This window comes from Hyperolius riggenbachi, chromosome 6 (genome assembly GCF_040937935.1).
Source record: "Hyperolius riggenbachi isolate aHypRig1 chromosome 6, aHypRig1.pri, whole genome shotgun sequence".
NCBI lineage: Eukaryota > Metazoa > Chordata > Amphibia > Anura > Hyperoliidae > Hyperolius > Hyperolius riggenbachi.
The window spans coordinates 267799666-267943844 of NC_090651.1; the positions used below are offsets into that span (position 1 = coordinate 267799666).

Consider the following 144179-nt stretch of genomic DNA (forward strand, 5'->3'; position numbering starts at 1 on the left):
CCTTTGGGTACAAGTGTAGATAGGGATCTGTTACATACCCATAGGTGCAACATGAATTATATACATTTAATTTAGTCTCAGCATACATCAACAGCAGCTAAAATGTTTCAGACAAGCAGATAAGTCCATAATGAGACCATATCAGATGACTGTCAATCAGAATCGTATTCAATCTTGCAGGGTCGGCGCTACCATAGAGGCAAAGGGGGCAATCGCCCCAGGGCCCCGGGGCCTCTGCAAAGTCTTTGTCTGAGTAGAGTTTCGACTGTGCTGGTGGGCAAGTGAGATGCTACACTGCCAAAGACTCTGCAGGGGTCCCAGGAAGCACAGCTAAATTGGGAGGGAGGTCAGCAGCCGGCTCAGGCACCCGAAATGGAAACTTGGTTGCAACAAAGGGTCCCTAATGCCTTTTTTCTGGTCGAGAGGTGTCTGTTGGGGGCCCCTTGGGTTAATTTTGTCCTGGGGCCTCATTGTTACTATAACTGGCCCTGCAATCTCGCAGTCAGCAAGCCAAAGGTTATACACTTAAGATCAGACAGATATAAGGGATGAGGCAGGAGAATGGTCAGGGAGGCAAGAGTCGGTCCATACAGCAGATAATAGTAAGTAGACAGGCAAGGTTCAGGCAAGCTTTACACTTCAATTACCCTTTAACCCTCTCCCATCAAAAATTAAAACATTAAAAATATGGATTCCAGTTAAAGTGTGAGGAGAAAAGGCAGTAGTCAATTATCATTATAAAAACATATATAAAATAAAAACATTGATCTTGATGACTTAAAGTGTACCTGAGTTGGAATAAAGGAAAGAGTCAATACTTACCTGGGGCTTCCTCCAGTCCCATGAACTCTGTTGCCTCCCTTACTGTCCTCAATGTTGGCTCTGTTCCTCTGTAATAGCCCCAAGTAATAGGACTTCAGTTGGCAATGGGACTGCGATGGGGGAAAGTTCGTGGCTGGGCCACACATGCCACAACTGAAGCCCTATTACCATGCGCTATTACAAAGGAATGGAGCCACCCTTGAGGCGGTGAGGAAGGCACCAGAGTTCATGGGGCTGGAGGAAGCCCCAGGTAAGTATTGATTCTTTCTTTTATTCTGTCTCAGGTTCACTTTAAAGCCTTCAAATATAAACCAAACTTATTGCAGGCATAGAAAACAGAAAACATTTGAATGAGAAAGAACCCATTTCACAACAGAATAAACAATTGTTCAAAACGGAGCTGCCAGATAAGAATAAAATAGTTAAAAACTATTTATAAAGGGGGAGGAAGTGGTGGACTTACCTCCCACAAGTAGACACACAATCAGTTATTCACTGAAAAATATGTTTATTCAAGTATACTCCAGCAACGCGTTTCACAGGTTACATCCCGCATCATCAGGCAATATGTGGAGCTTGTAAAGATCCAGACCAGGTATGAGTGCCTCCGCTCATACCTGGTCTGGATCTTTACAAGCTCTTTACAAGATCTTTACAAGTGTACCAGAGATGGTACGCTATCGCTAATGTATACTTACATGCGGCTTCCTCCAGCCCCATAAGCACTGTGGCTTCCCTCACCAACCACTTCAGACCCTCTGTTCTGGTGGTATGGCTCCCGGTAATCCTGGTCAGGCATCGCCAGTCATGGGCTTCTGCGCATGTGCGGCTCGGGCACGTGCAAGCCCACGCCGCGTTCCCGTCCCCTGAAGCGTTCTGTGCCTGCTTAGTACTACTGTGCAGGTGCAGAACGCTCCAGGGGATGGGAGCGTGATGAGCGGTGCGTGAGTGGACAAGATGCGCATGTGCAGAAGGCCGTGACTACCCGGATTACCGGGAGTCATATCGGCTTAACGGAGGGACCTCAGAGGACAGCGAAGGAGGGACTCAGCGCTGCTCTTGGGGCTGGAGGAAGCCCTGGGTAAGTATAAATTGAGCCTAGTGAACTATCTCTACCATCTTTCACAGCAGCTTATGAGCAAGGAAAATGGTATTCAACAATTAATTACAACAAATGATATAACATATTCAGGAGCGCATTCAAGAAAAATAATTCAAGATCACATGCTTGCAAGTGCTTTATAGTTATTTTAACTGCTTATAAATGGCAGCAATGTGAATTTAATGTGTTCCCGTAAATTTCAGATATGTCCTCAACAAGAACTTTGATGGCTGTGGATGAAAGCTGAGAAAGACCTTTTTTGCATTTGCCTGTGTCTGGCCATATGATCTGCTCTAAAGAGGGCAGCAATAATGTGGAAATTAAGTCCCACTTATTCTTCTGGGCACATAAATATAGATTTTATATTTCTGCAGGACCATCCACTCTTCAAGTTCTCTTAGTTCCGTCTATTAGTACACTGTGATCGTAGAAAAGGTTATCTTTTTCTTCCAGATGCTATTTTAGACTTTCTGACTAGCCAAATGAGACTCGGTACTTCCGCCTGGACCTAAGCCACAGGTAAAAGATCTGCATGAAATCAAATTAGCTGTGCATTTGGTGCCTTCCAAGGACTTGTGGTATCTTCTATTCTGTCTTGTTCGGAGAAGATGTAATCAGACTTTTAATGAGATTACTCGGAACAAGGAGGCTAAATGGGCAAATTGCTCATTTACAGGTAACTGTAGACTTTTTCAGTCTTCGGGCCTTGAAGTGTGTGTTGCATATCATTTTGTGTGACTGCATCAGTTTGCTTAGCCTCAAGCTGTTCACCGTGGTTTGACCTACAAACTTCCTCAGATGGAGTTTATATTTTTAACAATGCTGATCATCTTTACATCAGGTAAGTGATTTTTTTACAACTACTCAATAATTTATTGTACATGCTTAAATGAACCAGCGGCCCTAAACTTTTATTTTGGATATAAGTAAAGCCTGCTGGTTTAATTAACACTATTCTGTTTCTCATATTTTAGACACTGAATAGCAGAACTGTAATGATGAGGTCCTATCTCTTGACTCTGCTACCCCTCCCCCGCATGAGGTCTCAGTCCATTTGTTGCATTGGGGAGGGCCATATTCCTCCTGTAGCATTCTATAATGTGTAAAACGCATGACATTTCAAGAATGGGAACGATATCCCTTCAAAATGGCCACAACAGGCAGCTTGAGAACATGCCATCTGACTCCCTTACTGATAGGAGAATTCACTCCATAAATTGCCATCTAAGTAACTCAAAAATGTAGCATTTTGCAGTTATCAGTTGAATCACTCATCTGTCTCCTATACAATCCTGTAAATTCAATCCTGTAATGCTCGTGTTTACAAGCATCTGTAGCTAAATAATTTTAACGTCACTGCTGCAATATTCCTATCTACACAGATACTTTTTGAGATATGTTATTTTTCAAGGTCATATGGTAACCACAGACAAAAGAATTAAGTGCTAATCTAATTTACTTTTTCTCCTAAATTTTCTCCTAGGATTAAATTTTCACATCTTATATTATAAATAGAATGCCTTTTATGTCACCAGCAAGCAAGACAATGCTCAGAATAATTTTGGAAGCACTTTTTCACTTACGTTTTGGTCCTTTTTTCAGTTGCACAAAACCTATTGCAAAATACCTATTTTAAAAAGATGAAACATTTTCTCCAAGGAGAAAACTTATGAGAGACAGTGAATTGAATTGAGCCCAAAGTTTCTAGTATGGTAGTTACTGGCCTAGATTGCAATTCTTCTAGGAGATATTTTCACACCTTGTCATAAAATGCCCTTTACAAGCAAGCAAGAAAATAATTTTGCTAGTACCTTTTTACCAACTTTAGGTACTTTTTTTAAGTGAATATGAAAATTATCTCCTAGAAGATAACTTAGGAGAAAAAGTTAATTGCATTTGGGCCACAGTGCTTCTCTCTTTAATCTCACCTGTTTTTTTCATTCATTTTATTTTTTTAAAATTACATTTTTTCTGCATAGCATATAGGAGGTCATATTTTGCATATAAAAAGGCATCTGGTTGCTTATTAAAATCAGTTTTAAAGGAATACTTAAGTCATTTAAAAAAAATGACTTTTACTCACCTGGGGCTCCCTCTCAGCCCCCTGCAGCTGAACGGTGCCCTCGCCGTGTCCCTCCGATGCGGCTGGTCTCGCCGGCGGCCACTTCCGGTTTGGCCGTCACCGGCCGACAGGCTGTGAACGCGGCTGATTATCCGCGTCCCCGGACGCAATAGTGCCTTCTACAATGCTATTGCGTCCGGGGACGCGGATAATCAGCCGCGTTCACAGCCTGTCGGCCGGTGACGGCCAAACCGGAAGTGGCCGCCGGCGAGACCAGCCGCATCGGAGGGACACGGCGAGGGCACCGTTCAGCTGCAGGGGGCTGAGGGGAGCCCCAGGTGAGTAAAAGTCATTTTTTTTAAATGACTTAAGTATTCCTTTAAGGTGGCCACACACCATACATTTTTTTACATTTATTTTCAATTCAAGATTTACAATTATTTTTTTCTGATTGATTGTAACATTTGATACATCTGACCAATGGACAAATGGACGTGTGTTAATTTTTTCCACAATTATGTAAAAAAAGATTGAAAACTCTGAAAAAATTGTTTGCTTCTCTGCATTACGAAAATGTCAATCTACCGCACACTATACATTCTTGCAAAAAAATGATCAGACATTTCCACCACTCCTGATCAAGAAATAAATAAATGAATAAATCTGAATTTTTACTTGAATAAAAAAAAATAGATTTTTCTGTAGAAACGATTGTTTTATCAAAGCGTAGTGATGCTCATCTGAGCTAGGATATCCGAGTTACTCGGATATCCTAGCTCTTTTTTCACTATTTGAGCTCGAATACCGAGCTCGAATAGTATTAGCTATCCGGACTGTGCTATCCGAGCGCACACGGATAGCAATCAGATATCCGGAGATATCCGAGCTATCCGAGCTTGGATAGCATCACGAGCTCGGATAGCGTCACGCCAGACGTCACCTCGAGTCCTCACAAGCGAATCAGAGGGCTCCCAGCCCTCTGACAGCCCTCTGACTGCAGCCAATCACAGAGGGGGAGCCTGGCCAAGCCTCCCTCTATAAATAGCAGACGCCATCTTGCCTCACTCGTCCTGCTTGCGACTTACTGACTGATTGTACTGAGAGAACTGCTCCAGTGCTTTTTGTCTGTGTGCAAGTGCATTGCCATTGTTCTAAACCTAGCATTTTTACACTCCAACACTTGATCTTCAACTGTATTGCTTTGTATTGTAGATAGATTGTATTTTAGGCAGTTTAGTTTGTGTGATTAGGGACTAGGGAGGGAGACTGTCACTGGTGCTGCTGCAGGCCTGCAGCCAGCAGCTAGGCCCTGTGCCTAGGCAAGGCAGCCTGCCCTGCTTTGTGGTCTAGTCTCTACCTTACCTGTGCTCTCAATTGTCCTACTCTACTGTACTACTACTTCTGTGTTAGATAGATTATTGTACTATTTTGTAGTTAGCAAGGCCCAGCTTTACTGCTATACCTGTCCTGCTGTATCTGCTCTTAGTAATCTAGTCACACCTGTTCTACTATTTAGCTCGATTCTTCTATTGTTTAGTTAGTACACTACTCACTGTACTCTAGTCTGTGTTTAGGGACCGTCAGTCAGCGTCAGCTAGGGTCTTAGTGTGCGTGCGCAGTGCACATCTGCGCTGTCCGCACCCTCCAGTTAGTGCTACACCCATCCTCCTATTGTTTATATATATCACTACTTCTATTGTGTATTTGCTGAATTGTACTGCAGTCTGACACCGTCAGTCAGCGTCAGCTAGGGTCTTAGTGTGCGCAGTGCGCACTCTCTCGTTAGCGCTACACCGATCTCTGCTGTAGAGTACAGTACACCTGTCCGTCACCTCACACACCCACCACCACCAGTCCCACCCCATTAAAGTACCCCACTTGTCCCACCCGCCTTTACATACATAAGTTTTTTTTTTCATTTGTATAATATTAAAAATATACAATGTCTGGAACTGGCAGCCGCGGTTTGGGCAGGGGCAGCCAGGGCAGCAAGGGCATCGCCAAGAGAGGAGGTCGTGGGCGTGGCAGCCGCGCCACCACCATGCGCAGTTCTGCGTCTGCACCAGTGGCTATTCCGCCATTAGCCACTGGCCGTGGATGCCTTGGCCGCCCAACAGCTGGGAGTCATGCTGCAGAGACACAGCAGCAGCGTGTGGCCCAGATGTTCCTCCCACCGTCAGGTCATAGCCGTCCTATTGAGGAGAAGGACACAGACGCTGTGGTGGAACTGATGGTGGATGAGCAGGCCACCATTAGCTCTGGAACTGAGTCCTCCACCCCCGCCACCACTCCTGTTCGCAAGAGCAGCAGCAGCCGCCCAGCACTGCCTTGGGGAGAGGAGGAGGAGTGCAGTTCTCCAGCCCCAGCGGGCGACACCAGCACCCTGTCACTCAGCACCGTCTTATGAACCCCAAGCACAGAGAAGGTATGGAGTGCTGTTGCAGAAGAATTGGCAGAGGAAGGAATGCTCATGGGCATTTTGGGGGATGATGCTTTGGACAGTCAGACAGTGGTGACTGTCCATCCGCCCATGCATGCAGAAGGGGAGTTTGGGGGATCCCAGCAGGACATGTTTGCGGAGGGGGAGGATGATGATGACAGGGAGCAGGACAAAGACTGGGTGCCAGGTCCTGGGAGTGGGGATGTCATCAGCTCTGAGGAGGAGGAGGAGGAGGATGCGTCTGTGGGCCTTGCTAGAAGGATCAGCATCGCAGGCATGGGCAAGATCACAAGTGGGCGTGGTATGCAGGCCACACAGCGTGCTGATCAGGAGACGAGTCCTGCCAGTGCCACCACCAGCCGCACCAAGAACCCCCCCCCCCCCCAACCACCACAGGGAGACCAGCGGCAGCAGCACCTTCCAGCCGAAGGGGCAACTTCACCTCCCCAATATGGAATTTTTTCACCCTTCCATATTTGGAGTGCAAGTATGCCACCTGCAACCAGTGCCGCAAGCAGCTCAGCAGAGGGAAGGAGCCCTCTGCGTTTGGCACCACCTCTCTGGTCAACCACCTTGCAGGGAAACACTTTCACGAGCATGAGGAGTTTGTGAAGTTGAAGGAAGCTGGCAGTGGCAGTGGCAGACCCGCCACCACTGCGAAGCCGTCGGCCGCAGGAGTGCGTCAGCAACGCACTGCTCCTCCTCCCTCTGCAACTCCTGCCGCCGACACTGAGGCCTGTTCTGGCAGCCAGTCCTCAGTGGCCTCCTCTGCTCCCTCCACTGCTTGCCATGCCAGCAAAAGGCCTCGCCAGACCCTGCTCAGCGACACCTTCCAGGGGGTGGTCAGGGTTCTGCCTCCCAGCAGTCGTCGCGTGTGGCAGCTGAATGGCTTGCTGGCACGGGCCATGTGCTCCCAACTCCTGCCTTATTCCCTTGTGCAGGAGGGGATCGACATGCGTGCGCACCTGATGTGTGCAGCCCCCAATTGGCCAATCCCCAGCCGACATTATTTTGCACGCACGGCCATCCCTGCACTTCACCGCTCTGTGATGGCCAATGTCGGGAGAGGGCTGGAGCATGCGGTGGGTCAACGGGTCCACGTCACCATGGACTCGTGGAGCAGGCGGTTTGGGACAGGCCGCTATCTGTCCTTCACCGCGCATTGGGTCAACTTGGTGGAAGGGGGTGAGGAGGGGGGAGCAGCATCGGCCGACACTGTCAGAGCAGCAGCAGCACCAACAACGCAGTGGGTGGTGCCACCATGCAGGGTCAGCGGAACAGCAGCAGGTTCCTCTGATCCGCTTCCATCCTCCGGCACACCAGCCCAAACCCCCCGCCTCAGCAGCAGCGTGAAGCCCCGCCACTGCCAAGCGCTGCTGGAATTGGTCAGCCTGGGGAAGACCAAACTGACGGCGAACCATGTCCTGGCCAAACTCCGAGAGCAGGAGAGGAATTGGCTGACCCCCAGAGGCCTCAGAGTCGGAGAGGTGGTGTCCGACAATGGGGCAAACCTGGTTGCTGCAATCAGCACATCCCCTGCCTGGCGCACGTCCTGAACCTGGTAGTCCAAAAGTTCCTGCGGACCTACCAGGGGATGGACCGACTCCTTGAGGCGGCAAGGAAGGTTGTGCATGATTTCCGGCACTCACCTGCAGCCGTGGCGAGCCTGGAAGAGGTGCAGAAGGAGCTGCACCTGCCACAGCACCGGCTCATGCTCGATGTTCCAACTCGCTGGAACTCCACCCTGGCGATGTTGGAGCGTCTGGTTGAACAGAGGCAGGCTGTCAGCCAGTACGTTGCACGAGCAACAGTTGCCTCCCTCACTGCAACTGGGCGTGCCGCCACCAACCTCCCGTCCATCATCTCCACGGAGGACTGAGGGCACATGCAGCAGGTGTGCTCAGTCCTGGCACCCTTCCTGCAGGCCACCAACATGGTGAGCAGGGACCATGCAATGGTGTGCGAGTGGGTGCCCATGGTGTGTGTGCTGGACTGGGCCCTGTATGCACTGCTGGAAGAGGGAGCGGAAGCCTTGTACTAGCAGGAGCTGCAGGCAGCTTCACAGGCCACCTCTGAGGAGGAGGGCTCGGAGTTGGTGGAGGTCCCTGACCTTGCTGCTGATGAGGGGGAGCAGCAGAGCGCAGCTGGACTGGTGCGGGGGTGGAGAGAGGATGAGGTGGAGGGGGCAGAGGAAGAGGAGGACAGCACTCTCGGCTCTGGGGATGCCGATGATGTGCCAACAGACGGGGCCAGACTCTTACCAATGGCAGCGCACATGCTGAGGTGCCTGCGCAAGGACCCAAGGGTGATCCAGATGAAGCAGAGGGAGGACATCTGGATCTGCATGATGCTGGACCCACGTCTGAAGGGGAAGCTCAGCCAGGTCCTGCCTGCAGGAGGAGACCGTGCGCAACAAATGAGGGATTACAGCTGTCCCTTGTTGAGCGCTTGCAGGAAGCCTTCCCTGAGCCATCCACCCCCACTGTCCAGCCAGCACAGAGGCAGCAGCAGGTGCCTGCATCCACCAGCAGCAAGCGCACGCGCACCACAGACCTGCTGTCTCTGACCCAAGAGCTCTACATCAGTGTAGAGCGGCCAAGGACTAGAGAGGAGGTGCCTGCAGCAGCATCCTTCTCCAGTCACAGGCAGCGCTTGACCCGCATGGTGGCTGACTACATGGGGTCCTTCAGTGGGCTTGACAGCGTGGCCCCTGTTGATCCTATGGAGTATTGGGTCAAGCACCTGACGATCTGGAGCGAGCTTGCGCAGTACGCCCTGGAAGTGCTCTCCTGCCCCCCTTCCAGCGTACTGTCAGAGCGTTGCTTCAGTGCAGCCGGTGGAGTCGTCACTGAGAAGCGATCTCGTCTGTCTCACAAGTCTGTGGACAGACTGACGTTTTTCAAAATGAACCAGGCTTGGGTGGAAGGCGAATTCATGGCCCCTGTTGTTGGCGAGAGGGGGACATGAAGTGACGACTGGCACACACACATACAGCTGCTGCTGCTACTGCTGTTGTATTTCATCCTGCTGTCTGTGTGTTTCCACTGCCAGGGAACACATTACAAGGTGCTGCTGCCCATGCCCCACCAGCTTTTACACTCAAAAATAGCTGCATACAATTTGAAAAAAAAAATTGTAATTAATTTAGAGGTGTCCGGGTTGAAAACTGTGCTGTCCCAATTGTGTATTGGACACAATGTGGGCTTCACGACCGCTGTCTGGAACCTCATGATGTTCATTTACGGCCCTGGAACCACCGCTAGGATCCAGGGCCTACTATGTCTCGCTGCCTGCCCTCCTGCCTGCTGCCAAATGCCAGTCTGCCACACACTTATCCTCCTCACGCTGCCTGCTGTTATATTTCCTCCTGCTGTCTGTGTCTCCTCTCCACTGCCAGGGAACACATTACAAGGTGCTGCTGCCCATGCACCACCAGCTATTACACTCAAAAATAGCTGCATTCAATTTGAAAAAAAAAAAATTGTAATTAATTTAGAAGTGTCCGGGTTGAAAACTGTGCTGTCCCAATTGTGTATTGGACACAATGTGGGCTTCACGACCACTGTCTGGAACCTCATGCTGTGTATTTACGGCCCTGGAACCACTGCTAGGACCCAGGGCCTAGTATGTCTCGCTACCTGCCCTCCTGCCTGCTGCCAAATGCCAGTCTGCCACACACTTATCCTCCTCACGCTGCCTGCTGTTATATTTCCTCCTGCTGTCTGTGTCTCCACTGCCAGGGAACACATTACAAGGTGCTGCTGCCCATGCGCCACCAGCTATTACGCTCAAAAATAGCTGCATACAATTTGAAAAAAAAAATTGTAATTAATTTAGAGGTGTCCGGGTTGAAAAACTGTGCTGTCCCAATTGTGTATTGGACACAATGTGGGCTTCACGACCGCTGTCTGGAACCTCATGATGTTCATTTACGGCCCTGGAACCACCGCTAGGATCCAGGGCCTACTATGTCTCGCTGCCTGCCCTCCTGTCTGCTGCCAAATGCCAGTCTGCCACACACTTATCCTCCTCACGCTGCCTGCTGTTATATTTCCTCCTGCTGTCTGTGTCTCCTCTCCACTGCCAGGGAACACATTACAAGGTGCTGCTGCCCATGCACCACCAGCTATTACACTCAAAAATAGCTGCATTCAATTTGAAAAAAAAAAATTGTAATTAATTTAGAGGTGTCCGGGTTGAAAACTGTGCTGTCCCAATTGTGTATTGTGGGCTTAGCGACCGCTGTCTGGAACCTCATGCTGTGTATTTACGGCCCTGGAGCCACCGCTAGGACCCAGGGCCTACTATGTCTCGCTGCCTGCCCTCCTGCATGCTGCCAAATGCCAGTCTGCCACACACTTATCCTCCTCACGCTGCCTGCTGTTATATTTCCTCCTGCTGTCTGTGTCTCCACTGCCAGGGAACACATTACAAGGTGCTGCTGCCCATGCGCCACCAGCTATTACGCTCAAAAATAGCTGCCTCACTGCCTGCATTATTTTGAAAAAAAAAATGTAATTATTTTAGAGGTGTCCGGGTTGAAAACTGTGCTGTCCCAATTGTGTATTGTAGGCTTCGCGACCGCTGTCTGGAACCTCATGCTGTGTATTTACGGCCCTGGAACCACCGCTAGGACCCAGGGCCTACTATGTCTCGCTGCCTGCCCTCCTGCATGCTGCCAAATGCCAGTCTGCCACACACTTATCCTTCTCACGCTGCCTGCTGTTATATTTCCTCCTGCTGTCTGTGTCTCCACTGCCAGGGAACACATTACAAGGTGCTGCTGCCCATGCGCCACCAGCTATTACACTTAAAAATAGCTGCATTCAATTTGGAAAAAAAAAATGTAATTAATTTAGAGATGTCCGGGTTGAAAACTGTGCTGTCCTAATTGTGTATTGTGGGCTTCGCGACCGCTGTCTGGAACCTCATGCTGTGTATTTACGGCCCTAGAACCACCGCTAGGACCCAGGGCCTACTATGTCTCGCTGCCTGCCCTCCTGCATGCTGCCAAATGCCAGTCTGCCACACACTTATCCTCCTCACGCTGCCTGCTGTTATATTTCCTCCTGCTGTCTGTGTCTCCACTGCCAGGGAACACATTACAAGGTGCTGCTGTCCATGCGCCACCAGCTATTACGCTCAAAAATAGCTGCCTCACTGCCTGCATTATTTTGAAAAAAAAAATGTAATTATTTTAGAGGTGTCCGGGTTGAAAACTGTGCTGTCCCAATTGTGTATTTGACACAATGTGGGCTTCACGACCGCTGTCTGGAACCTCATGATGTTAATTTACGGCCCTGGAACCACTGCTAGGAACCAGGGCCTATTATGTCAGTCACATCACACTGCCTGACACACATTACTCCTCCTCCTGTAGCTGCATTGAGCTTCTGCTGTCTGTGTGCTGCTACCACTGCCAGGGAGAACAGAAGAAGAACTATTTTCTGCTGCTACCTGCCCACCCACTCTCCTACCGAGTAACGACCGACTATTACCACACACCACACTACAAATAGCTGCAAGCCTGCAACTACTTCCTCCTCCTGCTCATGTCTGTGTTTTACCACCGCCAGGGTACACAGAAAAAGGCGCTGTGGCTTGCAATGTGCCACTACCTACCTATTATGCCATCAACACAAATATAACTATGGTGTTATTAACATAAAATATTTCCACAAATGAAGTAAAAGAAATATTACAAAAGAAAGGAAAACAAAGACACATAATAAAATGATGGAGAAGAAGAGGAAGAAGAAGAAGAAGATGAAGAAGAAGAAGAAGATATAGAAGAAGAAGATATAGAAGAAGATGAAGAAGATATAGAAGACGAAGATATAGAAGAAGAAGAAGAAGATATAGAAGAAGAAGAAGAAGAAGAAGAAGAAGAAGAAGAAGAAGAAGAAGAAGAAGAAGAAGAAGAAGAAGAAGAAGAAGAAGAAGAAGATATAGAAGAAGAAGATATAGAGGAAGAAGAAGAAGAAGATATAGAAGAAGAAGATATAGAAGAAGAAGATATAGAAGAAGAAGATATAGAAGATGAGGAAAATGAAGAAGATATAGAAGAAGAAGATATAGAAGAAGAAGATGAAGAAGAAGAAGATATAGAAGAAGAAGATATAGAAGAAGATGAAGAAGATATAGAAGAAGATATAGAAGAAAATGAAGAAGAAGATATAGAAGAAGAAGATATAGAAGAAGAAGAAGATATAGAAGAAGAAGAAGAAGAAGATATAAAAGAAGAAGAGGAAGAAGAAGATATAGAAGAAGAAGAAGAAGATATAGAAGAAGAAGATATAGAAGAAGAAGATATAGAAGAAGAAGAGGAAGAAGAAGATATAGAAGAAGAAGAAGAAGATATAGAAGAAGAAAAAGAAGAAGATATAGAAGAAGAAGAAGATATAGAAGAAGAAGATGAAGACAACGTAAATGAAGACTTTCAACTTAAAACCATTTTGGACACACCTTCTCATGCAAACACTTTTCATGAAGTTAATTTACTATTTTTGATACCTTTTTTATAACTACTACATCACCACCTAATCACTTGATGTTTTTCTTCATAAAAAAAAGGTGGTTTCATGCATCATTGACCTCCAAACAAGTTTTACAAGCTATGTAAGGCCAGCTCGAATATTTTACTCGAATACAGACTCGGATAGTGACGTCGGATATCCGAGGTCGAATCGGATATTCGATTACATCGGATATTGAACTTCGAGTGACTTCGGATAGTTTACTATCCGAATTCGACCAAACTCGAATAGGATAATGAGGTATCTGATCAACACTGTCGAAGCGCTGTAAAATCAGTTCATTTTATTGTATCTTTTGTGGCCACCTTTAGTTTTATTTGTGTAGTCATGTGATCTATTTTACACCTGATTCCAAACATAGTGCCTGCTGCATTTTTCCTACATTTGGGTTCAATTCTAGGTTTTCACATTTTTGTCAATATTTGTCATATCTTTTCATGGGAGTCAAGTGGCCACAAACAAAAAATAAGCTTACTCTCTGTAGTCATTGGCTCTTCCAGCATGGCTAGCTATGGGAATCAAATGTCAGTAACAGATTATTATTATCATTTATAAATAAAATAATACTTTCACACGGACGCTTGGCGGCGTCTACCGTTAAGCGTTCGGGACCCATCGGCTAAACTCTCCCATTCAAGTGAATGGGAGCATTTAGCATTGCGCGGTTACCGTCGATTGCATAAACGCGGCGTTCTGATCCCGATTTAACGCATCATTTCGGCCATCCCTAAAAGCCGCATGCAACGTCCGGGGACGGCTAGCCGGCGCGGCTTCATGTCCCCCTGCGGAGACGAGAAACGCCGATCGCGACGATCTCCGTACTGCCGCCACCGAAAAGACGTCACAGGACGACGCAACTTCCTGGCCGCCCCAACGCTGCCTGCCGCCTGTGTAAACCGGCAGGAATATGTTCTGCAGAACATTATTTAGGACAGTCCTATGAAATCATGCCTTTATAGCCAACAATCTGCTTTTATAAATTTTTGGATTTTTAAAGTTTTTTTTTTCTTTTACAAATGTATTGTAAAATGTTATAACTTACATGTTATGAAGGTGGACAGATCTTTGGGCTTCTATTTGTGTTTGGAGAAGAAAAGGGATATTGTTCTCTAGTTTGAAAGGCTGAATGTTATGTGCTTCTTTACAGTCACCTTACCAGAATCCTATGCTGATGACAATCCACAGATGAAGAATTCCAGTTTGCTTCACTTGACAAGAAACCTCTTGGTCAACTACAGTAAAGGTGTCAGACCAGTGAAGAACTGGACACAAGCCACCACCGTGTACATTGATCTCTTTGTCCATGCTGTGCTTGATGTTGTAAGCTCTAGTCTTCTTTTTATTATTTAAAACAAATGTTGATGTTTTGCTATTCCCACAGGCGTGTTCAGTAGGACACACATGGACAATTTGGCAGATTAGGACTTAAAACTAGATCTGGAGTAAGAAGGACATGTGCAACTAAGTTTAACCACTTCACCTTGAAGGGTTTTTCCCCTTAAAAAAAAAACAGAGCTATTTTCACCTGTCAGTGCTCCTTCCATTCATTTGCCTATAACTTTATTACTACTTATCACAACAAAACCATCCATATCTTGTTTTTTTTTCACCACCAGTTAGGCTTTCTTTGGGGGTTACTTTTTGCTAAGAATGTTTTTATTGTCACTGTGTTTTAACGGGAATAATAAGAAAAAATGGAAAAAAATTATTATTTCTCAGTTTTCGGCCATTATAGTTTTAAAATAATACATGCTACATGCTTTGACCCAGTTATTGCAACGTGTACAATTTTTCCCTCATACAATGTATGGCACCAATATTTTATTTGGAAATAAAGGTACATTTTTCAAGTTTTTCCATCCCTAATTACAAGCCCATAATTTATAAAGTAACTGTGAGAGAACGTGGAAAACCCGCCACGTTTGGTACTGAGGAGGCGGCTGTTTCCGCGTCCAATACGGCGGTTTGCACGCGGACGCGTGCATCTGGTGGCAGGGCAGAACGCGGAAAGGCCGCCGCCTGTGACAGCAGTAATTCCGCATCCAGCGCAGCGGTCTGTGCGGAGCGGCGTGGGTCTGGTGTGGCTGGGTCTGTTAGTGCACACAGGCTGAGGAACACGCGTGCACGCGCTGAGAGGCAGTACTCTTATGCTAAAAATGGGAAGGTCAGCTGATCGCGCTGATCAGCTGACGCCAGGGCAAGTGTCCATTGGTTGATCATTCAGGGGCGGTGCTGGAGAGCACTGCTCCATATATACTTGCTGCTGGCCAGTCTCAAGTTGTCTGCCATTGCGATCACTACGTGGAAGCACTCAGACCTTTGTCAGATCTCACAGTGTGTTTGTACCAGGAGCCCCTGGGAATTCACACTGAGCCAGAAACTTTGTGTTATTATTCTGTTTATGCTTAGACTAGTTCCAGGGTGTAGAGACCACGGACCTCACACCCAGATTAGGGAACTGTATTGTCATCTGTGTTATACTCCAGACTAGTTCCAGGGTGCTGAGACCACGGACCTTGCACCAAAGACTAGGGAACTTGTACAATTCATTCTGTTATTCTTCAGACTAGTTCCGGGGTGTAGAGACTAAGGACCTCACACCCAGACTAGGCATTGTTTGATATCTGTTATGACTTATTGCTTTTCTGAACACTCTTCTGTCATCTGATTCGGTACCTCGCATATCTGATTCTCTGTTGCCGAACCCTGCTTGCCTTGGATACCGAATTAGTTTTCTGACTATGTACTTTATCTGACCGTGTGTTGCCGACCTGGCTTGCCCGACCTCGAGAGCTATCTCTCCGTTTAGAGATAGTCTCCAGCTCTGAGAGTGACATCCACCTTCAGGTGTCACTCACACTCTGGTCCTTCCCATCTCCAGCCTGACTCCACCCCTTGGAGAGTCTCAGGCTGCTGGAAGGTTCCTGTGTCCTCAAAAGCAGTTTCCAGGCTGCTTCTGATCACCTGCTCAGCAGGTGCTTGTCTCAAAGTATTACTGTTACACCAAACACTCACATACCTTAGGTGTCCAGAGGTTAGCAATATATCTGTATTATCGGTGATTCTGCAGATCATCAATAATCAGGTATATATCTGCATTCTTGGTGATACTGCAGATCACCAATAATCAGATTCTCTTTGCGTGCTGACACCAATCGTTACAGTAACAGTAATATACCCACTATACATACATACTAAAAAAGTTCAGTCCCTAAGGTAACTATTTATTTATTTTTGTATTTATGAAACTTTTTTTTTTATTATTATTATTTTAGTAGCTACTGGGGAATGTGGGAGGTCAGGGGTTAATTTTACATGTAAAAACAAGGTAAAAACATGTCCTTTATTGAAAAAAAATGTAGATGTTATTTAACTTATTGGCCACAAGATGTCCTCGCCGCTCACTTTCTCATGCGTAGTATTAGCACGCATAAAGGAAGGGATGCGTGGACAGTCTTTGTGATTGGTGGAGCCGTCTAATAGACGGCTGCGGTCATTCACACGGGGACTTAGATCAATGAAGGGGAACTGTTGCACATGGACCCATATATTGTCTTTTCAATAATCTGCATCCAATAACAGCTATCACTTACTTGATCTCACATCTTCCTCTGCTGCTGTACAGGGATGGGTGGACCTGTTATCCCAGCCAAGGTGTATATTTCAATTAGTGCGCTACATGCTCCCATTGCTACCACCAATTGTGCCTCTCTCCTGCTGCTGCAGCTCACTCACCCTGCTGTAGGTATGACAGTAGAGCTCCGTGAGCCTGTCAGGAACCAATTTCATTGGCTTATGACCCCGTGATCACTGTGAGTCAATCTTATTGGCTCACACTGATCAAAGGGTCAGGAGCCAATGAAATTGACTCCTGACTTGCTCACAGAGTTCTGCTGTCATAGCAACGGCAAAGCGAGTGAGTTGCAGTGATAGGAGAGTGGCGCGATCAGTGGAAGTGGAGGGCTAATTGAAATTAGCATAGGCCTCATTCTTAATTTAATTGTCAAAAAAATAATAATATCAAACATCTTTTTGCTGCCTTTTATAGCATTTTTATTCTATCTATCTATAGATTAACAGTACAACAATGATAAGGATAAAAACATGACTGTGATCTCTTGCCAGCTTGAATGTTGAGTTCTAACTAGAGAGCCTTCTTTTGTTGAGAAATAGTCTGTTATGCAGAGCAGCAGTCTAAACCTCTGAGTAATATAATTCTCTCCAACATTCTGATTAATGACTCAGCAACTAATTAAAATTGCGAGAGAGGCTGGTGATTTGTTTGTGTCATCTGAAGGTGACGTTCAGTTTAATCAAAGATAAACCAGGAACAACTACACAAGACAACAAGTAATCAATTGCAGCATTCTCTGCTTATTGCAAAAGATTTTTGACAAAGGTATGGAATAAACTCACTTTAGTAAACCTTTAGATTTTAAACAGAAGAAACCATATATATTTTTTGTAAATGACCAAGGTCAAACAGAGGCCCCTGTTCCATCACTGCTTGCATGAAATACCATCTCCATCCCTTCCTTGTGACCAGTTGTGTTCCTTTGACTGGCTTGTACCTTGGTGTGGTCGGCATCATCAGAGGGTTTGTTTCTGCCGGTTTGACGCCAAATAAGTGGTCTATGTGGTACCTTTGAAATAGAAAAAAAAAACATCGATTTAGCAGATATTGTATTTTATATCAATATCTTAGTTTTTTTTATCTTAGTTTCTATAAACTATATCTTTATTCTAGTCATAGTGACTACACCTTCTTGTTCTCAACGTGCTTTACTAGTAAAATAGCATTGCACGTGGTGTTGAGTCATTACCTACATGGAATTTATGGTGTTTGCCAGCATATCTGCTCTATTTGCTTATGGTACAGAGCAATAAAAATTTAAATGTTATACTAATTAGAAATTTGTATAATATAAAACATACATATTTCATTTTGTTGGTACCAGATGCTAATTTCACTACTAAAGTTTAAGAGACTTAACAGAATTTCACTTTGCTGAGGCAGTAAAAAAAATCTCCTACATTACAAATTCTGATGACTTGGTGACCCATAGCTAGGCTCTGTATTTCTCTGCAGTAAAATGATGCCTTGTCTAGTTATCTAGGATGAAAAAAAAAGGTGTCCATCAAGTACAACCTCTTGAGTCTTGCTGTACCTTAAAGGACACCTGAAGTGAGAGGGGTATAGAGGCTGCCATATTTATTTCATTTTAAACAACAGTCCTGCTAACGTGTCAGGCATCAGTAGCGTCTGAATCCCACACCTGAAGCAAGCATGCAGCTAATATAGTCGGACTTCAGTCAAAGCACTTAATCTGCATGCTTGTTCAGAGTCTACAATTAAAAGTATTAGAGGGAAAGATCAACATCATTATTATTATTATTATTATTTAGTATTTATATAGCGCCGACATATTACGCAGCGCTGTACAGTGTATATATATATCTTGTCACTAACTGTCCCTCAAAGGAGCTCACAATCTAATCCCTACCATTGCCATATGTCTATATTATGCAGTGTAAGTACTGTAGTCTAGGGCCAATTTTTTTTTTTTTTTAGAGGGAGCCAATTAACTTATCTGTATGTTTTGGGATCATTACAACTTCCCTTGGTAAAATAATCTTAAAGTGTAACTGTTGGGCATAAAATCAAAAAACAATTCTTTATTTTTGTCTGGTAAACAAGTAATAAGGATGCTAGCCAGGCAATCCAAAAGTTAAAATCACTATTTCTTTTCTTGTTGATAAATGATCATTCCCCAGTTTACCTGACTCTTATTTGGCACACACAAAATTTGTTGCGCAAAAAAGGAAGTTGCATGGCATGCTAGGTTGTCCTTTTTTGCTTCTATACTTCCTCTTCCGACTTAACTAATGCAGCCTGATTTGAAGCCTCTTTCCCTCCTGTTTTTCCCTCACACACCTCTGTTCCTGTCTGATTGGCCAATACTTCTCATGCTGAGACAATGCACTTTCTATAGTGGAGGGTGGGTAATCAGGCAGAGGAGAGTAAGGGAGGAAATTACATCAGGATTGGCTTCAAAATAGCCACACTTAGAATGGGAAATGCTAAGAAGGATTTTCATTTATTTTACTGTAGACAAATCGCTGAAAATCACTGAAATCAAAACGTGGACAGTGCAATACATGTTATGTAAGTAGAGCAAGTATTTATCTACTTATATATGTGATTTTTTTTTCAGAGATAGCATGGCTGACAGCTCCTCTTTAGCCAATCTTAAAGAGAATCTGTACTCTAAAATTCTTACAATAAAAAGCAAACCATTCTATTCATTATGTTCTCCTGGACCCCTCTGTGCTGTTTCTGCCACTCCCTGCTGCAATCCTGGCTTGTAATTGCCATTTTTAGGCAGTGTTTACGAACTAAAGACATGGCTTCTAACTACAGTGTGATAGGCTTGAGAGTAGCTCAGTCTCTGACCCATACAGAGCTTGGAGAGGGTGTGTATAGCGTCTGCCAAAGACAAGCAGTGCAGCACATTCCACACATTCCAGCCTCAGCCGACAGAAGAGAGAAGATTAGATCATATAACAGAGATAACACAGCCACTGTGCAACCAGAAAAGGCTGCAGTAACACAGACCACATTAGAACAGGTATAGGAACTTATAGGTTAGAAGAAATAAGGCTGAAAATTTTGTTACAGAGTCTCTTTAATCCTTGGTCAAACACACACGAGTACTGTTGCCCTGGTTCTGTACTGACTCATCGCCGCTAGACCAATGACATGTCTGCTACTATGGAGGGGGAGGAGGGACGCGGGACGCATGACAAGGCGGCTTCTAGGGGCAGGGTAAGGAGGAGAACAATGTGTTTTGGGATCAGATCTGTTATCATTGTTGCTAAAGAACTTTCTTGTGACTTCAGGAGGCTCCTGTCCGCATGCTAGATTATTTAATCCTGCTTCAGTTTAATCTAGCATGCGTACCTTGTTTCCAAGCAGGCAATAATGGGGTTGATGCACTAACCGGTGGTAATATTGCTGTGCACAGGCAAAGCACAGCAATATAAAAGTGACCAGTGCCAGCAGTGTACCATGCATTATGCTATTAGCACAACCTGCTGTACACGACTAACGCAAGTGTTACAATAGTAACGTACATTACGCAAGTAGCGCAACACACATTACTATAGCAATGATCATAAAGCAGAGGGACACCAAGAGCCCCAATAGTGTAATTCGTCTTGGGGACAACAAAATAAATGAGAAGTTAAAATTATACTTACAAACCAGGGTTACCAATAGGCAACCACTGTATAGGCAGGTGGGGAGAACAATCCTGACCCCACTCAGGAATAAAAAGTCGCTCTCTGTAGACAGGAAAATAGGGTAACAACCCTCCACCCAGGGTGGACTCAATGTAGTGTACAAGATACAGAGGCGCCAAAAGAATAAAAGGTAATTAAATGAACTTAAAAAACCAACTGGTTAAACAGAGGAGCCAGTGGTGGTCTTACCCCCTCCAAACAGACACAGGCAAGGACTGCGATTCAGTCAGTCAACAATTTATTCAGAACTCCAAAAAGTTCCGAGTTCCGAATAAATTGTTGACTGTCTGAATCGCAGTCCTTGCCTGTGTCTGTTTGGAGGGGGTAAGACCACCACTGCCTCCTCTGTTTAACCAGTTGGTTTTTTAAGTTCATTTAATTACCTTTTATTCTTTTGGCGCCTCTGTATCTTGTACACTAAATAGCAATGATCATGTTACCCATGTACCGCCATTGCATTAATTTCATAATAAGCAGTACACTGCTACCGTTAGTAACAATAATATTGCATTGCCCTGTCTGTGTACAGCAATAATACTGGCGGTTAGTGCATCAACCTCAAAATCTCCTTTCCTAAATGTGCAGTTAATGTTCACTTGTTCTTTGCCTAGACCTAGGAAGACCTAATTTAACATCTTGTTTTTTAATCTAATTTCCTTGGTTATGTTTATATGTTAATTTAATTGCCCCTTAGACTTTTTTTTTCCATCCATCTGATTAATTCTGTAGCCCATTTTTGTATCCTTTCTAAAATCCTAATGCCGTTTCTGTAATACGATACGTAAAATGGTATTGCATAAAAAGTAGGCAGTAGCATGTGTGTTTTAATTTCCCTTTTTATGCAACCCTAAATGTATTGCATATACAGTAGTTGTTTTATTAAAAACCTGCACTTCCAAATCCTCCTGTAAGGCTGATGTTCTGAGCTGTGCTTTTTAATCTTTTGGGGCTTGCCACTGAGACCAGCAGGTGGAGCTGTAAACATATATCATTGTCACTAGTGATACCAAATATATGAAGGACAAGAAAGATGGTTGAAATTGTACTTGAAAATAAAAAGTGTTTTTAGTAACTGGTCTAATGCAGAGGTGAAAGAATAGAGGGGAAAAAACATGGTGCAAGCTTTTTTAACAGAAAACATTCTTTCAAAAACACGTATAACAATACAGCAACACAGAAAGTGCTTGAGATATATAAATCCAAAGTAAGGCTAGGTTCACAGTGGTCAATTGCATAATGCAGGTGTTATAATGAGTGTGAACTACAATGGAGACATTATATACCGTAGATTTTAATCCAAGCCTGCCTGCATTGAGTTAGAATAATGTGATCAGTTAAAACGCTTTACTGTGAAAAGGCCTATAGACTTGTATGGACAAAGAGTTGACATGCAGAATTATTCTGCAACGCAACTGAGAACTAACCCTAAAAAATAACAATAAAATGGTTGTCTGTAACTGGTGACATTAAACTCTGTATTTACTGTGACTGTATTCTGTCTCTTCTAGATTCTAATGTACGAGGCAGGTGGATTTGATGCAAGTAGCCCAGTGTTAGTAAGCCCAGTGTTATTTAAATGTGGTGCATAGTTTAGGCACTGTTATTGGCAGATGCCTGCACCATTGACAGGGACTTTCTATTAGTAACACAATTAGCAATTTAACAGCTACATGAATGATTAAGTTAGGCTACATTTCTACAGCTGCGCTTCCCATCCGATTCCTCGTATGAGAATTTGGATGCGATTTCTCATGCTTATTGAACTCAATAGGCTGAATCCAAATTTGTGTGCAGAGGCAGAGAAAAAAATGGACAGCACACAGCATACAATTACGGAAACTTTCACATCCCAGAGGCATTGTAATAATAAAAAATACTCTTATTATTATTATTAATAATAATTTAAAAGAAAAGAATCCTTAAGAGGAATTCATATCTTAAATGCAATCTAAGCAGATAATATTAACCACTTTACCCCCGCCTGTACGAATTTCTCCGTCCCTTTATCCATCCTTTCACCCCCAGAGACGGAGAAATCCGTACTTTCTGCGCTCCCGCCGCTGCCCGCGCTCCTGCTCGCTCTAGCGCGCACTCCCGCTCGTAAACACGCCGCCGGCCACTCGCCCAGAGATCAATGAACGGGAAAATACATTCCCATTTGTTGATCTAAGCCCCGTAATGATCCGCTACTTCTCCGATAAGCAGGGCGATCATTGTGAAAAAAAAAAACTTTCCCAGCCTCCTAGTACTTCCTCCAAGCATCCGGAAGGTCGCATTAAACAAAAAGTTACTGTTGCCATCTTGTGCCTAAATAGTAAAACTACACCCTAAAGCATTTTTCACATACAAATACATTACTTATACACAAAAAATTAACTCATTACCTCCCACACTCCCCATTTTTTTTTTGTACTTAAAAAAAAAATTAAAAAAATTTACAATTAAAAAAAATACATAAATAGTTACCTTAGGGACTGAACTTTTTAAATATTTATGTCAGGAGGGTACAACACTGTTACTTTATAAACTATGGGCTTGTAATTAGGGATGGATGCAAAACTGAAAAAAATGCACCTTTACTTCCAAATAAAATATTGGCGCCAAACATTGTGATAGGGACATAATTTAAATGGTTTTATAACCGGGACAAATGGGCAAATACATTTCATGGGTTTTAATTACAGTAGCATGCATTATTTAAAAACTATAAAGGCCGAAAACTGAAAAATAATGAATTTTTTCCCACATTTTTCCTATTTTCCCATTAAAACATATTTAGAATAAAATAATTCTTGGCATAATGTCCCACCTAAAGAAAGCCTAATTGGTGGCGGAAAAAACAAGATATAGTTCATTTAATTGTGATAAGTAATGATAAAGTTATAGACGAATGAATGGAAGGAGCGCTGAAAGGTGAAAATTACTCTAGTGCTCAAGGGGTAAAACCCCTTAGTGGTGAAGTGGTTAAAGTGGTATAAAACTCAGCATTTCCTCTTTGCTGCAAAAAATTATTTACAGCATAAAATCTACCACCACAAAAAAAAAATGTAGCAGAACAGCATTCAGACAGTTAAACACACCCCTTTGTTCTTCAGTGGAAAGCCCCTTGCGGCTGCATTCGAAGAATTCATAACATTATCTTTTGTTTACATCTGTTTGTCAGATACATTTCGTAAACATTAGGACACAACTGAAACTGAGCTGTACTGAGCTGAGAAGCAGAAAGAGCTGAGGAATGATCACTAGATAGATTTTAATATATAAATACAGCAGTTATGCAATAAAATGCAATGGCAGCTTTCAAAGCAGATAAACTGTACTTTGTGAACTTGTAATTTGTAAACAGACAATAATACTTGTGCAAAAAAGCAAATATGATAACTGTATGGGTAATGAAAGTGGGAAACCACATTTTATTGAATGTTATGTCAGCATTTTATCCCACTTTCTGTTATTAACCCCCTTGCCGTTCCAATTGTGTCAGCAAGGAGGCGGCGCAGCACTTTTTTTTTTAAGGCTAGCTACATGATAGCCGCTGACACGTGGCATCCCCCTACCTAAACCGATCGCCGCCGGCGCTCTCTGAAAGCAGGAAATCCCGTTCAGAATGGGAATACCTGCTGGGCTTCCCCCGTCGCCATGGCGATGGGGCGGGATGACGTCACCGACGTCATGGACGTCGGGACATCAGAGGGAATCCCGATCCACCCCTCAGCGCTGCCTGGCACTGATTGGCCAGGCTGCGCGAGGGGTCTGGAGGGGGGGGGGGCGCGGCGGGTAGCGGCGAATCGGCGGTGAGCCGTAGCGATCGAAATATGCACACAGCTAGCAAAGTGCTAGCTGCGTGCAATAAAATAAAATTGTGAAAATCGGCTAGCGGGGCCTGAGAAATCCTCCTGCGCAGGTTACCCCAAGCTGAGCTCGGGATAACCGGCAAGGAGGTTAATTGTATTTTTATTTTTTTTGCTCTAGGATGGACAGAATCAGAAGTTGACAACTAGCATCTGGTATCGACAGGTATGGTTAACCATCATTGATATGATTAGAAAATGTAAAAGTGTTTTGTTTGTTTTTTACAACTTTTTACACTATTGAAATCTAAAATATTTTCCCTCTTGAATTCAGTTAGACTATAATGATATTAAAAATGCTTAAAGAGAACCTGTACTGAGTAAAAATATTTAAAATAAACACATAAGGTAACTTCTAATGAACATTACATAGTTACCTTGCCATCAGTTCCTCTCAGAAGCTCAGCATTTTTTCTGACAATAATCCCTTCCAGTTCTGACAATATTTTGTCAGATCTGAAATATATCAGTTGCTGTCAGTAAAATATCAGTTGCTGTCAGTTATTGCTGAGAGGAAAACTGATGTACCAGGTAATGTCCATGTTTCCCTATGGCTCAAGTGGGCGATGTTACAGTTTAACTGTGTGCTGACCAGAAAGATGTTATGGGTAATGGTCATTTTCAAAATGGAGGACGGAAAAATCCCTTGATCACAGTGAACAAACAGGACGCGGGGCAGGAGAAAGACACTGAGGAGTAGACGAGATGGAAGGTAAGTATGACTTGTGTATGCTTATTTTGACTTTTAATTTTCAGTTCAGGTTTTCTTTAACAATTTCAGTGTGCAGACAGCATTGCAGTTACATAGTTAAGGTAACTGTTACTTGCAGCCACGGCAATAGCCTAGAAGTTGGTGTATGGGACATCTCCAAATTCTCTTTTCACTGCTTGTGTGATTAGATAAATCAATAAGAAATACACAAAATGTCCTTAGATTTTGTGTCTGATTAAATAGGTTTGAAGGTTTAGAATAGATGGCAGAATGCCATATTGTGATTCACTGTCCTTGATCATGCGCAGAAACTCTAAGTTACCGCTTCCTCTCAGCATTGGAGTCCAGTCACCTCTGGTAGTGGGTAAGGGCTGGTTCACAAGGCCGTTTTTGTGGCGTTTACCGCGGCGTTTAAGATTCTGCGTTTTTGGGGATCTACCGTTTAGAGCTGGCTTTTGCAGGCTTTCATGAAAGCCTGGCAGTAGATCCCGACGTTGCGTCTCATCTTGAAAGCAACATGTTGCTTTCAGAGGCGGTAAACGCCAGGAAACAATCGCAGAGACCAGAACTGCTAGCCTTGAACGCTTCCTAAAAGCCTTCAAAAGCTAGCGTCTAAATGCTGGCATTTAAACGCCGGCGTTTGAACGTGGCGCCGAACAAAAGCTTGGCAGAAGCCCGTGTGAATCAGCCCTAAAGAGGAACTGCAGTGAAAATAACATAATGAAAAAAAGTGTTTAATTTTTACAATCATTATTTATAAATGATTAAGGGCTCTATTCACAAAACTTCTCATACATGACTTATTTATCACTATAAATACCCTTTCAGCACATTTACAGGCAAAATATTCACTCAAATAAGTTGGTCCTGATTAACTTCATTTCAATATTACTTTTCTTACCTTAATTTACTTAAGTTATTTTTTTGCTCTTTAGGAGCTTACAAATGTAACATAGATAAGGTGAAAACAGAGGAAAACAGGTGAAAAAGCTTTGTGAATCATGCCCTTAGTCAGTGTTTGCCCATTGTAATTTTTCACACTGTGGGTCCCAAATTAGCAAATAAGGTGCTTCCTTTAGAGTCTGAGACTCATAAACCATAAACCATTCACTTGAAAAAAAGGAAGAAAAATATACTATAAAATCAATAACATTTATTTAATCACCAATTATAAAACATTATAGAGCAACTTAATTCTATAAAAAACCAGAGTATTAACTCCAATGACCTGGGGGAACTCAATCATTGGCCTGAAAAACCAACATTAGTTGTTAACATGATAAATAGGTCAAACAATTATAAGCTAGAGCTCACAGCAAAAAATGTATAGGCCTAAAAGTTGTGGACCACACAAAGTGCAGTTCCAATTTGAACAAAAAATGGGCGTATTCAAATGCATAGAGATGTAAGATCCATAGCAATCCAAGGTGGTATCATAAGATCAAAGCAGAGTTCAAAACAAGGTTCAAAACCGAGTTTCTTCCTAGTATGGTGACATACATGTATCCCAATGGTCATTCCTCATCACTGGAGTGACAATGTTCCTTGGTTATTCAGTATACTCAATACAACCATCAGCTCAAATACACCTTCTTAGTTCCTCGATTAAATCGCAAAAACAAGGTTCATAAGGACATCAAAACGTCATAGCATCCATCAAACATATCGTTTACGTGACAAATAGTCTCAAGATCAGCTGTAGTATGGAATGTAGTAGGAGATCACTGTATTGTTAGTCAGCAGTTAGTGAGTAAACAGTGTTGAAATCCACCAGTAATCATTCCCTTGTACAATTCTCCATTCTCCTCATGGATCAGTGATAATATGGGATATGATGTCGGAGATCACTGTATTGCTTATCAACAAACAGATCTATAAACAGTGTAAAGTCCGCCAGGGATTAGTCCCTTATGCAGCTCTCCAATCCCATTATGGTCACGTGATGGAAGATATAATGTAGTTGTAGTATTTTCATAAGATAGTGTATGAGGCAATGTCCATCCATATGCATGTCAGCGTATTGTAAAACAAGGATTGCAAAGAATACTCATCCACTCTAGGTAGGTCGGTGTTGGTAATCCCCCAGGTGGAGCGTTGCTACTGGTAGGCAATGAGCCCTGGTTTGCCGACCGGTTTCCCTGGCAAAGTCGCCAGCATCATCAGGGCAGGCTCATTAGGTCATCCCATCCGTGCAGACCTGGCCTAATAATGGCGCCCGGCGGCCCCAGGACGCCCGGCCGTGCGTGGGCCCGCCCCACGTCAGCGCGTCACACTGCTGCGCGCGCAGACCGGGGGGATACCACGTCAGGCGCGCATCCATCCCACACCAGCGCGTCACAAACCTGCGCACGCAGATAAAGGCATAGAGCGCGCACCGGCCGATTGGAGCAGCGCATCACCCCAACTAACCAAGAGTGCCATCTTGTGGCCAGATTGAAATTAGTCACAAATGGGCTGCGCACCACCCAATGGCCAAAAGGAGGCCACATTTAAGCAGTGCAGAGCCCAATGGATGAGCACACATTGGGGAAGGTGGAAAGCACCGCCCTGGGCAAATCGCCCGCAATGGCGCCCCGGGGCCGCCCTGGCTCCACACCACTGGGCTCCCCAATCCCCCCCCAAAAAAAACGGCCACACAGACCCGAGACTGCCAAGCCGGGGAGACGAACCCAAGGGGGGTCGGTGCACCACAATTAGTGAAAGAATCACTCATTATAGGAAAAGCCACATATAGATATAAGATCTGTCCACTAAGCCCTGGAGCGGCCGCTCCCATATTCGGGGCTTAGATTATACATATCCAGGCACACCGCTCCCCCAAGGGCCGACTCCACAGCGCAGCAGCCCCAACCCCGCATGACAGCCCCCAGAGGGCAAGAGGAATAACCCAGGGGGCCTAGGTGTAAACACATCATGGGACTAACACAAAATCAAATACATTTCGATCCAAAAGTATATACAAATATGTTAAATTTAGATTAGATATTCCATTTAAAATAAGTTTCATTTAAAGATGTTATGATCAACCAATATATCAGGTAGACAAAAGCTGTCCCAATGGAACATGGGGCACAGCTGTTTTGCAGAATCACATTAACATAAAAATCAGTAGTTCCCGTTAAGGCTGGACCCCGGGGGTCAGAGGGGACCCCCACATAAGGGGATGTGGTGGAACAGCAAAGCCAACCCTCCACGGGCCAAGACGGTCCGGGAGGACACGGCGGAGCTCAAGAAGGAAGACAAGTGAGTTAAATGTATAAAGTAATCCCAAAGGGGAGAGCCCACCATAGCAAGTGGCTCGCTCAATTTCCTATCACAAAAAAGGGGCATAGTCAATGCCTTCATTCAGGCCTGGAGGCCGAAAGGCCTTCAACTTATATATCCAGAAGGCCTCACATTGAAGGAGCCTCCCGTCCCAATCTCCCCCCCTTGGGTCTAAATGTACCCTATCGAGACCAAAAAATCGTACTTTAGTTGGATTAGCATTCTGACATCCAGCAAAATGTCGTGCAACTGGTGTATCATGGGATTCACTGATCCCATATGTATGTTCATAGATGCGTCTTTTGAATGCTCTACCCGTCTTGCCCACGTAGAAGGCTCCACATGGGCAAAGAAGCAGATAGATGACCCCCTCGGTCTCACAATTGGTATAGTGTCTAGTGGTAAGTATTTTGTCTCGAGCCTTTAGTGTACATTGCTTGCCCACATGGATGTAGCGGCACTGGTTACATGCATGACAGGGATATGTACCCAAGGCAGTGCACTTACATAGTTTGCCCGTTCCACTTTGACCTGGATAATGACTGCGTGTCAATTTATCCCCTATAGTGGGGGCCCGTTTAAAAGTCAACATTGGTTTTTCTGGGACAAGGGCGGCAACTTTGGGATCCACCATCAGCAAAGGCCAATGCTTGCACAATAAAGATCTAATCTGTTGGTGTTCACTGCAGAATTTAGTAATGAAGGATAGTCGCCTGGTGGCAGGGTCCTGTGAATCAGTTGGTCTATATAGTAAATCTGACCTACATGTGCTACTAGCTCTATGATAAGCTCTCTTGAAGTATTTCTTAGGGTAACCCCTGGCTCGAAAGCGTTGTTGTAGGTCCTCGGCCGAGGACTGGAAGTCAAGGTCATCTGAACAGTTACGCCGCACCCGAAGGTATTGGCCTATCGGGATACTGCGTATCTGGTGGGTCGGATGGAAACTACCAGCATGCAGCAAAGAATTCGCTGCTGTCGGTTTCCTATACAATTTTGTCTGTAGCATACCCTTCTCATCTATGTAAACAGTCACATCCAAGAACGGGATGCTATATAAATCCTTTGACATGGTAAATTTTAGATTAAATAGGTTGTTGTTAAGCAATCCCACCAATTTGGTTAGATCCTGCTCAGTACCAGTCCATATCAGGAAAATATCGTCTATAAAACGATGCCAAGTGATAACATTTTGTAACAACCCACTCAAATCCTCGTTAGAGAAGATATATCTCTCCCACTCCCCCAGGTACAGGCACGCATAGGACGGAGCACACGTTGTGCCCATCGCTGTGCCCTGCACCTGGAGGTAGTGGGCGGAGTCAAATGTGATAAAGTTGTTGGTCAAAATAAATCGCAACAACTTCAATAAAAATATGTTGTGCGGAATACTATCAATGGGTAAAGTAGTCAACACCGACCTGATAGTTTCCAAACCCTCTTCATGTGGTATACTGGAATAGAGGGCCTCGACGTCGAGGGTAACCAGCCAAGATCCAGGTGGAACACTCATTCCATCCAAAATGGTCAGGAGATGAGCTGTATCCCTCACATAGGAGGGAAGTGCTTTAACATGAGGTTGAAGGTGTGTATTCACATAAATGCTTGCATTGGCCGTTAGGGAGCCACATCCAGATACAATGGGTCTCCCACTGGGATTGGTAATTGATTTATGCGTCTTGGGTAACGCATAAAATGTCGGTAATCTTGGATTGGGGTTCCACAGGAACCGATAAGTCTTTTTGGATATCAATCTCACCGCTAGACTGTCATCCAGCAATTTTTTGAACTCACCTGTGCTGGCCTCCACCCTCGACATCGAGACCCTCTCATACCAGTCTGTGTTGTTAAGTATGCCATAACATATTTGTTCGTATCGGTCCTTAGTCATGAGGACCACGTTGCCGCCCTTGTCCGAGGGCTTAATCACCAAGTTGGGGGCCGCCGACAGTTCGTCGAGGGCCCTTTGTTGATCACAGGTCAAATTTGAGTGGAATCCACTTCCAGATGGAAGTGTTTCAAGATCTCGCATCACAGATAAAGCAAAGATTTGCAAAGAAGGAACTGTTGATAATGCAGGAAAAAAGTGAGACTTCGGTCTCACTCTAGTTTTATCTGGTAAGTCTATTTCCGAAGCAGATGATATCAAATTCATGTCACTAACATCACCCATGGGACAGCAATCTTTCCATAGGCTCAATAGATCTTGTTGTGCTTGTTGATCCTGTGAGGTAGTGAGGGAAATGGGGTCTCTAGTATCATCCCCAAACATTACTTTCAACGCCACACGTCTACAAAAGAGGTGTAGATCACGTACCAATTCAAATTTGTCCAGGTTGGTGGTGATTGCAAAGCCCAGGCCCAGATTGAGGACTGCAACATGGTCATCATTAAGTACAAAGTCAGATAAGTTGATAATTTGTTTAGACAAAGATTCATCCATGGTGTCAACATTCAATGTTGGTTTATACACCAGTTGTTGATCTATTTGTGTTGATGGCCATGTTTGTCCTTCGATCTGCCCGATCTTAATGTGCCTCCCCTGTCCCTCGTGTCTGGCCCACCCATTCCTAAAAAATGTTGTTGTTGTGATGTCACAGAAGACAGTGAAGATTGTGAGCTAAGATTACGGGAAGATAAAGATTCTTCATGTGAGAAGTTGGATAAAAGTGATTCCAAAGAGGAAGCCGAAGGGGCTCCTTTTGTTTTTGGAGAAAAAATATTAAAGTGTGTTTGTGAGACATCTGATTGTGTCTTCTTAGGCTTCTTGGGTGCTAGATGCGGACCTCCTGGGTTTAATTCACTCTGTGAGGATAAAGATGAGCTAGGTGACTGTTTATGTGTAGGATTAGGGGCTTTAGGGTGCGGATTGGGTTTATTTGGCCTGGGTTGAACAGGCTTATTAGGTAGGGAAGGTGTGGGTTGTGGTCGGGGGTTAGGTTTAGGTCTATTAATGTTCCATTTATAAGCTTGGCCCATGGCATATGCCAATCTGTCCCGTTCAAACTTTCTCTCCTTCATATCAACTATACCCCTATTATAATTCTCCAGATGTTTCTTTAATTTCTCTTTCCTCTGTTGGAGGAATGGGTGTTCTCTGAAGGGCTCCAATTTTGAATCAAAATCTTTAATCTGATCATTAACACAGGTGATTTCCACCTCATGTAATTCAATCATCAGCGTCATCATAATTTTGGAGCAACCCTCAAAGTTCTCCTCCCACCTCTCCTTAAAGGCCGGAGTAAGTTGTTTAGATTGTGGGAATATTTGGACACGCATACCCATTGGTGCAAATTTAGCTTTGATATATTTGTTAAGATAGGTAATATCCCACCACTTTTTGGACTTGATCTCATATAATTTTTGTAATTTGAAGAAGTAGTGAGAGATCTCAACCTCAATCTTACGTGTGGGCTGTGCATTAGTATTCTCTTCCCTAATTCGCTCCACCATATCATCCCATCCCAGGGCGGTGGCCATGGCTCCCCCCACGTGGGGAACCCCGCCAACCCCCCCGGACCAGCCAACGGGACCAAATAAGCTAATATATAAAATGAAAAAATATAGCTATTCAATATCCACATTTGGCCCACCTATATAGATGGGTGTTTCCACCCCTGAGCAAATAATTTTTCACACTGTGGGTCCCAAATTAGCAAATAAGGTGCTTCCTTTAGAGTCTGAGACTCATAAACCATAAACCATTCACTTGAAAAAAAGGAAGAAAAATATACTATAAAATCAATAACATTTATTTAATCACCAATTATAAAACATTATATAGCAACTTAATTCTATAAAAAACCAGAGTATTAACTCCAATGACCTGGGGGAACTCAATCATCGGCCTGAAAAACCAACATTAGTTGTTAACATGATAAATAGGTCAAACAATTATAAGCTGGAGCTCACAGCAAAAAATGTATAGGCCTAAAAGTTGTGGACCACACAAAGTGCAGTTCCAATTTGAACAAAAAATGGGCGTATTCAAATGCATAGAGATGTAAGATCCATAGCAATCCAAGGTGGTATCATAAGATCAAAGCAGAGTTCAAAACAAGGTTCAAAACCGAGTTTCTTCCTAGTATGGTGACATACATGTATCCCAATGGTCATTCCTCATCACTGGAGTGACAATGTTCCTTGGTTATTCAGTATACTCAATACAACCATCAGCTCAAATACACCTTCTTAGTTCCTCGATTAAATCGCAAAAACAAGGTTCATAAGGACATCAAAACGTCATAGCATCCATCAAACATATCGTTTACGTGACAAATAGTCTCAAGATCAGCTGTAGTATGGAATGTAGTAGGAGATCACTGTATTGTTAGTCAGCAGTTAGTGAGTAAACAGTGTTGAAATCCACCAGTAATCATTCCCTTGTACAATTCTCCATTCTCCTCATGGATCAGTGATAATATGGGATATGATGTCGGAGATCACTGTATTGCTTATCAACAAACAGATCTATAAACAGTGTAAAGTCCGCCAGGGATTAGTCCCTTATGCAGCTCTCCAATCCCATTATGGTCACGTGATGGAAGATATAATGTAGTTGTAGTATTTTCATAAGATAGTGTATGAGGCAATGTCCATCCATATGCATGTCAGCGTATTGTAAAACAAGGATTGCAAAGAATACTCATCCACTCTAGGTAGGTCGGTGTTGGTAATCCCCCAGGTGGAGCGTTGCTACTGGTAGGCAATGAGCCCTGGTTTGCCGACCGGTTTCCCTGGCAAAGTCGCCAGCATCATCAGGGCAGGCTCATTAGGTCATCCCATCCGTGCAGACCTGGCCTAATAATGGCGCCCGGCGGCCCCAGGACGCCCGGCCGTTCGTGGGCCAAGCTTATAAATGGAACATTAATAGACCTAAACCTAACCCCCGACCACAACCCACACCTTCCCTACCTAATAAGCCTGTTCAACCCAGGCCAAATAAACCCAATCCGCACCCTAAAGCCCCTAATCCTACACATAAACAGTCACCTAGCTCATCTTTATCCTCACAGAGTGAATTAAACCCAGGAGGTCCGAATCTAGCACCCAAGAAGCCTAAGAAGACACAATCAGATGTCTCACAAACACACTTTAATATTTTTTCTCCAAAAACAAAAGGAGCCCCTTCGGCTTCCTCCTTGGAATCACTTTTATCCAACTTCTCACATGAAGAATCTTTATCTTCCCCTAATCTTAGCTCACAATCTTCACTGTCTTCTGTGACATCACAACAACAACATTTTTTAGGAATGGGTGGGCCAGACACGAGGGACAGGGGAGGCACATTAAGATCGGGCAGATCGAAGGACAAACATGGCCATCAACACAAATAGATCAACAACTGGTGTATAAACCAACATTGAATGTTGACACCATGGATGAATCTTTGTCTAAACAAATTATCAACTTATCTGACTTTGTACTTAATGATGACCATGTTGCAGTCCTCAATCTGGGCCTGGGCTTTGCAATCACCACCAACCTGGACAAATTTGAATTGGTACGTGATCTACACCTCTTTTGTAGACGTGTGGCGTTGAAAGTAATGTTTGGGGATGATACTAGAGACCCCATTTCCCTCACTACCTCACAGGATCAACAAGCACAACAAGATCTATTGAGCCTATGGAAAGATTGCTGTCCCATGGGTGATGTTAGTGACATGAATTTGATATCATCTGCTTCAGAAATAGACTTACCAGATAAAACTAGAGTGAGACCGAAGTCTCACTTTTTTCCTGCATTATCAACAGTTCCTTCTTTGCAAATCTTTGCTTTATCTGTGATGCGAGATCTTGAAACACTTCCATCTGGAAGTGGATTCCACTCAAATTTGACCTGTGATCAACAAAGGGCCCTCGACGAACTGTCGGCGGCCCCCAACTTGGTGATTAAGCCCTCGGACAAGGGCGGCAACGTGGTCCTCATGACTAAGGACCGATACGAACAAATATGTTATGGCATACTTAACAACACAGACTGGTATGAGAGGGTCTCGATGTCGAGGGTGGAGGCCAGCACAGGTGAGTTCAAAAAATTGCTGGATGACAGTCTAGCGGTGAGATTGATATCCAAAAAGACTTATCGGTTCCTGTGGAACCCCAATCCAAGATTACCGACATTTTATGCGTTACCCAAGACGCATAAATCAATTACCAATCCCAGTGGGAGACCCATTGTATCTGGATGTGGCTCCCTAACGGCCAATGCAAGCATTTATGTGGATACACACCTTCAACCTCATGTTAAAGCACTTCCCTCCTATGTGAGGGATACAGCTCATCTCCTGACCATTTTGGATGGAATGAGTGTTCCACCTGGATCTTGGCTGGTTACCCTCGACGTCGAGGCCCTCTATTCCAGTATACCACATGAAGAGGGTTTGGAAACTATCAGGTCGGTGTTGACTACTTTACCCATTGATAGTATTCCGCACAACATATTTTTATTGAAGTTGTTGCGATTTATTTTGACCAACAACTTTTTCACATTTGACTCCGCCCACTACCTCCAGGTGCAGGGCACAGCGATGGGCACAACGTGTGCTCCGTCCTATGCGTGCCTGTACCTGGGGGAGTGGGAGAGATATATCTTCTCTAACGAGGATTTGAGTGGGTTGTTACAAAATGTTATCACTTGGCATCGTTTTATAGACGATATTTTCCTGATATGGACTGGTACTGAGCAGGATCTAACCAAATTGGTGGGATTGCTTAACAACAACCTATTTAATCTAAAATTTACCATGTCAAAGGATTTATATAGCATCCCGTTCTTGGATGTGACTGTTTACATAGATGAGAAGGGTATGCTACAGACAAAATTGTATAGGAAACCGACAGCAGCGAATTCTTTGCTGCATGCTGGTAGTTTCCATCCGACCCACCAGATACGCAGTATCCCGATAGGCCAATACCTTCGGGTGCGGCGTAACTGTTCAGATGACCTTGACTTCCAGTCCTCGGCCGAGGACCTACAACAACGCTTTCGAGCCAGAGGTTACCCTAAGAAATACCTCAAGAGAGCTTATCATAGAGCTAGTAGCACATGTAGGTCAGATTTACTATATAGACCAACTGATTCACAGGACCCTGCCACCAGGCGACTATCCTTCATTACTAAATTCTGCAGTGAACACCAACAGATTAGATCTTTATTGTGCAAGCATTGGCCTTTGCTGATGGTGGATCCCAAAGTTGCCGCCCTTGTCCCAGAAAAACCAATGTTGACTTTTAAACGGGCCCCCACTATAGGGGATAAATTGACACGCAGTCATTATCCAGGTCAAAGTGGAACGGGCAAACTATGTAAGTGCACTGCCTTGGGTACATATCCCTGTCATGCATGTAACCAGTGCCGCTACATCCATGTGGGCAAGCAATGTACACTAAAGGCTCGAGACAAAATACTTACCACTAGACACTATACCAATTGTGAGACCGAGGGGGTCATCTATCTGCTTCTTTGCCCATGTGGAGCCTTCTACGTGGGCAAGACGGGTAGAGCATTCAAAAGACGCATCTATGAACATACATATGGGATCAGTGAATCCCATGATACACCAGTTGCACGACATTTTGCTGGATGTCAGAATGCTAATCCAACTAAAGTACGATTTTTTGGTCTCGATAGGGTACATTTAGACCCAAGGGGGGGAGATTGGGACGGGAGGCTCCTTCAATGTGAGGCCTTCTGGATATATAAGTTGAAGGCCTTTCGGCCTCCAGGCCTGAATGAAGGCATTGACTATGCCCCTTTTTTGTGATAGGAAATTGAGCGAGCCACTTGCTATGGTGGGCTCTCCCCTTTGGGATTACTTTATACATTTAACTCACTTGTCTTCCTTCTTGAGCTCCGCCGTGTCCTCCCGGACCGTCTTGGCCCGTGGAGGGTTGGCTTTGCTGTTCCACCACATCCCCTTATGTGGGGGTCCCCTCTGACCCCCGGGGTCCAGCCTTAACGGGAACTACTGATTTTTATGTTAATGTGATTCTGCAAAACAGCTGTGCCCCATGTTCCATTGGGACAGCTTTTGTCTACCTGATATATTGGTTGATCATAACATCTATAAATGAAACTTATTTTAAATGGAATATATAATCTAAATTTAACATATTTGTATATACTTTTGGATCGAAATGTATTTGATTTTGTGTTAGTCCCATGATGTGTTTACACCTAGGCCCCCTGGGTTATTCCTCTTGCCCTCTGGGGGCTGTCATGCGGGGTTGGGGCTGCTGCGCTGTGGAGATGGCCCTTGGGGGAGCGGTGTGCCTGGATATGTATAATCTAAGCCCCGAATATGGGAGCGGCCGCTCCAGGGCTTAGTGGACAGATCTTATATCTATATGTGGCTTTTCCTATAATGAGTGATTCTTTCACTAATTGTGGTGCACCGACCCCCCTTGGGTTCGTCTCCCCGGCTTGGCAGTCTCGGGTCTGTGTGGCCGTTTTTTTTTGGGGGGGATTGGGGAGCCCAGTGGTGTGGAGCCAGGGCGGCCCCGGGGCGCCATTGCGGGCGATTTGCCCAGGGCGGTGCTTTCCACCTTCCCCAATGTGTGCTCATCCATTGGGCTCTGCACTGCTTAAATGTGGCCTCCTTTTGGCCATTGGGTGGTGCGCAGCCCATTTGTGACTAATTTCAATCTGGCCACAAGATGGCACTCTTGGTTAGTTGGGGTGATGCGCTGCTCCAATCGGCCGGTGCGCGCTCTATGCCTTTATCTGCGTGCGCAGGTTTGTGACGCGCTGGTGTGGGATGGATGCGCGCCTGACGTGGTATCCCCCCGGTCTGCGCGCGCAGCAGTGTGACGCGCTGACGTGGGGCGGGCCCACGCACGGCCGGGCGTCCTGGGGCCGCCGGGCGCCATTATTAGGCCAGGTCTGCACGGATGGGATGACCTAATGAGCCTGCCCTGATGATGCTGGCGACTTTGCCAGGGAAACCGGTCGGCAAACCAGGGCTCATTGCCTACCAGTAGCAACGCTCCACCTGGGGGATTACCAACACCGACCTACCTAGAGTGGATGAGTATTCTTTGCAATCCTTGTTTTACAATACGCTGACATGCATATGGATGGACATTGCCTCATACACTATCTTATGAAAATACTACAACTACATTATATCTTCCATCACGTGACCATAATGGGATTGGAGAGCTGCATAAGGGACTAATCCCTGGCGGACTTTACACTGTTTATAGATCTGTTTGTTGATAAGCAATACAGTGATCTCCGACATCATATCCCATATTATCACTGATCCATGAGGAGAATGGAGAATTGTACAAGGGAATGATTACTGGTGAATTTCAACACTGTTTACTCACTAACTGCTGACTAACAATACAGTGATCTCCTACTACATTCCATACTACAGCTGATCTTGAGACTATTTGTCACGTAAACGATATGTTTGATGGATGCTATGACGTTTTGATGTCCTTATGAACCTTGTTTTTGCGATTTAATCGAGGAACTAAGAAGGTGTATTTGAGCTGATGGTTGTATTGAGTATACTGAATAACCAAGGAACATTGTCACTCCAGTGATGAGGAATGACCATTGGGATACATGTATGTCACCATACTAGGAAGAAACTCGGTTTTGAACCTTGTTTTGAACTCTGCTTTGATCTTATGATACCACCTTGGATTGCTATGGATCTTACATCTCTATGCATTTGAATACGCCCATTTTTTGTTCAAATTGGAACTGCACTTTGTGTGGTCCACAACTTTTAGGCCTATACATTTTTTGCTGTGAGCTCCAGCTTATAATTGTTTGACCTATTTATCATGTTAACAACTAATGTTGGTTTTTCAGGCTGATGATTGAGTTCCCCCAGGTCATTGGAGTTAATACTCTGGTTTTTTATAGAATTAAGTTGCTATATAATGTTTTATAATTGGTGATTAAATAAATGTTATTGATTTTATAGTATATTTTTCTTCCTTTTTTTCAAGTGAATGGTTTGCCCATTGTAAAATATTTCCTCTCCCTGATTCAAATTCTGAAATTGATCACAAGGCAAAATCTTTACTGCTGGCAGGTGATCTCTGTTGAAGAAGATGTTGAGTTTTGGAAGTTGAAAGCTGTTATTTCCCACAATGCAACAAGGCTCCCACAGAGTGATGTCTGCACACTGGTGCTGACATCACACTCGGGGAGGGGTTTCACCACAATATCAGCAGTACAGACCCCCTGATGCTCTATTAGAGAAAAGGTATGGATTTCTTATGGGAAAGGGAGTATCAGCTACTGATTGGGATGAAGTTCAATCCTTGGTTATAGTTTCTCTTTAGATTAGAGGTACAAACTAACATAACATCAAATGACCCTAACTGTTACTCTACAGTGCATGCCCTCTGTATAAGTCCTCTGTATAAAAATCCCAAATCAATTCCAGCCCTCCTTCCCAGGTTACAGCTGATAGTGGCTATTTCATGTATTGCTAATATTTGGCTTTCTTTATCACAGACATGGAAAGATGAATTTCTGTCTTGGAACTCGAGCCAGTTTGATGGAATTGAAGAAATCTCTCTTCCCCTCACTGTTATTTGGGTGCCAGACATTGTTATCAATGAATTGTATGTAAAAAGTACTCTTACAATCTCTTCTGTTGTCTCTTAGTTCAGCAGTCTGATAAGGACAGTGTTAAACTTTAATAAGAAGGATTTATAGAATATCTTGGGTGGACGTAGGTAATGGAAGCAGTAAGGGCCTATTTCCATTGGCTACAATTCCCCCCATTTCTCCACATGTGATGTTGGAAGTGGAATTGCAGCCTATGGAAATCAATAGGCTGCTTCCGATTCTTGTGCAGGGAAAAATATGCAAACTGTTGCAGTTTTTTTGCACACCATATCTGAAGCCCTAAAGGGATTTGGATGCAGATTCACATCAGCAGGAATGCCGCGTCCATCTCGGAGATGGATGCTGGAGCCCTGTGTAAATTGCGGCCTAAAGTTGTTTCCCTTACATTAGCTATGCACTGGTCAGTAACAGGAGTGTTCAACAACTGATCATCCACTTGATCATGTAGTGTTGATCAATGTACCACCTTCTCTCACTTCTTATCAATCAGAATTCAGCAAAAACTGACGAGATTAACCAGTTCGGCCTATCTGGACGAGCACTGCTGCTGCCGCCGGCTGGTGCGCGCTCCCGCTGCCCGCCGCTAGCCCCCCGATCAGTGAATGGGAATATAATTCCCATTCACCGATCTAACTTCCCCGCAGAAAATACCGACGCTTTCTCTCCAGAGAACGCAGTATTTCTGCCCCCAGGAAACTTCTCCCCAACATTTTAGTTCCTGGATGCGAGATCGTTCGCATCCAGGACTTTTTTCACTGTGGCCATCTTGTGGCCAGATAGTAAACTGCACCAACATACATTTTTAATTAAAAAAAAATATTATTTTACATTTAAAATTAGCAGTTTCCCTCCCACACCAAAAATTACCCACATACACTTTTTTTTATAAAAAAAAAAAAATACAATTAAAAAAAAACAAAAACAACATAAATAGTTACCCAGGGGTCTGAACTTTTTAAATATGCATGTCAAGAGAATATGTTATTATATTATTTAAAATTATAAGCTTATAAATAGTGATGGACGCAAATTGAAAAAATGCACCTTTATTTCTAAATGAAATATCGGCACCATAAATTGTGATAGGGACATCGTTTAAATGGTGTAATAACCGGGACAGATGGGCAAATAAAATACATGAGTTTTAATTACGGTAGCGTATATTAATTTCAAACTATAATGGCCAAAAACTGAGAAATAATGAATTTTTTTCATTTCTTCCTTAATCTTCCTGTTAAAATAGATTTAGAAAAAAATAATTCTTAGCAAAATGTACTACCCAAAGAAAGCCTAATTAGTGGCGGAAAAAGCAAGATATAGATCAATTCATTGTGATAAGTAGCAATAAAGTTATAGGCGAATGAATGGGAGGTGAACGTTGCTCGGATGCATGAGATTTTCGGACTGCGGTGCTGAACCGGTTAATATACCGCTGCTACCACTAAAGTGGTAGCACCCAATGCTGTACCGCACTATTTGGACGTGCCTTATTACACTTTTAAATGATAAACTGTCTAAAATCAATAAAAATGTATTGCTCAAGTAAAAGTGTGTACACACAAACTATTAATGTCGCCCTTTCGACCCCTAAGGCGACAGTTCAGGACGAGGTGCAGTATAGTCTGTGCAGTTCTGTTGCTATGGAGGGTGGAGGGGTGAAGCATGATGCTTTATAGAGGGGCAAACGAGCGGGAGGAATCATCCACTTGATCATGTATTATTGATCAATGTACCTCCTTCCCTCACTTCTTATCAATCAGAATTCAGCAAACATCTGACGAGATTAATATACCACTGCTACCATTAAAGAGGAACTTCAGCCTAAACAAACATACTGTCATTAAGTTACATTAGTTATGTTAATTAAAATAGATAGGTAATATAATCTCTTAACCACCATGTTTTAAAAGAACAGGCAAATGTTTGATTTCATGAGGGCAGACATCTTTTTGATTGAAAGGAGGTGACAGAGTGCATGAGACACAATTCCAACTGTCCTGTGTGCTGATCAACATTCCCAGTTGCTAGGCAATGTGAATAACAGCATATGAAATCCCATCATGCTTTGCACAGCATCAGGGAAAAAAAAGCCTGAGCAGTTTTCTTTGATGGGGCGGAGCTTAAGCTTTTGTGCAGCTAAAAATAAGGCTTATGTAAGAAAAACAAAGTTCTGATGCTGTGAAACTGCTAAAGAAACACTAAGCCTCTTCAGTGCTGCTGAGTAGATTTTTAGTCTGCAGGTTCACTTTAAAGTGGTAGCACACAATGCTGCACCACACTATTTGGATGTGCCTTATTACACTTTTAAATGATACACTATCCAAAATCAATAAAAATCACTTCCGCTCCTATTGGTGTCACTTTCGCATTTCCCAATGCGGTAGTGAATAGGAGGAGATGGTACACAGATACGGGCATGCAAGCATGCTGCAGATTCTCGAATCGCTTCACACCACGCCGTATTAGCAGCACGCAATTGAAACTATTCCATTGCTGTGTGTTGGTTTCAGTACAGCCACGGTGCGATGCGTCTATGTAGCCGCATTGCACCGTGTGTATTGGAAACGGGCCCTTTAAGGTGTATACACACACTATTAATAATGCTCACTCGATCCCTAAGGCGACAGTTCAGGGCCAGGTGCAGTACAATCTGTGCAGCTCTGTTGCTATGGAGGTTGGAGGGGTGAAGCATGATGCTTGATGGAGCAGAAAACGAGTGCAAGGGGTAAGGAGTAAAACAATGGTCTCAGCCTGCACTTGGTTTAGATGCATCAGGGTCACTGTAGGTTCTAGGCAGAGGTGGTTTCAACTAGACGCCTCAGTCAAGAACCCTCTAGCATGTGTACGAGGCTTAAGTTTGAGTCACTGGATCACTGGCCGATTTAATCAAAATGATAAAATGTGGCGAAAAAGTAATTCCTTTATGGCCATCTTTAGTGTTGACTCTAGCAGCCCATTTCTCAGGCAACAGTGGCTACTTTGACGTTTGAGGAGTTTTGACTTTACCTGTGCGTATGTGTTTTTCAGCGTATTCTGAGTTGCAGTTGTCTTCTGCTTTGACCAATTACCTTTAGGGGTCATAGCATAGATATAAATCTTAATTAAATGCCTAATACAGACCATAATGTATCCCTTAATTTCCAGATTGCTGAGCTTTGAATGACCAATGTCTATTGCATGTTTATTTCTTTAAATTGTCCTTTGTTACCATCCTGTACTCCTTAAAAAAATTGACACAAACACTGTTTTCCATAGTGTTGAAGATGGAAAGTCACCGGATTTGCCCTATGTCTATGTTAACTCTGCTGGGGTTATCAGGAACAATAAACCCATGCAAGTTGTGTCAGCATGCAGCCTGGAGACCTACGCCTTTCCATTTGATGTACAGAACTGCAGTCTGACCTTTAGCAGCTGCTTGCATACAGGTAACATTTCCAGCCTTCTAATAAAGCCCTTCTAATTTTATCTTGAGTCTAAATTTTATATGATATTATTCTAATCAAACAGGTTAGACTCAGACAATAATTCTATTAAAATCAAAGAGCTAATTAACAGACATCAAATTATACCAAAATATGTCAAATAGACCTCATAAGCAAATGTCAGTATGTGTAAATACCAAACAGCATATTTTCCCACAGATAAGTTAAATAAGGAATTTAAAAATAAAATAAATTAAGTGTCAGGAATTCAAAATAAAACAATTATTGATTCAAATGAGTTTTCAGCCTATCAGGACTAGAGATTGAGGGCAATTCCAAAAGTTAGGCAGCCATATTGAAAGGATTGGGTATAAAAAATACAGTAGGTGGTTTGAGATCTATTCCAACACTAGCCTGTAAATCTTCTTAGAAGACACACACAAGCTGAAGCTCTTCTGGAGCCCTACCTTCCCACTCGCGGTTCTAGATCAGTGGCGTAGCTAAGGAGCTGTAGGCCCTGATGCAAGTTTTATAATGGGGCCCCCCAAGCACTCTATACATAACAACTGATACGATGCACAAAAACCTGCCAATGGCAACTACAGTGTCAGAGGTACAAAAAGGGGATGTGGAATAGTTTGTTGATGATTACCTCTATTCAAAGTATTTATAGAAGTGATTATTATGAGCACAGACCAATAAAGAGCTAATACTGTAGTTGAGGGAGGGCCCTTCTGGGCCCCTCTGGCCCAAGTGCCCCGATGCGGTCGCAACCTCTGCAACCCCTATTGCTACGCCCCTGTTCTAGATGCTGAAAAGATGACAGAGAATGGGCAATCTGCTTAATATTATGGTGGTTTACTTTTTTTCAGCATTAAGCTGATACTATTTTTGATCATATTCTACATAATAAAATTGGTATAATTCTTTTTTCAATGTATTAAGAAATTCATGAATGTTTGACTATAAAGGCCTGATCAGTTAGAATATTATTAAAGGAAAACACTACTTGGAACTGTTCATATTTTTGTATATTGCTGTATGATAAGCAAATACATGTTTTTACATAAACTCAAGTTATATAAAATCAAATACTGAGTGCTCTGATTTTTTTCAAGGTATACCCTCAATCATTAATCACTGTTATAGAGGGTTCAGACCCCGCTATGCCGGATTTATGATGGCAACACTTTACAGGCTGGTTCCTTTACTGAATTCATGCAAAAGGGCAAGAACACTCAGTACATCATGTAATAATACAATGGCAGATCATACACAGGAGTGGTTGTCCCAATAATACAAGTTCACATTATTCTGGGTAGAGTGCACAATCAAGTATGATACACAAGGAGAGAGAGCCCTGCCAATGGCTTACAACCTAAAGGGACGATAATGACATATGTATACAGAAAAATAAAGCAACATACAGACTAGATGAAGGAAGTACACATATGAAAATTTTACATACACAGTTTCCCTTATCTTTTTAGTACAGTTATGCAGTAGCAGTGGCTATGGCCCCAATGGTGCAATAGCTTGCACTTTTAGGCTTCAACCATTCTTTGCCTAAGTAGTAGGTAGGTAGGTAGTAGTAGGTAGCACAAAGCAAAAGTAGTAGGTAGCACAAAGCAAAAGATTGCTATGGTAAAACTTACCTATAAAGCCCATTGTAAGAATGTGATATCTGTTTCTTTGAAATGACTTCAAAAACATTATCATAATCAATTAAATAAGTGTTTTACAGTCATAGTGTCATCAGCTTCTGGATTACCATTATCATCAGTCCTCCATCATCAGGTTTCTGTGGTTATCCATCCTTCTTTCTTAATTAGCTTCTGTATCTTTTTTTGTAAAAGTAATACAACTACAGAAAACTTGATACCTGTACCGTGTTCCATTCCAGTAAATGATCTAAATCTTTCCATTTGGAGGAGCTATGAAGAAATCATGGTGGACAAAAGCATTTTTCTTAACGATGGTGAATGGGAACTTCTCTCTGTACCTTCCAGCTATGACATCCTACACACCCAGGGGGGCAGCTTTGCTCAGGTCCAATTCAATGTAAGTTTTTATACAGTTTTCTTTTTAATTGTACAAAAAATTGCATGTATGCATGATTATAAAGGCTCCTCATAAATGGTTGTGTATCACAGCAGGATGAGTGAAGCTTAATGACAGGCAGGGAGAACACCCCTTTACTGAAGATATCTGATGAGGATTCTGCTTACTTGTGTTGAGGAACCCAGTATTTATAGATAATACTTATCAAACTTTGACTCCCACCCAAACATTTCATGATAGGATAAGGAGTTAGACATTTATCCAATATTTTGCTGTTGTCTGTTTGCCAGTTGCCTAAATAACCTCTACCTCCTGTTGGTATCTCTAGAACCTAAGCAGGACACAAAGAGATTTTTCTTAAAATTACCTAATGCAGCTATAACATTTCACAAATGCTCTACCACTCCTCAGAGCTACTAAAATGTAAAATGTTATGCTATTTTTCTCCCCATTGAACAGAATTCACCTCACTTCCAGTTCTTATTTACACGATTTATCATTTTTTTGCATCAGAAAATTAAGGCTTTGTCTTAAGGGCTGTACACCCACAAAATCAATGTGGCCTGGCGGGGATCAGTGTTGGGTCCCTCGGGTGACATTACAGGGCAGAGACTGCAGGCTAGCGACATGTTCTGTTGCTATGCAGGGGAAGTGGAGGGACAAAGGAATGGTGCGGTTGTGATGTCACACTGCGGGGTAAGTTTGGAGAACAATGCTCTTGGCCGAAGTGATCTGCTAGGTCAGATTGCTAACCGAGTGGCCGAGAGGGGGCTTCTGTACACACCGGATTCTTAGCAGAGTTGGCCGCCTTGGCTAAATTTCATCTGGAATTTGTACAGAGCTTTCTAAAACGTTAGTTACATTCAGTAGGAGGACCACTTTCCTAATTACACTCTCTACAGTGTCAATACATTTTACTAATTCTTAGCAGTTACTCCTTAGTACATAACACCCAACTCCTATTCCAAACGTGATAGATGAGTCAAGCTTCTTTTCCAAGTTGTGCATAAATAGAGACAAGTCAGTGGTAATAATTGTCTGGGGCTTCCCCTGCCCCTGTGCCCTTGCAAGTGGTAAAGACATTTTAAATATCGGGGTGACTATACATGACAGGCCTGTAAGTGGAAATCTTCCCCCTGCTTGCGTATGTTAAGGTTAGGTGCAAGGCCTGGTCCAAACTGAATTTGTTGGTTGTAGTTAGGACGAACCTGGTGAAAATGGCATTGCTGCCATAGATCCTTAATATTCTACACCATTCTCCTGTTAAGTAACAGTGTCCTTCCTTGCTAGGCTGCACTCAGTGATTATAGGTTCAATTTGGAATAACTAAATGGCCAGATTCAGGTTCTTTCTTCTTATAAATCCCAATAGGCAGGGTGGCCTAGCCCTCCCATTGTTTCCTCATTATTACCTGGCAGTTCAGATTCAACACCTGTTTGTGCTTTGGGGAATTACTTTGATGTTCACAAGGAATCTGTAGCATTGGATCTACTATGCTACCCCAACAGCTCCCCAATACAATCCTAATGCATACACTTTGGGTATAGAAGAGAGCATCTGAGCTTTATATACTGCAAGGCTATAACCACAATACCTCACTATGGCATAATCCCTGCCTTTTAGAGCTAAGTACAATACCAGAACCACACTTCCGGTCCTACGGTTCAGACAGTGGATCAGGGTAAACTCTTTCAAAGCTCTGGTATGAACGCACCTGAGCCTGGCTAACCATTATTTTTGCTAGCTTTAATTGTTGCATGCTGTTTGTAGTAAGTTTTGTAGCTCCTTAATAAAAATTGTCTCATTGCCCCTTCTTGAGTTAATAGGGTCTGGCCCTGCTAAGCATTTGATAGGCAACTTGTACAAATCAATGATAGAGCATGAGGCTCTTGAACGCACCACACCATCAATGGATAATAATGGACCGGTGTCCTTTTGAAAACCGAGGACTTTGAATACTCCTTAGCAGCAGTGAGTGTGAGCATGTCACCTAGCTCTACATTGTGCACAAGACATACCTGACTCCCTCTCACATACCTTCCCTCTCGGGTAGTCAGGTATAACCCATCGGCCAGTGATCTCTGGCCTAAGTGTTCTGCCCCCTCTCCACCCTTTGTACATTTAATTTGGAAATGCCCAGTGGTTAAATCATATTGGACGTAGGTAGTCCAATTTCTACATGACAACATGGGTGTCCAGGTCACACTGGACCACTTGGTTTGTCTTTTAGGAGCCATACATGATGCATATTTGCACACTAGCACCTAAACATTTAAATCTAAGGCCCTATTTGCCACTTGGAAAAAAGTTGCTTTAAAGTGGTTGTCCCTTAATCCGGGACCCCTAGAGGCCTGGTTTTGCAGGATGGACACAGGGATTCCCTTAAAAAAGCTTATATATAGTCACAAAGATAGATTGGATATGTTTCGCCTGGTCTGGTAAAAAAAGAAGGAGAGGTAATATCATCCAAAAGTATATGAGCCTCAGTGATCATTACACAGCATTGCGTTGTTTAGTTTATTCTTCATCTACCCCAAGCTTTGCACTGTTCCTCTGACTTGTAGATGCTCCATTACAATGAGCCTATGACTCACAGTTATGTGTCTGATACTGATATGTGAACTTTGTACAAAATATCATGTGTTTTTGTGTACCTGTACTTTACTAGGCCAAAATAATGCCTGTGTTATGTTTGTGCCTATGACTTTTGCACAATAAACATTACTTTTTGTTAAAAAAAAACTCCTAATCCAATATACTGTATATGCATGATGCCCATTTTGAGATTTGGTTCTTATAACCCATAAGTGAATCTTTTACATATGATAAGAAGACAGTGATGACTTGTTGACTGCACACATGTAAATACGGTCACCAAATGATTACATTTCCCTTGTACTTGTTAAAGAGAGTCTGAAACGAGAATAAATCTCGCTTCAGACCTCATAGTCAGCAGGGGCATGTGTGCCCCTGCTAAACCGCCGCTATCCCGCGGCTAAACGGGGGTCCCTTACCCCCCGAAATCCCCTCCGAGCAGCGGGGGATCTCTTCCGGATTGAGGCAGGGCTAACCGCCGCAGTCCTGCCTCACGCGCGTCTGTCAGCACATATCTCCGCCTCTCCTCCGCCCCTCTCAGTCTTCCTTCACTGAGAGGGGCGGGGGAGAGGCGGCGATGCGCAGCTGATAGATGCGCTGTGAGGTAGGGCTGCGGTGTCGGGTTGGGGGGTCAGGGATCCTCAATTAGCCGCGGGATAGCGGCGTTTTAGCAGGGGCACACATGCCCCTGCTGACTATGAGACAAGAAGCGAGATTTATTCTCTTTATAAGTCAACTTATGCTGATTGGAAGGGCATTTGCTCTGATACAAAACTGATTATTTGATAATTAGGTCTAAAATAAGCAGTTCTATCACAGAAATTCCCTAAGCGTGGGGAGGGGGGGGGGGGGGGGTTATTCCTTGATTTCTCTTCCTAATAGCAACCAGAGTTACTATTAGTAATGAGCAACTACAATGCAACTCTAATTGTTGCTCTGTTAATCATACTTCTCCAGGGAATATGTGAGTTTGTCTCCTATTCTTCTTAAGCTCACTTCTATTACTTATGTTCTGAAATGTTTTATATATTATAGATTTAGTCACATTACTGCATTTGACATGTGGGAAAGTATACTAACAGCTTAAAGTGGACCCAAGCTCTAACACAGAATACAATGAAAAGACTTTATTTCACATATAGTTGCTAAATAAATTTACTGGACTGTACTCTGTGCTTGTTTAGCTAGATCAGAGTTTCAATTTGCTCTTATCTTCAGCAGTGAACTGTGCCAAACTTCAGTTTTTTTAGGATTTCCATGAACTGTAATACAAGATTTTTTCCCCCTAAAGATTATCATGCTGTGGCTAGCCTTTTAGGGGCTTGATTCACAAAGCGGTGCTAACTGTTAGCACGCCTGTGAAAACCCCCTTAGTATGTCTAAACAAGCTTTTTATGCGCGTAAAACTTTACGCACGCACTGCACAGAGCGCAGCGCGCTCCGCGCGAAATGCCCATTAAAGCCTATGGGACTTAGCGCGCACATAGGACTTTGCACGCGCAAAACTTTGCGCGCGGTACTTAGTGCGCGATCTGATTGAGAAAACCGGTGCTAACCTACTTAGCACCCTGGTTAGCGCGCCTAAAGACTTTAGACGTGCTAAGTAGGTTAGCACCGCATAGTGAATCAAGCCCAAGATCAGATAGAAAGTTCTGAGTTTAGTTATACATTAACAGCTGTATTAACCCTTTAGCAGCCAATTTATTTAGAGGCTTTTAAGTGTTCCAGGCCAATTTATTTTAGCAGATTTTTGTTTATTTCTTATTTGTTACATTTTTTTGCTGCTTAATAGTACGGTTGCAAAGTGTATTTATGGCCACTTGCCGCTAAAGGACAGAGTGACACCATAGCAGAGGACTTCTACTTTCAGTTTCTATATCTTCTGCTCTGCAGAAAGACATCAAAACATCCCAAAGAATTTACAGCACAACGAGTTCTGCCGATTGAAGTCAGAAGCAGCGCAATTATCTCAAAGGCAATAACTCTGTTGAAGCTGCTAATGAGTTAAAAGGACAGTAGACGTTACTGCAGTGATTATGTTTATTTTTTGTTAGCCTGTACTTCCTTGTGTTGCATTATAAGTAAATTGCTGATTCCAGAACTTTGAGTTGCTGACTTTATCCTCTATACCACAGTACCTTTTTTTGTGGTATGCTATCTCTCATTAGCATTGTAACCCGATTTATCCTTGTGTGCAGCCCCGGCTGAGAGGAATCCACCAGACACTGACTTAAATGTTGGTTAACTGTCACTTTCTCTCAGATAACCAACGCTGAAATATGGCTCCTTTCACCTAATTGCAGGCTACTACTCTGATCATAGTCCGTGGCAAAGTCACAATACGTATACTCATCTGTCTCAACAGTGTCTCTTTCTCTCTCTGTGCACTGTCTTGGAACTGGCCTGATGTTTCCATAATACTTTTCCGTGGCCGCCTGGTTTCTGTGCCCTCTGGCTATGCTCTCCTCCTTGCTGCATCCTGATAGCTGCCGCTGGGCCCTCACTCTGCCTAATGGGGTGGCTACTACGGCTGCTCCGGTCTGGGCCCCTGCTCCCCTCGCTCACTGCCACCTGACTGAGTCAAATGCTGTGAAGAGAACTGGTTTAAACCAGTTTCCTCAGCCTGTGTCTCTCGCCACTCTACCCTCTCCGCCTGCGCTGTCCTCTCGCACTCTGCTCTAGTGCAGCTCTAAGAGGTTTCACTGCTTTGTATACACAGTTGCCTAGCAACCTAGTCTATGTGCCCAAATACTCGCTTAGGCCTATCTGTGCGTCGTTTTAGTGCCACCAGGCTAAGTTTTCATGGCGAATTTTAGCCTTAAATGCCAATTCACATTACACATGTCAAATACATTTCCCATCACACTCTCCTCTCTTAAAGGGCTACAGCATCTTACTGTGCACTGATATGTCTATGGTAGGCAAGTTTTTCAGCACCATATCATCAATTTACTAATGTCTCTCAACCTCAAAATGTCGATCAGGGTTTTCCATATCTCAAGCCCTGAAGGTAGAGAAAAGGCAGAGGCTTTTTACTTCAACAGGGCAGAGGTATGCATCAGAACCTGAAAGAAACAGGGCTCTGAAGAGCATACATTGTTAGGTATTAATTAGCTTTTTATGTTTCACAAGAGGGACACTTAAACCTTATTAACAGTTTGTAATCATTTTTCACAGTGAACATATTATTTTCTCACTCTAGTCCGTATTTTGTCATCATTGCATTATGTTCTGACCCTCATAGGGAGACACAGAAGTTCTGAGTGTAGCCTAACCTGGAAGTAACTAAACTAGACAACGGGATGGAGCACAGCGTTTACGTAAACAATCAGAAAAAGCTAACAACGTCATATAACCTTTTTGAAACCTTAAAATGAATTATTTTGTTTGAGATAATGCACTGCTTTTGATCTCAGCCATCAGAACTTGTGCTGTAAATTCTTGGAATGCTTTGATGTCTCTCTGCTAACAGAAAATATAGAACCCGAAAGCAGAAGTCTTCTGCTATTGTCTCACACTCCCCCCTAGTGACTAGCCCTAAACACATTACAGCAGTACTAATTAGTAGCAATACGATGCAACAAATAAGACATTAAAAAAGAGCTAACATAATTTGGCCTGGAGGATTTTCAAGCCTCTAAATAAATTGGCTGCTAACAGGTTAAAAAAACTCTTCCATTCGATTTCATTTAGCATCAATATTGTCGCCCCCAAAAACATAGCATTTGGCACCCATGTGAACCAGCCCTAAAAAAAGGTGAAAACTTATGTAGTGCCTTCCCAGCCAACAAAACAAAAACAAACTTGTATACCTAATAGTTACACTTGTATGGAATAGTTAAAAAACTAATTGCTACACGCTGATGTTTTTTCCAGGTGTTTGAAAACATAACCTACATATGCCTTTACAGAGGAAAAAGAACGAGTAGATGATATAGAAAATTAAGCTTTGAAGGAGCCAAGAGACTCCTACACTGGCTAATATAGCCATTTCATGGTCCATGCATGGTATTAACCATGAAAACAAATGTGAAACATTATTATCTATTGTCTGTAGGACCTGAATTGGTGGTTTAGCTCAGAATTACAAATAGATGTCGTCTTCCTCTAAGCTGAAATTCTACAGCTCGTTAATTTGCATATGAGCCATACAGCCTCATTACCATGAAACAGGATAGTGAACGTTGCATGGAATACACAACTGCACATCAACTAATGCAGAGAACAGCTATTAGTCCACACACCATTACCTGTTAGAGGGATTACATTGGAATGCACAAATGTGGACAGATTAACAGAGGAGTTGGAAAATTGGAAGAACAAGCGCTGAAAGGTTATTGTACATTTACTCTTCTTGAGCGTCTATAATTTTCGGACATGGGAACACAGAAGTATAAATTAAATATGTCTTTTTTTCTGCCAGAATAAAAAGTATAGTAATAGAGAAACAATAAAGTTGTTAAAGTCTAGGCTCTATTTAGCTGTCATGCTATCCTAGGCACACAATTACATTCTTTTACATAAGCTTCATCCCATTGCTTACCAGTCATTTTGAAGTGATTGTTATCATAAAAATTAAAACAGTCTTCACTAAGGGACCTTGCAGTCTGATTGTCTGCTTTATTTTTTAGATTTACAACTATAGATCTGCCAAATCACGACAAGAAACAGACAACAAAAAGACAATAATACAAATTCTGTGGGGTTAGTCCATTACTATTTAAAAAGGCTGTGGTACCACGTCCATTAATTGGCACAAATTGCTACAGCTTACCGTATGGTTATTCATTAACCACTTCAGCCTTCAGTCGTTTTTCACCTTATGCATCTGAGCAATTTTCACCTCCCATTCAATCGCCAATAACTTTATCACTACTTATCACAATGAATTGATCTATATCTTGTTTTTTCTGCCACTAATTATGCTTTCTTTGGGTGGTACATTTTCCTAAGAATTATTTTTTTATAAATGCATTTTATCGGGAATATTAAGTAAAAAATTGAAAAAAATCATTATTTCTCAGTTTTCTGCCATTATAGCTTTAAAATAATACATGCTACAATAATTAAAACCCACGTATTTTATTTGCCCATTTGTCCCGGTTATTACACCATTTAAATGATGTCCCTATCACAATGTATGGTGCCAATATTTTATTTGGAAATAAAGGTGCATTTTTTCAGTTTTGCGTCCATCACTATTTACAAGCTTATAATTTAAAAAATAATAGTAATATTCCCTCTTCACATGCATATGAAAAAAGTTCAGACTAACTATATATATATTTTTTTTTTTTATAATTTTTTTTTTTATAAAAAAATGTATTTGGGTATTTTTTGGAGTGTGGGGGTAAACAGTTAATTTTAAATGAAATAAATTGTATTTGTTTTATTTTTTTAATGTATGTAGATGTAGTTTTACTATTTGGCCACAAGACATCCGCAGTAAAAAAAAAATTCTTAGTCCTGTAAGTGAGCGATAACGCGTCATTGCACGCAAACGTTACTTACCGTGTGGGTGCAAAACTTTATGCGCACAAAAATAACACACCCATGCTATCAGTTAGCACTCTTTTGTGAATCAACCCCATAGGGTGCTGCTCTAAAAATGCACAATTTTCTTCTCTTATCCTAGTCCCTTCCAGTCCCCAACCCTGCTTTTTCAGGTGTACATTTGGTCCTTAAATAGAAACCGTGACCAAGAATTGAATTTCATCCCAATCAGTAGCCGATACCCCCTTTTACATGAGAAATCTATTCCTTTTCACAAATGGATCATCAGGGGGCTCTGTATGGCTGATAATTTGGGAGCCCTGTAGATTTACTGATAGTCTACCATTAAAGTGTAAAGAAGGATCATAAAACATTAGTATTATACTCCAATATTTTACTATAGCTAAACCCTACTCTCACAACCTGACACCTAACCCTAAACGTCCCCCCCCCTCACAGACACCCTTGCTGACACCTAACCCTTAATGGCCCCCTGTCAGAGACCCTTCCTGATGCCTACCCCTAAATGTCCCCCCCAGCAAAGACAACCTTCCTGACGCCCAACCCTCACTGTCCCTCCCCCTGCACAAACACCCTACCTGATGCATAACCCTAACCGTCACCTCTTGCACTAACACCCTACTTGATGCCTAACCCTAACCACCCTTCCACACAATCACCCTACCTGATGCCTAACCTTAACCACCCCCCCATGACTAACCCCAATCACCCCCTCTGCTAGCAATTGCCGCCCCTCCTCCCCCCATTCCTCCAAATGCTTGTAAAAAAAACTAAAACATACATTTGTGGGCACTGCCATAAGCACTCATAGACCCAGCACCCGCTATTTATCAAAACGCTGTGGGTCCCCAAATTTCCTTTCAATGCCGCAATTACAATAGGTGCCTATGACGACGCCCCGACTTCCACTGCTAGTGGGTGCCAACATTGCTTGCTAAAAGGAAATTAATATGGCAGCCTCCATAATCCTCTCACTTCAGGTGAAATGTATGTCATACATAGGAAATTCTCTGCCAACAGCCAAAAAATATGTATAAATCATTTGGTAATACAATATAACATACATTGTATGTGGTTTCACACATATACATAATTTATGAGCATAAGTAGCCAAAACTTTGGTCAAGTGTTACAGTCCGGAGATAAGTGTGCACCGAAAATTTGAAATTAAAATGTGTCTAATGGTGGCCATACATGGTACAATAAAAACGTTCGATTATCCAGTTTATTCGATCTAAATGATCGAATCGAATGAAAGTTGAAAATGTTTTTTTTTTCAATCAAGAGATTTGAACGATTATCCCGTTTTTGAAAAATTGTACCATGTATGGCCATCTTCAGCATACTCTTGATTTATTTATTTATTTTTTAGTTTCAATAATTTTTATCAAGGATTTTAATGTTAATGAACAGTTGCAAGTTTTGCATCGCTGAGGTTGGAATCAGTACAATAGCATAACAAGTATTGGAAATTATACATCCATTAATATATCATTATTTGAACTTTAACAGCATTAATAACCAAGCTGAGAAATAACAAGAAACACACAAAAAAGAAAGAGGTATACTCTTGATTTTAATTGTATGCTAAGAGTTTTGCAACTCGTTTAAAGGAAACCCGAGGTGAGAGGTATATGGAGGCTGCCATATTTATTTTATTTTAAACAATACCAGTATTAAACAATACCACTGCCAGGCAGTCCTCCTGATCCTGTGTCTTTAATACTTTGAGCCATAGACCCTGAAAAAGCATACAGCAGATCACGTACTCTGACTCAGCTGACTGGTTTTACTGGATTAGCCATATGCTTGTTCCAGGGTTTTGACTAAAACACTTCTTGTGCCGGAAGATCAGTAAGGCTGGCAGGCAACGACATTGTTTACAAGGTAATAAATATGGCAGCCTCCATAGCCCTCTCACCTCGGGTTCCCTTTAAAGCTTGAATGCTCTTACATGGCACTTCTCCTTGTTTAACTAGCCTCTGTCCCTCAACTAAATGATCCTTCTAATTTCCTGGATCAGACCTTCTGAATCCTGTTGTAATTTTCTGCTGTCTGGTAAAAAACAAACAATATAAGTTGTTTGACCAGCAGAGGGTGCAGTGAGCATAGGGAAACAATGGGGCTTATTTTTTAAAGAAACTGGAGCCAAGTGGTGGAGATGTCATTCAAAGGATTCAGTCAGAATCATTTTCATTTAATGAGTGTATCCTGATTGGTTAGCCTACAATAACTGCATAAGTGTTGCTCCTACTTTCCTTACATGAATTTTAATTAAAAACCCAAAATCACAAACATTGGTCCGCACGACAGCCAGGGGGCCCCAGGTCTCTCTTACTGGCCGGGGCCCCCAAACCACCATGCGATACCTAGAGGGAGGTGTGGGCAAGTCCTGGACCTCTCACCTCCAGGGAACTCACCCCCACCACCTCTAAACTGAATGCTAACTGCAACAAACACAATTGCTAACTCCCAGCTAAAGCAATCCCCCGCCTATATCCGGTCTGCAGACGCTAGTCAGCCAATCAGGTGTACTGTTATACACCCTCTGCCTGCTGCACCAAATCCAGCAGGAACTGCATAAATTAGCACCCAGGTGGGAGCCTTGATGGATTTGGTGCAGCAGGCAGAGGGTGTATAACAGTACACCTGATTGGCTGACTAGCGTCTGCTGACCGGATATCGGCAGAGGATTGCTTTAACTGGGAGTTAGCAAATGAATTTGAATTAGTCAACCCCAGGATCTCCAATAAAGTGAACGGAAACCAAAGTCCTATTATACTCTGTACCTTTTGCTAGCCAAAAAAAAATCAGAGTGTTTATTTCAAACAGCAAGATATGTCCTCTTCAGAATCCACTTTAGATTAGTATATCTGATCTACTGTTTTGCAGAATAACACACACCGGCTAAAGGATGACTGTAAGAAAGTAAACGTCTGTTCACCGGCGGCTTCTTGAGCCAATCGCACACTGTCACAAATAATGGTATCACTATTTATTACTTGGGCGTTCTTCCTGGTGTTTGGAGCACACATCCACATGGATTATTTTGTCCTTCGGTATCACAGACTTGGTTTACTGTTTCTGGAGCGCATCTGATCTTGTGTATATTGTGTGCCTCTGAGGAAGCGGCTTTTAGCCGAGAAACACATGTTAGGCTGCATTGTTATGAATTGGAAATCTGCTTTGTGCATTTGATCTTGAATCCACATTTTGTACTTAAAGCAAAGAATAAACAAGAATAAAGAGTAATTTGTTATTTTGACAGTGTGTGTGTGACAATTGAAGAAGCAGCCGCTGCGGCTGCCTCCATTCCCCCACCCGTCCCTCCGGCGTCTAGGACGCCGAGGTCGGGTCGTCAGTTAGGTAATGGAGTCCCAGTCTTGCGCGGGTGCGTGCACAGACGGGACCTTTATGCTGGAAGAGGCTGGTCAACTGACCGGCGGGTCAGCTGACCTCAGAGGAGACTCATGGCGCCCAGGATTGGCTGAGTGCAGGGAGGCATGCCAGTGAGGTCTCCTCTGCTTCGTAAGCCTCCGGGCTTCAGTCTGGCGCTGTCTGCTGTCGTGAATGCCTCGTGTGTTAGCGCTCAGACCTTAGACTAGATCCCAGGTGTTGAAACCAAGGACTTCACACCTAGACTAGGATATTGTTTATATTGTTATTGATTTCCTGTGTATGACTCTGGCTAAACTCTGACTCTGATCTCACTTACTGATTCTGTACCTCTGCCTATCTGCCTCAAGTTGCTGAACCTCTGCCCGATTTCCGATTACTCTTCTGCCTTACGATTTTGCTCTGATACTGTCTTCTCTGTTGCCGGCCCTTGCCTGTTTGACCATTCTGCTCACCGGGGGCCCTCGCCACTGGTGAGGTGTTAGCTTAACTAGCTCCTCTGGTGAAATTGTTCTGCTAGGCTGCAGTACAGCCTTAATCGCCTGCTCCTCAGGTGATCAGCAACTGCAGTATATTTTGTAACGCCTGCTCCTCAGGTGTCCTCTAGGCTGCAGTACAGCCTTAATTGCCTGCTCCTCAGGTGATTAGTAATTGCAGTATTGTTGTAATCGCCTGCTCCTCAGGTGATCACTAGGTTGCAGTACTATCTGAATCACCTGCTCCTTGGGAGATTCTGGGGTTTGTACTTTATTATACGGGCAGTACGCCGATAGTATTTCACCAGTCTCTCTGGTGAGGTCTTACTAAACTATTAAAGTTATTGTACTCCCTTACATGGTCAGTGAACCGATAGTACCTCACCAGCCCCTCTGGTGAGGCCTTGTTATTCTATTAAAGTTCTGGACTCTATTACACGGTCAGTGTATCGATAGTACCACACCAGCCCCTCTGGTGAGGTCGCGTCAAACTATAAGTCACGGTTGCACCAAGCACTACATACTCAGCTCCTTGTGCTGCTATACTGGTATTATTGGTGATTCTGCAGATCACACATAATCAGGTATAGCGTCTGCATTATTGGTGATTCTACAGATCACCAAATAATCAGACATCTGAGCTGCGACACCCAACCTTTACAGAACAGCAGACCAGAAAAATATGGAGACACTCTGCAGTCGGGTCGATGTATTAGCCACCACTGTTAAGTAACTTATCAAAACAGTTAACGCGCAACAGACTCAGATTGAACAACTAACTGAGTCAGTTAACCGCTTACTGGACCCTAATACTTGAGTGTCACCCCCTTCTGTGATCGAACCGAGGGTGCCCCCACCTGAGAAGTTCTCAGGGCATCGCTCGGATTTTCGTAATTTTAGGCATAGATGTTTATCGTATTTTGAATTACGACCCGTCTCTTCTGGTACAGAGGGTCAGAGGGTCACCTTTATTAAAACATTGTTGTCTGGAGATTCGCAATCTTGGGCTTATAGTCTTCCTACTGGGCATGAGGCCTTGGTTTCAGTAGAAGAATTCTTTAAGGCTATGGCCGTGATCTACGATGATCCCGATTTGGCAGTAACTTTTGAAAGGAAGTTAAAGACCCACAGGCAGGGACACAGTCCAGTTGAGGTTTATGCTGCTGAGTTCAGGAGATGGGCAGTGTCAGCCAGGTGGGGGCAGTACGCACTTTTAGATTGCTTTCTATCGGGATTGTCTGATGCCGTGGCTGATCTCATGTTGGGTCATCCAGAGCCCAAGACCCTGGATGAGGCCATATCTTTAGCCATCAAGATTGATAGGCGAGTTCGCTATCAAAAGCAAACTCGGTTTAAGCCCTCAAGAAGCTTCTCTTCTTGTACTTTCTCAGCTCCTACGCCTTCTTCTCCACCTGCTGACGAGCCAATGCAGATTGGACAGGCCAAACTCTCAGAAGTTGAGAAAAATAGAAGGCGAGTAGAGAAACTATGTTTGTATTGCGCCGACAAAGGGCATATGGTTTCCGCCTGTCCTAAAAAGGCGGAAAACTCTATCGCCTAGGAGTAGCTGGAGGTACTACCCTAGGCGATCCAGAGTTACCTTTAAATAATAAACGTGTGTTACTTCCATGTACTATCACCTGGGAAGGTCAGGTTCACACTACTCAGGCTTTTATAGATTCAGGTTCCACGGTAAATGTCATGTCTAGAAAATTCGCTAACCAATTTGGGTTTCCTTTGATTCCTGTGGGGGAACAGATTAAAATTACGGCGGTGGATGATTCTCTACTGCCACTCACCATCACTCAGACTCCTGTATTGTTATGCCAGATTGGGACCCTGCACAGAGAACAAATGCAGTTTTTGGTGTTAGAGATGTCCACATCCACTGTCATCCTGGGGATTCCGTGGTTAAAGAAACACTCCCCGGACATTGATTGGAGTACCAGACAGTTAATAAGCTGGTCACCATACTGCCATGTCCACTGTTTAGAGCAGATTCCCCTCGCAGCTACTGAAGCGCAAGTAGAGGAAACCATTGAGCAGGATTTAGACCCCTCTGGGGAACTGTTTGAGTTGGATTGGGCATCAGAGCTGGCCCCTTTTCAACAGGAAATTCCTGAAGGCAAACCAGAGGGGGTTCTTTTTGTTCCCCTCCAGTTCAGATTTAAGGTCTTGCAGACATTTCATGCCCATGAAAGTGCTGGTCACCCGGGAGTGGCTCGCACCCAGGAATTATTAAGTCGGAGTGTGTGGTGGCCCTCAATCAGTTCTGATTGTAAAGAGTTCGTGGGAAGCTGCGCCATTTGTGCCAGGAGCAAGGCTTTTAGGCGAGCTCCTGCCGTCACCTTACAGCCTCTTCCAGTGCCCGAGGAACCTTGGACCCATTTGTCCATGGATTTCGTGGGCGAACTGCCTCTCTCTGAGGGTAAAACGGTCATATGGGTGGTGGTTGACAGGTTTAGTAAGATGGCACACTTCATCCCCTTGAACGGACTCCCCTCTGCACAGAAATTGGCAGAGCTGTTCGTACTCCACATCTTCAGGCTGCATGGGATTACCCAGGATGTGGTGTCAGATAGGGGAGTCCAGTTCACTTCTCACTTCTGGAAAGCCTTTTGTCATCAAATGGGGATGAAGTTATTGTTTTCCTCCAGCTACCACCCACAGACCAACTGTCAGACCGAGAGGGTAAACCAGGCCCTTGAGCAGTTCCTCAAGTGTTGCGTGGCTGATACCCAGACCGATTGGGTTAAGTTTTTACCCTACGCCGAGTTCGCCCACAATAACTTGAGGTCTGCATCGTCAGGGCTCTCTCCGTTCCAGATTGTTACGGGGAGATCACCCAAATTTTCACCACTGCCAGTGGTGGCGTCACCATTTCCAGCTCTGGAACACTGGTCAGAGACCATGAGAAACATCTGGAAAAAGGTGAAAGGTAATTTAAGAAAAGCTTTTTCAGTGCAGAAAAGGCAAGCCGACAAAAGACGTTCTGTGGAATGGAGATTCGCACTGGGAGATTTGGTGTAGATTTCCACTCGGCACCTATCCTTAAGGCAGCCCTCTGTTAAATTGGGTCCCAAATTTATAGGGCCCTATCCTGTTTCTAAGAAAGTGAATAATGTTACCTACATGGTGTCGCTTCCACCCAGTTTCAGGGGTGGTAGGACGTTTCACGTGTCACTTTTAAAACCTGCTGTGTATGTGGATTCCTCTCCCCCCTCCCCCCCCTGTGGTAGTCAATGGAGAACCCGAGTACGAAATAGAGCAGATCTTGGATTCGAGGCGGGTGCGTAATTCCTTGCAGGATCTGGTCCATTGGTGAGGGTATGGGCCAGAAGAAAGATCGTGGGTACCACGCACTACATACTCAGCTCCTTGTGCTGCTATACTGGTATTATTGGTGATTCTGCAGATCACACATAATCAGGTATAGCGTCTGCATTATTGGTGATTCTGCAGATCACCAAATAATCAGACATCTGAGCTGCGACACCCAACCGTTACAGTGTGATTAGCTCCAGAAGCCCCCAAGTGAACAGACTTTTGCTTATATATTTAGGGGGTGGGGCCTGGACTACCTACTTTTACTGTAATAAAATATAAATATATATAAAGGATGACTGTACATTGACAAAAATGTACAAAAGTGACTGTTCATCCCTCTTCTTGCAATCAGTGGTGCAGAATATTGGGGCATGTTTAGACTACATAGTATAAGCAACATAAACAGATGTAGAGTGGTGTAATGACATGTTTGTGACTCCTTGCATAGTCAAAATATAGCACAATCAAGCAAGCAGGGTATACCCGGCAAACCTTTAGTTATCTAGTAGTAGGAGGGACTATGATCACACTGATTGTATTGTCTGTTTTATGGAATTAGATGTAAACTGAAGAGTTCATATACATTCTGTTCCAAAATCACCTGTACCAGTCACAGGCAAATAAGAAGTTCCTATTTTAAATGATTCCCTTTAAATCATCATATTACCTCTCCCGTAGTCTACTCATTAATCTCTTTCTCTTTGCTTCCTGTTTGTCCAATGTGATCAATGGAATTGTCCATCCTCCATTTTAAAATTGGCAAGGAAAAGTAACTGCTTCCGGGTTAGCACTCAGTTAACCTGTAATATCTCATAGTAAACCTTGAACATTACCTTACACATCAGTTGTCCTTTCAGTGAAAAAGGGCCCTAAGGGCCTATTTCCACTACACACAGATTCTGGATGAAGAAAAATGACTCCAATAAATACCTATGGGAAATCTGCATTAGACAAAGTGTGTCTAGTGGAAACAAGGCCATAGGCAATGGCATTCATTGGAGTCAGTTTTTCTGCATCCAGAATCTGCGTGTAGTGGAAACAGGCCCTAATGCTGGGAATACAAGGGCCGATGTGCCCTTATTAATCGAGACGCTGATGGCTCGATTGATAATTTCCGACAGGTCTGATGACCCGCCGGATCGATCCCCCACTCGATCCCCGGTCCCCGGGCGGACAATAGCGGGGAATCGAGCAGAAGATAAGGAGCGCCCGCGGGGATGAGCGGGAATCGCTCCGGCCACCCGCGGGGACGTGGCGGAAGTCGATCCGGCGGCTAATCGAGTCGCCAGGTCGACTCATGTATGCCCAGCATAAGGGTTTCAGCTTCCAGAGAAATAAGTCTTACTAGATCTAGTCAGAACTGGAAAGAATCATTGTTCAGGCTATGTTTATAGTGAGTGGTCAGCTGCATAATCACGTGTTCAGGCTATGTTCATAGTGGTCAGCTGCATAATGCACCCGTTATAATAAATATAGACTGCAATTAAATAGACTTTATTACATAATAATAATGTGATCAGTTACAACGCAATACTGTGAATAGCCCTATTGAACTGTATGGGCAGCGAGTTGACATGTAGAATTTTTCTGCAACACAACTGAGCACTGTGAACTAGCCCCCAAATAAAATTGTTAGCTTCTCAGAGGAACTGATGGCAAGGTAAGTATGTAATATTCATTTGCAAGTGCATCATGTGTTTATTTAATTTTTTTATATTTTTACTCAATTCAGGTTCACTTTAAATTGAGCCTGTGACAATCATGAGCATTATAAATTGATAATATAATGATGCATCTGAAAATGATCAGTAGTCCCCCAAAAAATGGGTGCTGTGAAAAAAGACAAAATGCAAGCAAAGTGCACTGAACTCCAGAAGAACAGCAAGACTTGTGAGGCAAAAATAGACAGAGACAAGCCTTATAGAAAAAAAAAACACATCAGATCAGCTGTTTATATCTGTGGAATTACAGATCTTTGCACTTGCATTTCCTCCAAGGTAGCATCATTTAGGTTTCATTTATGCATTTTTATCACATGTGCAGATTTTATTGCATAGATTTGCTCCAGGTTCACGTTAAAGCACAGTTTATGACTCTCTTCTTTTTATGTCCTCACAGTGAGGCTGATTTATAAAGACAGGTGCAAAGAAAAATGGAGCAAAACAACCAATCAAACTTCTTGCTTCATTCAACATCTAATACCTGATTGGTTGCTATGGGCAATTGCTCCAGTTCTGCTTTAGTTTCCTTTGCACCTGTCTTGATAAATCAGCCTCAGTCTGTTTAGTAGGCTATCGTCGATCTTGCCTTTACCACAGACAAAAACTTGTTGCATTTAAAAATAAATGGATGACTTGGTCAGGTGTAATATGAGTGCAATTTGCCATGACAGACCTGTGACAGCGACCATTTCATTCCTCAGACTGCTCACTACCTGCTTATGTGCATCAAATATGCCACACATAGATAGTTATAATACCGTGTGTGTGAATAAATCTTCTAAAGATCAACACACCTGGGAGTGTCATGGATTCCTGTACCCTTTGTTATGTAAGAACTGTAACTGTCTTTACAATGCCATTAGGTGGTAAATCGAGCCTTATTCCAGTACAAAGTGCAGGCTTCTGCTTCCATCATAGGGCAAGGCATAATTCTGAATGGACAAGGGGTCCAAAAGACCCATTCAAAAGAAAAGGTGCAACATTTAAAATAGATAACAGTGGAACAAATTCTGAGGACATGGATTGCACTATCGTGAGAAAACTGTCATATTTAAAGGGAACCTGAACTGAGTCAAATTATTTAAAATAAACATGATGTACCTGCAAATGAATATTACATACTTACATTGCTATCAGTTCTTCTCAGAAGCTCACCATTTTCTTCTTACAACGATTCCTTCTAGTTCTGACAAGATTTTGTTAGAATTGAAATATATCACTTGTTGACAGTTACATATCAGTTGCTAGCAGTTATAACTGAAAGGGCAACTGATGTGCAAGGTAATGCCCATGCTTCCCTATGGCTCAAGTGGACAATATTACAGTTTAGCAGTCTGCTGACCCAGAAGATGTTACTAGTTCATTGCCATTTTTAAAATGCAGGATAGAGAATTCCATTGATCACAGTGGACAAACAGGACGTAGGAAAGGAGATAGAGATTGGCGAGTAGGCTACACGGGAGGTGAGTATGCTGTGTGTATGTTTATATAGGCTTTTAATTTTTAGTACAGGTTTTCTTTAAAGGGATTAAAATTAAACAAAAGCAATGCTTCCCGCCACTCTCCGCCGCTCCTATGCCCTGCTAGGGCTCACTTTCGATTCTGTGACAGCTAGGTCATGACGCTGGAAGAGCTGTTCTGTGTGTCTCACACACAGAGCAGTGTGCAGGAAGGCGGGGAGCGGCAGGGGGAGTGGCCAGGAAGAGGCAGAGCTGCCCAGTGGCAGCTGGGGAGTGGGGAAGGCCTGCAGGAATGCCCCCGGTTTGAGTTTAAGCAGGCAATGCCTCTCCTCCCTTCCCCTCCAAATTGGGGATAATCACATGTTGCCAATTTTGGGGGGTGATAGTGTGGCGGTGGGGGGGGGGGCAGAGAGCAGCACGGTAGGGGGCACAGAGTCACAGGAAACATGCCTCTGTGTCCCATGTGTCCCCCCCCCCCACACCGCCTCGGGTACACTTTAACAATGGCTGCTTAACACTACTCATACTATATATGCGATATCATAATTGATTGTACACTTACACATTCATATAATTTGTCTAACCAAAGTGGTGTATTTTGTTTCATTTGAACCACTTTACTGTGACATCCGTCATTTGTCCTCTGTGTGTATACAGAAGATCTCATCTGTTTTGGCGGGCACTGTATGCAGAGCCAGTGAAATGCAGCTGGTCACCCTACATTCAATGAATTATACATCGGCCCACTTAGTCCCACTGAAGATCGTTTGTTTCTGCTTTGGCAAGCTGTTTTATTTCACTTGCAGAATAGGAGAACATTATACGAATGTTGAATGCACAGCCATGTATCATGTGATAGGTATGGTGATACTTTGTCACCAAACGGCGCTGTGAAAACAGCTTTTAGTAGAGTCAAGGGCATTGCTAAGCAGCAGGAATGCCATATAATACAGTGTCTCTATTGCGGTATGATTATCTGGTGCTCCCTGGTCTTTCATGAAGGCTGATCTCTAAGCATGCACTCCTCTTCCGCTGCCCTGGCATGTCCACGACTCAGAATGACCCTGACGGGGGAAGCTAGCCACACACAACACAGCAAGATGAATGACCAGCATGGGACATCGCTCTCTCATGCAGCAGTGATTTCAGCTTTAATGGCAAAATCATTATCATTGCGACAACGGCTCACAAATGAGCAGAGGGTGAAATAAAGAGGAGGGGGGGAGAATTATGTGTGGAATAAATGAGTGCTTCCGAAATTCATAGTATCATAAAGAGAGCCTTATCAAATGAACCAGCAGAAGGTTAGACGAGCAGCACGGCAATTAGGCTAACACCGTAGGGCTTCTATTTCATCTTCTGTGTGCTCATCATGTACAAATTCCCAATTAGATTTATTTCTTTCATTATCATCAATGGGGATTTGAAACAATAGTGTACACAGTGGAGCCCACTTTAAAGATACAGTTTCACCAAAGCACTTTGGCAAAGGTAGGAAACAAATGTGTAACAACAGTGAAGGGTAAACACATCCCGCATGCTTATTTCCAGATTTATTTATTTATTTTTATCTATTCAGTCAAAACAAGTACAGTACTCATGTAGTCTTTGTACTACTTACAGGAAACATAAACTTTCACAAAAAATGACGTAGTATACTGTATATTTTGTCAGGAATTGACTCTCTGTCTTGGCCTATGGCTGATGAGTCATAGTGTTCTTTAACCTCCCTGGGGTTATGATTATTTCCAGATTTAGGGTCTAAAAGCTGTGCAATTTTTTTCACAAGCTTTTAGACCCTAAAAACAACATACCATAGAGAGATCTGCAGCAGCTCCTACATATAACGCACTCAGGCATGTGATTATCGCTCTGACCTGCGGATTTCCATCCCGAGCCTAACTCCGGATTACTGCTAAGGAGGTTAAGGAAACCTGAGACGGGATAATTGGTGTACCTGGGGCTTCCTCCAGTCCCATAAAATGGAGCCGCCAGAAAGGACAGCGAGGGAGCCCACACACCTCATGGGGCTGAAGGTAGCCCCAGGTAAGTATACATACACCCATTAATCCCATCTCATGTACACTTTAAAGAGGAACTCCAGTGAAAATAATGTAGTAAAAAAAGTGCTTCATTTTTACCATAATTATGTATAAATGATTTAGTCAGTGTTTGCTCATTGTAAAATCTTTCCTCTCCCCGATTTACATTCTGACATGTATTACATGGTTACATTGTTACTGTGGGCAGGTTATGTAGCTGGTTCTAGCTGTTCTGGCTTTTACAGCCAGCTGTAAGCAGCTATTCCCTGTCTGTGAACATTGTTACATTGTGGCAGTTTGCCCAGAGTACCGCGGTCCCAGAGCTTCTTGTGGGAGGGGTTTCAGCACAAAATCAGTCATACAGCGCCCCCTGATGGTCTGTTTGTGAAAAGCATTATATTTCTCATGTAAAAGGGGGTACCAGCTACTGATTGGGATAAAGTTCAATTCTAGGTTAGAGTTTCTCTTTAAAGTGAACCTGAAGTGAAAATAAACTGATGAGATAAACAATTGTATCTATAGATCTAATCCTAAATAGGACGGTCCTTGAATTCCATATTCTTGTTTTGAGGTTGATGGGAATACCATCTGGGAATCCCATTTGGACTTGTTCCACTAGCTTCTCCATTTCAGTTTATTAATTATTCTCAAACCCAGGTCTCCACTTCCACAGCCTCATTATTAATGACCTGTAACTGTATAGTGCAGTGTCTCTTTAAATATACTAAAGGAAATCACATGGTGCCATATCTGGGCTGTAAGGGTGTAAGATGTATTCTCCCCCGCTGTGTTGAGTTGTCCCCACCATTATGGGCACTGTATGGTGGCATACGCTGTCATGATGCAGCAAGACTGATTTTGATTCCATTTTTCTCTTCTTTTGCTGCAAATTGCCAGTTCCAGTTTCTTCCTTAGCAAATCAAGGTGTGTTCTGCCCAAAGAAACCTAACTAGAGTGGTTCAACCAAAGGACAATCCTGCAGTGTAGTGTCTGTTTTTGTTTGACCTTGTGTTGAAATGGAGTGCTGTGCTTTGTACTAATGATAAGTCAATTCAAAAGACTTTTTAAGACTAAGGGCTTGATTCACAAAGCGGTGCTAACAGTTAGCACGCTGGTGAAAAGCCCTTTATCACGCCTAAACTCAGTTTAGGCGTGATAAGTTTAGGTGTGATAAGTTTAGGTGTGATAAGTTTAGGCGTGATAAGTTTAGGCGTGATAAGTTTAGGCGTGATAAGTTTAGGCGTGATAACTATAGCACCAACTGGGTTAGCACCATAGTGCACAGCTGATCAAAAGTTTTGCACTAGCAAAGTCTGGTGCACTTCGTATAGAGTTTATTGGCGCTGCTTTGCTTGCAAGACTTTGCGCGCAATCTAAACTTATCTAAACTTATCACACCTAAACTTATCACACCTAAACTTATCACGCCTAAACTGGCTTTCCACAAGCGTGGTGCAATGGTTATCGCGCCTAAAGTCTCTAACTGGGTTAGCTTCGCTTTGTGAATCGAGTCCTAAATCTGAAGCAGTTACCATGTAGTTTTCAATCTATTTGTGACAAGACAAATAACATTTATATTGCACTTTTCTCCTGGTGGACTCAAAGTGACAGAACTGCAGCCACTACGATGTGCCCTATAGGCAGTAGTAGTGTTAGGGAGTCTTGCCCAAGGTTTCCTCACTGAATAGGTGCTGGCTTAGTGAACAGGAAAAGCTTAGATTCGAACCCAGAGCACTGTATCAGTTTTTCCAACTAGCCCTACAAGACACTTTTTAAGGGGCTTCGCAGGTAGGTTAATTCAAACATCTAGCAGGAGTAATTATAGTTGTTCTGTGGATTTAGGTTATCTCCATTGCTTTTTTATCTACATGCAATCTCAGGCATGCTGTGTTGTTGAGGTCAGGGCCTCTGCATGACTCCTTGTTCTTCTTTTCTCGGAAAATAGATCTTTGTGACTTTGAATGTATGTTTGGGGTCATTGTCCTGCTTCAGAATGAATTTGGGACCAATCAGACACCGCTCTCGAGGCATTGCATGATGGATAATTATCTGCATTCTCAGCATTCAGAGACCATTAATTCTAATCAAATCCCATAGAATAACTAAAGAGACCAATTTAGATTCTTGGATGGATGTGCCTTTGTGGAGAAATGAACTTTAAAGGATACCACAGCTGACATGTGGCATAATGAGATAGACATTGGTATGTACAGTGCCTAGCACACAAATAACTCTGCTGTGTTCCTTTTTTTCTTTTTCTGCCTGAAAGAGGTAAATATCAGGTATGTAAGTGGCTGACTCCGTCCTGACTCAGACAGGAAGTGCTTACAGTGTGACCTTCACTGATAAGAAATTCCAACTATAAAACACTTTCCTAGAAGAAAATGGCTTCTGAGAGCAAGAAAGAGATAAAAAAGGGGGAAATTCTTATCAGTGAGGGTCACACTGTAGTCACTTCCTGTCTGAGTCAGGACTGAGTCAGCCACTTACATACCTGATATTTACCTCTTTCAGGCAGAGAAAGAAAAAAAGGAACACAGCATAGTTATTTGTGTGCTAGGCACTGTACATACCCATGTCTATCTCATCATGTCACATGTCAGTTGTGGTATCCTTTAAGGGCGGTGGGAGAATATTTATTTACAGTAAGTTACCTTGTAAAACACGGTACTTAGTTTTTCTTATCCTAGTAATGTGTCAGGAGGGGGAAGCAAGGGTAATAGCTTGATATGCATTTACAGTAAACACTAGAGTTAAGCATTGCTGTAAATTACACCGTCAACAAAGTCAGATAAATAAAATATTCCATCTACTCGCTTCCCCCAATCCCCCAGCCCAAAAGATTTTGGGGTGAATCCTGATTTATCTTTAGGGTGTTGAGGTTTATTATACAGTGGGTATGTTTTGTCTTTGTTAGTTTATTCCCAGAGAATGGTGCTGTATGAGTTATAAACTTGGAATCTTTATACATAGTGCTGGATCTCAACAAGTGACTGTGCAGGTACTGTGGAAGCTCAAGGAGGGCACAGAATGTGATGTTCTTGTCTCATGTGTAAGGTGGTTTTGTTAGGAGCTGACAGTTAGAGAACTGGGCATGATACAGTGGACCCGAATGCTCTATACAGACTCTGAGGGTATATTGAAAGAGTACCTACGAATGACTGTTCTGTCACATCTATCATTTTATCCCATGTAATATTATTTTGCTGTCTGCCTCATCCACTGCTCCCGAGTAAACAAGTCTCATTTCTAGATGTTGGTAAATAGCATGGTAATACATTGACCGATTGACTTTTTACCACATGTAGCTCTCAGACCATTGTTGGAGGAATGTATGCTTGTTTGCCCCATCAGGGTTAATTTGAAATGTATAGTGGATTACAAATCAATAGCTTTTAATAAAAACATCTGTTTTATTTATAAAAATATGCATCTGTGTCATCCAGTAACCGTTTTTGATTCATTTTAAGAGTGAAAGGTGGTAACTGGCAACATATTAAAAAAATATTAAGATGTGTTTTAAGATATTGTCTCAATATATAATACAGTTATCAATCATAACATACCTGCTATGTGTGTAACCAGAATGGAGAAGGAGACAGTTCCACATAATATATAGATGCTCAGGTCAATTAACTTAAAGGGTCAATTAAGTCATCCCCAAAAGAATGAGTTTTACTCACCTGGGGCTTCCAATAGCCCCCCTGCAGCTGTCCGGTGCCCACGCCGTCTCCCTCCGATCCTCCTGTCCCCGCCGGCAGCCACTTCCGGTTTCAGCGACAGGAGCCAACAGACTGGGAACGCGAGTGATTCTTTGCGGTCCTGGCCACAATAGCACCCTGTATGCTGCTATAGCATATATTATATACCATATAGCAGCATAGAGGGCGCTATTGTGGCCGGGAATGCGAAGAATCACTCACGTGAGCACCGGACAGCTGCAGGGGGCTATTGGAAGCCCCAGGTGAGTAAAACTAATTTTTTGGATTGACGTAAGTGTCCCTGTAAAGCATATTTAAAGTGAAGCAGACATAGACCATTTATCTTCATGTTTTATGAAACTAACACAATTACCATGGCTGCTCAGTGTCTTGGTGGTATTTATGAAAATGTTTAACAAGAAAAACTTTGCACCAAACTGTAGTGCAGAAATACCCCATTATAGTCAATTTGAAGTGACCTTCCTGTCTGGATGTGCCTAAGCTATATCTCCTCACTGCTGCCACTGTAGGCATTTCATACTTGGTACACACAAAACAATTTTCTGGCAGATTTACCTGCCAGGTCAATTTTTTCCAACATGTCCGATCTGAATTACATTTGATTTTCTGATCGATTTTCCAATTGTTATTCCATTCACTTCTATGGAAATCGATCGGAAAATCAATTGAAATTAAGATTGGACATGTTGGAAAAAATCGATCTGGCAGGTAAATCTGCCAGAAAATTGTATCGTGTGTACCTAGCATTAGCTCTCTTCCTTATGAGCTGTGGAATCAGGACCTTCACTGCTTCCATCATATTTTTTTTTTAAGGTGGACCTGAACTCTTGCACAGGTCCGAAGGAAAACATAAAGAAATCCATCCTGTATGTATTCAGAGAGATTAGCCTGTCTAATTCCCCCTCATCACTGACTAATCACAGCTGTAATTGGATCTCTCAGCTGTGTCATCACAGGAATCTTGGAAGCCTTGGCAGAGCAGCTAATTTGTAGACACAGGATGTTAACCCTATGTCTGCTTCCATGAAGGCAGGTAGCAGGCACACTGCAGTTTTATTTCAGGATTTCTATCAGCTGTAACAAGGAAAACATTTTCTTTAAAGGTTATTATGCTGTTGCTTATCTTTAGAACAGTTCTGAGTTTATGTCCGCTTTAAGACAGAAGAGGGCAGGAGCATTCCAATTGTATATTAACTTTAAAGTGTAACTGTCAGGCATAAAATCAAAGATCGATTCTATATTTTTATCAAGCAATTTAAACAAGTAATAAGGATGCTAACTACGCAATCCAAAAGTTAAACATCACTCTTACTTTTCTTCTCCATAAAAAAATCATTCTCCAGTTTCCCTGATTCTTATTTGGTATATCTGTCACACAAAGGAAGTTGCAGGGCTTGTTTAGTTTTCTTTTTTCTTCTTTACTTTCCCAACAGACATAACTAATGCAGCCTGATTGGCTGACGCCTCTTTCCCTCCTGTTTCCCCCTCCCACACCTCTGTTCCTCTCTGATTGGCCAATATTTCTCATGCTGAGACAATGCACTTTCTACTGCAGGGCTGGGTGGGAGTGTCTGAAGACTGGGAGGAGGGCGGCAAATGCAAACACAGACAGAGTAAGGGAGGGAATTATGTCAGGATTGGCTTCAGGGTCAAGATGGAAAATCCTAAGAGGGATTTTCAATGGTTTTACTATAGAAAAATCACTAAAATCAAAATGTGGGCAGTGTAATACATATGTTATGTAAGTAGAGCAAGTATTACTACTTACATATGTGTTTTTTTCTGAGCTCCTCTTTAAAAAAACTCAAACAATTGCACTTACATTTTAGTAGAGAAAATAATGCAAATAGGTGTCTGCCACACTCTCTGTGGTCCATTTGCCTGGGCACGGCTGCTGGATGCTCTGCCTGAGATGGTCAGCAGTAAAGGTGGTTGGGGCAACGTGATGGGTGGTGCCGATAATGCCACTATGTGTTTTAGTGTATTTACACCTTCTTGACAAAGATGTTAGGAGGCTGAAACATATAGTTACATCATCAGCACCACCCACTTGTGTACGTGCAATTGTATGTGTCTTTTTAAACTTATTAAAGTCAATGCACCATTGCAGCACTTCTGTCCTCTTCTTTCTTAGCATCCCAGAAACCCAAAGCTGTCATTAACAAACAACTACATTCCCTTACAAGACTACCAAGACCTTTGTTATTCAGTGTGCTTGAGGCTTGTTAGCCACGCAGTTTTCCACCGCCACCATTTTTTTCCACTAATGTTTGTGTCTGTTCCATTTACTTTGCCCTATTTTTTTGGTGCAACTACACAGATTGTGCACCCAGGGCCAGTTCTAGCCACAATGCGGCCCTGGGGCACAAGTAACCTGGGGGGCCTTCCAGAACTCGGATAAGGTGTGTACCTGTACCCACTGCCTCCATAATGCTGCATGGGGAGGCTTGGATAGATAATTTAGTGGGGTGATGGGGACACTTGGGGGGTTCATATGGATGCTGGGACTCTGGGGCAATTGCCTCCTTTGCCCCTATGGTAGCACCGGCCCTGTGTGCACCATTTCCACTGTTTTCTATGTTCTATCTTACTTGCTTTCCTCTGCTCATCTGCCTCCACCTTCTACTGGCTCCATTTCCTCAACTCCAACAATCCTTGTCTCATGTTACCCCATTTATCTGCCCTTGTGTTTTTCTTATTGGCTTTGTTACACTGTGCAGCATATTTTATTTCTGCTCTTTAATAAGAAGGTGCACTTGCAAGTTATTATTGTTATGCCATTATTTTTAAAGATCGAATATCATCTTGGTGCACAGTATCTATGATCTTTTATCAATTATCATTGCAGCTTGTTATCCGCCGGCGCCCTCTGCTGTATATTGTAAGCATTCTCCTGCCCAGCATACTCCTCATGATTGCTGACCTCATGAGCTTTTACCTGCCTCCTGACAGTGGTACCCGAATAATGTTCAAGACCAGTATTCTTGTTGGTTACACAGTCTTCAGAGTCAATATGGCAGATGAGCTGCCTGCAACCACTTTAAATGTGCCCTTAATTGGTGAGTATTTTTTGGTTTCTACAAGAACATTGTATGTATTCTTGTCATGGCTTTCCTATTGTCCTCTGTAGCCCGGTTTGTATTTTGTTGTGAAAGATGGGTCACCCCAGACATGGGGAGCAGGGTAATAAGATGCCACTCAGAGTTAGTAGAAGCCCCACCACCACTGTGTCTAAAATGTCCAATCTTTTACACTCTTGATAAATGTCCCCCTCTGCCCCAGAGAGATCAAATATATGAACTATTGAGCTTTTTATCTATCCTCTGCTCTTTCAGAAGCTATTTTCTGCAAGGAAAGAGTATTATAGCTGTAATTCTTTATCAGTGAGGGTTACGCTATAGTCTGATTGGGTCCCAACCGGAGAGAAACTGTCAGCTGCATATTTAAATGTTAACTATTTCAGGGCGAGAAAAGAGGATGTCTATCTCATCATGTCACTTAGGGTTTACTTTAAGTCCTGTAGGTGCTTCACTGTTTTTTGGAATTTGGAAGTCATGGAAAACATTTTTTTAGACCAGGATACCGTCTTCCAAGACTTCATGGCCTAGTTCTGATGCTCACGTTCCAGTGGTAAATATGGGGACTCTTGTTTTCAGCTATGCAGCTCCATATTCAGAAACTGTCATGCACTGTTTTGTTACACCTTTCCCTCAATGCCAGAAATACTTTTATCAATAATTTGCAATACAATAGCTTTTCTGTGGCATTAAACCAGATTGCTTGCCTGCATTCTCCATGCCCAATAATGAGCCTTGTCACTGGTTTACAATTTGTATCTCATTGGACTACTTTTTGTAGGTATTAGTAACTGAATATTGTGAACACTCCACAAGACATGCCATTTTGGAATGCTATGACCCAGTCATCTAACCATCACTGTCTTACCCTTGTCAAAGTTCCTCTTATCTGTATGTTTGTCTTCTACAGCTGACTATTCACTTGCTACCTTAATGCATCCCATCACTAAAAAGGTGCCATGTTATTCACTACATATGTCAATGGCTTTAGTCTGGTGTCTGATTGGTGTATAACAGATATACTATTCTTTTTTTTCAGCCATCTTTTATATCCCAAGATGGTAACCCGAATATACTGTATAACTTATCTCTAAAACTTTCAATTTGATTTAGGTGTGTTCTTTGTGGTGTTTATGGCCTTAATGGTGCTAAGTCTTGGCAAATCCATTGTGGTGGTAAAGTTTCTTTATGCTGATAAAGAAATATCTCAAAGTCTCTTAATATCCCAATGCACCATGCTAAGTAAAGAGGGACCTGACGATTGTGAAGAAAATGATGAGAACACAGATCACTCTATAGGATCAACCAGTGCAACATCAGGTGATTTAATACTTTATTTTAGGTTTTTTTTTGCATGACATATTCAAAAATTAATGAGTACCAGAAGGGTGGGACTGTGGAAGATGGTACAGTGGGATCTTTAACAAGGAGATAGTGGCATCAGGTGGCAAGGGAAGTAGATGAGCAATGGGGGCCCATCTAAGGAGGCATCACCTTTTCTTCCCATAGGTTTGAGTTCCAATTTAAATATAAAATTGTATATATTTTTACTGACTGAACGTTAAAAAAAGTAGAGTTTTACTTAGCTGTGGCTTCTTCCAGCCCCCTCCCCCTCCCCTCTCCTCCCCAGCCTTTCAGGTCCCTTGTTGTCCCTCAGGTTCCCTGACTAGATCTTGGACTAGTCTAGTCTACTGTGCATTCTTTGTCCCATCTGCGTGCCTCCTAGTTCACACACCTGTTGCTGAGAGCATTTTGTGCATGCACAGTACAATTTTTTTTTCAAATTGCACTCTGATATATAAGAAAAAATGTGTCTTGGAAACCGTCTAATTTCCTTATATGACTGCCAAAATAGTTTTTTTCTTAGCTGTACCTATTGAAATGACTACTATTCTGTATCCTAGAGAGTATCTGTGGTGTGGATGAAGTTTTCCAGAGTTCCTCTGGAACTGATGACCAACTGATGGAGCACATTCTTCAGGAGATGACCTCCATCCGCTCCTACATGCAAGGGATGGAGTCAGAAGAAGCTTGGCACACCCACTGGCTCGGCTTGTGTTACCAGTTAGATAGCCTCATGTTCCGAGCCTACTTAATCCTTTTCACAGCCTATGCCACCACTCTGGGTTTCCTGTGGTGGTCCTGGAGGTCATACTCCTATCAAATATAAAATTAAATTAAGCAACATGACATGTTCTGCTGCTCAATTGTAACAACATAACTGCATAACTATTATATTACTCTAATATTAAAAATGAAATAGCAAAAATGGTGTCTGCATCTTTTTCTACTTGTGTTTTAGATTGCTGTTTTGGTATGAGACTGGAAATTGTCTATGCTTATTATTTTTTTCACTAGGGCACCATAACTGGAACTCATTCATTTTTAAAGTGTAAAATGTGAAACTAAAGCATTCAGACATTTTTTAGGCAGTACCAATTCCAGTTATACCAAGACAAGACACAGAGCTGCAGCCACTTAAGGCCCGCTACATGGGCGAACAGGATCATTAGGGAGCCTTGCCCAAGAGACGCCTTACTGTTTTTCATACTGGCTTGAGTCGGGATTTGAACCCTTGTGAAAGGGCTCAGATCTCACATCAGGGGCGTTGCTAGCATCTGAAGAGATCCGGGGCACTTTTGAGCACTCCAGATGGAGCATGGGTGTGGCCATGCACCAGAATGTGGGTGTGGTCATGGGTGGAGCTACATTTACATGAACTTAACAGTGGTCTAAGTAGGCCTGCCCAGCAAAATGTTAGATGAAGCCCCCCTCTCCATTAATACAAAAAAAAGTGCAGCATATTGTAATAAATCTTTGTTGGTTGCTATGGGCAACAACACTACACCTTCGTTCGGCACCATATCACAGGAAGTGATATGGTGCCGATGACTCGACTCTCATCATAGCAACAGCATAGACGATAGAACTTCTTAGACGTCGTCAAAGTTTCAGGAGTTTATTCAGTAAACAGATATACAGATGCTTATCTCTGCATGTTCGTTACACCTCAGCGAAGCAATTGGTCTGTAGTAAGTCCTCTTTGCGTTACAGGCTCTTGGTCCATTCCTCTTGAATGGCAACCAGGCTTTCTCTGATGTTACATCTATACTACGTTGCACTTTGGCCTATATACAGCATACAGTTAGATAAGATGACAAGACATTACAAAAAGAGTAGAAAGTGGAAGTCATCAGCCAGATGTCAGAAGACAGAAGTAGCACCCCCCTCCCCCGGGAGCTCATTAGCTCTTCTTATACTAAACTCTAAAGAGTTAAATGTGACATCATCTGAGCAGGGACGGATCAATACCTCATATCCTGCTATTGGCTAATAAGACCCTGTGATATTATGACAAGCACCGTCTTAACATGCGCATGCCCTGGACAATTCCATTTTCCAAGGAACTGTCACCTTGTTCTGTGGAGGACATTGTTTAATGTACTTGTGAGAATATTTTCATAACAATGGCTCATGTTTATGTTGTTCGTCGCCAGCTGGTCTGGCCTCTGCACTGGATATCTCTGATACAGCCTTGGGAGTTCCAGTACAATGTTCTACTGAAAATCAGAACTGTCTTTATTTATCTCTAAGAGAAATTCTCCTTAAAGGGCGATTCTGCACATCAAGTCTTTTAACTAACTCCGTTAAAGTAACTGAGGCCTACGAATTCAAGCATATAATACTTAAATTCTAACACATATTACGTAAATAGGCAGTGTCACTTAAACATAACTAGGCAGAGTTACCTTCCTTCTGTGCTGGCAGTATTTGCTTTCTGCTGGGTGGGCTGGCCTGCCACCAGGTTATCTGGCAGTTCCCCTATAGCTTTCCCTGACCTTCTAATGGACCCCCTCCCATGCTCTCACTCCCAGAATGCCTCCATACAAGAACCACAGCTCCCTGCATGCCTACATAGAGGTACCACAGCACCCAGTATACCTCCGATTAATACACCACAGCTCCCAGCATGCCCGCCATTGAGGCACCACTGCTGACTCTGCCTGGGGGTCATCCAGGGCACCCCAGAATAGATCCGGAGCACGTGCCACTGATCTTTGAGGCTAGCAACGCCCCTGTCTCACATCAAAGCCAACAGCCTTACCAGTACGCTATCTGCTCAGTGTTCCCCTCCATTAAATTTATGCAATGTGCATGCAGCAAACACACAATGATGTAGATATAGGAACAGGAACACAAGAGTTCATGGTAGGCTCTTAATTGCTAACAAGTTATTTATTGTTAGTTCTAAGACACCTAGAAATTAGGAGGCTAATGAAAAAATATTAATTTCTCTGAATTACAGACAGAAAAATAATAACATGTTTAACCCTATTTCAGCATGCAAAAAAGTTGAAGGCTGCTCTTGGTGTGGTGCGATCTTTAATGATTGCACCGCACCCATGAGGTCACACGGTGCTTTATAACCAAGGTGCAACCAAATCAGTGAGGCCTACTCTCCATTGAAAATATGCCTCACTACTGAGGAATATGTGCAAGTTGGCCGATAACGCACACCATGCAGTTTGACCCAATGAACCCTGATGCACTGTGTTCAATGTGATAGCCTTATAAGGCTAAGGAAATGAAAGTTTCTGTATTACACTATAAAGAGAGTAGAATTGTTTTCCTATACCCTTGTTCTGCAGAGTGGCTGGCGTATGACTACAGTGTCATGGGAAAAAAAGAAAAAGATGGAAGCCCTGACACAGAACTTAAGTGCGTACTAGTACTCCATGGCATTAGCATGGCAATTTCAGCAACTGCAGTTTATCAGTGGCAACACCAACATCCATATTGTGGCGCTGTGGAGTTCAGATAGGGCCACCATGAAGGGCTAGACTGTATAGTACTATGCAATACAGGCACATAACAGATCACTTTGGCCTTTACTCTTAATCCATAATCCACAACAGGCAGCACAGCATCTCTGATACTGACTGTGCGTGTTAATTGTTAACAGCACAGTACAAATGTTACAGTCATTTTTATGATCCAGTTATCCAACTGGCATATCCTTGAATACCAAGCTTAGCTGGGCTTCAGCAGAACATTTTGTGGGCTTCAGCACACTAGACGTAATGTTAGCAGAATGAGGCCTGCTGTGAGGGTGACAGGAGACGGATCTCTTCTTCATTTTAATTGAAGGTGCAGCACATATGTTCCCTCTGGGAAGGGTAAGCCAAAGGTCTCTTCCTCTCTTTCTGGCTCTGATAACATAGGCAGAAAGCATTTCAAGTCTTTGTTTACACGTTCATGAATCTGATTGGTTATTTGAAGAAACACCAAACAAAGTGACATTTATTTTCTTTTATAGCATTTTTGGTACTGTCTGCACAGCAAGCTTTCAGCACAATTCCATTGTGGAGGAGGCAGGATTACACAACAGAGTTTCAACTATTTTTACCTGCTGCTACCTAAGAGCAAATCAGCCTTCATGTAAGTGTCTGCAACTGGCGGAATCATAACATTGAGACAGTTCTGTAATTGCCAGTGGTTGGCATAGCTGACTTTCATGCCATACTAACTAGCACCTTCTCCCTCTGTACATCACTACTCTTCTATGAAAGAAACATTCATGTGACTTCCTTAAAGTAGGATTGCCAGCCTCAAAAATCAAATTCCATTTACCCACTGCTCTGTGTTTATTATGTAGTCTACATCCTGACTATGCATTGCAAGAATTCCAATTGTCATAATGTTTCTGCTGTAATGACTCTTATCTCAGTCAGCCCGTCTCTATTCTGGTACATTGCTGGGGGGAGGGAAGCTTGTTATCTCCCCTCCCACATTCCTGCTTTCCACTGATTGGCTGAGGGCAGTTTAGTGTGACAAGAGGCTAAGAAGGAAAATAAAAAGAGGGACACTGAGAGCCCAATATAGTGTATTATGCACTGATAAATGAAGGTGTGTGTGGAAAGAGTATGTGCAGTATACTCACAAGTCAGGGTTACCGCATAGGCAACCACTGTTAAGGCGGGTGGGGAGATTAGATCTGTCCGTACTCAGGATTAAGAAGTCACTCTCCGTAGATCAAGGAAAAAAGGGGTAACACCCCTCCATCAAAGGGGGATATGTATGACGTAGTATGGATACAGAGGCGTCCAAGGATAAAAAGATCTATATGTGTAAAAATGAGGGGTTAGTGGTGGATTAGCCTCCTCCGGGCAGACACAAGTAAATACCGATCAATTTTCAGCAAAACAATTTATTTACATACTCCAGTAAAATACAATGCGTTTTGCGGGAGTGACCCACTTTCTTAGGCAATAAGATGGAGCATATACAAAACAGGTCTAGTACTATGCCAAGCACCTCTGTGAAGAAGGGCACCTCACCTTTTGCAGAAGTTGCTGGAGTACAATCTATGCTGTGCTCAAAAGCAAGCTAAATATGTGCGGTTTCTACAGAGCTCAGTGGGGAGGAGGGCTGGCAATGAATACACCATTTCAGGCAGGATAAAAAAAGAGTAAAGGAGGAAATTACATCAAGATTGGCTTTAGTCAGCGGTAGTAAAGATGTAAAATGCCTGGAACAGATTTCTCCTTATGTTCAATATGACATTCACTGAAATCAAAATGTGGACAGTACAATACACATGTTATGTAAGCAGAACAAGTATTTATCTTCTTATATGTGTGTTTTTTTCCTGGGATAGTATGGTTGTCCCTGCTGCTTTAATACTATAGGACAACAGCATAGTGGCTTTGTGGATAACAGCCTTCTCTTGCATTTCTTAAGTTCTGAGATTTAATCCCCCCAAGGACATTATATATAAGGAATATGCTTGAAAGACAAGAAAAAGAACCGAGAGCCAAATCTGGTGTAGTATGTTCAACCAAGTATGGGAAAAAAATTCAGATGAGAATATACTCACAAGTGTGGGTCACCACGCAGGCGACCACTATGAAGGCAGGTGGGGAGAATTATAACCTGACCCCACTCAGGTTTAAAAAGTCGCTCTCTATAGAAAGAAAAATGGGGATACACCCCTCCACCTGAGGTGGACAAGATATGAGTAAAAATGGTGAATAGAGGCGCCAAAATAGGATAAAATAAGTTAAAAACGTATAAAAGGAGGGGGTTGGTGGATCCACTACCCTCACATAAAATGACCAGGCTGAATTCAAGCCGTACACAAGGTAAAACAGATATTTATTGGTCTCCAAAAACAATACAACGCGTTTCACGGGCACACATCCCGCTTCATCAGGCAATTCTGAGGTAGGAGAACACAGTAGTAGGTCATATGTGAGCTAGAGCTTTTTGTAGCAGGAAATGGCTTTTGAGAGCGGGAATGAGATAAAAAGGTTCAGTAGTTCATAGATTTAGCTCTGGTATACTTCAGTGAATGTGTCATTGAGCAAAAACAATAAAACAGTAAAAAACGTAAAAAGTAGATTTAAATATAAAATAAAACTGTAGAATATTATAAAAAGTTATTTTTAGGAGAAGCAGAATAGATACAATTGTTTATTTCAGCAGTTTATTTTCACCTTGGGTGTCCTTTAATGCAGGGTTTCTGGTGCACTGTATTATTAACCTGGAATGCAGCACTGTGGCTTCAGCCCTGAGAGGAACCTGAGAGAGGTGGGGCCAGGGGTTATGTGACTTCTGTTTACACTTAAAAAACAGGTACTTTATGTATACATTTTAAATGGTCCTAAATTTAATTTACTTTAGGCAGCAAAAGAAATGCACTAATGCTTGCTTGTGATTCAGCTTCAAAGTGGGATTGTCATCCATAAAATCAAATTTCATTTACCCACTGCTCTGTGTCTGTTATGCAGTCTACAATCTGACCCTGCATTGCAAGCATTCCCATATAACCATAAATGTTTCTGCTGTAATAAATCTTATTTCAGTCAGCCTGGCTTCATTTGGTACATTGCCAATGAGAATGAAGCCTGTTGTCTCCCCTCTCACATTCCTGCTCCTCACTGATTGGCTGAGTACAGTTCAGTGTGACACGAGACTGAGAAGGGAAACACACCTCACCCCTCTGCAGAAGCTGCTGAAATGTGATCTATGCTGTGCTCACATGTATATACAGGATCTTCTCAAAAAATTAGCATATTGTGATAAAGTTTATTATTTTCTGTAATGTACTGATAAACATTAGACTTTCATATATTTTAGATTCAAATACACACAACTGAAGTAGTTCAAGCCTTTTATTGTTTTAATATTGATGATTTTGGCATACAGCTCATGAAAACCCAAATGTCCTAGCTCAAAAAATTAGCATATTTCATCCGACCAATAAAAGAAAAGTGTTTTTAAAACAAAAAAAGTCAACCTTCAAATAATTATGTTCAGTTATGTACTCAATACTTGGTCGGGAATCCTTTTGCAGAAATGACTGCTTCAATGTGGCGTGGCATGGAGGCAATCAGCCTGTGGCACTGCTCAGGTGTTATGGAGGCCCAGGATGCTTCGATAGCGGCCTTAAGCTCGTCCAGAGTGTTGGGTCTTGCGTCTCTCAACTTTCTCTTCACAATATCCCACAGATTCTCTATGGGGTTCAGGTCAGGAGAGTTGGCAGGCCAATTGAGCACAGTAATACCATGGTCAGTAAACCATTTACCAGTGGTTTTGGCACTATGAGCAGGTGCCAGGTCGTGCTGAAAAATGAAATCTTCATCTCCATAAAGCTTTTTAGCAGATGGAAGCAGGAACCCACTTTTGAACCAAAAACAGTGTCAGAAGCGCCTGACCTGGGCTACAGAGAAGCAACACTGGACTGTTGCTCAGTGGTCCAAATTACTTTTTTTCGGATGAAAGCAACTTTTACATGTCATTCGGAAATCAAGGTGCCAGAGTCTGGAGGAAGACTAGGGAGAGGGAAATGCCAAAATGCCTGATGTCCAGTGTCAAGTACCCACAGTCAGTGATGGTCTGGGGTGCCATGTCAGCTGCTGGTGTTGGTCCACTGTGTTTTATCAAGGGCAGGGTCAATGCAGCTAGCTATCAGGAGATTTTGGAGCACTTCATGCTTCCATCTGCTGAAAATCTTTATGGAAATGAAGATTTTATTTTTCAGCAAGACCTGGCACCTGCACACAGTGCCAAAACCACTGGTAAATGGTTTACTGACCATGGTATTACTGTGGTCAATTGGCCTGCCAACTCTCCTGACCTGAACCCTATAGATAATCTGTGGGATATTGTGAAGAGAAAGTTGAGAGACGCAAGACCCAACACTCTGGATGAGCTTACGGCCACTATCGAAGCATCCTGGGCCTCCATAACACCTGAGCAGTGCCACAGGCTGATTGCCTCCACGCCACGCCGCATTGAAGCAGTCATTTCTGCAAAAGGATTCCTAACCAAGTATTGAGTGCATAACTGAACATAATTATTTGAAGGTTGACTTTTATTGTTTTAAAAACACTTTTCTAGTATTGGTCGGATGAAATATGCTAATTTTTTGCGATAAAAAATTTGGGTTTTCATGAGCTGTATGCCAAAATCATCAATATTAAAACAATGAAAGGCTTGAACTACTTCAGTTGTGTGTATTTGAATCTAAAATATATGAAAGTCTAATGTTGATCAGTACATTACAGAAAATAATGAACTTTCTTCACAATATGCTAATTTTTTGAGAAGATCCTGTACAAAGCAAGCTAGATATGACCGTGCATTTTTCAGGAGAGAAAAAAGAGTAAGGGAGGAAATTACATCAGGATTGGCTTCAGTCAGAGGTGTAAGGACTGGTCACTTTACAGACTCACTGGACCCTCGAGGATGACCTAGAAATAATACTCTGTGATTTCTATACCAGTACTGGCTTTGAATCTGGTCAGCCGCAATTAAAGACACACAGACAGATTGTGGCTGATAAGCAGATCAGATGTATTGCCTTTGACCATTATATTTATACACAATTTTGTACATCCTATAGACATAGAAATTCCAGCCGATTTACATGATAAAAGATTTGCATGAGAAATGATTTACATGAATGGACTTTCCCAGCATAACAAATGACATATCTCTGCAGGTGTTTATAGACAGTTAGAGAGGCACAATAAAAGTTTCCTGTAGAATGAAGAGATGGACAAAGATAGAACAGAATTAGAGAAGTGAGAATGCAGTGTAGCATGACAGGTACAATCTTCAAGCTCTAGCTAAACTAGAATCTTACACATTATACATGGATTCTAAGATGGCTGCAGAAAAGACAAAATGGCTGCCAGTGGATATACTTATATACTTATGCTTATGCTTAAAATACCCTACAAGAGGTAGTAAAGATGGAAAAAGTTTTCACTGTATTTACAATATAAAATTCACTGAAATCCAAACGTGGACAGTACAATATATATTTTATGTAAGTAGAACAAGTGTTTATCTTCTTATTCATGTGGGTTTTTTTCATGGGATAGTATGGCTGTCCTTGCTGCTTTAAAGAGACTCCCTGAGGATCAGGCAGTGTGGGCTGCCTTACATTCGCGTTTGCAACAATAGTCTCTGGTGCTTTACTAATCTTCTGATAGAGTATTTTAACAATCCTGTGCTTGAGTAGAAAGCAAACTTCATAAGGGTGTGTAACAATTCAGTCTGGTATGTAATGTAATATTTTATTGTGCTAGAAGATCATTATATGGCTCAACACACACCATACAATCTTGGTTGTTCAATCTTACCACTTTCATGTAGTAAAAGAGCTTATCCAACCAATCATTTAAGGTATTTTTAATTTGTTGGCCCTTATACTACAAAGATTTGGTAAATCTGTACAACCCAGATTGTATGGTGTGTGTTGAGCATAAGTCTATGTCACACTCACTTTCAGTAGCTTGGTACATTGTACTCTGTCCCTATGGATGCTATATGAAGCAGTGTACCATCTGTAACCTGATCACCTCTCAGATACTGAACAGAGAGTGTACTATTTCTGCATTGCAGAACAGAAATGCATTTGACTATTTTCACCTGTCACCTCCCATTGCTTTCAGATGAAGAGTAAAGGCATTAAATTAAATATGTGATTTTCTTCATAGATGAAAAATCTCTGTATTCTTTGCCAGAATATGGACGTTTGTGTTTAGGAAGGCTGTCTGGGATGGGCTCTTCAGTGCTGATGGGGCTCACATCCATAATTTAGATGATCCACGATGCTTATTAGTTCGCCGAGCTGAATGATATAACATTTAATGTTCAGCACTGCATGTATTGAGTACAAAGTTAACAAGGTACAGAAGCTGAGCTGAAAACCTGACACCTCTCTGAGGCCTGATTCAGTACAATTATCAGCCGGAGGAAAGGAAGATCAATGAGCAGCAATTATCTGCAGATTCATATTACATGACTGAATGTGTACATCTGGTGCACAGATTGCTGCACCTGATTACATGTACGGTATGTACACTATGAAGAACTATCAAACGAAACCAACCCACAGAAGAAATTTCTTCTCAATTAGCCTCTATAAAAACATTTTTTGCAGCTTAATAAAGCATTGTGAAAAGTATCTCTCTATAGTGGTCTTTGGGATGAAGTACTGAATTTTGATTTGAAGCCATTGGTATGGGAACTACTTCCTAGCTTAAAGGAAACTTAAAGTGAGAGGGATATAGAGACTGCCATATTTATTTCCTTTTAAACAATGCATATTGCCTGGTTGTCCTGCTGATTTTCTGCCTTTAAAGGGACTCCGAGCAGTAAATAAAATCAAAATCTGAGCTTACCTAGGGCTTTCTCCAGCCCACCGTAGGTTGGGAGGTCCCTCAGCGTCCTTCTGGCTCGTAATCTTAATTTCGAATGGAAGCAGCTTTCCGATTCAAATTCGAGTAAGTTAACAAGTCGAAATCAACTGGATTACGTGTAATTACGGTCAAAATTGCAATTTGTATTAAACTTTTCTTGCGTACGCTCATATCATACATATTTATAAAAAAAATATACAAAAAACATACATACTGTACATACATACATAAACGTCTATATACCTATCTATATATGTTTATTATATATTTAGATAGATAGCTAGATGTACACATTCACTCAACTCATTTGTATTAGTGGGTGGCAATGGCAGCAGAGTTGGCTGTGCAACCTGGCGGTGGAAACACAACCAGAATGAAAGCAAGCAATAATATGTGAAGGTTCCAGGGCGAGGTCGCAAAGCACATCAGCAATTCAAATAATCAGCAGCAGTAGTTATTGGAGGCAGGCAGAGGAGGCCATGGTCCCAGGTGTAACTGGGTCTACACATCAGCAATCAGGGGCGTAACTAGACTTAATAGGGCTCCCTTGAAAAAATATAGCATGGGGCCCTCTTTGTTCCCAAACCCCATGAGGGTTACGTGATCGGGGGCCGGTGAATGGCAGCAGAGAATTTTCTGCTGTGATGCAGCCACTGAAAGCAGGAAACAATAATACATGCTCCTGCACACAGTTTCCATGAGTGAATGAAGAGATTTATTTGCTAATTGGCTGCATTTGCAGTTGGGGGGAGGGAGGTGGAGTTGCCCTCAAAACCTCTGGGCCCTCCTGTGATGGCAGGGGTTGCAGGGGTGATTGCTACGCCCATGTCATTCAAATAATCAGTAGTACCCATTTTTGTAGGCAGGCAGAGGAGGCCATGGTCCCAGGTGTTATTGGGTCTACACATCAGAAATTCACATAATCAGTAGCAGTAGTTGTTGTAGGCAGGCATAGGAGGCCATGGTCCCAGGTGTTATTGGGTCTACACATCAACAATTCACATAGTCAGTAGCAGTAGTTGTTGTAGGCAGGCATAGGAGGCCATGGTCCCAGGTGTTATTGGGTCTACACATCAGCAATTCACATAGTCAGTAGCAGTAGTTGTTGTAGGCAGGCAGAGGAGGCCATGGTCCCAGGTGTTATTGGGTCTACACATCAGCAATTAACATAGTCAGTAGTACCGGTTGTTGTAGGCAGGAAGAGGAGGCCATGGTACCAGGTGTTATTGGGTCTACACATCAGCAATTAACATAGTCAGTAGTACCGGTTGTTGTAGGCAGGAAGAGGAGGCCATGGTACCAGGTGTTATTGGGTCTACACATCAGAAATTCACATAATCAGTAGCAGTAGTTGTTGTAGGCAGGCATAGGAGGCCATGGTCCCAGGTGTTATTGGGTCTACACATCAGCAATTCACATAGTCAGTAGTAGTAGTTGTTGTAGGCAGGCAGAGGAGGCCGCTGTCCCAGGTGTTATTGGGTCTACACATCAGCAATTCAAATAATCAGTAGTACCAGTTGTTGTAGGCAAGCAGAGGAGGCCGCTGTCCCAGGTGTTTTTGGGTCTACACATCAGCAATTAACATAATTAGTAGCAGTAGTTGTTGTAGGCAGACAGTTGTGTAGGCAAGACTCTTGAGTCTTGGCTGACTGACAGGCCTGTCACTACAACACACACACTACACTGTAACTGGCTGCACTAAATAGTTATAAACCATTTACTATCTGTCTCTACCTAGCTAGCAGAACAGCAATATATATATATATATACAGTAGTATGGAAAACCAAAAATTAGGTTTTTTAACAAAAAGTGCTTGCACACAGACAACACCGCAGGAGCAGTCTCTCAGTGAGCTATTGCGCAGCAAGTGTGAGCAACCTGAAAGGGCCGCCATATATATCGTGGAGGGTTAGGCACAAGCTCCTTTTCTGATTGGCTGCCAGGGCATCTACTGGGGGCTCTATGATTGGTCCACCAGACAAGTTCTGCCGAAACCCAAAATCAGGACTCATAATCGAAATTTCGAGTCCTTTCGGGTCCCAGTTTTAAATACACGCATAATTACCATGCGTAATATCGGGCGATTATGCCTTATGATTATGATCTCGAAACAACCAATTTCGGATGGAAATTACAGGAAAGCCGCAACTTCAACCTTGTAACGAGCATCTTTAGCTTCCAGATCCCTGGCCAGTGTGGATTTGCAGATTTTCCAATTATTCTTAATCAGTAACTGATATATCTGTCTTGGCAGTGGAAGGTGCCCTGAGGTCTTTAGAGTCTTGAGTATGGACCTTAATGTGCACAGCATATACTGCCACTCATACTGAAACACATACTATGCATTCTATCACATTGTCCTTGTCCTCTAGCTGTGGGGTAAGGGGGAGTTTTCCTTTTCTAAACAATGAAAACGTAAATAAATAACAAACAAGCAAAAGAGAGAAAAAGAAAAAGCTGTGATATTGATGCCAACAACCCCACTCTCCATTGTACACAGTGTTGCCAATAATTCAAAAGAACTTCTTTCTGCCAGATATTCATTTATTGGCAATTGCTTATGTGTCACTGTACGGTAACAGCTTTATTATAGAGTTTATCAGTGGCAATCACATTGGAATTTGTGTGTTAGCGCATCCTGGCTGCAGACACAGGACAGCACAGCCCTCCCTGTCACTTCTGCATGAAACTGGAGAATACATTACGTTTCTGCATACCAACAAGTCTGTGTTCACATACATTCAAATGAATCTCCCATCTGAATAGCAGACACCACTGGAGGTGGATATCAGGTGTATGGCATTAAATTATAAACGACATGTAATTCTTTAAACAATATCATCTGCTGCAGAGGACATCTTTCAGCATAGCAGAGGGACTTGCGTCCCGGCTCTCTATAACTATTTATTATTAATCCTGACAGCTGCAGCTGACTCCAAGATGGAATTCTTCACAAATGGCAAAAATAATCTCTGATTTTTTTTTTTAACTGATGCTTGGTCAGATTGTTTTAAATAGTCAATTGTCTCTCTCAAGACAAGCACTTCTGTGCTATGAATTGTAGGCCTTCATCAGAGCATTGAATTCCGCATGTTGAAATTAGGTTGTCATAATAACTTTAATAGTTTTAGTTTCAACTGAATAAGATTACAATACACTTCTATACAGTCTGCAATGATAGTTAAAGCAAACCTGGGAGGTTTGTAATACACCAATATCGATACTTACCATGGGAGGGGAAAGCCTCTGGAATTTTCAGTGGTCCCAGTGCTGAAATGGGCTGGTGGAGGAAGATGGGGCAAGCCTCTAAAGGATCCAGAGGCTTCCCGCTCCCAAGTTGAATACCCCAAAGGGGCACTTTTTTCCCTACAGGTAAACTGTAGCATGTACCCCTGGTCTAATAAAAAAACAAGAATTACACTCCATCGCGTACATGGAGAAAAGGCACCGTTAAAGAGACTCCGTAACAAAAATTGCATCCTGTTTTTTATCATCCTACAAGTTCCAAAAGCTATTCTAATGTGGTCTAGCTTACTGCAGCACTTTGTACTATCACAGTCTCTGTAATAAATCAACTTATCTCTCTCTTGTCAGACTTGTCAGGCCTGTGTCTGGAAGGCTGCCAAGTTCTTCAGTGTTGTGGTTCTGCTATGAACTTCCCCTTCCAGGCCCCTCTATGCACACTGCCTGTGTGTTATTTAGGATTAGAGCAGCTTCTCTCTTCTCTCTTATCTTTTACAAGCTGGATAAATCGTTCTCTGAGCTGGCTGGGCTTTCACATACTGAAGAATTACAAACAGGCAGAGCTGTCTGCACTCTGCAGGAAGAAACAGCCTGACACTTCAGTGGAAGATAGCTGCAGGGGGAAAGAAACACACAAATGATCTCTTGAGATTCAAAAGGAAGGCTGTATACAGCCTGCTTGTGTATGGATGTATTTTCTATGTGTGGACATACTGTACATCAACCTACTTCCTGTTTTGGTGGCCATTTTGTTTGTTTATAAACAAACTTTTTAAAACTGTTTTTAACCACTTTTAATGCGGCGGGGAGCGGCAAAATTGTGACAGAGGGTTATAGGAGATGTCCCCTAACGCACTGGTATGTTTACTTTTGTGTGATTTTAACAATACAGATTCTCTTTAATGAAGCCAATCAAATAATATTGATAATGTTACTGATATTTTACTATCCCCTCCCCTCCCCTAACCTAACTCACATTAACGCTACCCTACCTACGCCTAACACTAGACCCCACCTATACCTAAAGGCTTGTTTCCACTTAGTGCGCTTCTGTGCACTTCTGTCCGCTTTTTATCAGCACATCAATACAGATTGATACATGTTGCTTAAAAGCGGTCAGAAGCGCATAGATGGAAACAAGCCCTTACACTAGCCCTCTCCCTACTTATGCCTAACACTAACCTCTACATACTGCTGTACCTGTAGTTTACCACCGCTATCTGGAAACAGTAACCAAACTCCTCCACTGCTAACCCAGCCGCTAACTCTGGTGCCAGACGCAAGATTATAAACAATCCATGCACCTGTCTACATTATAGCCATGCACCCACACACACACCCAGCACCCTAAATTTGCATTGCGGCCTGTGGAGGTGCTGTAGAGTGACTAGCATCACCATGCCAAAACAACCCCCATTGCCTGCATAGGAATAGAAGAATGAGCCTGTCCATGTAGTCATAGCTATAGTCATGGCATGCCATCTTATTGGTAAGCCAAAATGAACAAAAATGAAATCCATTGAGAGAATTGCACAGTAATGTAGGATATCGTTTCTATCACATATCTAAAACACAGCTATTCCTTTTTTATCGATCTGTGGAACTGCAAGAATAATTACATTGACACTTCCGTGGCCAGCTGTGCATTCACAACCACTGGACACATAGGCCCATACACATTTCACTTTTTCTCCTGAGTTTTTTCATAGGTGATATTTTCAAAACCGGTCAATGAAATTCCTTTTAAGCCGCCAGCAAGCAAGAAAATACTCAAAATAATTTTATTAGTACCTATCCACCTCATTTTTGATACTTTTGAATACTTCAATTGAAAAGTGCTGAAAAGTTATTTTAAAGAAAAGATAAAAAATGATCTCATAAGGAGCTAAGTCAGGGGAAAGGCAATTGCATATGAGCCGCTGTCATAAACGTGCATATCCATGATGTTACTATGTGACCACCGTCAGTAATGATAGCACATGACTCAATGTGACTCCTTAGCATCTCCCAGCCTTTTGAATGCTCCATCAAGCTTTTCTTCGTTAATCCAGATGAAACATGTATAATGGTAGCCACTGAGGAGCGAGCGTTGTAATCACAGCGTAGGAGATTTGGGCGCACACTGAGTAACTTCGGCGCCAACAGAAGACGGAGCAGAAGTTACATTTTAAAACACTGTAATTCGGCCTCCAGCAATAGCTGGAAGCCTAATTATATCATTCCCCACTATCCACATGGACCTGGAGGGGGAATAGTAATCAACGTCGCCGGGACTTGTGCAGCAGGAGGATAAGCTATATACCGGCTGTATCCTGCACCCAAGTCTTCCGGCGGCGATTACATATGTACGCACTGAGGAGGGCAGGAGGTCTGAAACATTATGTTCACTGATTTTTTTTTAGCTGTGATACATCAAAGACTATTGTAAATGTTTTTATATGTTACATTACATCAGCAACAAATGGTATATTCTCAGTTATCAACCAAGCTCTTATTTGGATAGCTCTAATTAGCAAGTTTAAGTGGAATGAAACTCCCCATTAACTGAGAAAAAGAAAATACAAAAATACTTATCTAGCTTACATATCATTTTATTTTTTACTGTTCACTGACATAATTAGGAGAAATGGGAAATGAAAAAAAGGAAATGGGATATGAAAAAAAAATCTGCTGGTTTCCATCTTTACAGTTTCTATGTAATGCTAAAAGTGACATCACTTTTGCCCTTTTCTTTTTTTTTCTAGCCCAGCTTAGCGCTTTCCTTCCCTACTGCTGTAGCTTAATATCCCTCTCACAGCAAACATTACCTAGACAACAGGCTTACCTAACTGTGCAAACTCTTCAAAGGGAGGAGGGGATTCAATCAACTTCTGGTCAAAGTGCCCCCATCTAATCTGAAATAGGAAGCTTTCTGTTATTTCCATGCAGAGATAAGCTTGTTACTGTAGTTAAAAATAAATAAAAACTTCCCACAATCCAATTAGCACCTTTTAGAACCATTAGTTCCTGCAGTTACCTGGTCCTGCAGACCACGTACAAAGAAAACAATTGGGCAACATATAAGGAGTCGGGACCTATTTTTTATTTCTTTTAAAGTGGGTTACATATATTTTTGAGCACTAATTATTTTTGGGTAATTTGTAATTTTTTGAATGTCAGAGATGAGTATTATTATTATTATTATATAATTTGAATGATACTTGATTTAATTTACTTCCCTAACTATAAGCAATTTTATTTCAGTACAAAACATATAGTGACATGTGAACCCATGCTATGCATCTGAGTGAACCTAACTTGCCTAATCTCCATGCTCCATCCAGTGACTGACTAAGCATTACCTGGTACTCATACTATGGTGTGTGATCTGGTTTTCTTGTATTCCTGTATTGTCATATTGCTGTATGTCACCCCTAAATATTGTCTGTAACCTAAATTAATGTTCAGCACTGCGTAATATGTTGGCGCTTTATAAATACAATAAATAAATAAATAAATGCATTAATCACTAAGATGTTTACACTCCAAAGCGGATTGTATATGTAAACTAAAGAGGAATTTTAACCAAGGGTCAAACTTAATTCCAATCAGTAGCTGAAACCCCCTTTCCCACGATAAATATTTACCTTTTCTCTAATAGATCATCGGGGCAGTCTGTATGGCTGATATTGTGGTTAAACCCCTCCCACGAGTGTGATGTCGTGACCATGGTCCTGACAGTTTTCTGTTAGCCTCGTTGCTATGTGGCAAATAAGGCTTGGCTTTCCACCTGCTAAGCAAGCAATATCTTCCTCTGTGCATGGACTGGCAGAACTAAAGATGTCACCACCAGTGATACATTTCATAATGTAAAATCTCAGGGAGAGGAAAGGTTTTACAATGGGCAAACACTGACTAAAAATCTATAAATTCATATAAAAAATAAGTAATTTTATTCATTATGTTATTTTTTACTACAGTTCCTACACTTACCTGGTCATCTCCAGCTATAGTATATTGGACTCTCTTCAAGAAACAAAATCTAGATATGTAAAAATATGGCTAGCAGAATATGTAATGTTTGGCTTGTTTTTCTGTAGACAGCAAAGCAATACTGTACACTGATTTCTTGTTTTCATTTAAATCACTGGTAGAATTTGTTCATGTAACCTGCTTCCCAGAAACACAATTATAGATGAGCAAGTTACTAGAATGAAATCCCATTATAGCAATTGAATTCAGGGCGCATTTGATACTTGATCCTCAGTTCATTATAAACCAGACACAAACAGAAAAAAATCTATTTCAATAATCCTGAGGTATTTAAATTCCAGTTTTATAGTTCCACTGAGAACCAGGACTAGGACATCGCCACAGGAAATTGGTATTTCAAAACAGAACTATATTGAAATATAAAATTGACCAAAGGGACACGTTATGAATTTTGATATTAAAGTCTTTTTAAAAAACTGGATTCATATTATATCTTTATACACAGATTTACTCAGTCCTGTGGGTTTGACTGTAAGGATTCAGTAATATTAATCCCTTTTTGACCAAAGACTGCTAAAAAAGACATCTTTCTGCTTGGATACAGTGTATTCGTAGACTTTTTTTATTGAGATGTTGCCAAATTGTTCTAATCACAGGGGAGTGTTCAGCAGTGAAACAGAGAGAGAGTTGACTTTTTTCCAACGGTTATATTTTAAAGCAAAGAGGAGCAATGGGCTGGAAAAGAGATAGTAGCCAGGACTATGGAACATGTCCTAGTCATGGTTTTGTAGTTATGGTTTTGCTGAAAACATATTCAGCATATTTCTCTCAGATGATATTTTCAAATCTTATCAATAAAAAAAAACTTGAAAGTGTACCCGAGCCGAAGCTCAGAGACAAATTGAGATACTTACCTAAAGAGAGGAAAGCCTTAGGATCCCATTGAGGCTTCCCTCACTGCTCTGATGTCATCTGATCGCGACCCCCTGGAAGATTAGCGGCAAGGCATTGTTGCTAATCATATTGGGGCTTCCTGGATCGTGGCTGCAGAGTAGCTGCGCAAGCCTGCCCGCACATGCGCATTATGCCAGAGCCGTGGGCTCTGTGCTACTGCGCGAACAGGGTGGATACTGCGTGGTCGCAATCCAGGAAGACGAGCTGCGCGCGGGGGGGAGGGGCTTCAGGCCGCTGAGGGAAGCCTTAATAGGATCCTTCGTCCCTCTCTTCAGGTCAGGATCTTATTTTGAACAAGAAGTGCTGCTTGGAATTACTTTAAAGGACAACTGTAACAAGTGGGATATGGAGGCTGCCATATTTATTTCCTTTTAAGCAATACCAGTTGCCTGGCTATCCTAATGATCCTCTGCCTCTAATACTTTTAGCCATAGACCCTCAACAAGCATTCAGCAGATCATGTGTTTCTGACATTATTGTCAGATCTGACAAGATTTGCTGCATACTTGTTTCTGGTGGGATTCAGACACTACTGCAGCCAAATAGACCAGCAGGGCTGCCAGGCAACTGGTATTGTTTAAAAGAAAATAAATATGTGAGCCTCCATATTCTTTTCACATTAGTTGTCCTTTAAAGCTCCCACCAAGCAAGAAAATACTCAAAATAAGTTTGATATTACTTATTTACCTATTTACTAGTACCTTTTTAATTGCAAAGTGCCAAAAAGTTTTTTTAGAGAAGGTGAAAAATGATATCCTAACTCAAGAGAAAAAGTTAATTGGTCAAGGGCCCTTTTCTCTGAAGTTTTATCCTAGGAGATCATTTTTTATTTTCACTCTAAAATAACTTTTCAGCATTCTGCAACAGAAAATGTTCCAAAAAAGTAACTGCAAAAGTACTGTCATATTAATCCGAGTATGCTCTTGCTTTCTAATGGCTTAAAGGGCAAATGAAGTGAGATGGATATGGAAGTTTCCATATTTATTTCCTTTTAAGCAATACCAGTTGCCTGACTATCCAGTGATAGCCCAACTATCCAGGGTGAAATGAAAAAGGGCCAATTGTGTATTATAGAAATACGATATGTGGGGAAGTCTTATTTGAGGATATACAGTAATTTGTATCTAGTAACAAAATCCTGTTGTCAGCAATCTTTAAGAAAAATTGTTTCTAATTAGATTCAGTTTTAAAGTGAGCCAAGAAAAGAGATTCATTTGCTCCTTATTCTGTTTCTTAGTTTCAAATTACAGTAAATAAAGAACTACAAGAGTGCAGACCCAACTTTGCTGACAGTAAACTTACAGAAAAGCCAATCTCTACTCTAGGCACAGATCTAGAAATAGCATCTAATAACTCAGTAATCGGAGTGCTCAGCCTCAGATATAAGCTTTTATATGCAACAGAGCTTTTCCATCTAAAAATATTGTATTGAATTGTGATCACCTGAAGCAGAGTAGTACAAAGGCTTTATTTCATACTCAGTGGGAGTGGCTTTTGCAGTTGCCTGTATTGCATCATCTCCACTATATTTTCTTCTATATGATCAGGTTATAGACTAGCTGCTTTTAAAGCTTTGTAATTGGTTGTTGGATAAAATACTTTTTCGTGACCCAAATGTGCTTGGAAGCGAAATACAGTTTTTTTTCTGAAACTGAAGTACAACTTTCCTCCATTTGTTTTTTTAAGAATTCTATCTAATAAAACCCCTGGGTTACTGCGTCCAGCTGTCCCTGTCCCTGTGTTTTTGCTACTGTGCATGTGCGCATTACGGACAGCCGTTGGGACAAGAGACAGTGGGCAGGCTGGCGGGTGGGCAAGGCAGACGGGTGCCTGCGCACGCGTGGCGGCATGGTGGACGCACGAGCACGGCGGACAGGTGTGCACGCATGCGCACTGACTGGCAGTGACAGCGGTAAGAGAAAGACCTAGAGCCCATTTTTAAACGGGCTAAGATCTACTAATGGAAGTATACAAGAACAAAGGACGAAATGAACAGAAGACAGAGGAATAGAAGAACCTGTGAAATTGAAGAATAAAACAGATGAAAGAAGTAAGCAATACTGAAAAAAGGCTTATACATAAGAAGAAAATGTCAGATGATATACATATACATAAGAACAACAAAAGATGTTGATGTGAAAAGGATAGTATAACAATGAGATAGAAGCATACAGATGAAAAATAGAAGATTTATGCAATTTTTCATACAATATTTGTGTATTTTTAAAATAACGTTTTACTAGAAATCCTTCACTTTAAATGGGTAGTGGGCTGGAAATGATCCCTTTTATCTATTTACCTGGGCAAGGTCAGACATCCGAAGGTCACCTTAATATTTATGGGACCATCAAGAAAGAGGATGCGGTTGGCACTACCAGTAGAACAAGAGCATGGGTAAGAGTGGAGATGTAATCTGGCAAGCCTCAGACAGTGTGCTCTGGGATGATGGAAGTTCAATAGAAGATACAGAGTCCCATCACTACTGTGTATTGAAGCAGTCTCAGTCTTTTATTCATGAGAAGTGCAAGTGAATTTCTCACAGTAATCCAACCTGCATACAGATGCTTTCGGATTGGTTGATCCTCATTAGTGCATGGCATAGATTAATGTGGCTCTCTGGGGTAGGACTTGAAACACCCAGAGGTACAGACTACCCAGCAAGCTCAGGGTGAACCAGAACACCTAGAATTGTGTAATGGGCTACAAACAACCAAAAAGCCCTCTTACTAAAATGTTGAGCAAAACAAAAGTTATACACTCCTAGGGGTTCTGGTTCACCATGAGCTTGCTGGGTAGTCTGTAACTCTGGGTGTCTCAAGTCCTACTCCATAGAGCCACATTAATCCATGCCATGCACTGATGAGGATCAATCAATCTGAAACAGTCTGTATGCATGTTGGATTATTGTGGATCTGTACAATCGACAAGGTGACACATCATTGCATTCCAGTGGTTCTAGATGTGTGGTTAGCTTTCAGGGACAACAAGGGGTGATTTGCATATTCAGCAGTGATGCATCATGGGAGACATCATATGCTCACTCCAACCTGAATTATCACAAATACCTTCTGTTTTAAGAAGGCCGACTTTTGTTTTGCTTAGTAATGAGCAATAAATGAAAGAAGGTAACATATGTCTGTGCCTTAGAAATCTAAGTCTCATAATATGAGTCCTTCACCTTTTAACTTCAGAAGAGCTACCAAGGGTTGAACGGATGGGAAAAGACACAGAAAATCTCCTCCTTTGTCAGAAATTCATAACTAAAATGCAAGCCTAGCATTGAGAATTGTACAGTAGCTCAGAGTTGTTGGCTGAATTCCTCAGAAGCATTCTGCTTAATAGGAGCTGATTTGAAATCATATCCATAAACTGTTCCTCTGACTATTTGGTTTCACAACCAACAGACACAGCAATGGCATATGACTATGTCTGCAAGTTAGATAGAGCAGAAGAGGAGTTAATCACAGCTCAGGTAACTAATTGCTCTGCACAAAATCATCCATCTCTCTGATTATCATTAAGTGGACATGACAGTACTAATGGACAAGAGGGAAAAGGGGCAATAGGTTCAATATGACTTCTTAAATTACAAAGTGACATCACGCAGAGGAGTGACAAGCTGCCAGTTGCTGACAACAGGAAAACCTATCCAGGAAAATTACTGGACAAGAAGTAAAAGAGACAGAAGAAGACATGGGCACAAAGTGGGACAGATATTGCAACTAAGGACAAAAAGGGGTAAGAGCTGATCATTTTTGGAATGAGTAACTGCATTCATTTTCATAAAATATGACCAAAATTCCAACATCAAAGCTAAAAATTTGGTCCTATGGAGTAGGCAGCAAAAATAGAGCACCTCAGTGCTGAAGATCGTAAAAACAGGCTGCTGCAAAACTAAAGTATAATAAACTAAAAATTGAAAAAGAGGAGAATTGTATGATAGATAACATGAGAATGTAAAAAGTGAGTGAGACTGAAAAGAAATCAAGAAACGTACCTCTAAGAAAAGACGTGGAACATATAGTTCACTATATGCAAAGGACAAAACAAGGACATTAGAATCAAATGTGTAGTGGACGGAACGCTTCTATCAAAGACCTGTGCAGAGGAATCGTGTCTCTGGAAAAACATGGGCAATCCTAAGATATAATACTGTCTCCTGAAGACTGCAGAGATCTATAAGTGACCGACAGTGGTGACACGCTACTTTGGAGGCAGTAGTTGAGGCCAATAGCCAAAATGGTGCCAAGAAAATTCTGGATCCAACATAGCATAATAGTACCAGCCCTCTTCATGATCACTGCTGGTAAGTCCACATAATACTTGCTACATGTATGCCTGTCATATTTTGGATCTTTTACATTTTGTTGGATAGGACAATTTTTTGTTTTAAACAGATAGACAAAAAGAGTTGTTAGTATATGTCAAAATAAAGCACAGCATTGCATCTATAGCAGTAAGCTATAGAAAGTAGTAATGGAATTACTGTGATGGTATCACCAAAAACCTTACAGAAAAGAATGATGTCTCTCATCCTTCGACTAAGTTAACAGAGCCCTATCTGTTTAAATATAAGTTATATAAGTTATAGTAATTTAAATCTATTCTTCCTTTTTATAAAATATTAGGACTTGTTTTCAGGTGCCTTAGCATAGAGACAGTGTTGATGCAGCTGTAAACTGATACTCGAGTCAAACGATTACAATGTAATGCCTGCATTCATGAACAAATAGACACCATGACAACTTGAGACTGCAGTAAAACTTACACTGGTAGTTTACTATATTGTTGAAGATGTTTTGGATGCAGCATTTGCCTTATTCAACTTGTTTTTATTTTCCTGTATTGGAGCATATGGAATGGATAATTCATCCAAGCCGGTATTGTTGCGTCTGTCAGATAAGCTCATGGAGGGCTACAAGAAGAGTGTGAGGCCAGTGTACAACTGGAGGCAGACCACCACTGTCTATATAGATGTTATGGTGTACGCTATCTTAGGAGTGGTAAGTAGTGAAAAACATTTGGATGCAACTTAGGTATGAACATAAAATGACTTACCAGTAACAGTTTGAACTGTAACAAATGTGGGGTTTCATAAAGCTGTAGATCTGGATGCTGCTACATAAAGTAGGAATGATGGCTCTAAAAGCTATATTGCAGGGATCTTCAATTAAGGATTTTAAATTGGAACCTTACCTACAATATTCTAAATCCTTAAAAATTGCCATAGAATATGTCATAGAATTTTAATATATGAACTTAAAGGAATACTATCGATTCACATATTTTTTTTCAATTGACACAGGAATTGTTAGGGAAGTGCTGCTAAGTACTGGTGTATACATTTTAGTAGCAACTTCTTTGTTTACTGTTAGCAAAATGCATTCAAAGTTTACTGACGCCAAAACTGACGGCTGACTGAGCCATGAGGAGAGGGGATATGCTTGGAAAAACAAAGAGAAATCGAGAGCCTGATATGGTGTAGTATTGTTAAGTTGGTTGTGGTTAAAAGCAAAATATTTTAGATATACTCACAAACATGGGTTACCCATAGGCAACCACTTCAAGTGCAGGTGGGGTGTATTAGAACCTGACCCCACTCAGGTTTTTAAGATGTCGCTCTCTGTAGATAGGAAACGGGGTAGCACCCCTCTACCGAGGGTGGACTCAAGATTTCAGCAAGGCTTGGTGTACAGAGGCGCCAGAGTAGAATAAAAACGTTTAAAAACCGTCTAAAAGAGGGGGATGTTCAGGTGGACTTACCTCCCTCAAAAATATAAAACTCAATTGAGTTTTATGGGTCTAGATGCAGAAATGAAGCGCTCACTTCTGCATCTAGACCCATTGAGTTATACTCCTGTTTGCCTGATGAAGCAGGACCACACCTGCGAAACGCGTTGCACTAAGTGGACATTTTTGTATTGATATATTGTGACTCAATTGAGTTTTATATTTTTGAGGGAGGTAAGTCTACCTGAACATCCCCCTCTTTTAGACGGTTTTTAAACGTTTTTATTCTACTCTGGCGCCTCTGTACACCAAGCCTTGCTGAAATGAGGAGAGGGGAAATTCCCCTCACACTTGATCAGTTAACTCTATGTGTAGCTCTGTGTGTGACAGATAAGAGATCTCCCAACAGCTGCAGCTCCTGTGTCCTGTGTTTCTGACTGACCTGTCTGAAGAGAGCAGAGGAAATGTAACTAATTGTCACAGCTTTTGTTTTTGCTTTCAGAGTTTGATATGTTTGATATTTGCTTTCTGTAGTCTGATATGCAACTCTGGCTGTGCATTGAAGCAGACACCCCTTCTGCAATTGATTTGTCCCAGTATAGCTAAATCCTACCCTCAATAAATTACAGCTTTTGCCTCTGATATTTAACATGAAAAGTAGGAAAATGTTTACACAGCTACTTAGACATTATTTGTACACTGTCATTTTAGAACACTTGGGTATCGATAGTATTCCTTTAAGTCATTACCCTTATTAAAGGGAACCTAAAGCAAGGCTTATTATTTCCTTTTAAGCAACACCAGTTGTCTGACTATCCTGCTGATCTCTTTGACTGCAAGAGTGTCTGAATCACACACCTGAAACAAGCATGCAGCTAATCCAGTCAGACTTCAGTTAGAGCATCTGATCTGCATGCTTGTTCAGGGTCTGTGGCTAAAAGTATTAAAGGCAAGGGATCAGCAGGGCTGCCAGACAAAATGCAACAGCGCTGCATGCAATCAATTTGCATCCAAGTTGGAAAACTTACTTAACATATAATTTATATATCACTAGTCGAAGCAGAAAAAATAGAATTTTATTACATGATGTTTTGATTTCTTTACAGATTAAAACAAATTAAAACTGCAAGTTTTTCAGACAGTCCAGGTCCAGATTTATCTTAGTGTATACATATTAGTCATGGGGATAAATGTGCTATCATTCCAACAGTCATCCGTAATTTTCATTATTATGCCTAAAGCAAAAAAAATTTTTCTTAAGAGGGGAAAATATGGAGAGTTAAAACAAAAATGTATGACTGCATAACAATAATAATATTTAAAAGCTATGTATACTATGAGTTACCATAAAGGTATAACGGCCCCTTTAAAGCCTGCTGTTGGCCACTGTCTAGCAATATAAGGGGGAGCTCTGTACACACCATACCTAGCTTCCATTTCTAAACATTAGTCCACCCGTTATGGGGGTGGGGGAGCGTTGGGGCTAGCTAAAGCCAACATATTATCAGGAAATTGTGATTACTCATTTCCTGTGAGTTCTGCAGTTTTTTTTTTCAGTGGTTTTAGGTCTGCTATGTATAGATCAGCTATCCTTTAATTTTGCTTCAGGTACTTAATGCTTAGCTTTAACTGTCTCCTGTCTATGTAAATTCCTTTTTATGTCAATCCCTATCCTTATCTCTTTCTAATGTAAACATTTTCGTGGTGCCTAACCTTAACTTTCTCTGACACATAATCCTAGCCTCCTAACCCTAATGTTTAAACTAACCTCCACTTACCCTCTCCGGTAACACTCCTCCTCCTAAAACAGCACTTTACCCTAACCATTAACCCTAACCAATCCTCATCTAGTGCAGTCTTTGCTGGGCACCAGTCCTTGGCTAAATCATAGCTAAGTGCTTGATATACAAGTTTCAACTTGGGCTGAGCCACTGCATGTTAAGAATGATAAGGACAGGCTCTGTGATGGTGCCAAACTGAACAGGTAGTCAAATCAGTTGCTTTGTTAAATATATGTAATACTAAAGAAACCCTTAGACTCTTTAGCAGCATATACTTACAGTATATAAAAAGAAATTCAATGAAAATGAATGTGGAAAATATTTTCTCATTTTGTTTCCCTCCTCATTCTCAGGTGTATAGAAAATTATTTGCAGAATTAAAATAGAATATTTTAATAGCTGTGAGTGAGGGCATTAGAGACTGCAGAGAGAACAGTCCAGTTTATGGCTTAAAGCGGTATTGTCACCATAAAAATCAAACTTCAACAGCAACTGGTCTGAGTGTATTAAGTGATAAAGATGCTAATCCTGCATTCAAAACTTGCAAAACTTTTTCTGCTTTTATGGTTTGTAGTTATCACATACCTTAGGAGCACCGGCGCTAGTCCCAAACAGTGCCAAAGAGTTGAATGATGGGAGTTATTTTTATCTATAATATATTCCTCCTCTTCCATTTACTTCCCTGCCTAGCTGCTTATCAGAAACACCCTCTGATTACACGTGTTTACAAGCAAGGCTGAGGTGACTCAGTGATTGGATGTGTAAATAAAAAAAAGACTCTGGGGGGAGGGCAGCCAATGAATACACAATGAGCAAGAGAAGGAAGGGGGAAACAAGAATCAGGGAGGCTATGATGTCAGCATTAGCTTGGCAAGAATAGGATTTTCTGCTTTTCCTTTGTAAAATTCACAGGAATCATTACGTGGATAGCACAATACATCTGTTATGTAAGTAGAAGTAGTATTTATCTACTTACATATGTGTTTTTTTATTTCTAGGTTAGCATGGGTGTCGCTTGTTCTTTAAAGAACAACTGAAGGGAGAAGAATATGGAGGCTGCCATATTCATTTACTTTTAAACAATACCAGTTGCCTGAAAGCTCTGCTGATCTGTTTGGTTGCAGTAGTTTTTGAATAACACCAGAAACAAGCATGTGGCTAATTTTGTCAGATCTGACAATAATGTCAGAAACATCTGATCTGCATATGCTTGTTCGGGATATATGGCTAAAAGTATTAGAGGCAGAGGATCAGCAGGATAGCCAGGTAACTGGTATTACTTAGAAGGAAATATATATGACAACCTCCATATCCCTCTCATTACATGTTGTCCTTTAAAGACATTTTTTGTAGGAGGTACATTAAGACTGTCATTTCATCTTTTCTTCCTTTTAAATTATTCACTTTAATTTTACTTACCTGGCTGTTGTTTTTAATAATTTCATTGTAATGGCCATTCTGTTGCAAATATATTAGAAATAACAAAGATGGCAGCTTCCATATCCCTCTCTCTTCTTTTGAATGCAGGAAAGTTTAAATAGTCCCTTTTTAGCCTCTAAGGGCTCTTTCACACTAGAGGCTGCGGTAGAAAAGGCTGAAACTCAGCCTTTTGCTTAACGCCAATACATAGCGTTTTCAAAGCGTTTTCAAAGCGTTCTACAGCTCATATGAAAACATCCTTTTTTTTTTTTTCCTATAAAAATAAGTGAACAAGTCAGCTGGAAAACGCTTTGAAAACGCTTTGAAAACGCTGAAGTTGGCGTTTTCCATTGACTATCATTAAAACGCCAACAGCCAACTTCGGCTGTAAACAGCCCTGAAAAAGCTCCTGGGAGCTTCAAAACGCAACGCCCAAAAAAGCTGCTTTAGGTTTGAAAGGTAAAATGAAAGTCAATGGACTTTTATTTTACCTTGGAAAACGCCAACTATGGTCTTGGCTGTAAAACGCCGAAACTAGCCTCTGGTGTAAAAGGGCCCTAATGGCAACACTCCCAGCATTTCTCTATGTAGCGCTAGCATGGTAATGTTATCCTAGCCCAGAAAATGGAAATTTGGCTATTCTGATAATAAAAGGTGAAAAACAGTCGCAAAGTAATCATGAAATAACTACATGAACATGAACTATTACAGAAACAGAATTAGTTAGCATTTGCTTTGAAGAGGAAATTCCTTAACCTCCTGCCGCCCGCGTCACGCCAGTAGGCGTGGCCGCGGCAGCAGCCCCAGGACCGCCTAACGCCAATTGCCGTAAAGTCCTGGGGCTCTGTTTAGCATGAGATCGCGCGCATGGTGCACGCGCATCTCATGCTCGGAGGACGGAGCTCCGCCCCACCTTCAGTCTGTGAGCGGCTATTGCCACTCGGGAGACTGTTAGACGGTGATTACGCCGTCTATTTACTAGGTGCAGCGCTGCGATGAGCAGCAGCGCTGCACTGGGGACAGCCGTGTGACACGGCTGTCCCCATGGGGGACAAGAGAGCGATCGGCTCTCATAGGCAGAAGCCTATGACAGCCGATCGCCATAATTGGCCGGCTGTGGGGAGGGAGGGAGGGAGGGAGGGAATAAATTTAAAGAAACAGGTTTTTTTTTCTAAAATCCCATAACAATAATATTTATTTAAAAAAAATAACCATGGGGGAGCGATCAGACCCCACCAACAGAGAGCTCTGTTGGTGGGGAGAAAAGGGGGGGGATCACTTGTGTGCTGAGTTGTGCGGCCCTGCAGCTTGGCCTTAAAGCTGCAGTGGCCAATTTAGCTAAAAATGGCCTGGTCACTAGGGGGGTTTAGCCCTGCAGTCCTCAAGTGGTTAAAGGCTAAAGTTCTTGGATATGTAGAGCATTTCTTGATATAGGTTTTTTTGATGAAGTTGTCTGGACCTCCACCAGTGTGTCTAGGTTTGGAGGTCCTGTCAAATTTTGACTATGTTGTCCCATGAGTTGTAGTTACATCACTGATAACAGACCCCTAACTGGTGCTTTAATATGTTCATGATTACATGGAGTATTATTTGTAGGCCGCACTGATTTGCCCGGCTGCTGTAGGGGTACTGAATACAAAAAAAGTGAAGCTATGAAGTGGGAATTATATTGTCGGAACATAGCCTCTTACAGAGTATATTAAAGCATTAGTAAGTGGCTTATATGCTCCCTATTATTACCACTTATTATTACTATTTATCTAATTTGTAAAGCAGCAATGTATTATGCAGCTTTAGGCAAAAAATAGGGTTACAGACATCAATAATCAGGGGGTACAGAGAGCCCTAGGTCATACAAAAGAACAAGGGTACAGGATCACACAATGGACAGATGGTCTTGGAGACCAATTCATTTAAGTTCATTAATGGGTGCTCAATAATGAGGTTGTGTGATTAAGTAGTATACACATTAGGGGGGAGGACCCTGCCAAAGGCTTTCAATCCAAAGGGGGGGAAGGGGTAGGGAGTGGGTAACACTAGGTTGGGGACCGCTTTATGGGTGCTCAGCTGGTAAGATTAGGGCAGGAATGTCGAACTCCAGTTCTCCAGGGCCGAGGTCCTCACACATTTTGGGCACAGCTCAATTAATTGATGGGACTGAATCAGTAAAGATGTGGTTCATGAAGTAGAACACGTCTCTCAATTTCTCAATCCATCCTAAACACTGACATGGATATGGCCTTCAAAAACTGGAGTTTGACACCTGCGGATTAGGGCATTGGTACAGGAGGGTAGGCCAGTATGATCAGGTGCATTTTGAGGGCTTGCTTGAAGGTGTTGAAGGAGGCGGTGAGCCTCATTGGGGCTGTAATGGATTTCCAGGGAGAGGGGCAGCTCTAGAAGAAGTTTTGTAGTCATGCATGGAAATGGGAAATATGATGCAATGTAAAATATTCCTAAAACCCTGGTACTTTGTGTACAAGCAACATTTAATGGCTTATTTAAAGTTGCAGCCACTCCAGCTCTGAAATATCTGTGTTCTAGTCTGCTCAGCATTACAGTGAATTAAGCAGTGACCAGTTGTAATCTGTAAAATTTCTCAGACAGTTATAAGCTTTATATAATAATCTTCAGTATCTCTCTAATTACCTGTCACAGACAGTAGAATATCAATATCTTCAAGTTATATCAGGCATTACATGGCAATAATCTCAAAAGAAATTGTGTGAAACTACAAAAGCGTTTAATACTCAATCGTCCCCCCCCCCACCCCCACGTATGGACAAAATACAATGATGGAGTATACCTAGGATATTGTAAAATATCCTTAATCATTTATTAAAAGATATTTCAGGATTTGGGGCTCAATAAAATGTAATTTGAAATGAAGGGTGCCATTTTTATTCGATTTAGACATATCCAATGACTAAGTGACATCCCAATGTTTTCCTATCTGTATTTTCTGAGTCACGCACTTGGACTGACCATGCAACCAGATCCAGTTCATGTAGAGTCAGTATACCTGATCAGCTTACTTGCTCTGAGTCAGTGACTCTGCGGGTATAGAGGCTGTGGAAGCAGTATTTTTAAAGTGAAATCAGCTCCATATTTTTCTCAGAGTTCCTGTAAAATGTATAAACTATAGGCCTGTTATACACCAGCGGTTCTGAATGTGAACCTGGCTTCAGCGGCGCAAAGAGACTATTTGCATATTCAGGGGTGCATCATGGGAAACCATACTTGCTCACTTAAAGCTGAATTATAGCAAATTCTGTTTTAAGATGGCAAATTACACCATACAGAATAAAGAGTGTACACAGGTGCAGGTTTGTTGTAAATACTGATAAAACAATCAAGTGTAAAAAAAAAAAAAAAAAAAAATTAAGTAAAAATACACTCTTTTTGAACGCACACTGCCCTACTGCAGTCTGCTTGGGTGCATAGCTTCAGAAAAACATAGGATTTTTCTCAGGCAACCTGTGCTTATTTTTGAGGCAGGATTTTAAAGATGGAGACAGGCAATGCATTATTTGAGCAAGCACCCATAGATGATAACAAGACACGTATTTTTTAGAGTAAGCAGTTAGTGTTAGGCATAGCATTTCAGAGTTAGAGTTAAGGAGAGGATAACAAACAGATAAAATAGTAGAGTGTTGTACCATGTTAGCCATCAGTAAAAGCAAGGAGTTTTGAATCAGGATGATACCATTTATTGGCTAACTTAGAGATGAATACACAGTAAGCTTTCAGTTTATAATAAGCCTTTGTCAGACTTGGTTCCTGACAAAATTTGAAAAACACAGCTTATATATACTGACATACAGAGATGAAACATTCTTTAGCACATATAAATAAATGTAATTAGATGCCTTACCTGTTACTTCAGGAGGCTTTCCCATGCATCCTGGCTAAATTGATAAGATCAACAGTTTCCTACAACATACATAACATAACAAATTCTCTGGTGATAGGGAGATATAGAGAGATATCATTAACTGTTAGATCTAGAAGGTTGTGGTTATTCGTTAGGAAGGGTATATCATTAGGGAAAGAGGCATCAGGAATGGGAATATATTGGGGAAAGTTAAGGATAAACATCGGGAGGGAGTTTATATTGCAGGGTTATGTATCAGGAGAGGCATCGTACATGAGAAAGATAGTTTAGGCAGATGAATAAGTATTGGCAAATATAAACAATGATAACCATCTTGCATGGCTGAAGAAGCAAACTATCAAACAACCTATTGGGGCTATTCTGGCATTTGTATTGGCATTTATTAACATGCAGCAGTGTTTTCAAATCAAATTTAAATCAGTAGTGCCTGACACAAAACAGACATATCTTGAAGCATAGTTAAATATGCAAAAATATGCAAAAAACATTATAGGCAGAGACCATATACAATGTAGTTAGCACTTTGACTGCAGTTGCCTTATTAGAATAATTCCAAATGGATTTCTGCTATTTATAATAGTCAAATTAGTGTTAGCTCTCTAGAATCAATTCTCCATCATCTAGATCAGGCTTTCTCAACCAGGGTTCCTTAAGGACTCTGCAAGGGTTCCTTGGCATTTTACCCTATTGCAAGGGAAGTATAATAGAGCACATTACAATAGGGAGCACTGTAAAAAGAAGCACTAAATTGGGGGTCAGAATAATAATGAGCACATTAATTAAAATCACTAGGATAAGGAGACAGTATAATGAGTGGCAATGTAATAGGAGTTAGTGAAATTAACAGCTTCTCCTACTTTTAAAGACCATGCCTCCGGAAAAATAAATGCGGGGGTTCCTCAAGATTAAAAAAATTATTTGCAGGGGCTCCTTGAGATCCAAAAGTTATTTGCAGGGTTCCTGCAGGTTAGAAAGGTTGAGAAAGGCTGGTCTAGATGGTAAAAAAAACCTGCGTTTTGTATGAGGAATGGATGTGAGGGGAAAGTGCCCTCTGGTACATGTTAATGCAACTTTATATACATTAACCTTGTTTTAATTCAAATACAGTACTACTTAATTCACACTATGGCAAACAACTGTACAATTTGTAGTGCAAACTCACTGATTTTTTTTTGTATTATAGAGGTATAATTGGTCTTATCTAATTAATAATTGATGGCTATGTTTTACATTAATGTTTTTTCCACAGAAACCCCATTTTTTTTCTCTTATCCCCACTTCACAGATGTTGTTGATACTGCAACCAAGGGGGGTAGGGTCAGCACCAAACACCAGAACACAATATATGATCAGATGTGCAGAGCAGACAAGCATGTACCAAACAAAGGAAAGAACGGATCTGAACAACACCACACCACTCTGATATGATCTCAAAAACTCACATCTTTATTTAATATGAAAAATATCAACAAAGAACCATAAAAACAATTAAAAAACAAGTAGATGGTTTGGCCACTAGCATATTACATGACATACTGTATGGTAAAAGCAATAAAGTGCATCTCAGTGATCAATCAAGCAGGCAGCTCTGACTTTAAATAAATCAATGTTTCAATACAAAAAGATTGATAAGTTATATGGAGGAATATTTTTTAACACAGAGTTAAAATCTTTAGTTCAGATATGTTGTTTTATTGATTGGACCCTTATTTTATGTTATTTTAAGCGTACTTGAGTACAATTACACTGACACATTAAAGCAAACCTGAAGCAAAAATAAACTTATTCATAATATAATGAATTGTATGTGTAGTTCAACTAAGACATACAACATTAGTAGCAATGAAAAGAGCCTTATTGTTTTCCAGCACAGGAAGAGTTAAAAAAAACAGTTATCAGTTATCCATGCAAAAAAGCTCTGAGCTCTTCCACCCACTGAGTTAAAGGGACTCTGAGCACCTCTCATGGGTATGCCTTTAAGACTCTGACCATTACTACAAAGTACTTAAAGTGAACCTCTGGACTAAAAATCTACTCAGCAGAACTGAAAAGGCTTGGTGTTTCTTTAACAGTTTCACAGCATCAGAACTTGCATTTTTATCTAAGCTCCACCCATCAAAGAAAAAAAGCCTGGGCTTTTTTTCCCTGATGCTGTGCAGAGCATGATGCGATTTCCTATGTTGTTATTCACGTTGCCTAGCAACTGGGAGGGGTGCTCAGGACACAGGAGAGTTGGAACTGTGTCTCATACTCCCTGTCATCTCCTTTCAACCAAAAAGATGGCTGCCATCATGAAATCAAACATTTGCCTGTTCTTTTAAAACAGGGTGGGTAAGAGATTATATTACCTATCTATTTTAATAAACATAACTAATGTAACTTAATGACAGTATGTTTGTTTAGGCTGGAGTTCCTCTTTAAAGATGCATACCTTTCTTTAGCTTGTGCTCTCCTCTTTCATTTGAAGCATAAATCACGGTTCTACACCAAATAGTTTTCATTCAATTTCAATTTAAAAATTGCGGCTGCCATCTTAGCTATGTTATAACTTCTGGGTCACCCCTGTCTTCTCTGTTAGAGAAGTGCATTACTGAATGAAGCAGGAAGAGGAAGTGACACGCATGGCCATTGCAAGAGGCTCCTCCAGAGGGGTCATAGCATGACTTTGTTGGAAGTCGTCGGGCTTAAAGGCATGCCCATGAGAGGTGCTCGGAGTCCCTTTAAATACAGTCCTGTATTCTGAACAGCAAGGAAACAGTGGGAGACAACTTGAGATAAGGTTTTAGTGCAGGAAAGTTCAAAAAGTCATTCATTATTGGTGCTTTGGTCATAGTTTAAAAGACAGTGTGCTTTTAAAATTGCAGTTGTGACAGAATTATGCAATATTATTTAAAAATGCTATATTGTTATTATTATTTATATAGCACCAACATCTTATGCAGTGCTGTATAGAGTATGTATTGTCTTGTCACTTAACTGCCCCTGAGAGGGACCCACAGTCAAATTCCTACCATAGTCGGATTATTCGGATAGTCATATGTCAAGGTATGTATCGTTTACTGTATGTATCATACTGTAGGGCCAGTTTTTAGCGGGAAGCCAATTCACTTATCTGTATGTTTTTGGGATATGGAGGGAAACCCACAAAGATACGGGGAGAACATAAAAACTCTATGCAGATAGTGCCCTGGCTGAGACTCGAACCGGGGACCCAGCACTGCAACGCAAGAATGCTAATCACTATGCCACTGTGCTGCTATATAACTGAAAATAAAAACATGACACTCTTTTCTTTGTTACTAATGTTCTATTCCTTATCCATACTACTCATACAATTAATTATATCATAAGGTTTTTTTTCTCTTCAAGTTTGCTTTAAACATTGTTATTTGGATTACTGTACAAAGCATTCCTATGACAGTCTGTACTTGTGTTACTGGGCCTACCTAACCAGCCCATAACCACATGATCATGTATCTTGTACCGTTTGCCTTGTATAACTTTGTTCTATGTTGTATAACCTTATCATGTCTGTCATCCTTGTATCATTGTATATATTTATTGTCCAGTGCTGCATAATATGTTGGCGCTTTATACATATCATAAATAATAATAATAATAATAATAATACTGTAGCAGTATAGTACAATTATTATAATCTTATGTTTACTGTTTTCTTCCCAGGATGAGAAAAACCAAGTCCTGACAACTTATATATGGTACAGACAGGTAAAATATGTAACTATAAAACATTAACCTTTTGGTTAGGTTGGTTGAATCTACGTCCAGCAGGTGGTGCTGCCGCCCTGACTGGACGTTGATTCAACGTCCGCGCAAACAAACCATCCCGATGGGATCATGTGCACCGGAGAGGGGAGATTAAGCTGTCATATGACAGTTGACATCTCCCCTCAGTGATCAGCAGCCATTGCGTATGGCTGCTGATCTTGTGATCACTATGATCACCGGCGGATTGTAGTGATCACTTTGACAGCGGCGGCGGCAGGGGAAAAGAAGAGAATCCACTCACCTCCCTGCCGTTCCAGCGACGATCGGCGCCCCCCTCTGCTCTGACCGGCATCTCTGCTCCTAATGCTGCTTAGCTCTGGGTCCTGGCTTAATGACGTCATTAAGCCGCGACCCGGAACTGAGCGGCATTAGGAGCAGAGATGCCGGCCGGAGAAGAGGGGGCTACTGCAGCTCATTGCTGGAGCCTGGAAGGTGAATGATGGCTGCTGGCAAAAGGGAGACAACTTCCACCATGGGGGGACACTGCCTAGCCAGCCACAGAGGGCATCCGGCAGCCTGACCCCCCCAAATGCGCGCACCCCCCTCCCGCCGCAAAATGCCTGGTCCTTAAGGGGGGTTAGGCGGCTGGTCCCGAAATGGTTAAAGAAGTACTCTATTTACACAACTCTTTCATTACTTCTCAATGTCTTCTTGAATATGGGAACTCTGTCTGAATGTATAGTAAGTTGCACTGGTTACACCAGGCTGACACCACAAAATGTTTATGTCTCGGCTTGGAAATCATTGGGATCAGTTAAGTTGATGTGAGTATGGTCAGTTAGTTAGTTAGTTAGTTAGTTAATTAGTTAGTTAGTTAGTTAGTTAGTTAGTTATGGTTAACTACTTTTTTACAGGCAGCCCTTCATTATAAATTAGTTATTTAAGATGACTGTGAGACAGTGGGAGCCATGTCATTTCTATTGATACTCATAATGAAGCCATACAGAAGAGCAAGGCATTATTGGTTTAAAGAAGCAGAGATCAGCTATCACGTAATAAGAAGTAATGGCTACACAAATGTCTGGATGAACCAAGGAGACCACTATTTCCTATTTCAGTCTTGTGGTTTCCATTTTGGTAGCTGATACTTCTTTCACCTAAACAAAAAGTTCTATATACCATTGTGGGGACTTTCTACATACAATAATTATATTATTAGTACAAAAAAGTGCATACAATTGTTTTTTGTGTTAAGTACTATTCCCCCTCTGAGTCGTATGAACTTGAAGGGTGAAACCGTTCGGAGTTTGGCAATTGCCAGATCTCCGAATTACCCGTGTGATGGCTGGAGACTATAGCATTGCTGCTATAGCCACGCCAAACTCAGGCACTATGCTGTGTGCAATAAGAAGCCCTGCTATATAAAAATGCACCCAGATGTTTGCAAATGAGAGACCTATCAAATCAATTTAAGGCTTCTTGCACACTGCAAGCGATTTCGATTCAGATTCCGCTTTTTAATCAGTTTTTACCTCCGATTCAGATTCCGATTTGCAGTGTGCAAGGAGCAAACTGCAAATCTGAATCGGAATCGGAAGTAAAAACAGATTAAAAAGCGGAATCGGAATCTGAATCGCTTGCAGTGTGCAAGAGGCCTTAAAGGTGTTGATTATTTGATTCTGGTCCCAGCTATGCACAAACAGCAACCACCCTTCTGATAACAGTCAGAGTTAACCTCTTTTTGTCTTTTTTCTTTTTTTCCTCTCTCTTTCTTTTTGGCTCAAAACTCTTCAAAATGCCAATGTAACCACAATTCCAGATTGTTATATAGGCTGGTGATTAAGGTTGCAGACACCTTTAGGTGGGCATCAGCATATGACAGCCGATCACTCCTATGGCTCCCAGGAGGACAGCCGTGTCACATGGCTGTCCCCAATACAGCGCTGCCATAGATCGCAGCGCTGTACTGTGTAAATAGATCGCAGTTTTGTCATCTAACAGCCTCCTAGCAGCGATAGCAGCTGGGAGACTGATGGTGGAGCGTGATCTACTGCAAAACACGTCCCCAGGACTTTACGCCAATTGGCATTAGGCGGTCCTGGGGCTGCCACCGTGGTCACGCCCATTGGCATGACGTGGTCGGCTAGAGGTTAAAATGCAAACTATCCCATTGTTGTCCTTGAAAGCCTTGTTATCCTTGTTGAGCTGACACATCATTGTACTCCAGCGGTTCTGGAAGCGTGTTTGGCTTTCCAGGACAACGAAGGGTGCCGATTTGCATATTCAGCAATGATGCATTGTGGGACATCTCATATGCTCACTCCAACCTGAATAATTTCAAATACCTTCTGCTTTAAGAAGGGAAATTTCTGTTTTGCACAGTGTTTTAGTAGGAGCTGGGCTTTTTGGTCCTTTTTAGCCCCTCACACACTCCTAGGAGTTCTGTTTCACCATAAGCTTCCTGGGCAATCTGTAACTCTTGGGGTTAACATTTGATTACTACACAATATTATGTTGGTCCTGAATATGTAACATTCTTTTCTTTGTAGTTTTGGATAGATGAGTTTCTCACGTGGAATCCAGAAGAGTATGAAAATGTAACTAAAATATCCATTCCAACCGAGAAGATCTGGGTTCCTGACATTCTAATTAATGAGTTGTAAGTAACAGCTTGGATGAGAAAAGTCTGTCATCTATTTTATTTTGTAATATATTAACTTTACTTTATCATCTTGCCATGTCAAGTCAACATACCTACTTATGAGAAGAATGAATGACCCGAAACTAATCAAAGCAACAACTGCCAAAATATTTAATAAAATATTTAATAGTAGCCTTAACCTCCCTGGCGGTTTATTAAAATCCGCCAGGGGGCAGCAAATACGTTTTTTTTTTCTTTTTCATGTAGCGAGACAATGTCTCGCTACATGATAGCCGCTGCTGAGCGGCATCCCCCCAGCCCCTCCGATCGCCTTCGGCGATCGGAGATCAAGAGATCTCGTTCAAAGAACGGGATCTCGTGGAGGGCTTCCATAGTCGCCATGGCGACGGGGCGGGATGACGTCACCGACGTCATCGACGCTGTGACGTCAAAGGGGAATCCGATCCACCCCACGGCGCTGCCTGGCACTGATTGGCCAGGCAGCGCACGGGGTCTGGGGGGGGGGGCGGCTGCGGCGACGCGTATAGCGGCGGATCGGCGGGTAGCGGCGGCGATCGGAGGTTACACGCAGCTAGCAAAGTGCTAGCTGCGTGTAACAAAAAAAAATTATGCAAATCGGCCCAGCGGGGCCTGAGCGGTGCCTCCCGGCGGCATAGCCCGAACTCAGTTCGGGCTTACCGCCAGGGAGGTTAACAATGACCATACAAAAAAAATATATATGAAAACAGTTTTACTGATGATGTAGAACAACACTAAACTTTCAAGGAAAATTGTTATGCTTTTTTAAATTGTGTTTTCTCTGTTTATTAGGGCATCAGTTAAAATATTTTTTTAAAACATTTTCGTTTTTCATTTAGGAAACAATACAAATGAAAAATTAGTTTACAGCACTGCCTGCTGGTTTGATTGCTTAGCTTTTTAACCTCTTCCTGCAAATGGCATTTTTAAAACATCCTTTTTAGTGCAAAATAGACATTTTAAAATTATCTATTTTGCAGGGCAGAGGATCGGGCTGCACCCCCTTGTGCCGCCGGGGGTGCGCACATTCACATCCATGCAAGCGCACATTTGTGCATGCACCCACACACGTGCGGACACTTTCTACCACCTATGGGCCTGCTGGAAGTAGTAAAACAAAAAACACTCTACTTAGCTTTACTGCTGTCAATAAGCAAATCTAAGCAGTCAAAAAGCAAAATAACAAAACTGTGTTTCTGGACTTGGTGACATATTATTTTTCCTAATTCTTTACGATACAGCAAAAAAGTAAAAGTAAAGAAAAACAAAACAAAAAAGAAAACAATACAAAATGGTCCAAATTCAGCTCTCAGCTCTTTTTCCAGATGCTCCTAAATCCCACCACTGCTTCCCGGGACCCTCCTCTATCCCGTGACTGGGCTCCCACCAGTGTACAAGCACAACATACTGGGCATGTGTGAGTACAGTCCGCACATGCTCAGTAGTACAAAGTTGCTTGTGCCCAGAGAAAAAAGCCATGTCAGAGTGGCTTTGTGCTACTGAGCCTTCGCGGACGATATTCACAAACGCCTAGTACAGTTGTTCTCGTTCAAAGACGGGAGCACAGCCGCAAGTAAGAGACAGATCCAGGGCCTGCATATGTTCTGAGAGTCCCAGCGCTGGAACAGTGAGCACCAGTAGGTACCATAAGGTAAGTATATATGTTTTATATTGCTTCAGCTTCACTTTAAGACTGTGTCCCATATACAATTCACTTCTTTTTAAAATAACTTTTCAGCATTTTGCAATTGAAAAAGTATTTGAAGTAGTGGAAAAAGTACTATCAAAATTATTTTCATTATTTTCTTGCTTCCTAGTAGTTTTAAAGGCATTATATTGACACAGGGTGAAAGTATCAGAGAAAACATACGTTGGTGTGAATTGCAGCTGGGACTGTATGTTTGCTGGGGAAAAAGTATGTGTAAGTTAGAGGTAGCAGGTGACAGTGGGCCTTACAAAACCTTAAAAATATATACTGTACATAACCACTTTAGGATCCTTGGTACGCATATCCACGCCCGTTTAAACTTCACATGCAGATCAGGGGCGTAGATATGCGTACTGCTGCCTTACCGTCGCATTTACGATCCCCGCGCTGTTTTCCGCCGATCCACCATCGCCGCCCCATCCATCTGTGATCAGGATGTGAGAATCTTTTGATTCTCAATCCCGGTCACCTTTTGATTCTCAATCTCAATCCCGATCACCGTTCCCGTGTGTTCGCAGAGCTTGTTGGGTCTCAGAGCATAAGCTCTGAGACCCAACACTTCCGTGTTCGGCTGTGTTCTATTAATAGAAACACGGTCTCAATAGCACCATCTTGTGGCCAAAAAGTAAAATACACCTATTTATGCCACTATACTGTTTTCCATAGCAAGTTTATTATTATTATTATTTTTTGTATTACTTTTAACCTCTTCCATCCCTGCCCCACAGTTACAGAAATAAAACACTAAATAGTTACCTTAGGGACTTTTGTAATACGAATGTCATGAGTATATTTTTTCAAAAAAAGTTCTTGTAATAAGTGAAAAAGTATTAAAAATCCCTAAATGGAAAAATGCTCCTTCATTTCCAGTTAAAATACTATCACCATACATTGTACTAGGGACACAATTTAAACATTGTAATAAACCGGACAAATGGGCAAATAAGATGTGTGGGTTACCAAAGCACATTTTATTTTAAAACTATAATGGCTGAAAACTGAGAAATAATCATTTTTTTTCTTTTTTCCTTATTATTCCCTTTACAATGCATATAAAATAACAAATTTCAGAGCAAAAACTATGACCCAAAGAAAGCATAATTTGTGGCGAAAAAAACAATATATAGATCATTTCAGTGTGATAAGTAACAATAAAGTTATCGCTGAATGAATGGGAGGAGCGCTGAAATGTGAAAGTTGTTTTGGTTTTTAAGGGGAAAAACCTGTGATCCTGAAGTGGTTGAACACACTGAAAATTATTATAATAGTATAGCATATTTCCTACCTTGCATTCACTATGGAAAAAAATAAATACAATCAAGATTACAGTATAACAATTTTAAAATAAGAAAGGATTGGCAAAGTAAGAAACACTAATCTTCATGTGGATATACAGCAAGTATAGAAAGAACTGTGAAATATACCAGTTTCTACCTTACTTTGATCTAATATTAGATTAAAGGGACTCCGAGCAGTGCAGAAATTATGGAAGATGCATACCATTTTGAAGCTCTCTTTCTCCTCTTTCCAACGATATATAAACCGCCGCCCTACGCCATTTAGTTTTCAATATTTTCGCAATCGAAATTGCGGTGGCTGCGATTTCGATTGCGAAAATAGCAAAAACTAAAAGGCGTAGGGCGGCGGTTTATATATAGTTGGAAAGAGAAGAAAGAGAGCTTCAAAATGGTATGCATCTTTCCATAGTCTCTGCACTGCTCAGAGTCCCTTTAAAATGTAAAGAAATGAAAGTAATGACTACATGGATACACATAACAATATGCATTTTCCTTGGTCTCTCTGCAGTGTGGATGTAGGGAAATCTCCTGATATTCCCTACGTTTATGTTAACTATAAAGGCCAAGTTCAGAACTACAAACCTATCCAGGTGGTGAGCGCCTGTAGTCTCAATATCTACAATTTCCCCTTTGACCTTCAAAACTGCTCACTGACATTCACTAGCTGGCTTCATACAAGTAAGTAATATACTTTAAATATATCCTTAGTGTTTCCTTTCTAATTCCTTTTACACATGCATCATCATGCTTCAAGAAATCAGGGGCGGACTGAGATAATCTGCCTTGGGGTGTAAATACAGACAAATGGCTCTGGTGGCGCTGATCAATGGGGAGTGGTAGGAACCAAAAGTGGGCAGGGCTGCAAAAGCCAAGTAGAGAACCAAAGCTGTAGTGTCCTCAGTAGTGTGTCACAGCTTTCTACCATACTGTGCAGCAGTTTTATAATTTCATCTACAGTGTGGGCCTATACACTTTGTTGCAGCTTTATAGTGCCCACCATAGTTTTCATATCTCTCAAGTGCCCCAAACTGTATATCAGTTTTACAGGGCTAACATGTGCAACAGCTCTACAATTTCTTCCACATTGAGTCCAAGGGATGTGTAGAGCCCCTCTAGTGTGTGTGACATAGCTTTCTGTATCCCTCCAATCTATGGCTGGTTTCACACTAGAAATGGGCGTTTCAAGCTTGGCTGTCCGAAGACCTAAACATGCATTTGCCATGTTATAAAAGCTGTGTGCTATCTTTCTAGGGCCTCCCATACTATGCTGCTGCCACTTTTTACTACAATACTATTACCTAACACCAAACCTCCCTTCTAATGCCCAACATTTACCCACAGTCAGGCAAATATGGTGCCTGAAATTTGGGCACAGACAATGTCATCATAGGCATTACGGATATAGTAGCGCTCAAACAGTAATTTAGGTGCTGTCAAAAGACGGAGCACAATCTATGATGGGAACAGCATAATTTGTCCTCTAGCAATAGCTGGAATCCGAATTACGTCTTACCTCAGTGTCAATGGTGGCCTGGAGGGGCAATAGTAATTAATGCTGCCAGGATGTTTGCAGGAGCAGGGTGAGCCCTTTCTCGGCTTTACCCTGCACACAAATTTCCCCTTGCCTTAACCACATAAGGACCGCAGTGTTAAACCCCCCCTAAAGACCAGGCAATATTTTATTAAATAGGCCACTGCAGCTTTAAGGCCTCACTGCTCAGCACACAAGTGATTCCCCCCCCCCTTTTCTCCCCACCAACAAAGCTTTCTGTTGGTGGGGACTGAACCCTGCTCCTGTGTTTATGTACTTATTTTATTTGAGTAGTTTTTTTTTTAATAAATTCTGCTTTTTTAAAATATTTATTTTATAACATACCCGCCCTCCCTCTCCCACTAGCCAATGACAGCAATCGGCTGTCATAGACATCAGCCTATGACAGCGGATCGCCTTTGTGCCTCTGGAGGGGACAGCTGAGTGACACGGCTGTCCCCAGTACAGTGCTGCCTTAGATCGCAGCGCTGTATAGTCTAACAGTCTCCGAGTGGCAATTGCCGCTGGGAGACTGATGGCGGAGTCATTCCAGTGGGGATGCGCGCGCATTAGCGTGTGCGATTTCCTGCAATCCCCACCCCTAGCAATCTCCTGCAATCCCCACCCCTGTTCCTGGGGCTGCCGCCACGTTCACGCCAATTGGTGTGGAGTGATCGGTAAGGTGTTAATCACATGTATGCCTATCCCCTCCCCCAGTGCCAAATACCAAACCTCATCTAGCACTAACCCCTGGTACCCATACGAATGAAGATGTAACCAGACTACTAATTGTTTGTTGCTGATTGGCTAGTAAAAACTAACGCCCAACTCACCTACCAAATGAACTGCAACATCACAGTGTGTCTCAACTTGTACGACTTCAGCTTTCAAATTCTCTCCCAACTTTCTGCCACCTTCATAGCATGCCTGTAGTGTTTCTTCAAGTACCCTCCAGTACCCTCTATGAGGTTCTTCAGGATTCCAATGCCTCTTAAATGTGCCCCACCTTTCTAGTTTAGCTAGTAGCATATCCTAACTTTGCAGTTTCCTTATAGCATGTACCCTGCCTTGTAATGCTTACACACTACAGGAAATGTCCAAGACAACACTGCTAAGTGAGACTGGGAAACCACACTCATTGGTGACAGAGATTTGAGGATGATATACCCTGTGACTGCACAGGACTGCAAGTCTGTCCACACAAGTGAACTGTGAAGAACACATCTTGGCACTTGCTCACTAAAGTGATATGTAGCATGGGAGTAGCACAGGAAGTTGTATAAAAGGGATTTTTGTGTCCTACCTTGAACATGCTTTTCTCTACAGTTCATTGGAGGAAACAGTATTACCAAAGGAGGCTTTGAATGCTATACCCCTCCCATCCCAGACACTTAAATCCAGTTTCAGTGTAGTTACTGTAGGTATGGGATGCTACACCTTTTAAATTAGTTTATTTTTCTTTTTTAAACATTATATATAAAGCCATGTCTCTTTTTTTTCAGTCCAAGACATCAATGTATCCTTATGGAGGACTCCAGAAGAAGTGAAAGAGGACAAAAGTCTTTTTATGAACAAAGGAGAGTGGGAGCTCCTTCATGTGTTATCCCAGTATAGAATGTTTGTGGAGCATGAAAACAGCTTTGCAGAAATGAAGTTTCATGTGAGTTTTGCATAGTTGCCGTATATTTCTTTATAGCTCCATCATTTTATGGGAAATTGCTATTTCATATCTCAAATACATTTTTTACTTGTAATTGCACAAAAGACGACTGGAATGCAGATGTTACTTTGTACCTCTAACATATAGAAAAGGGCAGCGCGGTGGTATAGTGGTTAGGCCTCTTGCCTTGCAGCGATGGGTCCTGGTTTGTTTCCCAGCCAGGATACTATCTTCAAGGAGTTTGTATGTTCTCCCTGTGTCCACGTGGGTTTCCTCTTGGCACTCCAGTTACCTCCAACATCCCAAAAACATACAGATAAGTTAATTGACTTCCCCCTAAAATTTGTTCTAGACTAAGATACATACACTACACTATACATAAAATTGGCCCCTAGACAATAATATAGACACATGACTATGGTAGAGATTAGATTGTGAGCCCCTCTGAGGGACAGTTAAATGACAAGACAGTACACTCTGTACAGCGCTGCTAAAGATGTTGGCGCCATATAAATATATTATGGCGTATAAGACTAATTTTTAACTCATGAAAATCTTCTGAAAAGTCGGGGGTAGTCTTATACGCTGGGTTTCATTGATGCCGGGTGACATGATGCGCGTACGTGACATGCTGATGTTTAATTACCAGATGCTGGAGATTTGGTGGTTGCCACATATGCTGCAGGGAAGCTCACCGCTCACACTGCAAAGTCTGGGATGCCTAGAGTATGGAAGAAAGAGATTGTGCTTTGCCCATAAAACACGCCTCTTCCACCCGTCTATCCTATAACTGCCTCTCAGATCTCTCTGCTGAGAACTGTAGTGAAGTGGCGCAGGTGCACATATGTGAGATCTGAGAGGCAGAGAAGAAAGTAACTAGGATACAAGGGCGGGCTAGAAGGGTGAAAGAGGCGTGTTTTATGGGCACAGCGCAATCTATTCTTCCATACTGCTCTGATAAACAGAGAGGCAGGGAGAGCTGACCAATCCGTTTAGGGAAAGTTGACCAATCCAACCAGTTAATCGCCTATATACCGTTATATACTGGGTAACACATAGAGAACTGCACCAGTATCTTTTCATACATAGCACCAGTATATGATGTTTTTTAATCTTTATTTGGTGTGTATTGGAAGAGGGGTAGTCTTATACGGCGAGTATATCCCCAAACTCTATATTTTAACTTGAAAAGTAGGGGGTTCGTCTTAAATGCCGGAAAATATGGTACTACTAAATAAATAAAAATAGGGTAATGTTGATTTAATGTTAGTATTTCAATTTCACTGTAGTTAGTTAGCCTTCAACACAAATTTTAAATTACATTCAAATTCAATTAAATTTGATTTAAAATTAGTTTCTTTTTAACTGTGGTTTGTTTCTCTTTGGGGAGATAGCCAATTACCTTTTCTTCTTTTTAGATCATGTAGGCATAATTTTCTATGACATTTAAATTGTGTATAAACTGCCTTCTTCCTCACAATTGTTCCTATTCTTATCTCACAGGTAGTAATTAAAAGGCGTCCTCTCTTCTATGCTGTCAATCTCCTTCTCCCTAGTATGTTCCTCATGGTCATGGACATCATTGGATTTTACCTTCCTCCTGACAGTGGAGAAAGAGTTTCCTTCAAGATCACCCTGCTTTTGGGTTACTCTGTCTTCCTCATCATTGTGTCAGACACACTACCAGCTACAGCAATTGGCACACCATTAATAGGTAAAGTGCAGATGGACTGCTTATGGCATTATTATTATTATTTATTTTATTTATAAAGCGTCAACATTTCATGCAGCAATTGACAATAAATAGGGATACATACAATATAAACAAGGGGTGACAGACAGAGAGGGAGCAAACGGATATTCACATAGCATAAGGTTGTCCATGCAAACAGGGTATAAGATGCATGATCATGGGATTTTACAGAGACCCAGCAATTCAAGTCCCAGTTAGTCCATGTGAAGGGTGTCATAGCTGGGGTTGCAAGATCAAGAAGGACACACTAAGGGGAGGGGGGGGGGGGAGAGACCCTGCCAAAGGCTTACAATCTAAAGGATGGTGAAGGGACACATAATGTAGCGTTGTGGAAAAGGTGCTTGGCTGGGAGAATTAAAGTGTGGTGGATGGGTGGTAAGCCATTTAAAAGAAATGTGTTCTGAGGGCTCACTTGAAGGAGTTGAAAGAAGGAGCGAGTCTGAGGGGGGTGGGAGGGAATTCCATAGGGTGGGGGGGGGGGCTCTTGAGAAGTCCTGTATATGTGCATTGGAGTGAGAAATGCGTGGGACAGTCAAGCAGCGATCATTAGAGGACCGTAAGGGGTGGGCAGGCATATACAGTATCTGTGTACTTGCTAAAAAACGTGGGTTGGGCAGATCTTGTGCGCAGAGTTGTAGGTAAAGCACATAATCTTAAAACTGATCCTGAAGCAGATAGGGGTGGCATGATGTACTCCGTAAATTTATATCAGAAAAAAATTGTCAAGAATTAAAGAAGACAATGGTAACAAAAGTAGGGTACTAGTTTTCTTGACTCTTTATTCCACTGAAAGTAGTGAAGTAGTGAGCTATTTTTGTGAATGAATTAGAGGAATAAGAAGAGCAATTACAAAATTCTATTTTGTGGAGAGAGAAAAGGTTACGGGTACATATTAGAATACAACATATTTGTTCCAATAAATTACAGAAATGATCAGAGGTCTTGCAAGTGCTTGAGATAACCTCCTAGAAAATGACTGACTTAGAAGACATTTAAGCACATGTGGAGGACTTACATAAATATTGGTATACAGTATTCTGACCATAATGGGATGTTTAAAGTAAGCATAGGTGTTGTGTTTATTATAATTTTTTATTTCATTGCATGCCTCCTTTAATCATTCACACTCTTGTCCAAATAACACAATCTTGCTTTAATCTTTGTATACTGTACAGGGTCTTCTCAAAAAATTAGCATATTGTGATAAAGTTCATTATTTTCTGTAATGTACTGATAAACATTAGACTTTCATATATTTTAGATTCATTACAGACAACTGAAGTAGTTCAAGCCTTTTTATTGTTTTAATATTGATGATTTTGGCATACAGCTCATGAAAACCCAAAATTCCTATTTCAAAAAATTAGCATATTTCATCCGACCAATAAAAGAAAAGTGTTTATAAAGCAAAAAAAGTCAACCTTCAAATAATTATGTTCAGTTATGCACTCAATACTTGGTCGGGAATCCTTTTGCAGAAATGACTGTTTCAATGGAGCGTGGCATGGAGGCAATGAAGGAGATGAAGACTTCATTTTTCAGCACGACCTGGCACCTGCTCACAGTGCCAAAACCACTGGTAAATGGTTTACTGACCATGGTATTACTGTGCTCAATTGGCCTGCCAACTCTCCTGACCTGAACCCCATAGAGAATCTGTGAGATATTGTGAAGAGAAAGTTGAGAGACGCAAGACCCATCACTCTGGATGAGCTTAAGGCCGCTATCGAAGCATCCTGGGCCTCCATAACACCTGAGCAGTTCCACAGGGTGATTGCCTCCATGCCACGCCGCATTGAAACAGTCATTTCTGCAAAAGGATTCCCGACCAAGTATTGAGAGCATAACTGAACATAATTATTTGAAGGTTGACTTTTTTTGTTTTAAAAACATTTTTCTTTTATTGTTCGGATGAAATATGCTAATTTTTTGAGATAGGAATTTTGGGTTTTCATGAGCTGTATACCAAAATCATCAATATTAAAACAATAAAAAGGCTTAAACTACTTCAGTTGTGTGTAATGAATCTAAAATATATGAAAGTCTAATGTTTATCAATACATTACAGAAAATAATGAACTTTATCACAATATGCTAATTTTTTGAGAAGATCCTGTATATGTTTAAGTTAAGATCATTGACAAGGTTCAATGTGAATAAATGTTTGGTAATAGATGGGGAACATGATGTAACAGAACTTTGGAAGACTATGAATAAACTATGGTGATTTCTTTCTTTGGGTGCATTGGGTATCCAGAACAAGAGCCAGGAGGGCCCAACAGCGTGCCATCTGTATGACTAATTGAACTATATGAAACGCTGCTTTTGCATAGTGTACAACTGTTGGTCACATTTTTTTTTACCAGTTTAATGTAGAGAAACTGGAAAGTTGCATGTCTTATTTAGAAGCTACAGTCTTATTCAGAATTAAGAGAAGTGTTCTCTTTGCGTATCTCTCCAGCAGCCCCTGGAGAAATATGTAGAGGGTGCATTTCTCCTGCGTAGACTGGCCCCGACTAGCAGAAGTGACAGGACCCAGTAACAGGAGCTGCAGACAGCGGAGGACGGCGGTGTGGGAGCGATCCGAACGGATGAGGCTGGAGGAAGCTCCAGGTATGTATAAAACTTTTTCTTTAATTCAGCTCTGGTTTCTTTTAAACTCTGTTAGGGTATGTTCAGAGATGCACTGACATGGTGGAAAGCACTCTTGTGGAGTAAGTTGTTGGACAGTTTTATCCAATACACTAGAAAGCTTCTGAATAAGACATGTAGCTTTCCAGTTTCTTTACATTAAACTGTGAAAATGTGGCCAACAGTCATACACTATGCAAAAGCAGTGTTTCATATAGTTCAATTAGTCATACAGATGGCACGCTGTTGGGCCCTCCTGGCTCTAGTTCTGGATACTCAATGCACCCAAAGAAAGAAAGACATCACCGAGTGGCGTAAGGTCCTTGGGGCGTGGTTTGCGGGCGATCACCACTCTGATGGCGGAGCTCCGCTCTGCCTTCAGTCTCCCAGTGGTGATCGCCGCTGGGAGACTGTTAGGGGGTGAAACCGCCGTCTTTTATTGCTGTACAGCGCTGAGATGTAAGGCAGCGCTGTACTGGGGACAGCCATAAGCAGGGAAGTGATAAGCTGTCATAGGCTGAAGCCTATGACAGCTGATCACGCTGATTGGCTAGTGGGGGGACTGTCTGTAAAAATAAAAAAAATTTGGTATATTTAATTTGAAAAAAAAATATTTATACAAAAATAAATAAACATCTGAGGGGTGATCAGACCCCACCAACAGAAAGCTCTGTTGGTGGGGACAAAGGGGGGGGGGATCACTTGTGTGCTGAGTTGTGCAGCCCTGCAGCTAGGCCTTAAAGCTGGCAGTCGCCAATTAAGCAATAAATGGCCTGGTCTTTAGGGGCGTTTAACACTGCGGTCTTCAAGTGGTTAAGGGCACTGGACTCTCATGTTGTTCCCCGTGCCCAACATTAATTTTTTCCTTTCAAGTTGAAAATTAAAAGTATTTAAGGTAACTTTTAGTGAATAACTTTTAGCCCCAATATACAAGATAACTAATGAGACAAAGTAAATAAGTAAATTGCAATTCTGAAGTGTAAGTCGCAGTAACTCTTAGCAATAGAAATGGAAGTGGGAGGGAGGAAGGGCACCAAAAAGGTATACAACTTTAAAATCAGTTTAAAATGTACTATGTGGCTCACCTTAATAAAATACAATTATTATAGAAAAATAGAATTTAATTATAGAATTTAATTTATTCACCCTAAAATGACGTGTTAAGACGTGTGGGTGTTGTCCACTTTATCAGGTCAATACAGTGTCTGCAGGTGAGCGCAATAATGGCTTAGAGTGCTCTAAGCCAGTGGTGCTCACCGCCAGGTCGTGATCACGCTTACGCGTGGATTCACGACCATTTTGACGCATTCCGCCTCGGACACGCTAAGCCGTGAATAGATTTTAAACCACGAAAATCTGCTTCGGCTTCGCGTGAATGCGGACAGAAATCCGCATTCACGCTCGAGAAACCCGGCACTAAAGTCGTGGTTAGCGGAAATGCGTCAAACTATGCGGAAGTGACACATTGCAGGCCAATCAGAGGGCCCCAGCCAGGCCCTAGCAACCAATCACAGGAGGGGAGCTATGCCCTCCCCTCCTGAATATAAAGCGGCGGCCATGATGGAAAAGCTCTGTCCTTGCTAGACTGTGGTGCTGAGAGGATTATCTCCAGGCCATTGTTGTTTGAGCAAGTGCATTTATTGTGTTAAAAACAAAGCGTTTTTTTTGCTAACACTGCTCTTATACTGTACACAGTTAGCTAGTCAGTGAGTGATTGCTGTAGTTAGTTGTAGTCAGTGTAGTGTAGTGTAGTGGGAGTGTGGGAGTCTAGTGATTATTTAACTGTGTGTAGTGCAGGCAGGTTCAGTGCTGCAGTGTAGTCAGTGTAGTGGGAGTGGGGATTATCTGTGTGTAGTGCAGGCAGGCAGGTTAGTACAGCTGCAGTGTTCACTTGTATATTCCAGTGACAGTTATACACTTGTACTATTTGCAGGCAGCCAGTCACACCGCCGGCGCCGCCACTCTCTGCCAGCGCTGTTCATTCATTCTGTCAGTGACCTTGTGCCGTGCCCAGTGCCCACTGCTCGCTCGCTGGCATATAAGCATCTCATTACACACTTGTATATTATTTCAGTGACAGTTATACACTTCACTTGTACTATTTGCAGGCAGCCAGTCACACCGCCGGCACCGCCACTCTCTGCCAGCGCTGTTCATTCATTCTGTCAGTGACCTTGTGCCGTGCCCAGTGCCCACTGCTCGCTCGCTGGCATATAAGCATCTCATTACACAGTGTGACATCCTTGTGTGCCCACTGCATCCTTCAGTGACCTAGTTGTATATCCAGTGCCCACTGCTGTGCCCACTGCATCCTTCAGTGACCTTGTACTGTGCCCACTGCATCCTTCAGTGACCTAGTTGTATATCCAGTGTCCACTGCTGTGCCCACTGCATCCTTCAGTGACCTTGTACTGTGCCCACTGCATCCTTCAGTGACCTAGTTGTATATCCAGTGCCCACTGCTGTGCCCACTGCATCCTTCAGTGACCTTGTACTGTGCCCACTGCATCCTTCAGTGACCTAGTTGTATATCCAGTGCCCACTGCTGTGCCCACTGCATCCTTCAGTGACCTTGTACTGTGCCCACTGCATCCTTCAGTGACCTAGTTGTATATCCAGTGCCCACTGCTGTGCCCACTGCATCCTTCAGTGACCTTGTACTGTGGCCACTGCATCCTTCAGTGACCTAGTTGTATATCCAGTGCCCACTGCTGTGCCCACTGCATCCTTCAGTGACCTTGTACTGTGGCCACTGCATCCTTCAGTGACCTTGTACTGTGCCCACTGCATCCTTCAGTGACCTTGTACTGTGCCCACTGCATCCAGTGATTCATTGCTAGCAACATGTCTGGCAGGGTTTCGCGGGGTGAGAGGAAAGGGAGTTCAATTGCCTCAGCCACTTCTGGGACTGCTCCACGTCCAGGGAGAGGACGCCCAGCTGTACGTGGTCGTGATGCAGCAGAAAAGGGGGCAGCAAAGCCTGGGCCGAGTCAGCGGACGCCATTGTCCAAATATTTTAAAGTTTCTGGTCCCCGTGTGGTGGTTGAGCAAATGGAACCTGACGTACTCATGGACATCATGACTTCCTCCCAGACCTCTACTGTGAGCACCACTCTAAGCAGCAGCAGCAGCAGCAGCCAACGTCCCACGCTTGTTGTGACATCCACCCCAGCACCCACTGGTCAGCAGCCCTCCCAGGATGACAGCGTTCTGTCCCTCAGTCCGGCATCTGGGAACCTGCTGATGCAAGAAGCTCAGGACTTACTGGGGACTGATGTGGCAGAGATTGAGATCGGGCCACAATCACAAGCGTTGTTGAGTTCTGGTGATGAAGAAGAGGGGTCTGTGTCTGGGGATGTAGGGACAGAAGAGGAGGCGGGGGAGTCAGAGGAAGAGCTGGATTATGATGATGCTGCTGATGATGACGACGTTGTGGACCCTAACTATGCGCATCCTGCTGAGTCCGTGGAAGAATGGTCAGAGCAGGATGACGAGTCACCTCGGCCTAGGCAAGGATATCGCCATATGTCAGGCAGGGGCAGGGGCATCGGCAGCAGTGGGCGTGGAGGAAGTAGACAGGACACTGCTTCAGCCGGCACCACCACCATGCAACCCCCGGCAACTACTACCACACATTGTTCCGCTGCACCCTCTGCTAGTGGGGGCCGCAGTAAATTAAAGTCACCAGTGTGGGATTGCTTTGACGAATGTACTGATGACGAAAGGTATGCGGTGTGCAGGTTATGCAGCAAAAGATTGAGCCGTGGGAAAAGTCTGAGCAAGATGGGTACCTCATCCCTCCAGGGCCACCTGAGAAGCCGCCACTGCCGCGAGTATGCGGAGTTTAAGAGGAAGCAGGCACTGCTGGCAGGGGTTCCTGAGAGCAGAAGGCCCACCAGCGCAGCAGCATCATCCCTCCCTCAGGGTCGTGAATCCCCCACAGCAGCAGCAGTAGTAGCACGCAAGCGCTCTTCCACCTCGGCTACTCAGGACACAGACATTGAGGCTGGCAGCCAGTGTTCGTCTCTCTCCTCTGTCTCCCCTGCATTCCAGCGTCGTCAGACCCTGCTGAGCGACACCTTTCAGGGTCTGACCAAGCCTCTGCCTCCAAGCCACAGGCGGATCCGCAAACTAAATGGCTTGCTGGCCCGGGCCATGGCATCACAGCTGCTTCCCTACTCCCTGGTGCAGGAGGGGAGCGCCATGCGGACGCTGCTCCAATTTGGCATCCCCGAGTGGCAAGTCCCCAGTCGCCACTATTTCAGCAGGAGCGCGATCCCAGCACTCCACAAGTTTGCGGTGGAAAGCGTGGCCCGTTCCCTGGACTACTCTGGGGGCAAGCGGGTCCACGTGACCATGGACTTGTGGAGTAGCAGATTTGGGACAGGTCACTACCTGTCCTTTACGGCCCACTGGGTGACACTGATGGAAGGGAGGGAGGAAAAGAGCGCATCAGCCCAGCTAGTGGTGCCACCACGCGGGATCAGGGGGGATGCAGAAGGGTCCTGTCACGACACTCCCTCTGCACCCGGAAAGCAAGCCCGCCTCGGCAGCAGCAGCGCCAAGCCTCGGCACTGCCAAGCCCTTTTAAAATTGGTGACCCTGGGGAAGGAGAGGCTTACGGCCACCAACGTCCTGGCCGCCCTCAGGAAGCAGGAGCGGAGGTGGCTGACCCCCAGAGGCCTGGAAGTGGGGTATGTGGCAGCCGATAACGGGGCCAACCTGGTGGCAGCAGTGCAGCAGGGAAACCTCCAGCACATCCCCTGCTTGGCCCACGTGCTCAATCTTGTGGTGCAGCGCTTCTTGCGCACCTACCAGGGGATGAGCGAGCTGCTGCAGGATGCCCGGGCGGTGGTACGCTTTTTCCGCCTGTCAGCCACTGCCTCTGCACTCTTGTCCACCTTACAGCAGCAATATGGAAGGCCACAACACCGGCTGATCATCGACATGCCAGTTCGCTGGAATTCGACTCTGGCCATGTTGGAGCGGCTGTGTCAGCACAGGCTGGCTCTTAGGGCCTACATGCTAGATCCAAGTGTCCCCAGCAACCAGCAAGTCCCCATGATTACTGCCACTCAGTGGACACTGATGCAGCAAGTATGCCTGGTGCTGAGTCCCTTCCTGGAGGCAACCAAGATGGTCAGTGAGGAGCGGGCCTCTGTGTGCCAATGGGTGCCCTTGGTTTGTCTACTGGAGCAGGCAATGGACAATTTAATTGAGCGTGGGGATGAAGCCCTGAGGCAGTTGGAAGAACAGGAGCAGATGGCAGCACAGTCCAGCTCAGAGGAGGGCTCACAGCAGGTAGTGGAAGAGTTGGAGGTCCCTAACCTGAATGAGGAAGAGGTGCAGAGTGCAGCAGGCGTTGTACGTGGATGGCGGTTTGAGGAGGACAACGACATGGCACAGGAAGAGGACAGGCATGCGTTATGGGACAATGGCGAGGACGAGGAAGATCTTGCTGGCAGGGCCCACTTGTTTCCCATGGCTGTGCACATGTTGCGCTGCCTTCGCAGGGACCCCCGGGTGATCCAGATGCGTTCAAGGGAGGACATCTGGATTACCTTGATGCTTGATCCCCGTCTGAAGGGGAAGCTGGGAGACTTAATGACGCCATCCACCACCGAGCAACGCACAAGGGAGTTGAAGGAGGCCCTTGTGCGCAGACTACTGGAAGCATTCCCCAGCCTTCCACCCCCACTGTAACTGCTCTGCCAAGCCAGCAAGAGGTGCCTGCCATTGCCACTAGCAGCACAACAACAACCACCAGCACCAGCAGCAGCAGCAACTGGCGCCCCGGAGACCTGAAGAGCCTAAGCAAGAGCCTGTATGCAGTGCAGCAGCCCAGAACAGAGGTGCCCGCCACAGCATCCACCACCAACCAGCACAAGCAACGACTGACCACCATGGTGTCTGACTATATGGGGTCATCCAGCGGGCTCAATGACACCGACAGCCCCGTGGACCCCTTGGAGTACTGAGTCAAGAGACTGGACATCTGGAGCGAGCTTTCCCAGTACGCCCTGGAACTCCTATCCTGCCCTCCTTCCAGTGTCCTCTCAGAGAGATGCTTTAGTGCGGCCGGTGGCGTGGTCACAGAGAAGCGCTCTCGGCTCTCCCACGCCTCTGTGGACAAACTCACCTTCCTGAAAATCAACCAGGCTTGGGTGGAAGGTGAGTTCCTGGCCCCTATTGTCGGACACAGGGGGACATGAAGTGGCTGCTGCATGTGCTGTTGTTAACTATGCCTGCCTTTATAAAGACAGTTACTACCTGTGCCTAGTGCCTACCTTGGTTAATTTTTTGGTGTTATGGTACTACTACCAGTAAGTTGCCATGGTCCTCCTTCTGAGCTGCTGAACTGACCGCCCGCTTTGTCCTCCTGACTCAGTCGCTACTACACTCTGCGTTCACACTGCCGGCCGGGTCACTGGGTGCATTTAATTTTTTGGCCAGCACTATGACGCTGTGCTACTACTACTACCACCAGTATGTTGCCATGGTCCTTCTGTGCTGCTGAACTGACCGCCTGCATTGTCCTCCTCCTCCTGACTCAGTCGCTTCCACCAATGTACTCTGTCTGCGTTCACACTGCCCGGGTCACCGGGTGCATTTAATTTTTTGGCCAGCACTATGACGCTGTGCTGCTACTACTACCACCAGTATGTTGCCATGGTCCTTCTGTGCTGCTGAATTGACCATCCGCATTGTCCTCCTCCTCCTGACTCAGTCGCTTCCCGCTGCTGCACTCTGCGTTCACACTGCCCGGGTCACTGGGTGCATTTAATTTTTTGGCCAGCACTATGACGCTGTGCTGCTACTACTACCACCAGTATGTTGCCATGGTCCTTCTGTGCTGCGGCTGCTGCTGCTGAACTGAACGCCCGCTTTGTCCTCCTCCTCCTCCTCCTGACTCAGTCGCTACCATGGTACCACCAATGCACTCTGTCTGCGTTATCACTGCCCGGGTCACCGGGTGCATTTAATTTTTTGGCCAGCACTATGACACTGTGCTACTACTACTACCACCAGTATGTTGGCATGGTCCTTCTGTGCTGCTGCTGCTGAACTGACCGCCCGCATTGTCCTCCTCCTCCTGACTCAGTCGCTTCCCGCTGCTGCACTCTGCGTTCACACTGCCCGGGTCACTGGGTGCATATAATTTTTTGGCCAGCACTATGACGCTGTGCTGCTACTACTACCACCAGTATGTTGCCATGGTCCTTCTGTGCTGCTGCTGCTGCTGAACTGAACGCCCGCTTTGTCTTCCTCCTCCTCCTGACTCAGTCGCTACCACGGTACCACCAATGCACTCTGTCTGCGTTATCACTGCCCGGGTCACCGGGTGCATTTAATTTTTTGGCCAGCACTATGACGCTGTGCTGCTACTACTACCACCAGTATGTTGCCATGGTCCTTCTGTGCTGCTGAATTGACTGCCCGCATTGTCCTCCTCCTCCTGACTCACTCGCTTCCACCAATGTACTCTGTCTGCGTTCACACTGCCCGGGTCACCGGGTGCATTTAATTTTTTGGCCAGCACTATGACGCTGTGCTGCTACTACTACTACCAGTATGTTGCTGTGGTCCTTCTGTGCTGCTGAACTGACCGCCCGCATAGTCCTTCTCCTGACTCAGTCGCTACCACCACTGCACTCTGCGTTCACACTGCCCGTGTCCACTGACAACTCTGCTGCGATGTCATTGCTAATTGCTGCAAAAAAACCCCAAAACAAATTACAAAAACCTCTCTGGGGCCTTTTTGGCGTCAGCCACTTATCCTCCTCCAGCAGTACCTTCGCCGCCAAGTGCCATTAGAACTCGCCTTCACCTCTTTGATTGCTTAACGCGTATATCCCTTTTTAAAACCACGTATTACCAATTAATAGCCCCATTTACAGTGGTGATTTGTCTTTAAAAGCCATTAAAAAAAAAGTTGAAGTTGAAGTTATGTTGCCCCTTATCACCTCGATAATCCATGCAATTTGGGGGATTGTAGCATGTATGGGGGCTTTGTTATTACGTTAAAAGAAAATCCGCCTCCGGGCGGGAATCCACGCGTGATTACGCCATTCACGGCAGAAAATCCGCGTGGTTGCGTGGACGCGGACGAAAATCCGCATGCGGCGGGGCCGAATGCAGATTTTTTTTTGCAACCACGCGGATTGCCGAATTCATGGATCAGGCACATCCGAGCATCCCTGCTCTAAGCCATTATCGACCTGACACAAGAAAAAGTCACTGTCATGCTAGGGAAATGTTTACATGTATTTCAAAGGAAACCTGAACGGAAAAAGTCCCCTAAATGGGTACTTACCTCAGTAGAGGGAATCTTCTGGATAATCCAGAGGCTTCCACCGTCACCCTTGTCTTCACTGATATAGTGCTGGGATCTTTGACAAGGGCTGGTTGAAGATGGTTCCGTGGCCACAAGCCATGCCTGAGCAGTTCTGTGCTACTGTGCAGGTGTGAGGCTTCCTGCTCTTGTCCAGTTCACAGAAGGGAGTGCAACTGCAAATTTCCAGGGGGTCCAGTGGTGCTCATGGGGGGGGGGGACATGGGAAGCATCTGGATCCTTTACTAATATAAGTATATGTTTTTTTCTTCTTTCCAAGTCACAGGTTTGCATTCAATTTTACAGATTTGAAGACAGTAGTCTTTTTTATTCTTGTACTTTTTGCCAGCTAAATTCTTATAATGTATTATGTAAGTAGAAAAGGTTATACTGAGGTAGCTCATAAAAAATGTTTACTCACCAGAGTGAAGATAAGAACTCAAAAAGAGAAAGATTGTTTGCTTCTGGCCCCATGTATAATCATTCGCTTTTATTTATAAAATCAGAGGGCATTTGGACCCTTGACTCCGTTGTGAACCTTCCCCTGAAAAGATAACATAAGGTCTATGACTTCCTGATTGTCAAAAGTAACCACGTTATGTATTTCCCTTTTTGATGAATAATCTTTGTATTGAAATGAATTGTTTTTCCACCTGAGATATTTTCAACTGTTATTGGTTTCTCTCCTTGAGCAAGAAGGACCATTGTGTCCCTGAGTCTAATTACTTTTCCAAGGCTGTTGCTATTTTATTACAGCTAAAAACTATATCAGTACAGAACTATCAAATAGCAAAATGATGTCTGAATATTATTGAGATGTCTTGGCACAATAAAAATTAATGATCTGAGCAAATACATCAATGTCTTTGAGGTAATAAAAGGAAAACAGATGCGGTGAAGTAAAGCACATTAGAGTCAAGATAAAAAGGGGAAAAAAAGAAACATCTGCTGTTTAAACAAATAAAAAATGTGAGGAGTTTTAGCAGAATACCAATATATGACCGTGTGATGAATATTTATCATACTGATTCCGCTTTTTTTCAACAAAAATTAAATTCTAAAAAGTATTTGAACAATTAAAAAAGTAAAAAAAGAGATCTAATTACTATCCATAAATGTAACTTCCATTTTTTTAAGCTAAGCTAATATGTCTTTGAAATAGCAAAGCAGGGAGAAGTCTTCCAGCAGTGTACATTCACTGCATCAGGCATGTTTTCCAATGCATATACAGTGGGATGCGAAAGTTTGGGCAACCTTGTTAATCGTCATGATTTTTCTGTATAAATCGTTGGTTGTTACGATAAAAATGTGAGTTGCGATAATTTGGATTTTGATGGGATTCCGATTTCTAGTTTTTGAATTCCGACCGGAAATGCTGATTTCCTGTCGGAATTGCAGAAATGTCAATTCCAAGGAATCAAAATAAGCATCTTTAAGTTAGACTCTGGTAGCGGCAATGACTATAGACGCAATTCGGCTATTGATGGGGGGGGGGGGGGGGGGTTACTGATTATTGTTAGGCATACATAGGGGAGGATAGTGTTAGGTGTAGCTCGGGGGTTGTTTAGTGTTTGTTGTACATGGGGGGAGGGGGGGTTGTGTACAGTACTGATTAGAGAAGGTGATAGTGGAAAATCAGAAACATTACTTATATTCTACTATAGTCAACATCAAATTAACAGGCACCTCTTTTAAATGTATGCATCCTGTATGCGTTCATTACATTTCTCACACTTTAGTCAAAGTGGAACCAAGTGTCATGGAACAGCCGTGAGAAACGAAAATGCAACCGCTATCGGGGTCCTGCCTCAATTGTTGTTGCGCTGCCAAATCAGAATCTCATGTCTGTGGATACCAGGCAGTCCAGCCTGGGGGGGTCTCTGCTGTCTTCATGGAGATAGTTAGCAGAGTCTTTTCATGGAAACTGGCCCTGTGACTTGCTAATTTAGCCAGAGGTGTAAAACTCAGTTTGACCAAGCTGATCTCATTCAGATGCTAATTAAGAACCACAAGGCCAGTGTCCTGCCTTTGGGGAAGACAGGATGAGCCCACAGCTCACACCTCAATGTGAATTGACTAGCAAATGGGGCTTCCTCCTGCTCACCAGACAAACTGTCTCCAGGAGTTAAAATGATGAAGCATGTGAATTATGATTATGCTTATTAAAGGAAAACCGAGTATCACCCAGAGGTGGGAGGAGTGTATTCAGATCCGTTGAAATTGGACCAATGTCTCGGTATACAAATCATAATCATACCTTCTTCGGTTAAGGAGTTATGGGTCCCTCGGTAACCATACGCCCTAGCACCCGCATCCAAGGTATCATGTGGTGAAAGCCCCTGCCCAGATGTGATTACCATAATCCGGCCCGGGGGCCGACTCTGGAAGCCCGCCTCTGAACTCAGCTCCATTAAAAGTGAATGAGCTGCCCGGGCAATTTAGTCCTCCACATTCCATCTATATGAGAACAGTCTGCTGCCAGCCAGAGGACACATGGTTGGCGGCCATCTTGCTGAACTTTGAATTTTTCTCTGAAACAAAGAACTTTGCGGAACTTGAGACCATTTTGCTTGGATTTTAAATTGAGCTGAAACAAAGGATTTTACCAAGGACTTTATGATTCTTCCCACAAAAGGACATCGCTCCATGAAACTCAGTATTTTTTCTCCCTTTCTTTTATTTTTCATACTGGATATTACTGTTTCAATAATTGTTGATTTTAATCATTGTCAGTATATATTAATTATTTATATTGCCCGTAAATAAAAGACTTTATCAAAGTCATTCACTGTTCCGCTACCCTATTATTCAGCATACACAGAAACTGAACACAGGTCTCTGAAGAGATGCTACTATTGTTGATATCTAGACAGAATACAGCGTGTTTTAACCGTTTTATTTGCAGGTCGAGAAATAGACCGTTGGTGAATTCCTCTGTCTCAGAAAACAGAGGTGGTGGCAGATACCCTGAAATAGTGTGTATGTTGTAATTACCGTACCTCACAGTCTCCCTTCTGGTCGGGCTGCTGCCCAGTTTCTGTCGGTTTCTGCGCAAAGACCGCGACCAAAGCTTGCATGGTCTGTGTGCTGAAACCGATTGGAAGGCAATTTGCGGTCTGACCACTAGGGCTCCTGTGACACCAAGGCCCCGATTCTTCAAACTTTTCCTGCACAGGAGATGTTTTCTCCTCTTATATAAAAAATACCGATTCAGCATCTAGTAAGTAAAAACATTTATAACACCTATTTTTTTACTCCCATGAGAAAAACTGAAGAGAAAATTTTAACGATTTAGAACCCAACGAAACAAAATCCACAGGACATTTTGCAATTTGATGTAATAATATGCACGTAATAATATGCACTTTATCAGGGCAGTGGAAATCTGACTCTACTATAATCACATATCTGTTCTACAAACAAATGCAAAGAGTGGATTCAAAACTTTCCTTAGTTTTGTACATATTGCATTGCTGAAAGTAGAGAAAAAAATACGCCACTCGCCAAATATTGCTACAGTATACATATATAAGGATGCGTAAACATTGACAATTTCTTGGTACTTACATTTACTGTAATTTGATTTTGTATCTGTTTTGATGAAGTATTTTTATTCTGCTTTTTAGGTGTCTACTTTGTTGTTTGTATGGCTCTACTAGTCATCAGCCTGACTGAGACAATACTGATCGTTCGACTTGTACATAAGCAAGATCTCCAACCACATGTTCCTGAGTGGTTGAAAAGGCTGGTACTGGAAAAGATTACTGTTCTACTGTGTATCCGGGATAAAACGAAATTCAGCACATCTCGAATCCACAGTTCAGACATATCACAACAGACAGAAAACAGCACTGGTGAGATATTATTTTATTTGAACCTTACCCCATCAGCAAAATGGCTAGACTCACATTTATCCAATTCAGTTTTTGGAATGCCTATTCAGCATCAACTTTGTTTTGATATTACTATGGGGATCTGTACTTATTTATGTACACTTTTATTAAATCTTTCATTAAACAGTAGGTTTAACTTATAAACCTGGAGCATAAAACCAAGATATCAGAGACATATCTTTAGATCCTGGGACCCCAAGACCACATTTTGTTGGGACCCATGACTGTAGGCTTGATTCAGCAATTGTGCCCTCCCCGTGGATGTGAGTGAAAACATCAACATTCAGTCACATGCAAAATACCATGGATTTGTAAATATGGTTGATGGGCACTGAGCTTTATAATACCAACTTACATCACCTAAGATGCACAGCTGCAAACTCTGCAGAGAAGCTATATTGGACAATGTGCGTCTGAATTTACTGCTAGGAATATCAGAATATCTCAAGGACCTTGAGATTAGTGATATCAAGGGGTGATTTTGTAATATTTAAATAGATATTCAGAAGAGTGCTGAAAAGCTAAATACACACTCTAGATTAAACTTTGCCAGGGTGGATGATAAAGGCCACTTTGGGGGAAATCCGCCTAGGGCGATGTTAAATGAGTCTTAAATATCTGATATATTAGGGAAATGAAATGTGTCCCCTTTTATTTACCTGGTGCTTTTTCCAGCCTTAAAATCTTGTAGGACCCTTTCTGTCCTCCCTGGACCCTGTCCTCTTCCTCGATATGCTGTAGGCCTGGATAAAGTCCACAGGTCAGCCAAGTCACCCACTAGTTGGCTTTGTGGCACTTGCACTTGATCACGTTCCTGTCACCGGGAGTCTTCTGCACATGTGCAGAACAGCCATGGGAGCACAATCACGCATTCACACCACCAGGCCAGAGTATGTGCAGTGGTGTGTGACTTGGCCAACCTTCAGACTTTATCGGGGGCCTACAGTGGACTGCGTAAAAGAACTGGGAGGACAGCAAGGGATCTACAAGTCTATGGGGGCTGGAAGGAGCCCCTGGTAAGCAAAAAGGGGCACATTAAAATCGCCTTGGGTATCCTTTAAACCAGTTAGGAACTTCACAGGATAAAGTGTTTTTGAGTGGTTAAATCTCTGGAGGACTCACCAACTAACTGGTGCAATGAACCTAATGTAGATAGTTCAACACTATATGACACAAATTTGTATAAAAATTGTTAACATACTGTATTTGTTTCACAGTTAAGTTGTCTCACTACAACTCTGAACATGTTAAAGATTATGACAGATCTGTGGGAGTCATCCTACCTGCAAAGGAGAGCTCAGTAGTGGTGGACAGCATCCTCCATGAAATTGCATCTATCCGGCACTATTTGGAAAAGAGAGATGAATATCGTGACATAGCAAAGGAGTGGTTGCAGGTTGGATATGTACTTGACGTCCTACTCTTCCGTGTGTACTTAGTGGCAGTGCTGGCCTACACCATTACTTTGGCAACTATGTGGTCCTACTGGCAACATGTTTGAAGCCTTACTATAAAAAACAAACAAAACAAAACCGGGAAACCATATATGGCATGGACTGTACACCTGTACACACCAGTAGCTTAAAGGCCATCTCCAGCTAAATCTAATTTAGCTGGCTTGGGTAGACAGAGTTGATTTACCTGAGGAAGCACAGTGGTTAAGTGGCTAGCACTTTCACCTTGCAGCACTAGGGTACTAGGTTTGAATCTTGGTCAGGACTCAGGACGCTCTCTGTATGATGTTAATCTTTTCTCCCTCTGTTTCCATGGGTCTCTTTCAGGCATTCTCATTTCCTTTGATATCCTAACATACCAGCAGGATAATAGGTTTGTACTCAAATTGGCCTGAGATTATGGTAGGTGCCTATGACTATGGTAGGAATCAGATTGTGAGCTCCTCTGAGGGTCATGGATTATTTATGACAAAGCTATAAAAAAGGCAAAGTAACTGAATACATTCAATGGCTTTTTATACTGTACCTCTCAGAAGTTCCATTGATAACATTTCTACATACACTTGTATCTCTTGAACTCCCTCAAGGCATAAGAGGAACTTCAGTTGGTTAAATATAATCACAAAAGTCCTGACACACACAGGGTTAGTGTACATCAGTTTCAACAGCACCTATTTGACTTCTAACTGTAATTTTGTTTGTATCAGCCTGTGAGGGAGATGTCCACTGGTCCATGGCCATTGCTTATTAGAGATCAATGACCTCTACAACCTGCTGCTAACCTCCAATTCAGGCTTCAGCAAATGCAGCGCAATGAAAAGATGTGTTATTCAAGAGACCATGTACACTCACCCATGTGAAGCCAACACGTGATTCATGTTTTCAGTAGGCAAAAATAGCTGAAATATTAAGTAGGGATAGAAATAGCTTTTTTTGTTGCTATAATCAAAACATGTTTATGTATTTAAGACTTGTACAATAAAGACTTTTGCATGGCTCTGGTATTAATACAGATGCAATCTCAAAACCCCCAAAATTGATTTAGTAAAGAATAACCACTGATACATGAGGATGAGATAAATAAGGCAGCAAGTCTTGAGCTTTATTTAAAAATTGGCCTCAATTTACTGGGCTTATCTCCTGTCTTTAATAACGTTTCTAGAGTGATCACCATGGTGATGAGGCATGTTGTATTCAGGAAACATTTTACCTCAGGCAAACCCTAAGTTAACTCTTCTGTCTTTAAGTTAACTCTTCAATCCTAAAATAACTCCAGAGTTAAAGACAGGCTGTTTATTAACTGCGTGTGAAAATAACTACAGAGGAGGTAAATTAACTACAGAGGAGGTAACTTAAGGAATGAAGAAATAAGATAACTATCTTACTGTGTGGTGGTACATTTTCTCTTGCCTTATTATCTCCAGCATGATCTTAGTGAATTGAGGCCTATTAAATGGTTAGAATATTCCCCCTAACCTATGTCATGTCCGATCAGGGTGAGGGAGGGCGCCTGGAAAATATGTAAATTAGTAGCTGCGTGAACACAATAGCATGGAGCATCCACATCAACATTTTTGTTTAAATTAATCTAGTGCAGCTCATGTTTATATTACAAATTATCAGAGTGGGTGTGTACATGAAATCGCAGTCATACATCTACTAGAATACTAACTTTTCAGCAACCCTCACTATGGTCTAATATGATATGAGCAAGGGCTGTAACCGTATAACAGGTGGAATAAGTAATTCCTTTATTTCAGCTCCTCAAATTGCCAGATTAATGACACACTTTTTTTTTACATACCTTTATTTTGAGCATATAAACAACCAGCCACTCTGCTATGTCTAAATTGTAAAATGTAAAATACATGTAAACACATACATCTAAGAGTAAATTGCTCCCAGAATAAAATGCACTATAAATGACCTTTTCCCAAAAATTTTAGAGCTCTGACATTTTTTAGACTAGCCCAACTCCTTATGGGGGATTCTCAGGATTTTATTTCTTTTCAAAAGCCTTCCCTGGAAAGGAGCTATGCAAAGGTTCCAGAAAACCTGTTTCCTTCTGTGCATGCAATTCTTGCAGCTGGACTGAGCAACTGCCGTGCAGGGAGAGCTTTCAAAAGTAAAGCAATTCCTGAAAATCCCCCATGAGGAACTGAACTAGCCCTAAACCCGTTTTATTGTCTGCTGTGAGTGATATTTACACGGAAAAAAATAATATATATTTTTTTCTAGTACAAGTGTACATTGTATATGTATATATATATATATATACACATATACATTAAATGTGACTATTTTCATGAAAATGATCCTTCAAAAAGACCTCTTGTGCAGTACTCATGCAGGAAGAGGACATTCCTGGGATAGTTGTACTGGACTTAGGTTCAAAAAATGAGGAACTAAAGTGCTATAGTATCAAAAAACTTTGTAGAAAAACTTTATTAACACGTATTGCAAAAACATTACAAAGGTTTCTTCAATTCCACATAATTGGTTTCCATATAGTAAATGGTACATCAAAATACATCCAAAAGACTGAAGCTGATGGAACTGACAGGAATTGTATTCTGGCTTGGCTTGATTGTAGCCTTAAATGAGCATTGTGTCTTTAAAGGCAACGACACATGTTCGTTTCGGGCTTTTTATATAATACATATGCCCTTCATCAGGCCGTAACACAAAATTCTGTATGGCTCAGTTAAAGGATATGAAGGCCAGAAAAAAGTGAAGCAGGCATCTGACCGACCAGATGCACAGAATGGCCTTTCCAAGGCATAATATAAAGAGAACGCTGCTATGGTGAAGGCCCTATTTTTTTTTAATGTTTTTGCAATACGTGTTAATAAAGTTTTTCTACAAAGTTTTTTGATACTATAGCACTTTAGTTCCTCGTTTTTTGAACCTAAGCCCTTTTCTATAAAGTGATTAAGGTTTATATAGGCATGGTGGATTGCCTTTTAAAAGGACTGTGTTTCTTTGATCCTTCACTCTGAAAAAGGATTGTACCCCAATATACATATAGCCATAGTTGTACTGGACACAGATTCCAAGCTAGACAATATGTGTAGTTTGTGATTAGGATTTTTTGAAATTAATAGCTAACTGCAAGTAGAGTGGTATTTCACCTTATTGTCATGTTATAAAACCCAATCCAGGTTTGTTGGATTACTAAGGGGTCAGTCACATAGGAAGGAAAGTGAACAGGTGCATTGTCCTCAAAAGAAAAGCATGACCAGCAGTTATTTCGAGTCTTTAGGGGAGAGACCTGTTGCAAAGGCCCTACAAGCCTGGAATGAACACTCTCAGTGCATCACGTGGGACCACTTCTAAGCATCAACAAACACTTATGTCTTCTCGTCTGCCAGTACTCAAGAGCTCATTGGAAATGTATCGATAAATCATGCTCAGTATGGAATATAATTCCATTGTACATATCTAGATAACAATACTATGTAAAATGAACATTCTTATTCTGTCTCTGCAATTGTTCTTCTAAAAATATATTAGTAAAATCCCCATTATCCGGCACCAGGATTGGCTGATGCCAGATAAGTGTAGTTTTCTGGTTGCTTGAGAGTCAGTGCTAAAAATAGGACTAGCTAAAAATCAGTACTATACTCCACACTGTATACTTACCATAAACTCTGTATTAATGTTGAAACACAGTAATTAAACACAAATTAGGACTAAGGACAGATTTAACATAATGTAACAGGTTTATTACTGTGTAAAGAAGTGTAAAAGTAGGTTTTTGCATCCTGGAAGGCCAGGGTTTTTTTCTGGTTGCTTGAGACCAGAGATGTGGCGAACTGTTCGTCCGGCGAACATCTCTGGAGCTCCTACTACTTCCGGGTCGCACTGACCCGGAGTAGTACGCCTGCGCTGCCCGGCGGAGCGCGTCCTAGATCGCGCTCCTGTTGCCGGCACTCTCTGCGCATGAGCGCGACGTCATTCACATCACGCACACGCGCAGAAAGTGCCCAGCAACAGGAGCGCGATCTAGGACGCGCTCCGCCGGGCAGCGCAGGCGTACTACTCCGGGTCAGTGCAACCCGGAAGTAGTAAGAGCCCCAGGGATTTGGAGATGTTCGCCGGCGAACGGTTCAGGAACCGTTCGCCACATCTCTACTTGAGACTTCTGGTTAACTGAGTTCTGGTTAACGGGGGTTTTACTGTAAATATACTGCATTGACTACCATGCGCTATCTACAAAAATTTATTATATACGTTAAGTTTTATTTTGTAACTTTGCAGTAATACTTTAATGGCTCTTACAATTCACAAGAGCGGCTGCAATTTAAGGCTACATTCACAGTGTGTGTTGAGTTCCCTGCAGAACTTTGCTTTAACCACTTGAGGACCACAGGCTTACACCCCCGTAGTGACCAGGCAATTTTTTACATTTCACACTGTGCGGTTTTAACGATTTATTACAAAGTCATACAACTTAGCACCCAAATTAATTTTACTCCCTTTTTTCCCACCAACAGAGCTTTCTGTTGGTGGTATGTGATTGCTGCTGCAAATTGTATTTCTTTTTTTGTTATCATCAATTTTATTGTTGTTGTTGTTTTTTTAATAAATAAAGCTATTTTTCTTTATTTTCCTCCCTCCCTCCTTTCCTCCCTCCCCCCTGAGATCCACCACTACGATCACCTATCATAGGCATCAGCCTATGAGAGGGATTTGATTGTGAGCCACACAAGGTGACAGCTAATTGACAAAGCTGTCCCCTGTACTGTACAAATAAAAAAAAAAACCATTCCCTAACTGCCTGCCAGCTCCGATCGTGGCTGGCAGGCTGTTTGCTGAGCGCCACTCTGTAATTCAGCAGGGAATGTGTGCTCATCCACATGCGCATTTGCCTCTAATCTCTGCCAACAGGACCTGGCGTTAGGCATTCCTGTAGCTTCCAGCCTCCCACTGCCGATCGGTGTTAGGCGATCAGGACGGGGTTAACCTTTATCTTAGCTCTTTAGCAGAAAGCGAAAATGCTGCAAGTTATCTGATCAATTCATTGCATACAGTGCAGCACACATCCAATGAAAGTATGCTTCACAGTGACTGTTAAGTGTTAACGTCTGAGTTTTGCAGCGTTTTGGGATTCGGACGGCATGTTGGGATACCGTACTCTATTAGACCACACCGGCCGCACTGTGAATGTTGCACAGGTGTTGCGTTGTAGGGTTTGTAGTGTGATCTTCCAAGTTAAAAAGTGGCCATTATGTGGCACCACTGTGAACGTAGCCTTAGATAAATGCCTTAGGGCCTGTTTCCACTACACGCAGATTGGATGCAGAATGTATGCAGAAAAACTGACTCCAATGAATGCCTATGGGATCTGTATCAGAAAAATCCCGTTTAGTGGAAACAGGCCCATAGGCATTCATTGGAGTCAGTTTTTCTGCATCCATTCTGCATCCAATCTGCGTGTAGTGGAAACAGGCCCTGACTGAAGTATTGACACTTAATCAAGTTGTCTGTATCATGAGACATTTGTTAGCCTCCCAGAAACTTGTGTGTGTTGTAAGATTACCACAGTGGCTAACAGCAGCTTATGTGTCTAGTAGTGAGATCATGCACGGTGATGTGGTTGATCTGATGAGTGGTCAGGCCTGATAGCTTAGTAGCCGCTCAGTGGTTGTGTATGATGGAGCACAGAATTCTGTCAGATATCTTCCTGTCTTGACATCATTACAAAACAGAGCTAACATCTTATGTATGCTTGGCACACACATGTAAAAATTGTATGCTTTTAAGTGTGTGTTAATGTTATAAAACACTTGTTTCTCTGCATTTTCTAAATGTAAATGTAGATTATTTTTTTTGCGTGCATAAACTATACCCTCTAGTATGCCTCACTGTTCCTCTTATCTCACTTTCTGCTATGCTTATTCCTCTGAAACAGATGATATCTGGTTATTATAATAAATTGCCTTTGGTCTGCTTGTAGTGTGTAATGATGTAAAATACTGACAATTCTTTTGCCCTTGGAGTTCACTAGAAAGACATTTTTACTCTAAATAATAATGTGATTTGATAATTCTGACTTATGTTTTTGCGTATTCAATCGTGTGTAGTGTGATACATCTTTAAACATTTTGCAGCATGTAATGAACATCAAATATTTTGAGTTTGCCATTTGCAATGAGCAATCTTCAAATAAATGTGCATTTTAAGAGAAAAACTTTTTGCTCTTTTTGCAAATCAAACAGTATTTTCTTATTTTCCCATGATTGGGCAGTGCCATTGTCTTTGTGGCCAAGTGCATGCTGGGATATTGCTTTACTAAACAATCATTTCCAAATTATTCTTCATATGATCGTTTAGGACCAGTAATGGACAAAAATCTCCTAACCAATCTGATTTATGAAGTCGATCCAATTTTTGCATTGAGCCCATCAATCTGATTGGATTGGTTAAGAGATATTTGTCTATTAGTGGTCCCAAATGATAATTGTTCAAAGAGGAATTGTTTGTAAACAATCATTTGGCAAATTGTATGGTTAGTGGCCATCTTAAGACTGAACGGCCCAGGCTGTACTACTAATACTGTCACAAGATTTTGCTGCCTGTGTGAAGTCTCTGGTGACACTGGTCTTTGGCAATAAGGGTCAGCTTTATAAACATTACTATACTTTTATATTTAAAGAGGAACTGTCGCGAAAATCTCAAAATCTAAAACACATACAAATAAGAAGTAAATTTCTTCCTAAATAAAATGAGCCATAAATTACTTTTCTCTTACGTTGCTGTCACTTACAGTAGGTAGTAGAAATCTGACATTACCAACAGATTTTGGACTAGCCCATCTTCTCATAGGGGGGTTCTTAGGCTTTTCTTCATTTTCAAAAGCACTTAGTGAATGGCAATTGCTCCGTCCAACTGCCAAAATAGTATGCAGTGAGCAGATTGGCTTGGCCAGCATCTTTGTATAAAGATTTTTCAGGGAATGTCTTTATAAACAATAAAGGCCATGTTGAGAAAGCTCTATGGAGAGATGGACTAGCCCAAAATCTGTCACTTCTGTCAGATTTCTATTGCCTACTGTAAGTGACAGCAACAAAGGAGAAAAGTAGTTTATGGCTTATTTTACTCCTTATTTGTATGTGTTTTAAATTTTAAGATTTTCGCAACAGTTCCTCTTTAAGGCCTCTTATACAGTGGATGAAATTAAAATGTTAGGCCGCCACATGCCACCTTTTCCTATTGCCCATGCTACAGTGCCTGCAAGAAACGTGTCATGAAAGTTTAAAGGAGAACTGTAGTGAGAGGGATATGGAGGCTGCCATATTTATTTCCTTTTAAGCAATACCAGTTGCCTGGCAGCCCTGATGGTCTATTTGCCTAAAGAAGTGTCTGAATCACACCAGAAACAAGCATGCAGCTAATCTTGTCATATCTGTCTAAATTTGTCAGAAACACCTGATCTGCTGCATGCTTGTTCAGGGCCTATGGCTGAAAGTATTAGAGGCAGAGGATTAGCTGAATAGCCAGGCAACTGGTATTGCTTAAAAGGAAATAAATATGGCAGCCTCCATATACCTCTCACTACAGTTCTCCTTTAAAAGTTGAAAATGTAAATATTACTTGTGAATAAACATTAGTAAAAATGTAAAATTTAGCCTGGCGCATGCTAGTTATAGCCACCCTCATGTCCACCCTGGCTACAGGGACAGCTATCCTGCACCACCACTACCACCCAGTTTGTCACATCATGGTCCTACTTGAATTGGATTCATACAAATTGTTTGCCTGGCAAATGCCAGTTATTAAAAAAAATGAGTAAAAATGTAAAACTTAATAAACAATTGAAGCAGAACAAAAGTAAGATCCGCAGCGATGTCTTCACACATGACTTTATTTAGGACATATCCCAATACAGTCAAACCTGGTAGATGACATGTTTCGGACCGAAGCCCTTAATCATAGCTATTTTACAGCTCTCAGTGTCAGATTTAAAAATGAGGAAAGTACAATCATAGGCGGACCAAACGCCGCCCACCTAGGGGGAGGGAAACCAAGGAATTACAAACCAAGGCCCCGCCCAGTACTTGGCACCTCCTATACTTATAATAGTACATACAAATAAAATCAGACAAAAAAGATAAAATACATAAGGGGCAAGAAATGTACAATAGTAGAATTCAGATAAACAATTCTTAAAATTGTCACTGTACTAGATGGGCAGATGCTAACCCATCATTCCAACAAAGAAAGTACAGACCTAAGTAAAGGAAATGGTTAAAGCATGCTGACAAAACAATTACACCTAACCTGTAACTAAAGCCAAATCCCATCTGGCATCAGTCCATGGGGAGCCCTTGTTCCCAGGCGAAAAATCCAAAAGGCTTCTCGTTTGCGGATCATCGCCTGTATGTCCCCTCCTCTTATAGGTAAGAAAATTTTCTCTATACCCTGGATTAGAAACCAGTAGAGATGGCCCGAACCTCCTATTAGGTTCACGAACCGGGTTTGCGAACTTCCGCAAAAGGTTCGGTTTGCGAGAACTTTCGCAAACCGCAATAGACTTCAATGGGGATGCGAACTTTGAAAACTGGAAACATTTATGCTGGCTACAAAAGTGATGGAAAAGATGTTTCAAGGGGTCTAACACCTGGAGGGGGGCATGGATGAGTGGAATAGACGCCAAATGTCCCAGGGAAAAATCTGGATTTGACGCAAAGCAGCGTTTTAAGGGCAGAAATCACATTGAATGCTAAATTGCAGGACTAAAGTGCTTTAAAACATCTTGCATGTGTATAAATCAATTAGGGAGTGTAATTAGAGTACTGCTTCACATTGACACTCCAAACTCACTGTGTAACGCAGCGCAAACAGCTGTTTGCGTAGTGACGGCCGTGCTGGACTGGTGCGCACCATGGCGAAAGCGGTTTTCAAGCCCATATGGTCGCTGTGGTCCCTCAATGATAGAACAACAGTGACTGTCCAGCTGATCAAATTTGGTCTGTCCACAATGAAGCAACGACCTTATTATCTTCTTGTATGTAGGTAGGCATAGGCATAGGCCCCAGTATATGTGGGTAGGCATAGGTAGATGCCCCAGTAGTTAGCTAGGCATAGGTAGGAGTCCCAGTATAGGTAGGAAGGCATAGGTAGGTGTCCCAGTATAGGTACAGTTAGATAGGCATAGGTAGGTGCCCCAGTAGTTAGCTAAGCATAGGTAGGAGTCCCAGTATAGGTAGGTAGGCATAGGTAGGTGCCCCAGTATAGGTAGATAGGCATAGGTAGGTGCCCCAGTAGTTAGCTGGGCATAGGTAGGAGTCCCAGT

At 42.4% G+C, this 144179-nt stretch overlaps 2 protein-coding genes across 3 annotated transcripts; both read left to right on the forward strand.

Moving 5' to 3' along the window:
- The first annotated feature begins 2533 nt into the window (after window positions 1-2533).
- HTR3B (5-hydroxytryptamine receptor 3B) lies at window positions 2534-73728 on the forward strand. 2 transcript variants are annotated; one of them, XM_068242789.1, is made up of 9 exons: window positions 2534-2600; window positions 14110-14282; window positions 24237-24281; window positions 38574-38683; window positions 41946-42115; window positions 44016-44173; window positions 71275-71485; window positions 72617-72823; window positions 73408-73728. In XM_068242789.1, exons 2-9 carry the CDS (start codon window positions 14148-14150, stop codon window positions 73671-73673), a joined length of 1302 nt encoding a protein of 433 aa, XP_068098890.1. In that variant the 5' UTR covers window positions 2534-2600; window positions 14110-14147; the 3' UTR covers window positions 73674-73728. The 2 variants fall into 2 exon arrangements, with proteins under 2 accessions (XP_068098890.1, XP_068098891.1); XM_068242790.1 differs by lacking the exons at window positions 2534-2600; window positions 14110-14282; window positions 24237-24281; window positions 38574-38683 and adding an exon at window positions 41364-41415.
- Window positions 73729-95626: 21898 nt separating this feature from the next.
- Window positions 95627-134928, forward strand: HTR3A (5-hydroxytryptamine receptor 3A). Its single transcript, XM_068242184.1, has 9 exons — window positions 95627-95693; window positions 96239-96390; window positions 107897-107941; window positions 110491-110600; window positions 114136-114305; window positions 116661-116818; window positions 118322-118532; window positions 133161-133388; window positions 134645-134928. Exons 1-9 carry the CDS (start codon window positions 95627-95629, stop codon window positions 134926-134928), a joined length of 1425 nt encoding a protein of 474 aa, XP_068098285.1.
- The last annotated feature ends 9251 nt before the right edge of the window (window positions 134929-144179 follow it).

What these genes read in the sequence shown, in the direction of transcription:
- HTR3B (XM_068242789.1), top strand. Translation starts at nt 14,148, where the DNA reads ATGAAGAATTCCAGTTTGCTTCACTTGACAAGAAACCTCTTGGTCAAC. An exon ending in TTGCTCAGGTCCAATTCAAT is followed by an intron (nt 44,174 to 71,274) that starts GTAAGTTTTTAT and finishes TTATCATTGCAG; the next exon opens with CTTGTTATCCGCCGGCGCCC. An exon ending in TTTAAATGTGCCCTTAATTG is followed by an intron (nt 71,486 to 72,616) that starts GTGAGTATTTTT and finishes AATTTGATTTAG; the next exon opens with GTGTGTTCTTTGTGGTGTTT.
- HTR3A (XM_068242184.1), top strand. Translation starts at nt 95,627, where the DNA reads ATGGTGCCAAGAAAATTCTGGATCCAACATAGCATAATAGTACCAGCC. An exon ending in CCTCTTCATGATCACTGCTG is followed by an intron (nt 95,694 to 96,238) that starts GTAAGTCCACAT and finishes CCTGTATTGGAG; the next exon opens with CATATGGAATGGATAATTCA. An exon ending in AATTGGCACACCATTAATAG is followed by an intron (nt 118,533 to 133,160) that starts GTAAAGTGCAGA and finishes TCTGCTTTTTAG; the next exon opens with GTGTCTACTTTGTTGTTTGT.